At 40.7% G+C, this 142,326-nt stretch overlaps 8 protein-coding genes across 23 annotated transcripts in view; 4 read left to right on the forward strand and 4 right to left on the reverse strand.

Annotated features, from left to right (window-relative positions):
• The window catches only part of LOC105932879 (carboxyl-terminal PDZ ligand of neuronal nitric oxide synthase protein), a 218,386-nt gene extending 209,913 nt beyond the window's left edge, over positions 1–8,473 (forward strand). For both annotated transcript variants that reach the window (XM_036141025.1, XM_021321329.2), the window contains exons 11-13: positions 112–299; positions 406–530; positions 2,841–8,473. In XM_036141025.1, the coding sequence (XP_035996918.1) occupies positions 112–299; positions 406–530; positions 2,841–3,471 (944 nt within the window). In that variant the 3' untranslated portion in view covers positions 3,472–8,473. The remainder of the gene's footprint in view (positions 1–111; positions 300–405; positions 531–2,840) is intronic.
• Positions 8,474–18,660: 10,187 nt separating this feature from the next.
• Positions 18,661–31,033, reverse strand: eef1db (eukaryotic translation elongation factor 1 delta b (guanine nucleotide exchange protein)). Of its 5 annotated transcripts, XM_012872189.3 has the most exons (11): positions 30,863–31,033; positions 28,262–28,320; positions 25,589–26,790; positions 25,037–25,154; positions 24,668–24,739; positions 23,066–23,128; positions 22,712–22,802; positions 21,281–21,393; positions 21,012–21,209; positions 20,728–20,922; positions 18,661–18,780 (listed from the first exon to the last, which is right to left on the reverse strand). In XM_012872189.3, the coding sequence occupies exons 3-11, from the start codon at positions 26,788–26,790 to the stop codon at positions 18,742–18,744; spliced, it is 2,091 nt and encodes a 696-aa protein (XP_012727643.2). In that variant the 5' UTR covers positions 28,262–28,320; positions 30,863–31,033; the 3' UTR covers positions 18,661–18,741. The 5 variants fall into 5 exon arrangements, with proteins under 5 accessions (XP_012727643.2, XP_021176986.2, XP_021176989.2 ...); XM_021321311.2 differs by lacking the exon at positions 23,066–23,128 and having other exon boundaries at positions 30,863–30,995; XM_021321314.2 differs by lacking the exon at positions 25,589–26,790 and having other exon boundaries at positions 30,863–30,987.
• A 2,434-nt stretch (positions 31,034–33,467) lies between these two features.
• On the reverse strand, positions 33,468–38,107 carry pycr3 (pyrroline-5-carboxylate reductase 3). 2 transcript variants are annotated; one of them, XM_036141032.1, is made up of 7 exons: positions 37,929–38,107; positions 36,232–36,325; positions 36,093–36,157; positions 35,565–35,744; positions 35,263–35,475; positions 33,885–33,977; positions 33,469–33,787 (listed from the first exon to the last, which is right to left on the reverse strand). In XM_036141032.1, exons 2-7 carry the CDS (start codon positions 36,317–36,319, stop codon positions 33,605–33,607), a joined length of 822 nt encoding a protein of 273 aa, XP_035996925.1. In that variant the 5' UTR covers positions 36,320–36,325; positions 37,929–38,107; the 3' UTR covers positions 33,469–33,604. The 2 variants fall into 2 exon arrangements, with proteins under 2 accessions (XP_035996926.1, XP_035996925.1); XM_036141033.1 differs by lacking the exons at positions 36,093–36,157; positions 37,929–38,107 and having other exon boundaries at positions 33,468–33,787.
• Positions 38,108–38,241: 134 nt separating this feature from the next.
• bmb (brambleberry) lies at positions 38,242–45,488 on the forward strand. Its single transcript, XM_036141028.1, has 13 exons — positions 38,242–38,373; positions 40,282–40,535; positions 41,403–41,531; positions 41,616–41,801; positions 41,895–42,117; positions 42,333–42,449; positions 42,552–42,731; positions 42,903–43,109; positions 43,186–43,324; positions 43,467–43,528; positions 43,609–43,736; positions 43,822–43,931; positions 44,680–45,488. Exons 2-13 carry the CDS (start codon positions 40,284–40,286, stop codon positions 44,807–44,809), a joined length of 1,863 nt encoding a protein of 620 aa, XP_035996921.1. The 5' UTR covers positions 38,242–38,373; positions 40,282–40,283; the 3' UTR covers positions 44,810–45,488.
• Positions 45,489–46,308: 820 nt separating this feature from the next.
• On the reverse strand, positions 46,309–52,247 carry LOC105932877 (GDP-L-fucose synthase). Of its 5 annotated transcripts, none has more exons than XM_036141031.1 (11): positions 52,059–52,247; positions 51,491–51,538; positions 50,889–51,043; positions 50,666–50,780; positions 49,532–49,660; positions 49,377–49,450; positions 49,154–49,287; positions 48,897–49,028; positions 48,749–48,828; positions 46,564–46,663; positions 46,309–46,480 (listed from the first exon to the last, which is right to left on the reverse strand). In XM_036141031.1, exons 3-11 carry the CDS (start codon positions 51,038–51,040, stop codon positions 46,425–46,427), a joined length of 972 nt encoding a protein of 323 aa, XP_035996924.1. In that variant the 5' UTR covers positions 51,041–51,043; positions 51,491–51,538; positions 52,059–52,247; the 3' UTR covers positions 46,309–46,424. The 5 variants fall into 5 exon arrangements, with proteins under 5 accessions (XP_035996924.1, XP_021176996.2, XP_035996923.1 ...); XM_021321321.2 differs by having other exon boundaries at positions 52,017–52,247; XM_036141030.1 differs by having other exon boundaries at positions 50,889–51,040; positions 51,488–51,538; positions 52,017–52,247.
• A 1,410-nt stretch (positions 52,248–53,657) lies between these two features.
• LOC105932881 (leukocyte elastase inhibitor) lies at positions 53,658–57,936 on the reverse strand. 2 transcript variants are annotated; one of them, XM_012872190.3, is made up of 7 exons: positions 57,637–57,936; positions 55,743–55,913; positions 55,023–55,160; positions 54,816–54,933; positions 54,573–54,715; positions 54,314–54,481; positions 53,658–54,187 (listed from the first exon to the last, which is right to left on the reverse strand). In XM_012872190.3, exons 1-7 carry the CDS (start codon positions 57,841–57,843, stop codon positions 53,780–53,782), a joined length of 1,353 nt encoding a protein of 450 aa, XP_012727644.2. In that variant the 5' UTR covers positions 57,844–57,936; the 3' UTR covers positions 53,658–53,779. The 2 variants fall into 2 exon arrangements, with proteins under 2 accessions (XP_012727644.2, XP_021177003.2); XM_021321328.2 differs by lacking the exon at positions 57,637–57,936 and adding an exon at positions 57,134–57,341.
• Positions 57,937–72,629: 14,693 nt separating this feature from the next.
• Positions 72,630–118,000, forward strand: mylk4b (myosin light chain kinase family, member 4b). Of its 4 annotated transcripts, XM_012872204.3 has the most exons (14): positions 72,630–72,856; positions 85,223–85,475; positions 108,403–108,484; positions 110,905–111,283; positions 111,457–111,662; positions 113,388–113,493; positions 114,324–114,417; positions 114,689–114,798; positions 114,885–115,026; positions 115,126–115,196; positions 115,280–115,408; positions 115,522–115,753; positions 116,753–116,801; positions 116,893–118,000. In XM_012872204.3, the coding sequence occupies exons 1-13, from the start codon at positions 72,792–72,794 to the stop codon at positions 116,795–116,797; spliced, it is 1,914 nt and encodes a 637-aa protein (XP_012727658.2). In that variant the 5' UTR covers positions 72,630–72,791; the 3' UTR covers positions 116,798–116,801; positions 116,893–118,000. The 4 variants fall into 4 exon arrangements, with proteins under 4 accessions (XP_012727658.2, XP_012727659.2, XP_012727656.2 ...); XM_012872205.3 differs by lacking the exons at positions 72,630–72,856; positions 85,223–85,475 and adding an exon at positions 91,244–91,617; XM_012872202.3 differs by lacking the exons at positions 72,630–72,856; positions 85,223–85,475 and adding an exon at positions 106,783–107,526.
• Positions 118,001–118,825: 825 nt separating this feature from the next.
• gmds (GDP-mannose 4,6-dehydratase) overlaps positions 118,826–142,326 on the forward strand; it is a 271,469-nt gene continuing 247,968 nt past the window's right edge. For both annotated transcript variants that reach the window (XM_012872192.2, XM_036141034.1), the window contains exons 1-4: positions 118,826–119,049; positions 137,622–137,666; positions 139,099–139,186; positions 139,610–139,719. In XM_012872192.2, the coding sequence (XP_012727646.2) occupies positions 118,951–119,049; positions 137,622–137,666; positions 139,099–139,186; positions 139,610–139,719 (342 nt within the window). In that variant the 5' untranslated portion in view covers positions 118,826–118,950. The remainder of the gene's footprint in view (positions 119,050–137,621; positions 137,667–139,098; positions 139,187–139,609; positions 139,720–142,326) is intronic.

Raw genomic sequence — 142,326 nt, forward strand, 5'->3', positions numbered from 1 at the left:
GCAGCTTTGCAGCATCTGCTTTTCATTAAGCACATTGTCTTGTTCCAGTTTAGGTTATGTCTACCTTCTTAACTCTCTCTCTCTGTTCTTTTGTTCTTTGCGTTTGCACAGTTGATCAGAGTTTGTTTGAGAACTCCATTGCCCAGAAGCAGAGCCCTCAGACCTCCAGAGCAGGCCAACACTCCACCCGACGCTCGTCAGCCTCGGCTAATTCACACTCTGGCTCCACCTTCACCGACTCTCCATCCTCTGGAGGACAGCAACGGCTGAAAAACCTCGGCAAGGCGGTCGGGGCAAAGGTCAGTGCATCGTAAGCTGATTTGTAGCAATAACCTCTGCGGGTACTCTAAAATACCCACGTAACTTATTCTTCCTTCAAATCTGAATTTATCCTTTGTCCCTCAGGTCAACGACCTGCTGAGAAGAAAGGAGCCCAGTCACCTTGGGGACATCGGGGTCACTGAGGTCAATAAGAACGTCGGTGCTGTTTGGAGCTGCATGGACCAGCTTGGCCACAATTCTGCCAGCAGGTGTGCAAATATTCTCACACAACCACAATTCCATCATTTAGATGTATCCGATTTGAATCTTTTCTCGTTTTAATCACACCCAAAGTTTCAGTTCAGATATTTATTTTTAAGATACATTTTTAAACAGTCAAATTAATTATATTAACTTGATCAAGTTCAACAACACAAATCTGCCACACGAGGTCCCTCAGGGTTCTCTTTTTGGGGCAAATCTTCTTGTCTTATATGATGATCTCTCTTTGACAACGTAATATAAATTTAGCAAAATCCTGTAACACACATGTCAGTAAGCCTCAATTTAAAGGTCCCCGAGTTATTTAAAAGTTAACTTCAAATACGTTTTGTATTTACAAATCAGGCCGCAAAATGCTCCATTTCTCTCCTTCGAGTCGTGGGTTAGTTTTCACTTTGGGATTCTAAAAATCATAAAGGACTAGGTCATTTTGTGCTGTGTTAACGCTGTATTATAATACCAAGGCATACCCATGTAACACTGTGTGATGCAAGGTTTAGCAGAGGTGCAGCTGTATGGTTACTTGCAGCGGCTGAGCTGCATCACAAACGTCCAGCAGAGGTTTCAGTCCAACAATGAATCAAAAGTAAGCCCCCGACGTTGTTACTCATATTATCAGATTCGGACGCCGAAAAGTGGAGGAATATAGAAAGTAGACAGCTGTGAAAACTACTTATTGTGAGGAATAAAAGGGGACAAGGTTCTGACTGATCGTGTGAGAAACTTTTGGTTAGTGATTTTAGTGCTTCTGTTTAAATCTAGTAAAAAAATACGCATTTATGCTGTTTTGTTCACTTCTTTTTAAAAAAAGCTGTGGGCGGGGCCACTGAAACGATGAATAAAAAGGGGACTGGTCAGAAGACGTGCTTTCATAAATCTCCCGAGGAACTTGTGCTCCTGTCATTTCTGGGCCCAGATCTCTTCCAGTGATTTTGATAAACGAGGCCCGGTGAGCGTAAACAAAACTGCCGGTCCCTGCTTTGTTTGCTGTCGGTTATTTGCTAAATTAGCTGTCCATTTGTCCCTTTGTCGGTTCATATACCCATTTGGTGCCCACGCATTTCCATTTCATCCCTTCCGACTCCAATTTCGCATCTGCCAGCAAATTTAACCCTTGCTGCATCAGTTTATTCTTGCTTTCGTTAAGGATTTTCATGAATTACTGAGATAAATTGGGATAGAAACAATCAGATATCAAATAAGATGTATTCATTTCGGTGTTATCGTCTTTAAAGGTTGTATTATACTCATTTCTAATTTATTTTGGTTATTATTGCCATTTAGAGCCGTTGACCCTAATGTGAAAACAGCAGATATAACCCTTGTCATAAAACGCAGGGTGTGTATTATTCTACCAGGTTTGCAGCAGGGCAGTTTGTAGGCGACGCCTGGAGACAATGGAGAGGAACCACTCCCTCAGCCCAGGAAGAAACCCGTAACGGAACCGGAGCCAGGCTCAGGATGAGCAGCCATGTGCTGCGGCCAGATGGAGGCTGAGAGGACAGAAATGAATCACGGGGGGGGAAAAGGCAGAAGCGTAGAGAACGGAGTGCTCTCTGTGGAAAGCGAACGATAACGGCTGCAAAAACTGTAAAGAACGTTTACGTGGACAGCGGCAGGAGAAAGTGTTCTTGTGTAACTCTGTGTTATTTAGATGCTCACATGTCTGAGCCTTCAAATCTCCTCTGGGTTTTTTTTTTCTTTGACAGTCAAAGGTGCTTGACTTCTTTATGTTGATTCATTTCCAAGGATTTTTCTGAATCTGCTCGACTTTATGAACAGCAGCACTAAAGGTTGCCTTTCTAAGCTGACTTTAGCGGCGTTACTTTAGATGTTCTGGACCAGGAGCCGTCAGACTGTCGTTCCGGAACTGGAAGTGGGCCGTTTCTGTTGTTCCCGCTCCTCCGCCATCCAGCAAGCTGTCATTTGCAGGCAGAAGGTGGTTTAAAGTGTGAGTCACAGTGCAGGATTTGGGTCTTCAGTCAGCTTCACTGAAGCAGCAGGAAAGCTTTTAAATGGTCGTAAGTCGGGGTAAACGGACAGAATGCTGGTTTTATCTGAACATGATGTTGGAATTTGGTCAATTCTGACATGTTTTAGCGATGATGTCAAAGGTTTTCTGACCTATAAAGAAAACACAAGATTAAGCCCAGGGATTCTTCTTATTTTAAAGCATTAGTTCAACCTACCTATAACAGTTTGATCTTTTACATTTGCTCCTGAGATCAACAACGCCTCGCCCTTCCTCTCCTGGTCTTTCAATCTAACGCCGCCCCCCCCCCTCCCTTCCTTTCTAGCCACACGTTCGACGCCTTCCCTCGCCTCGACCCGCCTCCGCCAACGGGAAAGAAACGCGTCCCCCGAGCTCTGAAGACGACCCAGGACATGATGATCTCCTCTGACCCCGTGGTTTCCTCGCCGGAGCCGGCAGCCTCTCCCTCCTTCCTCCCCTCCCCTGAAAAAGCCTCTCCGGGCCCCAGCGAGGCGGGGAGGAGCGAGGAAGCAGACAGGGAGGAGCCCGAGGAGAGGTCAACAGAAGTCCCAGTCGCGCCCAGTCCGGCGGAGAACAAAGCCGATTCGGAGACGGAGGGGACCGTGTCCGCGGCTGATGGAGTCGTGGGTGGGGAGGAGGAAAAGGGGAGCCCAGGAGGAGCGGAGGAGGAACCCGGGCACCAGCTTCAGCTGTCCGTGCCAGACCTCATCAACAAAGATCCTCCCGCAGATTTCCGAGCCAAACCCTGCGACGTCTGGCAGAGGGCGTCCTCGCCGGACTCCCGGATCGCCTCCTCGCCTATCTCGGGCAAGGCGCCCTGCCGCATCAGCCTGGGAGAGGAGGTCCTGCTAGGAAACGGCGCCCCCTGCAGTAAAGACTCAGGAGGGAGCGCTGAGGACGGCGAGCCTCATCCGGACCTGCTGTCCTTCGAGTAACGCAAAGTTTTTAACGAATCAAATACTTCACCGCCACCTTTAAATTTATCGCCCACCCTGCTGTACTTTAGAAAAAAAAGGGAATAGACTATTTTACCTTTGTAACTTTATATCAGCTTTTTTAGACAGTTTTATTGCTGGTTTGAGGTCAGTCATGAAGCATATATTTAATGCATAGAAGAAGGAAACTGCCAGCCACTTCGCCAATATATCTGGCACACGATGCAGAATTAGCAAACAGAAAAAAACAAGGGCCTTTATTTTAGTTCAGTTGAAGTTTTAACAAAAATAATCAAACTTTTAAAAAAAAAAAAAAACAATCCATATTCACTTTGTATTTTTCTACCTTTGGCTGTTAAGAGTTTTAAACGTTTCCTGTCTGCTTTAATAATGTATTGACAACCAGATTATGTATTAATGAATGTATTTACTGCAGTGGCGTTGCATTTAAATGGGTCAAAAATTTACAGAAAAGAACAAAATTTTAAAATCCTTGTAAGTTTTGCTGGTAAATTTTTGATGCATTTAAATGTTTTGTTTTTTTGTATGTATGTTGTTAAGCTGCTGCATTGAAGCCAGTTATAAACTGCAAAATATCATTTTACATTCTGTAATTTTAAGCTAAGGGGCGAGGTTCCTTTTCTTTTTCTTTTTTTTTCTTGTCAGCGCAGTTTTTTTTTTTTTTTTTTACCAGTCTTGAAAACATGCTATGAAAAAACCAAACAGTAAGTAAGAGTTGCAGGCCGAACGAAGGTGTTTCAGACGGAACAGTTTGGGTGAAAAGATCAGCGTCCCTGCAGGATTGCAACCTTCATCCATGATTTAAAAAAATAATTATAATAATTTCCTTTAAATCCAGTTCCTTTATCTTCACTTCAGGATCATTTGATCTCTCCACAAAAAGTCTTTTGTATCTGTTCTCAGCTGAAATTGGCTTTTTTAAAGAATCGATCAGAAATCGATAAGTAACACAAATTGCGTATTTTCAAAACTTGCGCAAATGACATAAACATATTTTTAGCTCTTAACGCAGGGCTGTCCAAATTAAAATCTCCTTAGAATGGTAAATGTTAGGTACAACAAAAAGTAGCTATCTTTTATTAGCAAGGTATTTTTTTTTGTTGTTGTTGTTTGTTTTCCACTGAGTGCTTAATTGAATAGCAGATTTGGGCACATCCATGCTGAATAAAAAGCATTTTTGAGAGAAAAACCATTATCCACTCCCCAGTCCTATTGATGAGAATACAGTACAAGGTAAAACAAATATGTGGAGTTACACAGTGACAGCTATAATATGCTGCTAAACTGAAACTAAAAGCCAAGCACAGAGCATCTTCAAGTAATTACCAGTCTGTGCAGCTCTAATGTGCAAATACAGGCTCTTTATGTTAGCTGGAGCCACTAAGCATCTGTTTAACCTATAAATTTACTGCTTTCTTCCTTGTGCACTCAACATTAATTTGCCTTTAATCCAAAGCTGATCCGTCTGCTGTGCCTCTATGCAGAAATGAATGAATGAATGGATGAAGGTAGTATTCCTGCTCCGACCTGAAATGTGCGTGACGTCACGTTTGCCCTTAGTCACCACCACGGTGAGTCGGGACTGAAAGACGTCCCGGTGGCTTTTTTTTATTTATTATTTTATATATTTTAGAAAAGTGACGAGGGGTTTGCGAGTTAAAGAGAGGGCAAGGTAATGAGCTGTCAACAGGAAGAGATGAAACAGGTGTATTTTTATTCAGGCGGATCCTGAAGTGACAGACCAAAGATGGAAATTAACTGCTAAGTCAGACAGGTTGTTTTATCACCTTTTTTTTTTTTTACCTGTCAGAGAAGGAATAAGAAGCAATAATACGGAGGACTTTTTTTGTTTTTGTTTGTTTGTTTGAAAAGATGAAAACCAAAGTCGGAACTTTTCGACCATTATACGTAGATGGAGCGCGTGATTTCTCTCCTCAATAGACAGATGCTGACTCAGGTGTCTCCAACATGTCAGCTGGCACTGAAAGATAAATTATTAAGGCCTTAATGCACACCTGTGTGTCAAAGCAGGAAGACTGGCGTCTGAGTGCCATGGTTGCTTTTATACAAATCGAGCATTATGAAGGAAGAAACCTATAACTTCTAACCCTGCTGTGTGTGTGTGTGTGTTTAACACCCAGCGTAGCTTTCGGCAAAGAATTAAAGTGAATGTCACAAATTTCCCAGAAGCTGAGACCAAAAGCGGCGGCAGCTGAGAATGAGAGGAATGTGTAGCTGGTCTTTATGAGGGGAAAAAAAGGATGCTTTGTCTCGTTTCTTTTCTTTTTTTTTTTTCTCTCTGAACGTGTCTGAGGCACTGAGCTGTAACCGAGCTGCTAAGGCCTCCTCTGTGGATCTGAACCATGTTCCATTTTTGTCAGGGAAATTACACAGAAAAATGCACAGAGCTGCAGACGTTTGAGTAGAAAGCACTCCAAATATTTTTTTTTTAAAAATGGTCAAACAACTCACCTTATAGACATTACCTTAAAAAAACCACACAAAAAAACAAGCTTTAAAGGTTTGGGGAAATGAGCCGGTGAAATATGCAAACGCGGCGTCGACTGCTTCCTGTATATAAAAATGTATTACATGTCGTAAGTCTTAACCTTAGGCGCTTTTTATGTTGCAAAATAAGACAGACTTTCTTGTAACATTTTAAAGTGACTTTGATCTGTAGTTCCCAGGCTTTGTGAAGGTTTTTCAAAAAAAAAGAAAAAAGTATTTGAACTTGTGTTTCTTCATGGTCCACTTTAGCAACATCGCCCTGACCAGTGAATCATTCAGGCATAAAAAAGCTCTGAATTATCTTCTGGTTCTCAGTGTTTAGTTCACAGGGCTGTTCGTTACCAGAAGCCAGGCATAAATACATAATGTTATCCTCTTTATTTAGTTAAATTTAAGAATCTTTGATCCGCTTCTGTCAAAATGGGCCTTACAGTTTTTTGGGGGTTTTTTTTAATCATCTTGTAATGTCCTCAACTTCTCCCTCTGTTGCTTGCCATTCTACGTGACGGCAACAACGCAGATGTCTTCGATTAAAGGCGGTTATGGATGCTATTGAGTTTAACGCTCGCTGGAGGTCTTCACAATTAAATCCCATCATTATCTCCACCTCACAGTCAGTCTGTCGGTTTAATCATAGCTGTCCTAGCTATGTTAAAAACCTCTTTGTAGCCGACCAATTAGAACTGGTTTGCATCAGTAGCTCCATCCTGAAGGTTTAGGGAAGTAGCAGAAGTCCGACAGGGTTTCTGTGCAGCACTGAAAAGTATGCAATTTGGTATTAGCACTTTCCATGACTGGATAAGTATGAAATAATTTAACTGAGTATGGAAACACGTGTGCTTTAAGACTCTGTGTTCCCTATCGCGGTATATGAACATCAGACTTTCTTAAGAAAAGAAACCGTTCAAGGTGGTGTTTGAATTGTTTCAGACTGTTTCACTCTTTCAAGGCCATAAGTTGACTATCTCATTATTTTGATAAGCAAAAGCATTTTTTTAAATAACAGTAAGTGTCATGAAAAACTGAATAGTTTTCATCTGAGATAATCTACAGAAATAATGCATCTGTCTATGATGTTTTTATTCTACCTTATCCTTTTCTCCACATAAAAAGATGGAACTATAACCTCAAGCTAAAGCTTGAAATAACGACATAATTAAACCATTGTGACAACAAAACTTACTGAGATCTTGTCATGGTGGTAGGAATGGCTTAATGTTATGACAAAACCAGCTCTATGGAGCAAAAGCGAGCTTAATGTCTATTTAGGACTTTGACATTTCAAGATAATGGTAGTAAAAAACATAATTTCATAAAGAAAGAAATGCAAGCTATTTCGACTTGGGAGTTGTTGACTGACAGCCAAGCAACCAAAGCACATTCACAGTTTAATAACTTTCTCAAACTTTCGTGGAATTCACAGTTATTGTGCAAATCTGCATCTTTTAATGCTTACAACACCTTGATACAAGACCTCAAACACACACAATGCCCCACCGTGTAAAATTTATAAGATATTTGAAAAGTTGATTTTGGAAAAGCCTGGAGTTTTGAAATTGAAATTGTGTACCATTTCATCACCAGTGCCAATCTGGGTGGTACATTCCCACCTATGTAATGTGCTTTTTTTTTTACCCTGGTAGAAGCAGTGGACACCTGGGGAGGGACCTTAAGGTGCCAGAAAACCTTCCTGAGCTGGAATCAAAGATAGTATAGTCTGCTTGTCTTATTCCTTTTCAGCAGCACAATACACTCCCACAGAGAAAAGAAATGAGTTAAAAATGATTGAAAAAGCAAAAGTAGCTGAAATGCTGCAGAAGGCAGTTAAAAAGTTATAAGAAAGTTTGGGAGCAAGATGTTGAGAAATAAAGGACGGTTAGTTAGTTTTCCAAAGACCAGCAGCTGGATACTAGGTATAATGAGCGCGTGTGCAGCGATGGGAACATCCATAAAACATGGGAAGCAGCACCCTGAGGTGGACTGTGAATGCTCCGCGCAGAAACTAGATCCCTGAAACCGGTTTTGCTCAGAGCTTACAAATAAATCCATCTTTTGGGGAACATTTGCGTCTCCGCTTGTTGGCTTTAAACCACATTTTTTAAACGTTGACCTATGTTGACTAAGTGGAAGAATCCATATTTAATTTTGATTTGAGTGAAACATTGTAATGAAAATTCATCACGGCATCATGTGATTGTTGTTATGCTTGATTCTTTTTGTGAATTTACCAGAATGATTGTCAGATGTTTGTGTTGCAGTTTGTTTTTATGCCCTTTTGGATCTGAAAAAAAAAACTTTCTCTTGTAATTTTGTTTTTTTTTTGTCTGTTTTAATATAACTTTAAAACACATTGACTGACAACTAAACTTTAGTGCAAAATGACAAGACATGGCTGCTGGGATCACCTGAACTACGTTTATTTTTAGTAATAGTTAATTTCTTTAAATGTATAAAGCAATCTGACCTTGATTTATAAAAAAAAAAGTCTGTAAACCACTAACTTTATCATCTTTGTTGAAGGAACAGTAATGTACACTTTTTACTAAAAGTTTCTTGTCCTAACAACAAATGAAGGAGTTGTAGAATGTAGATTTTATATATCTATTTGCTTTATTGTTATTTTTTTATGCTGACATTTAATGTTTCGGTCTCTGTAAAGCTGATTTAACATGATTTCAGTTGTTCGTCGATGAATGAAGGACGCTCTGCAACGCACGGAGACTTTTTAACATCAAGGGATTGTTGGAACGTCTAAAGCGAGCTTCAGACTTTGTATCTTTAAACTGTGGCAAATTAAGTAAATTCTCTAATTTCTATAAAACAATGGAAAGGAATGAATGATTTCAGCCTTGTATTTTCCCCCTATATGTTTTTTTTTTTTTTTTTTTTTAAAGAGGAGACAAAATGGTTTCCTACAATCACTGTAATCTTATAAATTTTTATCTAATCATAAGCTACTTGTCTTTTCTGGTTGTCATTTTTAACATCAAATTAGCTCTTTTCATCCTATTCTTTTATGTGACAAATATTATAGATCAATATCTCACCAACACCTGGCATTTTAACACTTTAGTTAGCCGTTGTTACATTTCCTGTTATGACCAAGACCTCTTGGGCGTTAGCGGTTTCCTGCTCCCAACGCTGTCAGGCTTTAACGCAGACGGCTCTTTGTTTGATGTGTCTTCATTGCATTTCCTTTTCTTTTCTTTTTTTTTTCTTTTTTTAATATCCAACCTTGTGAAGAGATCCAGAAACCGATGGTGTCCTGATGTATAATTCATCTGTTTGTCCTAATTTGTGGAGATCCCACTCTTCGTCTTGGCACATGTCGCTGGCCCTCTCACTCTGCCGAAATGAGCCGGAAGCCCAAGGGGTGGGTGGGTGGGTGTGGGGGTGTGGGGGGGTGGGGGGGGTGAGGAAGGGATGGAGATTGATTGCAAGATGAGACGCTTTATCTGCCTCCCCTGCAACATTAGAGCTGTAAACAACCAATCAGGTCGTGTCTCTTGTTTAATGATTTAAACATGATGCAAATATTGATTCTCTGCAAAGGAATCTGGGGCCTCTGTGCATATTTAACATCAAGTATTTATTAGCTGGAAAGCTGTTGTTTGTCTTTAAATTCATTTCTGGGTTAATTAATACAAACAACAGCTCTCCAGTATAAACAGGAAGCGCTAATGTTCATTGCAAATGAAGGGTTTCCTAAAAATAACGGGGGGGGGGAACGTCAGCGTACACGTGAGAAACTTGCAAATGTGTCTGATCAGAGCTAATTTGGGGATTTTTTTGGTGTAACATGCTAAACTCTCTTGAACTTGGATTGAAAGTGATGTCTAGCAGGTTCGTCTTTACATTTGTGACAGTCAGAACGCAGCACTTCATTACAATGTTGTCTTGATTGAGTTTGTTTTGTCCTTGAAACTGACAGAGGCCAACACAGAGCCCTACACACTGATTCCCAAATCCACTGATAATACTTTGTACAATTCCCTTTTTTGTAATAGGACGGATTTTTTCATGATGTTGGAGTGGACAGAAATGGATCTTTTACCATGTCTCTCAGTTGATTTTAGGTCTGAAGAACCATTTCTATGTTGATTTGGCCTAATTTTTTTTGGAAAAATTTTGCTGGAAGACTAAATGACCTCTTTTCTGTAAGCAAACACCAGATTCTTCTAAAATATTTACTGAAATGAGTTCATGACGCTGCAAATCCTAAAAAAAAAAAAACGTTCCTAGGGCCTGTTGTAGAGAAAGCAGATCCTCCACTGGACTTATCAGTGAGTGTGACGTCCTCAGCCCCATTTTCATCTGTCATATTTTCCCATACCCGTCTGGCATATCAGAACAGGTAAAGTTCTGTTAGGGATTGTGAGATTACAGAGACTGGACTGCAACAATGTCGGTTACCATGGAAATTACAGATAGACAATAGAGTCTGGAGACGCAGAGCCTGACATACTTAAATTGGACAGAACGACTGATTAGGGGAAGACGCGTCAGCTAGGACACGTCTGCTCTGCATTATAGTATGATCTTCTCCACCAATATGATGAACGGCACACTGATGTCATACTGTGAATGTCCCTGAATGGGTTTACACAACTGGTCCTACTTAATGTCTGGGTGAGGAACGAACGGGGCTCTCTCTGGCGTCCGGAAATCTGCCCGTTGCGTTGTTGTGTGTGAAGCTGTAAACATTCCTCTGTTTTTGAGATTAAATATGGTCAAATATAGTTTCTGTTTCAAGAGTCTGTTGTTACTGCAGAAGTCTGCAATAGAAACACCACATTTTTCAGCAGAAGAACCTGGGGTGACCGCCTTTAACAGTTCTGATCTGAGTGAGGCACATGGTTGGAACCCCGGTGGAGTTTACAGTTGGGATGTGAGGGAAACGATTTCCTCCTCATGTCTCCCAAAAACCAGCTGGCCTCGAAACAGTGTCTAATGGTAGTTATTGAAACTCTGGGACCCTAAAGTTCCACTCTGTGAATTTAGCAGATTTTATTTCCCCCTCCCTAACCGGTCTTCTCACTGTGAGGGAGGGGGAAGATATACTTTAGTTCTCCTCCAGTCTTCTCGCTGCCCCATGTTTTAAACTTTTTATTCATTACTCTAACAATTTTAAGGGGCACGTTCTAGTTAGCTGCTATTTCGCCGAAGACATTTCTTGATTTATGAAGATTAGCTCACATCTGTCTTGTTTTAATGTTTTCTTATCTTTGTCATTTTGAATTGTGGCTAAGACACAATTCAATGGTCCTCCGTGGCATCATCTTTGTCTCCAGGAAATCAGGAAGTCATGCATTACTGCTAAAAATCTTCCTAGACCCTTCCTGGGATGCTGCAAATACAGAGAAGCTGTGGAAAACCTTTTTTTTATTATTACTTGGTAATTTACTCTCTTTTTTCATAACTCTATTTACAAAATAGAGATGCCCTGAATTGATCAAAATCAATTCCAGTCATGTCCTTGGCACTGCAATTCTTCTGAGATGGCAGGAGGGACAAAACATGTGATTATTATTTATAAAAAAAATAAAAAATGATGTTCCCAGTTTAGATAACTTTGTAAATTCCAGTTAGAATTATTTTTTTCTCAGATATACACAGTGTGACTGCTTCAACAACTGCAATTACCCTCAGAAACGCTTTCCAGAGGTTACATCCTACACAAATGAATATACAGTAAATCTGATATGTTGTGCAGGACCCTAGCTGGAGGATGTCGGGTTCATCAAAACAAAATCAAGGTTGCTGCAAAGACAGAAAGCAGGAAACGGATGACTTGATGGAAGAAACACGACAACTATTCAGTAAAAACACAGAAGGCACCAGGTACTGAAAGCTGTTCTGATGAGGAGCAGGAGGTGATCATTTGAAATCCCAACATATACTGTATGACCAGTGATGCATTTGTTTTTTCAATCAGAATGAATGCGTCCCAAAATATCCCAGGAAAAGAGTTTTGATTGAAAGGCTTTGCTCTTTGCACATGAAACTACATTTACCTGTTTGCTCATATCAGCTTCTTCCTGCGCTGCTGAGAGATGAAGGCAGGACAAGAAATACAACCGAGTGCAACCAGTCCAATGCTCCTACGACGTTTGGACTGGAGGTGACCAGCTCCGGTTCTGGAAGGCCAGTGTCCTGCATGTTTCAGATGCAACTGTGGATCATCTGCAACACAGAGGATCCACGTGATCCATTCATTTGGTCCAGGTGAGCTGAGATTGGGAAGCATCTGAAACATGCAGGGCTCCAACCCCTGGGGATTGATTTTGATCCCCAACAGTTGTATAATTTCCAAATGCTGGGGAGAAACACTGGTTTAGATCAGTGGTCAGTAGTGGGCTGATAAAGTGACGACTCCAGCAACTTTATTAACAGATCAACACATTTTGTCTCCTGGCCTTCGTCAGAGAGATCACAAAACAACAGACATTTAAACAGAAACGCAGATGCAGTCTTTCTATAAACCAATGCTCGCACGCTTTTATGAACCGGGACAAGTAGGAATGCTTCTGAACTGCAGAAAATTGTGAGTTATTTCAAATGGTGTAAAACTTTTAGCCAGGCCTCCTCTGAGTAGCTTTTGGCAGAAATTCCCCAGAAGAACTTCATCACGATGCTCCAAACGGGGATTGTTAAAACAATCCCAACCAATCTAATAAAAGAAATCCTCTTAAAAAAAAAAGAAATGTCATACCATGTCCTTATTTTAAGACATTTTAACAGCTGTGCGAAGTAATTACAATTGATTTATCTATACCTATTGCCAGGAAGCCGTGCCGTTTGGTATTCAAAAATATCAGCAGTTACCCTTTTTTTTTAAATAATAAAAAAAAAACTCAAACAGCTCTCCTAAAACATGTCCTGATGCAAGAGAGTTATGAGTTATGGATTTAGCCTCTGCTAAATAACTGATCCCTGGGCTTTAAACTGGTCTACAAAACAAACTAACCCCCCAATTCTCGTCTGGCTTTTATCTGATGAACAAACTTTTATCCTGCCAAAGAGAAAACCCCCGCACAGATAGCTGGTTTTTCATCTGTCTCATGAAAAACCGTAACCCTCATGTCTGCCAGCACATGAATCAATGCCAGCTGGCAGGATTGAGTTATCATGGTTATTGATCTGCGTGGGGGAGAACGTTCAACTCTGTCTTTCTGTTTGTGGAGCTATAAAAAAAAAACAAGCCAAAGTCACCCAGCTGTGCGCCACAACTCCTCAGAACGTCTCCAAGCGTCAAAAAAAACCTGAATCTGATCAGCTGCTGTTGCTGCTTATTGACAAAATAAGGCCCCGCTCCACACGCCACCTCTGACGAGCTTCAAGGTTTCCCCAGTGTACGGATTATTGATTGAGGAAAATGAACGAGCAGCTAAAAAAACAAAAACCTGTTCACCAGATTGAAAATGTCAGACTCAAGACTATACGTCCATCTTGGATTAATTGGATGAAGAGAAAGTCCCTTCAGGGTGTAAATCATGTTTTCCTAAAATATTTTCCATCGTCCATTTTATTTAAAAAAATTCCAATTTGATTCTTAAATTTGATTCTCTCTTATGAAGACATGTCACTTTACTCTGACAGAAGGTCTCTACATTGTTAGGCCTGGTTAAGTCCTGCCCGGCGTGGCCATCAGGTATGAATCCTCTGACTGGATCAGTTTTTCTCTACATGCTCTCAGAAGCATCTTTTTAAATGCACAATTTAAGGTTTTAGAACTGCTTTACACTAGATTGTTCTGGATTGTGTTTGATCCCCTTGTTATAATTATATAGTGCTTATTCTGGCTAGAAAATATGCTATTCCTATATGTTAGCAGAATAAAAGCATGCTTGCCTCAGGCACTTATTCTCTTTCCTTACTGACTGATTTTGCAAGTATTGAACCCACTTAGACAAATATGCCCTCTGGCGGCTGGTTATGGTATTAACCAGAAAAGATGTTGCAGTTTATAGAATCCTTCAAGGATTTTTTGGTTGTTCTGCACAGGTTCTTTGTTATGTTTGCAAACTGAAATGCTCCTGTCTTTTTATCCCCCACTTGTGTGCACTACAAAGTCAGACAAGAGGACAAAAAGGTGAACAACAAGCCCAGAAAGTTGGAAAACTATACCAGAAAGATACAATGGCAGAGAGCAGAGTGATATCAGTTATGAAAATCAGTAAAAACTCTTAAATTGAGAGTGAACTACAGGTCAAAGCAGCTCCCAATGAGTGATTTTCCACCATCTGAAGCAAACGCATTACTTCCCCAGCTGTTGGTAAGCTATTGTTCCAATCCAACCTTGACAGTTTATCCCATCCGTTGTTGTTTTTGCTAACATTGTCTTTATAACTGTAAGCTGTAATGTTAAAATGGTTTCTTGCCTGAGGCTGGCAGCTCAGTTGGCTCTATCTTTTGTTTTCTTGTAAGGGATGTAATATGATGGCCTGCCTCACACTCCGTCTTGCTTCTCGCCTCCTCCCTCTTGCTGCCTTCAGGGAGTCGTTTCTGACTTTTAGAGGCAGAAACTGTTTTCTTTATGGGAGGACGCTGTCAACGAACAAACTCCGAATGAGAATAAAAACTGCAGGAAAGTTAATTAGAAAGGGGGGGCTGTTGTTAACCGGAGATGTATTAGTCTGTCTATGTGGTCTTTACTGCTCTCTAAACACGTTTTTTTTTTCCTTTAAAGAAAAGGTCAGGGAGATTTGAATTATGGCCTCATGTGGTTTTCTTCTTATCCTTGAGCTGTTAATGGAAAGAACTCAGTTTACCAGTGACCTGCAGTTAGGGGAGGCAAGTGAGGCCAGGCCTCACATGTCTTCATGGAAAGAAAGAAAATATATAATAATGATAACATAATATAAATTGTGACTTATTCAGTCATTTGTAATAAAAGTTATTTTTTTTAATCTAATTTCCTATTTTTTTTAATCATATTCTCTTTAAAATCGCAGAGTTTTCGCTATTTTTCATGTAAATCCTTGGTGGCCGCAGCGAGCTTGGCCTCCCCTGTGATTGCGCAATCCCATGTTAACGGCGCTGGCTTCCATTCTGTGAATGCATCTTCCTGTCTCTAGATCATAAATTCAATTGTTCAGTTATGAACTGATTTTCCACAATTTAATGTATGTGGATAGCTTATTGTGTTTTGGTCATCAAACTCTGTGAAGATAACATGTTTTCGTGCTGCTGGGCGATCATAACCAGCAGAGAGCTGGCTGTAGGTGAGGCCGGCAGTTCCTTGGCCTCTAGGCAGGGGGCGCTCAAGGAGCACCGCTCCTGATCCTAAAACTGTAAAGTCACAGCAAGTTATGGATGTATTATTAGCGAGTTATGCTAAACAAGTAAAGCACTAAAAAGACTCTAAACATCCAGCTGGAACAGGACTGATGAAGGAAGGCTTTCCTCCCTGGCAGTGAGCTCCACTGAGACTGAGAGAGATTTAAAACTGAAGAAGATAAAGAGAACTTTTACCGGAAAATGACCGATATTTTTGTTCAGAAAGAGCGCCGCATGGACTTCATTTATAAGTAGAGGTAAGACAGCGATAACTATTCATGTTTTGTTTTTGTGATAAAATGTGCGTAATGTGTGTTATATTTTTAGAATGTGTTACAAATGCAGAAATCCATCATAACTCATAAACTGTTACCAATCAAATGACAAAAAAATTTATTTTTATTTTTTTTCATCTAAGAATCAATATTTTTCCATTTCTCTTTGTGAATTAATTTGGCTCAATCAGTCTCCATCAGAACTTTGCAATGAGTCTACTCTGTAGAGTTTATATATTAGTAAATCTGACTCTGATGACGTCAGTGCCTCACCAGCTATGAACCCTACCACACGTCACTGCAAAAAAAAAAAAAAAACACACGTCACTGCAGTTTACTGACAGGATAAACTAAATATATATTTTTTGACTCCCATGAAAACATTGGCTTCCTAAAATATGAACAAACACATTTCTTGGTAATTCGTTAATATTACCAATGTATTGTTTCAATGAAAAGTGGCAATCTTGTTTCCCTGGCTTTTCGTTTTGGCAGCCTGGTGCGACGCGTCCGTGTAGTTCCAGCCTTCACCAGCAGGTGTCAGTCAAACTGCGCATCTTCCCGTGTTTCCTGTTCTTCCAGTTTCCTGCAGGCACACCTTTCCACCGCAAAAAGCTCAGGTCAGTGCGTCACACATTCCGCCTCTGCTGCTCTCCCACAGCACTATGCTCTTACGCAACAGTTCCTTTGCTTTCAGACGAGCTTCAGTATCAACTGGCTGTTTGAATGTCAAACAGAAGAGCTTAATAAATGGTCGGCTTATTTCTGACATGTTTTTGTCAGAAATGGACTCTTAATGCCAAATTTAAGAGAAATTACTGTCAGAATGTTATTGTCATCACCTTCCTGCTCCAATAAGAGCAGCTTAGCCGTAAACCTGGATCCAGCAACTTAAGACCTCCTTAAAGTTTATTTATTGTTGTAAAACATGACCGCTGGGTTTTTACTGCAGGCGAAGGGTGGCTGCAGATAGAAAGGACTCTGGAAGTCTGTTTATCTGACCTTCACTCAGAGCTCCTGTGTGGGTGTGTTATGTTCTCTTAACTGAACAGCTGCCTTTCTTGTTTACTTTTGCATCTTTCTGTATTCAAATCACCCAAATTCAGAGCAGAACGCAGCCTCAAAACCACCTACCTGCAGCATGTTTAGTTGTTTTTCATTGGTACCCACAGTGAACGGATCCCACTTTATGAGGGCGGCCTGAGGGCCCGATGTCTTCCAGGAGGCCCTCTGCTCACTGCCCAGCACCATGGAGCTGCACTGGCATTTGTCAGCGAACACCAGAACTGGCAGATTCTGCACTGGCGCCCTGTTATTTTGACATATGAGAGCGGGTTCAACCTGTTTTGGGGGCCATGTTATTGGTGCACCTGTTAGTTTTATCCAGAGGTGGGTAGAGTAGCCAAACAATTTTCCTTAGGCAAGACTAGCGCTTCAACGTAAAAGTAAAAAGTAGTCAGACCAGTAATTACTCAAGTAAGAGTGAAAAAGTATTCAGTAAGGCTACTCAAGTAGTAACTGAGTAACTAATCACAACAGCTGGTGATTTAATATTTAAAAATTAATTGGACAGACAAAAATATAAGGTTATGTGCAAATTCTGGTATTTTAAAGACAAAAATGAAAAAAATATATATACAAAGAATAACAATTGTAAATTCAATTAAAGTAGAAGAAACCTAAATAAATTTGAGCTCAGCAGATATAAAATAACAGAGCTTGTGTACAAATAGGAAGTCTAACATTAACATAAACTCTACGTTTTCTCATAAACTTTACGTTTTCTCTGTGGTACATTATTGGTTAAAACAAGTCTGTACTTTATTCATGAAGTGATTGTAGCAATACCTGAGTCAAATGACTCAAGTAAAAAACGACTCTAAAAAGAACATTTTGTTCAAAATGTACTTTTTTGAACAACCAACACTGATTAGAAACCACCTTTACTACTCAACTGGCCACATCAATAGTTCAGAAATGCAACTGACATGATGTGAGAATTAGAATGTCTTTTCTGGTCAGTCATGTTTGTTTTCTCTAGTGGTCTCTTTTCAAGGTGGTTTTCTGCTAGAGACCAGGTTAGATTGCTTTTTCTTTGATAAAAAAATTGCATGTCCCGTTTGACCATTGGGTTTCAGTATTTGTCATTTTAAAATTGCATGAAGAATTGGTTTACAGTTGGCTACATCTTTGTGTAGAAAAAAATCTACAAAGTCTTTTGTTGCTTTATTATGATGTGCAATTTATTATTTAGTTTTCTTCTGGGATCCTCAGACGGCTGCAGATGGACAAAACTCCCCCTCCTGGAGCCTTCAGGACAGCCGGTCTATGTGCCGTGGAAACCCGAGGCAGCACTGCACCCTCCGGGCTCTGGGGATGTGGGATGAACCAAGACCCTGCAAATGCAGCTCAGAGATGTCCACCATCATCCTCTGTCCAGAGGCAACAGAACATCTAAATATTAGGTCAGTAAATTTATACTGTATACTCCGTTTTCTTTAAAGTGACTGGTAGGTGCACAGCAGCTGCCTGTTCCTAGGACTTAATATCCTGGCTAGACTTTATTAAAAAGAAATATTTCAACATGAGTTTAAACTGAATGTGAGAATATTCTGTCCTGTACATTGCAAATTAAGGTATGCTTAAAATATCCCTTGAAATGTTCTAGTGAAATAAAGAAATGTGGCGAGGAAATTAATTCTGATTTTGCACAATGATGTTTTAGCGCATTCAATGGCGCCTGGTAAATTTGAGGTTTTCTATTAATGTTTGAATGAAGGCTTAAAATGAAAAGTGTTAATCTAACAAAGATTACAGTTGAAGCATAATTGAATTTTAAATTCAATTATGGTATTAATGGTATAAATAGATAGTCGTGCTTTGAAAATGACTCGGGCGCCTTATTTTAAGAATCAATTTCATGAGCTGAAAGATAAGATCTTTCCCAGTGAAATCTAGTTTACCCAGAGTAGCAAGATAATTGTTTTCTAATACTCTGTTTAAATGGCTGACATCAAACTGCTGTTCAAATAAGATTCAGAAAATATTAGTAGGTGATTTGCTTACATTTTCTTTACCAGTTTATTAAACCTCAAAACACAGCAACTTCAGTGCAAGAATTCATTTTATTGTCAACCGTTGACACAATCAGCAGAGAAACAGGAAGTGATGAAGCGAAGCTGCTGAATCAGATCTTGTTGAACGCTGCTACGTCCACACTTTGCACCTAAAACAAGCCGGGGAGAAAAAAAATAGACGTGTTAAATGACTGAACTTCTGGGATTTCTTACTGTAACACCTAAATCTGGCCACATGATAGCAGCAATGGGCTGAAACAGCTGGATGAACAGACTTGTAACAAGAGTTCTTACAAATGGCTAAACAGTAGTAATCATGTAGGCTGCTGGAGGCGATAAGTGGGCTCAGTTAGGGTGCAGTAAAATCCCACACCATGAGACCCCTTACAAGGGGGTTGGAGCTCTTCAGCAACAATAACGCGCTTGTAGCCGACTAACAGACCGACACACACTGATCATATGTCCAGATCTTCATCTGAGACTCCTGTACAAAAGTATCTACTATATATTAGGGCTGGACGATAATTCAATAACAATATATACCGATCGCCAGATGTATATCGATGATAGAAAAAAAGGTTCAACAGAATAATAGTTTTCCTTCCTTTTGGATTCTTGCCATGCAGATTAATATTACAGTCGTTACATCCTCCTAACCAATCACAAACAGACCCAGAAATGCTCCACCCCCCAAGCTCCGCCCCCTTCAATGAGTTCAGAGACCACACGTTCTGTTACATTTTTGAAATACTTTGGTTTTACAAGTACTTTTTTAAAAATATCTTGGTAAAAAAAAGTTAGTTGTATAAGGTGTAGAGTGTTTCCAAAAAAGTAAAAACAAAGCAACTGGACTTGTTTTTCGTAGTTGAAGACGTTTCGCTTCCTCTCCAGGAAGCTTTCTCAATTCAAAAAGTCTGGAGTAATGTGGAGGGAGTACCAAGCTTTATACTACTGCCTAACAAAGGCCTTGTAATGGCTTAGATAACATGCAAATTAAACCGAAACAGGTCCACCCCTTAGTAATGGGCGGTCGTTAAAGCCATTAAGCCAGCAGATTGGACCGAAACTGGTCCATTCCTCTGTAATGAGGAGTTGTTAGGGTTGTTATTGGCTTGTCTTAAAGAAGCAATGTTTTGATCACTCGTTTGAGGATGAGAATTGAGGTGATGATTGAACGGAATTAACCCTATATGTAGCTGTGTTGTAAGTTTTTGAGAGTTGGAACCTAAGGCCCCCTCCTCTGTTTAAGGTTGGTTTGAGTTTGAATTCAGTGTTTGTGTGTTCTGTATCTAAAAATAAGTCGCTAAGCAGCAGCAAAAAATGGCCAGGGCTGCGCCTAAAATATGTTTTGAATTTGTCGATATCGATCAATATGATTTCTATTTATCGATATGCTTTTTTTCTGTATAGTCCAGCCCGACGACATATAAATGATTTTAAGTCTAAATCTGCCAGGGCTTTGAATAATTCTGGACTACATATTTTACATGAACACATCCATACTGAGCTGAGTCAGTTCATTTCTACCCAATGTGACGGTTTAACTTCTCGGGCTTTTTACTGACCCAATAAAGAACCGGACCTGCAGAACGAGACTTACTGGAACTTTAATTTGGGTCAAATCCAAGAGTCCGGATGGACCCCTGCACGTCTGTTCATGGCCGTAAGGCTGCAGAATGTTTTCTGTAAGAATCTGATTGGTGATTTCTGAGAAACATTTGGGCGTCACCATTATTTGGCCCTGAGGCATGTCTATATTATGATCTAACCTTAAATATATAAAATGGAACAGAAGCGGCCTGCAGATGGTACACGGCAACAATAAATCAACTATAACAGGACTACTGTTTAGTTGTGCGATAGGAGAGTTGTTTAATGTCTCGAAAGAGTAATTAAAGAGAAAAAAAGCTAATTTACTTAATTTCCCTTTCTTATCGGGATAACTCCGCTTGAATCCAGACCAAAAGAAACAGCCTTAGAGGCCGCCGGTTCAAAAAATATAAAGTGAAACAGATTACAGATCTGGATTATTACCACCAGCTGGACTTTTCTAACAGGAAATTAATTTTAAATGCGTAATAAAGCCAAGTACTTACGTAGTCTTCAAACTTGGTGATCTCCTCCTCCAACAGGTCTGTCCCCACCTTGTCGTCCTCCACCACGCATGCGATCTGGAGCTTCTTGATGCCGTAACCCACAGGAACCAGCTTGGACGTTCCCCACAGCAGGCCGTCCGCCTGCACAGAGCGCACGCACTCCTCCAGCTTCGCCATGTCTGTCTCGTCGTCCCACTACGGCAAGCGGGAGAGGACAGAGCGCGGGTCAAACGGAGGGTTCGTAACGAATGTAACCTTAAAGTGACAAGTTTAGACAGCCTTACGGGTTTGACGTCCAGTAAAATCGAGGACTTGGCGATGACGGCGGGCTTCTTGGCCTTCTTCTCTGCGTATTCCTTCAATCTCTGCTCTTTCAGCTTCTCTGCCTCTTCGTCTTCGTCGCTGCCGAACAGGTCGATATCGCTGTCTCCGTCGTCATCCTTTGGAACGGGGCCGCCGGCCTTCTGCTGAACGGCCGTGCCCTGGGGGGGGACAGGAAGGAGTGAAAAGCTGCGCGTTGTCATGAAAGCCAAAGCGGTCGGCCTCCACTCACGTTGGTGTAGGGGACGGAGGCAGCGGGAGCTGGGGCGACGGTCGCCGGGGGTTTCTCGAGAACGGCGACTCGACATTCCAGTTTGGAGAGCGCTGCCCGCAGGTCGTCCACCACTAGAGGAAACAAAACCACGGGATTCATGCACGAATACACTGGAAAATGTTTGACGTGTTATAAAAAGAAACAAGAAGAAATTCAGGTTGTGATTTTCTGCGTTCAGACAAAGCCTTGAGAACGTTAATTAGTTGGATTCAGAGACATTTCTCTAATTCCAAGCCTCTCACTGCTGTGTAAAAAGAAAAAAAGGTATATGACATACTCTATTGTCACCAGTGTGTATTTGTCATTTTATAAATCAAAACCTTTCCAGGCTGAAATTTAAAGTTTTTTTTGTTGGACATCAGGATAAAATTAGGCCTTTCAGAATCCACTACGGCTGGCAAAACTGGAAGGGATTACACTCCGTTTAATACATTTTCTTTATGTCACAGTCTAGAATTATGTGACGTAAACGTCCATTTTAAAAATAGGAATTCAATGCTGTGTTTGGATTCTACACTTGATTTAGTTTAAGAACCATAGGTTCGGTTTAAAACCACAAAAACAGCAAAATGGCCTCTACAAAGTAGTCTAGATTTTTAAATGCTTTCTCTCTGATTTAGTTTTAGAGTTACTCAATTAGTAGTAATAAAAACAAGTTAAATGTGACACAAAAACAAAGTCCTCCAAATATCTAATATTATGTTACAAGTCATAATTATAAGCTGAAAAGGTAGATTTATTGAACTAATGTGATACATTTTACTCCCATTCAGCTCTAAACTGGAACATCATACTACAGACAGTAAGTAGATTAAATGTTGGTGTGTTGACGCAGATCTAGTTGCTCATTCTGTGCAAGTTTGGGGTAAATCCATTTTTCCTGAAGACAATGGAAGTCTGATGAAACGGCCACATTAGACAAATGATTCAAGTTGAAAAATATGAAATTTTTGAACAGTTAATATTTGTTTGAGTTGTTTTAAAAACTATTCTTTGTTTCTATTTTTAAAATTCTATTTAAAATGTTCCCTTTAGAAGTCAAAAAAGACAATTTAGTCCAATTACTAAGAAGTCAGCCCCAAACCTCACATTTATTAAAAGATTATTTATTTTATTATTATTTTCTATCAGAGACATGTGCGTTCAAAACCTGGATGTTGCCTAAAGTAGTAAAGTATGTGTGACAAGGAGTAAATAAGTATAAACTTATTCCTGCTCCTTTATGTCTTTTTTTTGGTTCACAGTTATTGTTTGAAATAAACTTAAATTCAAAAACCTGAAGAATGAATAGCTAGTATTTTAATACATTAGACTACACATGTTGACATAATAAGCTCCAAGCTTTTAAGCCAAACTGCTCGTATGGACGACCGGAGGTGACGAACCAACCTTTGTGTAAACTGTGGTTCTCCAGCTCGAGGCTCTTGATGCGAGAAATGAGCTCTCCTTGATCAGCCGCGCTGTTGCTGCCGCCGGCGTTCTGAAACGAGGACCAGCATTCAAAAATAAAGACGTTTTACTAATCTAACAACGGGTCAACGTGGCTGTGAAGCCTCTTCAGCAGGACAAAGAAAAGCAAGTTGTGTATGAAAGCAGGCCGGAACACATGAGCGGTCGCTATCACCGACTTAGCAAGCCATCCGCAAACTGGACTCTAACGCAGACTTTACAGAACCTGGCCAAGCCGCTGACGGGAGCGGCAGAAGCTGCTTCCAGTGACACACAGGACTCGGAGAAACTTACAGGATGGGACTGTTGGGTCAGGGGAGCTTGGGAAGGCCCTTTCTTACACAGCGTATTCTTCAGCTTGGAGGAGGAGGAGTGTGGGGATGGAACAAGGAAAAGAAATCAGGGCAGGGAAATTCAAATAAAAAAATTTAAAAAACAGAACTGTGAGGTAATGGGAGGAAATCAGTGGAAAAGCAAATGAAAACCAAGAATTAAAGCTGGAAGAAAAGAACAAATGTGCATGCAGGAAGCAAATAAGTCTACCCAAACGTAGGGATGGGTACCTTTCACATTTGAAATGATACTTGGTAATCAGTACCGGTACTTAACGGTACATTTGTGTGTTTATGCAGTAATAAATGTCAGTTTATTAATAAAGTCTGAAAATGTTAAATTCAACATATTTATTTTTCAATATATAAACTTGTTTTGATCTATAAATGAATCTTAATCATTTATTAATGTTAATACATTGCCTTTAATTATTTTTCAGACAATGTAATAATTAAACATAGATAGATAGATAGATAGATAGATAGATAGATAGATAGATAGATAGATCTTTTAGACTTTATAACCATAATTCTTTTAAATAGTCTTGATATCTTTTATGCATAAATACACATGTACATTTTGTGCATTTCTTAAAACCACCCTAGTCCGTTTCACACTTCTTTAATTTCTTGAGCGGGCTACTTTGACTACATGAACAGTACTTTTTGTTACGTTGTGAATTTGCTCTTTGCTGCTGGTGAACCTGAATTTCCCCACTGTGGGACAATAAAGGATCTTTCTATTCAAATGTACCAACACATTTGAACAAGAAAAAAAAATTACTCTTCTCAAAGATTGAAAAAAAAAAAAAGCTAATGTTATAAAGACAAAAGTATTTTAGTTTGAGCCGAGTTTTATCCATTTCATGCTGATTTTTAAAAAACAGTAGAGATGTGCTGCAACAGAAAACATGGCGGCGAATTTTTCACACTACAATACACTAAAGTTGCTCTTCTGCCCATCTTTGCCAGATAAAAGCTTGAACCCTGCTTAGTAAGGCAGCCATTATCAGGCCTCCTGGGAATGCCTGAAAACGCCTTCATGCAGTCGACGCCTCGGTTTCAGTCAGCTGTGCATTTCTCTGTTCTACAGCTTTCTATTTAAGTTTAACTCAAAGTCCTTTAGTTTTTTGCAAACATGTAATGTGCAAGTGATAGATGTTCAGATTACTGATTAACTCCAAGTATCCATTGATGTTAGGCATTTTACTGCTTTACAGATGAAATAAGTCTGCATGGTTACATGCTGAAAACCGATTTCTCTTAACTCTCCAAACCACTGCTGAAGATAAAAGCTGCTTTTATCTCAAAAACATCTGCATTATTGAATTTAGCTTCGATAAATGTAATAAACGTGGGAGCACAGTTTACCATTGACAACTGGTGTTAAAAATAAATAAGTTTTTCATTCATGCTGATGATTGTAAAGGTGGTCTAGTTCATAGTTTTAGTTTAGGAAGTGATCAGGCGCACCTACATGCATATTATTTTATTATGTCGTTCCTCTCGTTTGAATTCAGACACACCCAGTGGGGAGAAGGGTTGTAAATGTGGAAATCGTTACCCCGGCTAGAGATTTCTGGATGTTCTCCCGAGCTCGAGCGATGTCCTGCAGGATGGCGTTTGCTCCGACATCCTGCAAGTGAACAAGGAAAGCGTTAGCGCCTCTTTTATTTTGTAAAGACTGGATTAGGACGACACAAAAAGAGCCAAACGTGCTTTTAAAAATCCAAATTTCAGTGAGAAAGCGTTACATTTTACACCCAGGTGTCTCCATCTCAGGACGAGGCTTAATCTAAAATCTGCTACACCTTTACATCCTGATTGTTCTTCACAAACTCGTCGCCTTCTTTTTTTTTTACCCCCCAAGTCGTGTATTGTAGTGATATGATGTTTTGTAGTGAAATGTCACTACAAAATAAAAAGCGGTTACCTGGGCGCTTTGCGGTGAGCTGTTCATCCGCTCATAGAAGCGTCTCTCTGCCTCGTCGTAGCGAGGCTTCTCAAACCAGATCTTCTCCTGAGCCAAAAAGTCCACCGAGCTCATTTTTCTGAGAGGGAAAGAAAAACAAAACGAGGAGCGTGAGGGGAGAGAAGTCGGGGAGACGGAAAAAGAAAACCTGCCGGTACGACATTAAAACGTAAAAGTGATCGAGAATGTGTCAAGGTTGTAATAAAAGTCGAATCTGAGCGTTTTAGAAATGGCCTGTTTTTATATGACTTCCATCCAACCAGACAGCCCAAGCACAACTCAACCACTGCTGAAAGGAAGATGGGGAACGAAAGCAACTTTGGTAGAAATGGTCGCTTGGGAAATCAAAGATAAACTTGGAAATGAACGCATGAACTACAATGGAGGAAAGAAATGAAAAGTGAACGAAGAAAATTTAAAGAGAATTAGAAAAAGCAGGGAAAAAAATGAAAAAGGGACGAACGATGAACTGAAACATCTGGAGCGGCTCCATTCCCCCCGGTTTGGTCATACTTGTCCCTTTTTGGCGTCTTGGAGGGCGCGGGCGACTTTTGCGCCTCCGGCCTCCGCTTCTTCTTCGCCGCGCAGACTTTATCGGGGCCTCGGCTGTGGAAGCGGCTCTCTGCGGCGTCGTACCGCCGCCTGTCCAGCCACACCGCCTCGCTGTCTGGGTGAAGGAAGAAGCGCCACCCTGAGGCTTCCTCCGCCTCGTGGGGCTCGGCCGGCTCCTCTTCCTCCTGGATCGGGTGAAGGGCGTGAAAGACCTCCGCCTTGCACTGGGGGACCGGCCGTTTCTCCTCCTCCTCCTCCTCTTCCTCCTCCTCCTCCTCCATGAGGCTCTGAGGGTGGTCGCCGCCTCTGGAGGTGGCGGGGCAGACCTGCTTCTTGGAGTTGCTGGCGTACAGGTTCTGGTAAAAGGCTGCTTCGGCGCGGTCGTACAGCGGCTTGTCCAGCCACACTTCCCTCAGCAGCTCCACGGGGACGCGCGGCAGCCCGTTGACCGACTGCCGCGCCTGTCGGACCCCCGGCGTTGCGGGAGTCGGGGTTTGAGACTGGTACCCCTCGTCGGGCGTCCCGGAGGCGCCGGAGCGGGCCGCCGCGGGCCGGAGGTCCAGGGAGTTTGGGACGGGCCGGGGAGCGGAGTCTTCGACGAAGCGGCGCTCCGCTCGGTCGAACGTGGCCTTGTTGAGCCACACCTCCTCCACCACGTGGTGGCAGGCCACCTGGTCGCCGTGGTGACACGCGGGCCCTGAGGTAGGTGGGGTGACGGCGGACGGCGCGTTGGGACGCCTCCCTGAGGACTGGTGCGAGCGGCTGGGCTTGGAGGAGCCGGCCAGCCAGCGCTGGTAGAGGCTCTCCGCCTGCTCGTAGGCGTCGCGCTCAAACCACACGCTGCCGCACTCAGACCGCAGCCCCCTCAGCGCGGCGCCTTCGTCGGGCTTCTCTTTGTTCTTCCCTTCCTCCGCCTTTCCCTCGGGCTGGACGCCGCCGGCGGGATTGGAGGAGCGTTTCCTGCGGCGCCGGCTTTTCCCGCTGCGCTTCCCGTTGCCGTTCAGGCTGCCGCTCTCCGGAGACGAGGAGGTCGCCTCTCCGTTCCTCTGGGCCGGCTCGGCCTTCTTCCTTGCCTTGGCGGCCTGATCCGGCGGACTGTGGCTGGGAGGCTGTTCGTGCTCCGACGGGTCCTTCGCGGAGCACGGGGAGAGCTTCTTGGACATCTTTGGGGCCATCGGAGGGCAAAAAAAGAGAACAACAGGTACAAGCTTTTGGGTTAGTTACAGAGGCAGGAACCAGAAACCACAAGGCAAGCGCTCGACAAATGGGGGAAGAAAAAAATAAATTTAAAAAAAGCTGCATGCAGAAAACTGAACAGCACTCGTGCAGGAAAGTCGGGTTCAGTTTGGATGTGACTTGGCAAATCGGCTCTCTGACTAACTACAAGCGCTCAAAGGGCTGTAAGAGCTCAGTGCGGTCTTGACATGCAGAGTGGCGCTACTCCTAGAAGCTCCTCACATTTCAGCACATTAATACCACAAACCTCAGTGGATTTTACTGGGAGTTTCTTTTTGGTTGTCATCCTGTGGGGACGCTTCTCTTCAAAAAGGGACAGAATCAGGGCGGATGAACCGAGGCAGACGATCACCTTCCATCAGGCAGTAAATCGATTTCATCGATTCGTTTGAATTTACAAACTGAGATTTAATTTTTGATTTTTTTTTTATTTTTTTTTATAAAAATCGGGATTTAGGTTTACCAGTGCGCTCATTGGGCTTCCATAAAGAGAAGAATAGCCTGAAATGCTGAATATATGTTCAGGAGAATTTACTCTCAAAATAGAGCATTTCTTTTTTTTAAACCATAAGACGAGGCACTTTAATTTACTCATTTACTTGTTGCTTTTAGTTAGTTTAAAGTGAAGCTAATCGTGTAATACCACCTGCAGCAAGAATTTTCTTATATTCTCATCGTTTCCAACGGCAGGGCCGCCATCTTGTTTTACAAGCATTCTTTCACAGCTTGGATTTAGTTGAACTTTGATTTCAGGTCAACTCCCGGATGAAAAGCTTGAAATAAAAACTACTTTTTAAAATTATTTTTTTAATTGCCTTTTGTGAGACGAAAAGGAGGACTATAAAAAAATAAATGTATTAATTAATCTGATTTTGTATAGTAAAATCAAACATTTAAAGCCATATCGCCCAGCGGTACGTTCCATGCAGGACACCAAACGTACAGCCAGGACTACGACAGAATGCTCCAGATCAGAGGTTTCAAACTTTACTCATCTTGAGCCGGCAGCTTTTAGATTTTCCTTTTACTTTCCAATTATGTACCACTTTGGTAAGGTGAAAGTCCCAGTAAAAACACGCGGCGGTTTGTGGTTAAAACGTGACCAAAATGAGTCCAGCGGGCCTGAATACCTTCCTAAGACACTGCATGAGGAATAAAAACACGGATCTATCCTCACTTCTGAGTACTACACAGGTTACTATCACCTTCCAGGCTAGTTTACAGATCCAACAAGAGCATGCAAAGAAAATATCCGTGCAAGTTATTATCATGGTAACAAATAAGACGTTGTGCAATTCATGCCGCTTCTTACCATACCTTAGAATGCAATCTGTTTACTTACGTCAAAGTTACCAACATAAATTTCCCCACATGTCAAATTTCAGCTTCTTAACTCACCTTCCTCGGTAAAGCCGTCGCCGTTGAGCTACGAAACAAAGCGAACCCCTCAACGCGTTCTTTTCGTCCAGTTTAACCGCAAGCAAGTGGAAAGAGAAATTTGACAATCACCACCTTGTTAGTGACACAGAGCAAGATGCACGACGAGCAGCGTTAGGAACGGAGAAAAGCCGACACGGTCCGTTGCCGCTCCAGAGGCCGGCCACGGACGCCATTCTGATCGTGCAGTTAGAGGAGAGAAAGTTTATCATGTGATCTTATATGAGATGCTGTTTTGGACGATCTGATAAAACCCGAGGCTCAAAGGCTCACTTTCCTCAGTGTCTTCGGTTCATGCGCGTCTTTTTTTAAATGGGGTTTATCAGCAGCAGATGAATCTAGAATCGGCTGCTCCCACTAACCTGAATGAGACATTTTTTATGACCTGCCAACCTCGCCTGACAAGATTCAGAGTTGTTGCGTTTAGAAGTGTAGATATTAGCATTAGCAGGGTATCATATCTTAAGTTTGAACGTCACTGGTCTTTTTTTTTTTTTTTGTCCCACTCATAATGAATTACAAAATGTATTAAAATCTGAAATAAAGAGATTTATCAAAACACAGAGTGATGCCTTTGTAGTGTCTTTTTTATGATTTTGATTAAATGTATGGCTTATAGTTACTCAAAATCCAAAGTAAGGTTTCTTCAGGGCTGGATATATATATATATATATATATATATAAAAAAGGTATATCGATAAAATAGAAATCATATTGATCGAGATCGATAATTATCAACAAACACATTTTAAGTGCAACCCTGACCATTTTATGCTGTTGCTTAGCAACCTATTTTTAGATACAGAACACACAAACACTGAATTCAAACTCAACCTATTATTCAATCGACTTTTTTTTACCAAAACTGCAAGTTAAAAAAAGGAAAAAAAGAACACATGCTTCTCTGAAATCTCTGAAGGGGGCGGGGCTTAGTTCCTGGGTCTGATTTTGATTGGTTGGAAGGATGTAATGACTAATATTAACCTACACGGCTAGAATGCAAAAGGAAGAAAAACTCCTATTCTATTGAACTTTTTACTGCCCCTTTTTTTTATCATAATATATGTCTATAGATCAATAGAAATTAATATTGATTAATATCGTCCAGCCCTACGTTTCTTGAAGAAAAAAGAAAAAAGGATTACAACATAAAACTAGTTCTGGCCTACTAAAATGCCTGCAGGCTACAGGATGTGCACCCGATATTTGGACAAAGCTTCTTTTGCATGAACTGCTTCCTGGATGTGGCGTGGCAAGGAGGCGATCAGCTCTGCTGAAGTGTTAATGACGCTCGGGTTGCTTTAACGTGAGCCTTCAGGTTGGCTCTGTTGTCTCGTGTTCCTCTTGAGGTGCTGAGGTCCGGCGCTAACCCATTCAGCACATACCACAGCCATTAAATCAGGCACTGTGGGCAGGTGATAAGTCCCAGTGGGTAGATGAAAGCAGCATATTACTTGTCAGCCACATGGAATCGTCTAAAACAAGGGGCTCCCACATCCAGTAGGCCGTTTTAGATGCAATCCCTTTTCCAGACCATCTGAATCAAGCGGCTGGCTCGACACAAAACAACATGCTGATGAGGGAATTCAGCCACTTGGTTCAGATCGGTTGGAGAAAGAACCCATCGAAAAGCTGCAGGACGGCAGCTCTCAAGGACTGGACCTGGGCACCTACCTACCTGCTACAGGTGGATGACCGGATCTGGACCTAGAAATATCTCTCCTAGCTGTTGAAATGCCAACTCCAGCCATAGTTCATTCTCTGAATCTCCCCAGAAACACTGTACTGGGCTTTGCTTCACTGCCCTCTAAAGGCTGTGGTTATCCCTGTCCATTGTGAACCTTTTTCCTTCCACTAAACTTCCCACCAACATCCCTGTCAAACAGGGCTTTGAGTGAAAATAACTCTCTGCTGGACAGTTGTCAAGTCAGCTCAAATATATCTATATTTTATTTGTCTTAATATACAAATTTTCAGAGGAGATGAATTTTGGATTTGTATCATCTCCAAGTCATAATCTGAGAAATTGAACACTAAAACTAGAGCAACGTTTGTTTGGAAAAAAGAAAAAAAAAGAAAAGAAAAAGTTTCAGCTTTTGAACAGAATCGTTCTTATTGCGGCGGCCAAATAAAAACGAAAGAATAAAAACGAGCAAAGGTCTGTCCTCTGAGGCAGCAAAGAGCCTGTCATCCTATCAAAGAGCGGCTCCTGCTAACCTCAACATTAGCCATCTTTTTCTCAGGGTCAAGTCGGTGTGAACGCTGCTCGTCGGCGGCGAATGTCTCCCGGCCGAACACCGCCACATGTGATACAAAGCGAAATAAAAGTGTCCGACATCAACACCGACATTTAAAGGGGAATTCAAAACGACGGCGGCGGCCATTGACGCCGGTCGTCGGAAGGCGTGCCAGCCAGCTAGCAGACCAGCTAGCCTCGGCTAACGCCAGCCTTCCCAACCGCCGCGTTCTTCTCCCCAGAAATGCCCACAAGTGTCCGGCTAACAAGCCCCGACATTACCCGCAATGGAGCCCTGGCTGTCAGCCGGCGTTGTCGTTACTTACTGCTGTCTGTTTTTTTCTGTCTCTCCGGTATAACCGCAGGCCGGTGGGTAAAACGCGTGTTTCTCCAACCAAGTGTGCGACAACGGGAAGGAGGAGGAGGAAGGAGCCGCGGCGGTGATTGAGTGAAATTTGGAGAATGGAAGGAGAGAGGGAGGGAGGAAGGAGGATTTGTTAATCAATAATATAGAATAGGAAAAAAATAAAATAAATAAATAAACTACTGCCGCACAATAAGTGCTGCTTGGTATTGTTATTTCTAACACATTACGTCACGCATAAATTACTGCCTATCTTTTTCTAAGGTTCTTTCTTTTCTTAATCACAAATCTGTTTTATTTGCCTCTCTGCAGACCCAACTGTTCCTTGTCGTTTGGACCTGTCCTGTTTTGTGGAGGATGACCCAAAACAGGACAGGTTCTGATCCTGAACTTTAATGACATTAAACTGATGGATCCTTTTCTACAGCAGGGATTACAAACCAAACCAAACTTTTCAAAATAAAATAACAAAAATAACAGGGTCAGAGACACAATTTTGGCAGGTGGGATATTTATTTATTTCTACAAGGATAAATGTGTCTTTTTTTTGTAAAAAAAAACAAACAAAAAAAAAACGAATAAAGGTGTAAAATTCCTAGGCTAAAGTAGTAGCATTGTTAGAAGACCTCTTACCAAAAAGTGCAGCCTATCCACTGCGTTTAACAACGTTAAAACGATGAATGTAGCATCTTGTAAACTTATACTTTAGAATTCCTTTTGCAAATAAGGAAATACTAAATCTTTTTAGCACATCAGCATCAAATCATCACGGCCCTCGAGGTGTCTTGTGACCCCCAGCGGGGACCTGACCCCTACTTTGGGAACCCTAAAGGGGACCCTAAAAGCTTAGGGTGGAGCTGAGGCTGTTGGGCTGGGTTGAGATGCCAGAGGTTGTCACATTTTGATAGTAATAAAAATAATAAAATACCATCTTTAAACCACACGCTTTTCCATTTGTAGCCTACCTGTAATTTGGGAATGTGTTTATGGATTTAATTCACAATAAATAATAGTATTAACTGTTTTGGGCTCTTTTAAATTCAAACAGACTTTTCCCTTCACACATATTTACATCTTCAAAATAATCCTGATTCAAACATTCTGGAGTGATAAATTGATAAAATATGTAACGTGTCCATCTTTCAGCACACCTTTACAAGATCTGGGAGGACATCAGGACTCATTTTGCTGAATTCTCTAAAGACATAAAAGTTACCCACGGTCATACATTTCTGCGTTTTCAAGTTGATTCGGAGAGAGAAAAAAATTTCAAAAAACGATTGCTACAAAAAGACATCTTGGAGAATTCAGCTCATTGTCACAAAGTCTTAGGTAATTCTTGAAATCCCTGCACAGAAGTATGAAGCTAGGTAGGTGCTGGTGTCTTGACAAGGTTTAACCCTTTGCATACAAGTACATGAATTGTGGTTTAACAACAGTGGTAAATTGGATTGGAAACAGATTCCTATTTGAAATAATCCACGATTTAGGGCTGGATGATAATTCAATATCAATATATATCAATCTATAGACTTATATCTACGAAAGACAACAAAGGGTCAATAAAAAGTTCAATAGAATAAGTTTTCCTTCCTTTTGCATTCAGATTAATATTACAGTCATTACATCCTCCCAACCAATCACAAACGCAGACCCAGAAACCAAGCTCCGCCCCCTTCAGAGAGCATACGTTTTTTTGTTTTTATTCAGTGTTTGTGTGTCCTGTATCTAAAAATAGGTCGCTAAGCAACAGCATAAAATGGGCAGGGGTGCACTTAAAATATATGCCATGAATTTCCTGATGATTATCGATATCATCAAGGTGATTTCTATTTTATCTATATGCTCTTTTTTTTCTATATCGCCGATCCCTACCATGACTACAGGAAAGGAAGCAATGGACTGCTAAATTAAAAGTCTAATTTTGTTTTGTCAATTATTGCCAAGCGTTTCACTATTAAATCATACAGTTTTAATGAGTAAATATAACATTTTCAAACATTTGGTGCGCTACAGGCACTTGCCAGACATTCTGTACGTAAATAACTGTATTTGCAAAGAGCTGGTAAAGTTTAAGTGGTCCCTGTTCTTACTACACATGTGCTCGGTAGTCGTCTCATGCAACAGGCTGGCATGTAGGCCAACATACCATTCACTGCTTTGCATGTGGTTCAAATTACATCTGACCGTTCAACTTTAGCCAGGGACTTTGCTATTGTGAGTTCTAGCAATACATCAACCGACTTTCCTCAAACAGCATTACAAGCATACAATTCAGTCACAGGAAGGCAGAAATGACATATTTATTCTCCAACACACTAATAAATGGCACAAAATTGGGAGCTTTGTGTGGATCATAATTTATCATGATTGTGAATCCAGATCAGCACTCCCAAATGTACAAGCGCATCATATCATGCACACAAACCCGCCTTAACTTAAAGGGAGGATTATTGTGCATTTTATTGTAACAAACTTGGGATCTAACAGAGTTCCCTGCATTAACTACCAGTATGTTTAAAATGTATGTAAACTGATTTTTTTTTAAAAAGGGAAAAAAAGCAAGTTCATGTTATTTTTTTAGTCATCCAGCAACCTGTTGGGAAATAAATAAAACAAAAACAAACGAGACAGCTTAATTTTAAGACTTTCTGTGGTTCGAGTTCGAGCTGTAATTCATAAAAAGGCATCCGGACGCTGCTGACTATTTTCTTCCGAGCTCCCTGGCTCTCTCTGTGGCCGATTCCACCGCAGACATGACCGATGCCCTCAGCCCTCCCTGCTCCAGCGTGTGAAGCCCATAGATGGTTGTTCCGCCCGGGGTGCAGACCTCTGACCGGAGCTGAGCTGGATGCTTCCCAGAGTCACGCAGCAATCTCCCAGCACCCTGCAGCACACGGTGGAAGCGAGAAGAGATTAAACTGGACGGCGGTTTGTAATGAAGGGCATTAGGAAAATGAAACAGTGCGGATTGCAAGACTGACCAGAACAGTTTGAGATGCGATGCTGTGAGCCAGAGCGCTTGGCATGCCCATTTTAACAGCTCCTTCTGCCAGGGCTTCTGCAAACAGGTATACCTGGACCACAACAAAAGAAAAAAAATTAGAATGAATATATATTACGGATAAACTATATATCAGCATTAACATATGTGTCTGCTAATGTCTTTATTGTATTTTTTTAAACACACAGCATCAGTCGGATGACTAAAAATGGGCAGTAATAAAATTAGCCGATGTTTATTTCCACCTTGTTGCCGTTTGTGTTTCAGGTGATGGAGGGGGGTCGGCTGTGTGGTGATCGTTTGGGTCATGTGATAGTGAGGCAGCGCAGGATTTTTGGGTGTTTAATTGAAGAAGCAGAGAAGCAATTTAAACAGTGTGGTTGTTTTTTTCACAATGTCATAAGGGTAGAGAACTATAATATGAACGACATCGGTTGTCTGCGATTACAGCAATATTAATATTTCACATTGGTGCGTGTGCGTTTGTGTCTCGGGAGACTGGTGTGCCGTTCCTCTACTTCCCTGGACGTATTCCCACAGCGGAGCGCTGCGTTATGCAGCTCGAAGGGGGCTGTTGCACTGCAAAAAGAGAACTAAAAATAAGTAACATTTTCTTGAAATGAATGTATTTGCCCTTGATTTGAGCAGGTAAATAAGATTATTTGCCAATGGAATGAGTATCTTTACCCCTAAAATAAGATAATTAGATATACTGCACTTGAAATAAGATGATGGAGATGAATTGTTCCTATTTTAAGTGCAAAAATCTTATTCCATTGGCAAATAGTCCTATTTACCTGCTCAAATCAATGAAAAATAGTTTCATTTCAAGAAAAAATTTCTTATTTTTAGGTCTATTTTTGTAGTGATGGTCAAGCTAATAAAAGCTATTTTATGGGTTTATAGCTGCGCTGATGCACGTCCAAGAGCTTTGCTGACTTTTCTATGTTGCCCTCAAACATCCGTGTCGTACCAGACCGTGCACACACACACACACACACACACACACACACACACACACACACACACACACACACACACACACACACACACACACACTTCTACATATTAGAGAGATGTTTTGGTTTGTTATCTGTGGTTATCTTGTATGAATATTGATACAATTCATAGTATATAAATATTGTTTATTCTAACTAACAAACAAACTCTATATTAATTTTATATAAACTTTAAGTTAAGTATCAAGAATCTTTATTGTCATTATGTGTGACCATAATGACACCGACTCAGGATGCGCACAGTTTACGTATAACATGAAGACAAGACAAGCAGCATTGTGTGAAAAAATATTACAACATCCTGCAAACTGCAATGAACAATGCAACCCTGAGACTCACAAAAGCCACTCCGCTCCCGCTCAGCCCCGTGTGGATATCGATCCAGGCTTCAGGCCCTTCCTCAACCAAGCCACAACAGAGCAACAAGCTGCGAAGTAGAGCCCCATCTTCTGGTTTTGCATTGGCCCCCCGTGCAAACAAGAGGGCCCCTTCTTGAACCAGACAGGGAAGGTTAGGCATCAGCCGGATGACGATGGAGTTCTCCGGGAGGAGCTGGAAATGAAAGCAAGCGAGCAAAGAAGATGTAAGATGTTTGCTATCTAGACAGACTGAACGATTAGTATGACAACTGTCCGCCTCACCTCCTCCAACACTGCTAGGGTCACTCCTGCTGCAACAGAGACAATGATCTGTTTCTTTGTGACGTGCCGAGAGACTTCAGAGAGAACGTGTGGAACGAGATGAGGTTTGACCGCGACAAACACCACGTCTGACCCACAGACCACCTCTGGGTTGGAGTGAGTTACAGACATGCCAAGTTCCTGGAAAAAAAATAAAACAGGTTTATCAAGAACATGTAGCTGATAGATAAAATACTCTTAACAAAAACCGGGTCAGGAGAGCTAAACTTAGAACTGATTAATGTAATGTAGGTTTAAAAAATATATATAATTTTTTCCCCCCCAAATTTGCCCAATGTGTGACAATAGTGGTGTTTCTATTCTATTTTCTCTGTTCATATCTGCAGGGCTTCACTGCAGCAGTTGGCTTGCAGGGAAAAAAAATAAAATAAAAATCAGAAAGCAAACTAAACTTAGCAACGGTAACATGTCATCTGTTGCTGCTCATTGTCCCAAGTTACCCTACAATGAAATTATGGCGAGGAATACCTGGAAACGTCCCAGATTGGTGGAGGATGGTGCACTAACTTTGATGTTTACAGGAAGAACATTCCCTGCGAAGGAAAGGATCAGCAACATTTATACTCCAACGTTGTTTCTGCGTTTGAACAAGTCTCTCTGCACTCACCTGACAACATGCCCTTTGCAATGCCGAAAGCCATGTTTCCTGCACCGATGAAGCCGATCCTCAGTGGTGGGTCGGCCTCCTGCTCCATTTTGGTCTGAGACAAATACAGGGAAACAAAAAACATGTCAGCCAGAAAGCATCATATACCTTTCTGCTCAGCAGATAAAAGTTTTGCTTTTTATAAGACCCCCACCACTAATAATAAATAAATAAATAAATAAATAAATAAATATATATATATATATATATATATATATATATATATATATATATATATATATATATATATGCCCAGGCGTTGTAGGGAGGTCATACAAGCAGGTGAAGGCCAAACACACTGTGGAGCCTCATTCTACCTTATATAAAGATATTACATCAAAGTTGGATCCGCCTCTACCGTTTTTCCACTTTAATTTTGAATGTGGCTCCAAATCCAGACCTCCATGGGTTAATAGATTTGATTTCCGTTGATTTTTTTCTTTTCTTTGTCAGCACATTCAACTACATAAAAAACAAAGTATGTAATAAGAATATTTAACTTATTCAGACCTAGCATGTTATTTTAGTTCCCTTTAATGTTTTGAGCCATGTGTGTGTATATTCTCTATCTATCTATTGTAGATAGATAGATAGATAGATAGATAGATAGATAGATAGATAGATAGATAGATAGATAGATAGATCTCCTGTCAACAGTTATGTGAAGCTACAATTTGCCCACAGGCACACCAAAACTGGAAAATAACTAAGTTGAACTCCTAGTCTGACATGACTGTTTCAGCTTAAAAATAAAAAATAAAAAAAATCAGACAATACAGTATGGATTTGATATCAACAGCATGCTGGTGAAGATTCTCAGTCATCCAGGTCATGGTGATTCCAAAAATAGTAATTGCTTTTTTTTTTTTACTTTTTTTGGAATGATATTAACAGCATAACACCAAAGATCCAACCTGACAAGCATCAAAGGATCAGGCTAGTGGTGGCTGTTTCCGGCCAGTACCAACTGAGAATCCTTTAATCACCACATATCCTCCCTACCTGTGTATTGACGCTGACCATATCGATCTATTCATGACCACACTGAACTCTCCTGAGTGCTACTTGCAGCAGGATGCACCACGACATAAAGGATGTCACGCTGGGTCCTTGAACATGACACTGAGTTCACTGTCCTCCAGAAGCCAGATCACGTTAATCTGCCCCAGGAAATCGGGCCCCTGTTGTATTTGCAGGGGTCACAACATCCATCTGAGCTTGATCTGGGATAACCTGTCATCCTGTTTTGATGCCATCTTCAAAAGATTCTAAGTCCTGTATCTCCTTCCATCCGCTACTGCGTTTGAGGTTTTCAAATCACAAACTCCTCTACGTCCCAGTTCTGATTCTTCAAGCCTGCCGGGTCTCTCTAACCAAGCCTGGCTGCGCTGGGTTGCTAATAATGTGCTAACGCGGCTAGTTAGGAGCAAAGCCGTCAGCCGTAAGCCTGTCACTGCTTTGCAGGGGGGGGGCTTTGCTAAAAACAAGCGGTTCGAATAAATATGTTCTGACAGTAAAACCTTCTGCATCCAGCACAGGACACCGAGAAAAAAAAGGGGAGTTTGAAAATTCATTAGAAATTCTACACACGTGTTAAGCTAATTAAACAGAGACACCCGAACAGACTGTCAGACGACGGAGGGATTTATTTTATTCACCTGCTTCGGTTCTCTGAATCACAGATGACCGGCGTTTCTCAAGTAAAAACTTTCTTTTCTTTTGAACCGTCAAATAGCCTGCTTCGGTAACTCCCACTGCCCGGAGCATCCACATAAACCAACCAACCGGCGGAGTAACGCCGACTTGTCCGTCTGTTTGATTTCCTCCTCCGTCCTGCCGTCAGGGATGGGCGGTGCAATGAGCGGTCGTGTCTCATACGCGTCCAGGCCACAGGCATTGTTTTGCACCGCCTAATTTCGTTTACGCCATGCACTAAATGGAGCGCACCCTGCACGGTGTCCCTGAAAAATGCGACAAATGTGATTGGTCGGCTGGCCGCGGAGCAAATTTAGGCCTCATCTCAATCAGCTGTTATCGCCTGCGGAAGCCCCAGAGTGGTCGCTTTCTTTGCGTGTCTAGGATCTTCCTCCAAATCAGAATAAGGTATTTATTGGCATATTCTTCAAGCATATGTTCTTTTTTTTAATGTTTCCTTACTTTTTATAAAGAAGAAATAAGGAGCCCCCAAGGGGACATGGGAATTGTTTTGATTTTTTTTTTGCTACCCTCAATAACCTATTAGACGGTTCATGCGGCATATTGAATATTAAGTCTTTATGCTACAACATAAGGTTCAATTTAAAATTGTAAATACCTTTTTAAGTGAAGTGAACGTGTTTATACATTCTTAACCCCTAGATGACACGGGATTTTTTATTTTATAATTTCGTTAAATTTGCAAGAAAATATGCAGAATGTATTTTTTTTTTAGGTTAAAAGGTGCCTGTTTTTGTGTGTTAGCACATACGGGTTTGTAATGAAACTTTGGAAAATGATATGTGCATCATAATGAATGCTTAGTTCTGCAGTGAGGAGACATGCCTGGGCAAGCCTCGTTTCCCTGCTCCTAATAAGCAACCGAGTTAAGTTTTTATTTTATTTTATCTCTAGTAACACAGTAGCTATTTAGACACGCTAAAAATAAATAAATTAAAACGTAAAAGGTTTTCCATCTGTCATGCATCAGGTCAATCATGATTGATCCCTTTATGTCGCCACCTACAGTCAATAATCAGAATCGACTTGATTTCAATATAAGAACCGCCGCCTTCACGTCAAACTCACAGCTCCAGTAAAAATAACAAGCATCACCTGTGCAGAGATGCGGTGTCGTACACAAGCATTTTAAGGATTTATTTATTCATTATTTATTTTAAATAAAGTGGAACATATCAAAATATAAACCCTACATTTTTTTGTGCACGTCATAAAATGTTTCAGACCAAAGGATTTTTTTTACTTGAATCTAAAGTATTCTTATAGCCTAATAACTGTTCCTTTTCATTTTTAACCATAGGGAAAAATTAAACTGTAGTAAAAATGTTAGACATACCACCAGTGGTTCTATTTCTCTGTAAAGCAGTTTACTTTACAAATCTCTTTTCTGTGGGCTATGCTTGTGTCCAGATCCACATCGTAGTGAGATCAAAGTCTTTAAGCTAAGCAGCACTTTATTTAACCAGTATGTACTGCAGAGTGAGGGTGATAAAGTTATATTTTAACAGCTGCCGTTTAGGGTCTTTAGTGCAGCGTAAGGTTTACACACACTCCACTACAGAGCTTTAGAAAATTGGCAAGCTTTAAAGACACAATATTCTGCGCTTTATTGGCCTCAGTGGTATAAATTTCCAATCTATCCTGCTTATTCGTGCAACTGCAGAGGCATGTGACTCTGCACTACCGCCACACCTATGTAAGGCTGATTGATGACTAACGTGCATGAAAACGTAAGCCGGCCAAAGATCGAGGTAAACGCCGTTTACAAACCAAGGATCTCAGAGAGGCTGTGAAACTTTTTTTTTTTATGCATTTATTTTTATTTTATTTTATATATTATCTGGAAAAAAAAACAGGGTGCAAAGCAGAATAGCTTCTGAGATGTGCTGTATCTTGCGGATGAGATGATCACCGATGCTGCTGACCCAGAGAAACTGATCAACTTTTTTATCTTCAAGTATATTACGGTATATGTGTGTCTAGTCACTTATCTTTCCTCCTAGGGCAAGTGAACTTTTTTTAATGAAGTCAGTTTAGGTTGTCAGCAGCATGTTGATAAATAAGTAATAGTAATAAATGTTAATGAATTAAATGTTAATGATAAATGTTAATGAATTAAAATTACAGTTAAAATTCCTTATGTTTTTTTTGTTTTTTTGATGAATACAACAAAGTGTCTAGGCCATGTGACGTCTTTGAGTGAAATAACTAAAACATGATGTCCTTGATATCCCCAAAACATTTGAATCTAAGAGCAACAAGGCAGTTTGCATTGCTTTCTGTGTTCTGATCCAGACATGGGCCACATCCTGATCCACCATTGGCTCCTCCTGATGACCGTCTGCATTCTGGCCTGCCCTGCAGTCACCGGACTCTTTGAGTGGCTGAGGATCACGCAGCCTGCGGCTGATCCTCCTCCTCCTCCACCGCCGGTAGCGCCGGCGCTTCTGGCGAAGGACGCTCAGTTTGAAATGGTGACCGCAGACCAGAAGTTTCTGGCTGAGGCAAAGCAGCTGGAGCTGAGCCCGTTAGACAGCTGCCACTACAGGGTAAACTGAAGTTTCCTCTATAGTTTTCTAAGATGCATCCTTTGTAAATTTCAACCCAACCTGATCCATGGTCTTTATCAGGATGTCAGGGACCAACTTTCTAACCTGACCCTGGCCAAATGAATTTTGCTCCGCCTAGCTCCACTCATCCATCTGGAACAGATCCATAGGAATGGCGTTTCAGAAGGATGGGCCTTATCAACAATCCTTGCATAGGATTGGATTACTTATCAACAATCCTTGCATAGGATTGGATAAGCCACTTGTCTGTTACTTTATCGACGTGCTATTTCACCCACTCACACCGAAGCTAACCCGTGACGCTGTGAGAGCGACGCAGGAAAAAACAAAACCAAATCCGGTCATGAGAAGGGCGAAAACATAGTTTCCACCAACAAAAGCCTTCAGAGCCGTTCTCTGATGTTCTTTTAATGAAACAATATTAGGTAGATTGGACAACACGGAAGAAATGGCAGCATCAATGTTAACACTTTCTGCCTCGATGCGAGCCGCCATTGTTGTCTGAATCAAAACAGTCTCACGATCGCTTCTCCATTACGTCACATCTATGAAACTCCAGCCCTGCGTCCTGATTGGCTGGACAATAAAATTGGTTGAAGAAATCACTCTCTATGGAAGATGTCCTAGATGGATGTGAGTGAAGCTAGGCGGAGCTAAGCGGAATGAAATTCATCTGGCTAGGTTCAGGTTACCAACTTTCTAAAATCCTCCTGAATATAGAGGATTCACATGGTGTTTGGTTGGCAATGCTCACATAAAAATCCAGCTGTCTGGACAATAGATTTGACGAACATGGGAGCGAACTGTGTGGGGATAAAGATATTGAAGCTTTGGCTGTGTCTGCAGGTGGTTGCTAGGCTGAGGTCCAGCTGTGAAAGCCTCACTGAGGAGAATCTCGCCAAGCTTGGAGTGGAACTGTTTAACTGCCAGGCGGAGATCGAGGGGCGCCGGACCTTCCCGTGTACAGAGGAAATGGTAATGTGTAATCTGATTTTAAGAAAGGGGGGAAAAAAATCTTTTACTTTATTATATATTTCTAACCAGTATTTGGTGTTTCAGACCATTAAAGAATGCACAGCCGACATGGACCCGGACACATGGAATGCCTACCACATCGTGAGCAACAGAGCACGCTCGGTTTGCTACGCCGCCCGTCAGCAGCTCTTCCGCCGCCGAGCGGAGCTCACGGTCAACTCTCTCATCTCCACGGCAACAAGCCAGCTGGATGCAATGAAAGACCTGAAGGTCAACTTTTGATTTCCCCTATGTTTCCATTTGTACATTTTGCTCTGCGGCACCGGATTCCGAGTTTCTGCTCGTGCCGTTTTTTTGAAGCAGGTGGGACAGCTGGAGCTGAAGGAGCTGACGGCAGCCTCTCTGGACAAGCTGCTGGAGGGCCATAGCGCCCTGCAGTCTCAACAGGGCAAACTGCACGAGGGTCAGGAGCAGATGGAGAGCTCACTGAGGGACAACCTGCAGCGTCTGGGTCAGGAGAAGGCCCTCATCGCTTCCGGACAGGAGCTGGTAGCTCGGCTCATTCAGGGCATTACAAAAAGAATGGGTGAGCGGCTCAGTGCGTTAAGTTTATTTAGCTTTTCCACATTTAATTCAACCAACATTATCAGCAGTTTGGCTTTTCAGCAGTGTTTATTCTTAGGATGGGGGGTTAAATACAACACTTAGCATCTTATACTCAAAAATCACTTGGAAACTTTTTTCATTATTATATTTTCAACTGAATTGTTCAGGTTTGGTTTTCTTTTTTTTCTTTGTTAGAAAATGTGAGTGAATATCTGGAAATCCAAAGCGCAGAGGTCCAAGACAACCACAAGGCGATTGTTGATGACCTCACAGATGTCAGACACCAAGCCCAAGATATTTACCAGAAAATTGGTATCCGATCAACTTGATAGCCGTTTGTAATTGCACTAAATGTGTGGCTGGGCTGCATTGTTTTGTAATTTCTTTTATTTCCTTGGTGCTGTGACACAACAGACCACAGCATGTCTGAGTTTCTGCAGTACCAGGACCAGACCTCCCAGTACTACGCTGATCTGATGAACAAACTGGAGCGCATGAACAACACGCTGGGAGTCATGCTGCACTACCTGGACAACATGCAGCATCGCATAGAGGACAGGCTTCACATGATCCAGAGCTACCTTGGCTGGGCAGGTGACCGTGGCATGTCGTTGCAACATTAAAATCAAACTCACCACTTGCAGTAAAATGATCAATGTCTTAAAGTAAAGACAGTTAAATGTGGATCGGAGGAGTTATTGTAAAGGGAATCACAAAAATAGAAAGGGTCTGCATGAATGTTTTTGTGGTTTCTTCTTCTTGCAGGTTTGAGTCTAACGGCCATGTGGACCTGCGTCGCACACACGGGCTACTTCGTATTGTGCGCCGTCCTCCTGACGTTCCTGCGCTGTCCGGGCTTCTCCAGAGCCGTGCTGCTGCTCGTGGTTCCTCTGAACGCGGCGGCCGAGGTCAACCAGCAGCCGGCGCTGGACCTGACCAGCCTCAGCGTCCTGCTGCTCACTCTGTCCCTGGGTACGAGCTCTGAGCAGGACACCAGGCAAATGCTAAGCTTTCAGACGCAGCTCTGACCGCGTTCTTTGGTCTGTAGGTCACTGGTTTGTGAATCGTCTTTGGGCTTGTGTGCCAAGCAGAAAGGAGCCAGGTTCACCACCGCTGCTGGGCCCATGCAACATCGTGGAGCCTCAGAAGGACATGATGTTGGGTCCGCCTTCATCCACACCAGAAAGGTTTGTCTATTTAATCTGAAACGTTGGGTCAAGTTGCTCCCAAATTTCTCAGAATTTGTGATTTCCTGTGCATTATGGTGACTAGTGCCTTTTGTTTAATTAAAATGTTTAATGTAACTTTTTTTTTTTTTTTTTTTTTAAGATATGGAAAAGGCGACATTTTCGAACAAGACAGCTTGTTGAATAACGACAGCTTTTTATCAGGTAAAAATGAAACTTGGCATTCAACAGAAACTAATCCCTATGACAGCCGAACTGTTTTGAAACGACTCTCCTGTTTACAGGTGAACTCAGCATATCGGCGGTGTCTCCACGTCACAGGCGACCCGTGCCAGAGCAGAACTTCCTGCCGACATTTGGAACGCCCAATCAGTCCACTCCCAGGCCAACGCCCCCTGGATGTCTATCAAGGGTGAGCTCATTCGTTTCCTGTCAAAGGTAAACAAAGCTTGGTACTTCATGAATCCTTTCGCCAGCCCGTTTTAATCGTTTTTCAGGCTCTAATTGACGACATCGCAGGAGGAGCTTTTTATGCAGCAGATGACTCCCGTAACTTTGGCAGGGAAATGCGGAGTGCAAGTCCGACCCCATCAGTTATCACCAACAGGTTAGCGTTTTGAACTTGTCAAAAAATATACTTTTTTTTTTTTTTTCCCAACCCCACTTTGAACATGTTAGTCTTGAATATTCTAGCCTTCAGGCTAGAATATTCATGTTCAATAATTTGAGGGGTTGTTGTTGTTTTTAAATGCTAGTGTTTTCATTGCTCTGCCATTTAAATATCCACCCCTTTACTTGGACAACTTTATTTGTCATTTAGTATGCACAAAGTGCGTACAGAACGAAATTTCGTTTGCATACAGCTTGAAAAATCACAGTAAATTGCAGTAAAAAAACACACACACATACTATGTCCATGAAATGCATTTCAAGGAGTAATTCATGGCATAAGATATTATTGATTGATAGCAGCACGGAATCAGATGGTTTTCTTTAGTCTAGTCAGATCCAAAAAAAGACACTGGAGGTCGTAAAGACAAATGTCTGATTCCTAAAATCTTATGAATATAAAACTGTTCCTGCTCTTGACATGTCAGTCTTAAAACTACTTTGACCTGAACTATTAATATCAAAGATTAATTGTATGGGACTTTAAAGGCCCATGTTTATTTGGCTCCACTGTTTGTTTTTTGATTTAACAGAAGAAGAAAAAACATGTCAAGGAATCCATGTCATAATGTGGCTTGATATTGATGCAATCTCACACATGTGCATAGGGTCTGTTAGGGTTCAGTTTGTCAGACTTTACTGGAGTACCTTCCAATAACCTAAATCTGCTCTGATTTCTGTGGCAGCTCCTTGTCAGGCCGCCAGCTGTGCAATGGAATCACAAAAACGGGGAAAGCCTGTAAGAACAAGGCGGTTCCAGGACAGGAGTACTGCCGAGTCCACGAAGGGGGGCACAGCTCCTATGTTCAGGCCTAAAATGTTCAACTTTGACATTTTTTTATTTTATATTTTTTTAAGATGAGTTGTTACAGCAGTGAGTGTTCTGAAGGAACTTTTACCAAATATTTATGTAAATTTTAAACGAGTTTGTTCCGAGTCCTTTACAAACGAATGTTTTACCAGTTTTGTGTCTAATTTGTGGGTTTTTGTTGTGTAAGTGGATGCATGGTGATTTGGATGGATCAAGGAAACAATTTAGGCTGTGCAGGTTTTAAAATAGTTTGCTCATTTAATAAATCTAAACAACCATACATTCAGCTTGTTTGTTCTTTTTATTAAACTTATTCATCAGTCACCCTTATGCTCATCCTGTAACATCAACAGCTTACTGTTTTCAAGTTTCCCACCACCTCTATGGAAAGGGCATATTGCATTTTTAAGGATTAAAAAAAAACAAGACTGTCAAACTGAAACAAATCTGTTTTTATTTTTCTAAAAAGAAACCATTTGAACCCCGTTTCCCAACAAAGGGCTCTGAACTCCACCTGTAAAATGGAAAGATACTGACTCTTTATATTGACATTTGATCTGGAACTACAGGTGAAACTGTTCTTAGCAAATTGAGAAACCTTGCTTGAATCTGCTAGGCAAGAAAAGTGGGTGAACTTCATGGAAGCTAGGCGAAGAGGCACTAAACTGTTTCTTTGCCCAAGAGTTATGAAGCACTGGGATTCTTGCCTTTCATGTAAAGCCAGGAGACGAGTACAACATGGCAAACACCACTGTTGGCTCAAGAGGAGTTGGCAGCCAGACCACTGAGGTGCCTGTATATAAGCATCAACTTCCTGGGTTAGCAAGTTTTATTTTTATTTTTTTTCTTTCTCTCAATTAAATCAATTACCATTTACCCACAATTGGATGCAGAAGTGACTAATTTTCTCTCTGTCTGGGACAAATGAAAAAATGGTATCAGTATTTTTGATCTGACTTGTATTCATATTGGCAGCTACCCTTTATTTGTAAGGGTGCCACCTGTTTGGACAGCTACACACTTTAAAAGTAGAAAAGTGAAACTTTCAGCTGCTTCCATTCACTGTTTTACACAACCAGTGTGACTTCTTAATAGAAAAGACTGATGCACTTTCAGACCCAGAGCAGGAAATAAAATATCTTCACGAAATCTGCCAGAATGTAACTTAAAAAAAAAAATTAAAAATCAGCAGCAGTTGTTCAGCGGAGTGCTTTTAGTTTCCTGAGTGGGATTCCTTCTTCTAGGTAACCTCAGTTTGACAACTTTCAGCTAGCGTTTGTCTTCATGCTTTGTACGCATTTCTTCAGAACCTATAAAGGATTATAACTTCTGTAAAATACAAGCTCAAAGACATTTTGAAAAGGAGATATGAAAATGATGAATGCCCCTTAAGAAAACCGTTCAAATGATACAACAGAAGGAAATGAAGATTTACAGCACAGATTACACCGTGGTACAGTCTGGTCCGGGAGTATTTATCTACAGTTTGTCAGTGATTATCATTATTGACTCACTACTTCCTGCACATGACCCGATTTCCTGCACTGCCGACCCAACCGGCTTCTTAGAGAAACGGTCAATGGAAAGACGGATGTGGTGCCAACCGGCTCGCCGACCGCTTCACTTGCGTGCAGCGTCGTAATTGGCGACAAACCAGTCGCACGTTTCTTTTAAAGCTGTAAATGAACGCGAGAAAACATCTGTCAGCGCACAGAAACCCGTACTTGTGTAAATGCACGCCACAAGCTCGTGCTCTCACCTTGCTTGAAGGGTGTGAATTTGAAGTCCGGCAGGTAGCGACGTAACTTTGCATTACTGGCTGTCTTCTTGAACTGGCCGTCAGCTTTGCTGGTGTCATACTGGATGCCATAAGTTAAAGTTACTCAGTGAAGTCAAAATGGCTAAACAGGATCCTAAAAATCAACATCCAACCCGCTGATAATGAAATAAGATATTTGCCATGTCGGTAGTATCCATCAGCATCAGACAAATCAAACTTGGTCTGAATGTGGATGAGAAGATATGGGACAACAGTGACTGTAAAAACATTTCTCTGAAGTTAAAGTTGATTTCCCAGTCAGCACTGCTTCTCTGCAAGTGATGATCTCCTGCGTCCTCATCTGTTTTGAGTAAACTTTGTAAATTATAGCTTTCCTAAATGTGACAAATAGGTCCAGGCTGAGCTAACATCTCCCCAAGGATGTTTTAATCTGATGAATCCAAGGCTGAAAATAACATTGCTCACTACCAAACTAACACCACCACGTTTCACTTCAATAAAAACAGGGTGGTGGAAACCCCATGATGTTAATTTTTCATAGACAAAACTGTCTTTTTGTAAGTGCATAAAAATAAAAACGTAAAATACTTTTCACCTCCAGGGGTCCGTTCTTCGTACGTTGCTTAAAACATCCGAGATCAAATGAGACATCCAAGATGATTTCATCCGGCTAATCATGATCCGGCTAATTGGGTTCTTCCAACACACCTGTTGTTTATGATTAGTATCACTGGATTGAGTTATCTGAGACAACTGCGCGTTCATGCGTTTGTTTAAAAGGGGAAATGTATCGATAGTAGAAACATTGATCAGCAGCGCTGCTATTGGCTGTTCAGCATGGCCAAAGAACGCCCACAATTTTTCTCCCAAGCAGAACAAGAGCTTGGAAGGTTATGCCGAATTTGAGTCATTAATTAAATCAAAATCTGTTAAAGACAGGAGAGAGGGCCGGCAAAAAGCAGCAGACAAATTAATGCATAAATACTGTCCATGGTAGATGTTTCTATCACTTTCTACAGTATGAATTTTTGCATTTTAATAATTTGATATTTACTTTGTTCTTTTATATCAGAGCCTCCACGGGACCCACTAGAACATGGGGACAAGTAAAAGTGAAGTACAAGAATATTCTACAAAATGGTAGCCTTTAATTATTATACTTTATTTTAAAAAGGTTATGTCAAGAGATCCAAATTTCAGTGTCATTCCTTAGACACTGGAAGTAAAGGACACGTGCAAACTGGGAATTTTAACAAAAAAAAATCTTTATCCATAAAAAATGAAAATCTTCCTTTTCCAAGTCATCCACTGTTTACACGGTAAAACTGTATTGCTCCGTGGCTAGATAATCCATCCATAGTTTTTTCTAATACAATATACTGCTCGACAGGAAGCAAGCCTTTCAAAGTAAACTAAACTTCACAATAAAATGGCCTGAACAACTCTTCTTACTGAATATGATAAAAATAAAAAGCAAACTATCATACAAATAACTTAAATATTTTAGATTTATGGCTCCAACATCACTTTTTCCTCTTTAAAAGCCACTGTTAAATGATGTGTTTGTCTGTTTATAACAGCCACCAATAAAAATCTCTCTACAATTACACTGTCGCGCTGCGCTAAAGGATCCTGTCTATTGCGCAATACGCAATTAATTCGAAAAACTCTGCAAATTATTCTTGCACCTTCCGCAACAGGTTGCTGTCGTAAAAATGGACATGGCTACGGCAGATTACCCTTTCTCCTCTGCTTATACAGCCGTGATCTAATATTGTTTACATGAAATGGCGCACATGTTGCTATGACAACAAGTGCAGGATGTCTTTCGAAGAACCAAACGATCCAAGATCATGCCAAATCGTCAACAATAAAATCCTGCTAACTGAGTTAGCGACGTACGAAGAACGGACCCCAGGTGTCTGCTGGAAAGCTAAAGAGATTTAACTTTTCTGCTTTAACAAGACATTTTAAGATTTAGAAACTTAAGAACTTCAAGTAATAGCATCTTTTCTCATCTATTTAGAAGTCCTTTTTCAGTTAAATGTACATTGCATGACATTAAAAGGTAAAAGTTTTAAATTGAATCGTCTTTTTACATAAAGTATCAATTTATCTAGGGTAAATTTCCAGAAGCCGAGAACTTGAATGAATCAAAGGATACCACTACTTCTCCTTTAAAGCCCAAAGATTCAACAACTGCATCGGCGGCTTCTTTAATGGAGACCTCGTCTTCTTCCCCGACTGTAACCAAATGACGTCATTAAATTTCCGTTAACAAATAAAATTCATGCTGTGCAAAGAGGACTCACCAGAGAGAATGATCGGGTCGACCTCCGGATATTCCCTCAGAACCCAGAGAAAGAGACGAGCCAAGTCCAAAGAGTAAATGAACTGCCTTCTAGGAGAGCCTGAACCCCAGACCGTCAGGGGCTTCCCCTCCTCTGACCAAACAAAAGAAATACAGAAAACGAAATTCACAGCAGAGTCGCCACACTTATCTCTTGCTTACATTTACTGTATCTGCTTCCAACTTTGACCTCACACTAAACTCAAAAAGCAGACGTACTTTGAGCGATGTACGCTTTATGAATGAGCCCCGGCAGCACATGCCCATCCTCGATGCTGAAGTTGTCGTGGGGACCAAACACATTTGTGGGAATCACGGCCGTGTAGCTGTGGCCATGCTGCTGGAAATAAGCCCTGAGAGATGGACACAAACTGATAATTATGTCTGTTTCATCTAAAGTGCTTTTTCTTCTTCTTCTTGTAATGCAGCATCTAAAGCAGACCTGTTTTGAACATCAATCATCCTTTTAGCGTAGGCGTAGCCAAAGTTGGACTCGTGAGGCGGGCCATTGTGGATCTAGTGCAGACGAGAATATATGGTCAGCGTTTCAAAATTCACTGATTTGTTCCAACGGCGTGGATGAGAGGGAACTTTTACCATGGTCTCGTCGATGGGATATGTGGTTTTATCGGGGAAAATGCAGGTGGATAGACAGGAAACGACCTTGACTGTCCCAACCTCGTGCGCCGCCTGCAGCACGTTATCGTTGATGTAGACGTTGTTTCTCTGCAGGACAAAAAATATTGTCAGTTCAACCTTGACAGGAGGGTAGGAACCATTCTACGATAAAAATATCTCTGCAGGGATGTCTGTCTCTTTCAAGTGGCCAAGCACAGTTTAAATACCTTAAAGGTATATAGACACGTTATATGCTTATATAAAAAAAAAGGACCAAAAACCGTTTGATCATGATGATAAAATAAAGTTATAGACACTAAACCTCCATCTTGATAGTTTTTTGATAGTCCTTTTTGAGGCTAGATTGAATCCAGCCCCGGGCTCGTTGAACAGATAAAAACAAACGTGGCGCCATCTAGTGACAGTATAGCAGAACTATCATGATGCCAGTTTGCTTAATTAATAAATTACTTGTTAATAATGCCGAACGGAGCCTGGCCCTCTGCAATGCCTCGCAATAAAGCGGCAGCTCGGCGTGACTGAAGACCAACCGTTATTAATTAAATACTCTGATCTACAGCAACTTTAAGAACCTCGTATCAGAACATTTACGTCAATCACATCTGAGCAATCGGCAGGTTTAGCATCCTCTTCAGTGAACACCAACGGTCATACTGTATTCCCAGCGACATTCAAGTTTTTTCCCTCTTGGAATCATACATTTGTTTAGCTTTTTTTTTTTTTTTTTTTTTTACTGGATCTTGGACCGTTCTTCGCTGGGAGATGCTAATAGCCGTTAGCCGCTTCTTTGCTTAATCCCCTGTTGCATATGCGCAGTGTTGTACTTATTCTGTTATTATACAAAAAAGACGAAGGGCTTTATTTCCTAACAAACTGAGCAAAAGCAAAGCGTAAAACAAAATAACTAATACGCCATCAGGACATAATAATCTTTCATAAAAACGTTGTATGCAACCAGAGAGAATTACTCACGTATACATTTAAAAATGTCAAATAACATGGCTATGCACCTTTTAATAGACCTGTCAACAGAACACATCTGAACATTTCAGAAAAACAGCAACAACAGCAGAGGAAGGAAGCGTCTCATACCCAGAAGTCTAGGTTATGCTTCATGTTCTTGAAAAGTCCTCCCACCATAGCAGCCAGGTGAATGACGTGGGTGGGCCGATGTTTTTCAAAAACTGCCCGCGTCTCCTCTTTGTTCCTGATAAGAAACCAGAAGCACAATGAAACGTGTGCGGCCTGTTTTATAGGTTTTTTTTGGGGGGGGGGGGGATTGTGAAGCTGCACAAAAATTAGCAATGATTCTCACATGAGGTTTGCATCTTTGGAGGACAGAAATATCCACTCCTCTCCTTTTTTAGCTCCTCCTTCATCCTCTATAACACGCTGTATGGCCCTCCCCACCAATCCGGACCCCCCTGTGACCAACACCTTCATTGGACCAGTGTGCTGAGAGTTCATCTAAGCAAAAACCACCACATAAACATAATATAAATATCAGACAACAGAACATAACCCTTCCTAAACTGAGATATTTTAGAAAAAAATATGAATTTAAAATTCTATTTCATTTACATACAACCAATTCACAACACATCATCTCAAGGCACTTAATAGAGTCAATTTTATCAAATCATGCAGAGTGGTTACATTTTTTTTCTCCCTCTAATCATAAATCATAATCATAAATACTGGACAAAAATAATTAAAAAAATCAATGCCAAAATCTGAATAATTTTCAGATTTAAATAAAAAATAATTCATTCATTTATTTAATTACAAATTGAAATAACCAACAAATTCATAATATATACTACTTCAGATGCAAAGGGAAGATGAAAGTGCACTTTCAGAAACAAAAACATTCGGTGAAATGTGTATGATTTTATTTTCTGTAACGTTGCTTGACTCGTGTTTTTCTTACTTTGTCTCCTCCAGTGCAATCACGGAGATGAAACGCTAGAAAGAAAGAAAAAAAGTAAAAAAAAAAAATGAACAAAGGCATATGACACATGCGACTCCCGAATCAATAAAAAAGGACACACAAAGTGATTCTAAGTAGACGCAAAGCTTTAAAATGCGCAATACCAGGTAGTGTAAATGTCTTTACAAGCAACTTTTTATCAGAACCATATATAGCTTTTATCGAGTCACTGGGGTTCGGGAAATTTAAAGTAATCACGCACATCTCTAAAGGATATTGTCTTTGGTGTGCCACATGTACTTTTCTGACAGTTGAAACCAGTCAGACCGCATCTTGCCAAAGTTTGTACCTGCTAGCAGAAAAACTGCTCACCGGTATTCCTTTACAGTGAATGCTCTATAAATTAAGGCCGACAAAACGCATGTGTAAAACAAAAGCGAAAACGTCCGACTTGTTTTTACCGATTTCAACCCAGTGTGGTAAAATGACATTGATACTGAGGGAAATTATTACCTAAAACAGTAGTCTCTCGTTAGCCAGCAATACGTTACCAACCTGCATCAATCTCCGGAACTCTGAATGTGAAAGTAAGGTTCCGGTTCCTGGCCTCAAAATAAAAGTCTGTTTTCAAATAAAATGTCACAATCGAGGTGTTGTAAAAACGAAATGCCTGTCTTTTTGCTGTAGAGATTAACCTAATGTAAAAAAAATGTTTACATTGATACCGAGTGAAAGTATTACTGACAACAGCAGTTTCTCATTCGTTAGCCAACAGGATGTTTGGTTTCATAGCTTGACGCTGGTTGGTCAAGCTGTTGACCAACCAGCGTCAAGCTAAGAAACTCAGAGCGTGAACGTCGGCTTCCGGTTCTTAAATTCAAAATAAAAGTTGTCTTTCAAATATAATGTTTAGTCTGCAGGTTGTGCTGCTCTCTATTTGTAATCAGAGGTCGAAATGTTTTGAGTTGAGTAGGAATATCAACATCCAATATTTGGTCGTCTGGAGTATAAAACGTTTTTGTTAGCTGCAGTAAACAATTTACCTGTTGAGGTTTGTAACATCTTTACATATGGGAAATCATATTATTGAATCATAAAACAAACAGAGGAACTTGCTAATTCTCGTGAACTACTGAAACAGGAGCGTACACACCCCGACAGTTTGAGCTCCTCCCATCAGGCAGGAGGTACACGTCAGTGAAACCCACACCTGCCAAGTACATATCGCTGCAGCTCACACCTGCAGATTCAGGAACAGTTGCAGAAAACGCAACTCAAACAAGTGTATATTGTATACTTTGTCATATTTATTTTGATTGCATTTTTGTAATTTCATTTAGTTTATTAATTATTGAATGCATGTATGTGTTGTGCACTCAAAATTTCTTGTAGTTTGCCACCAATGTCAATAAAGCCATTTATGGTCTAATTCATTAATTCTAAATATAAACTAACAGTCTACACATTTTATGCTTTCAAAAGCAAAAGGTTCATATGTGCTTAGTTATTTGTGTGCCATTGGATTAAGGAGACACAAAAGGACTGCATTCAGTTATTCCTGTAGTTTTCACTACATTTTATAAGCACTGCACCCATTTTGGGTATTGAACGTGGCTTGTATAGGTCAATAGATCAGACACTTTGTTGGACAAGCCAGGACCGGATGACATGAGCGAAGGCATCTGATTATAAACAAAAAAACAAAAACAAAAAACTGGAAACACTGAGGTATGTCATTAAAGAAGTATACCAGCAAATCCAAGAATGAGCATTACATCTAATTATAAAGTATTGGGTCACCTTGAATTGCTTATAAGAGGAGCAAATTAAAAATGCTTAATATTGCTGCCCTCTGGTGGCTCGGAAAATACATTCAACGGCATCTTTAGTTCCAACGCTTTCACTGAAGCATTTTCATTACGCTTTGCTCTAGCTGCCCTTTTAAAATCACCTCAGCTCACACTTGGGTTAGCCGCCAATCATCGTTTTTTAATAAATCTGTAAACTACTTGTGACTTTTAGTTTGTTAAGAAAAACACTGCTTCAGGTGTCAGTATAAAACTCTCTCAGTTCATTTTGACTCTGTTCCAGAAAATGCATAAAGACCTAAGAAAATGTTACCTTTCTCGAAAAGAATCACAAATTACCACAAGGCTTTTTGCATATATTTTTATTGTCATTAATTCTCAGGCAAAATTAACAGAAAGCAAAGAATTAGTTGATAAAAGCCAACCTTTTATAGCTTTTATCTTACTATTAAATGTAGCGCGTCAGTTCTACTGAGGAGATGAGAACCTGCCGAAGAAGAGGATGGACTTCGTCTTGTTGTGCCGGATGAAGAAGAGGAAAGGGTGGTCTGCCTGGAAGTGCTCCTCCCGCAACATGCAGAAGGACACCATGCCGGCTGTGGCGGCCGCAGCTTCCGTGCCCTCTTCGTTCACGTCCACAAAGGCCTTGTGGGCCACCGTAGACAAGAAGAGCCCCCCCTCTGCGTTCATGCCCGTCAGGTCAGCCTTGCCGGCGCAGAACACGTCCGTCATGCCCATCTTGGACAGATGGTCCTTGAGCTCATAATCCTCCTCCAGTTTGAACTTTGGCAGGTGGATGATGATTTCGGTTTGGGTGTCCATGTTTGCTCTGTCGGTCCATTCCTCCAGCTTCGCTGGCGTCAGCTCGTTTTCCAGCTGCAAAAGAGCAAATCTGGTGATTCTGCTGCTCATATATGCTTCTTTAGGCGTTACATGTGCAGCCTGAAAACTAAATTAAGCTTCAATATATATATTTTTTTTTTTTTGTTTCCAGGTGTGTACCTTCACTAAAGGGTCTGAATCGCTTGTAGCCAACTCTGGCAGCAGGATGAACATGCTGAGCTCCTGATTCACGTACGGAAGCTCCAGGATCTGCAGTCCCAAGTCAGGGATGTAGTTGTAGGGCAGCTTTTTCATCTGGTACATCATCTGGACCATCTTTGTCTCATTCTGACACACAAGAAACAGAAAACAAGGGTGATCAGATCAGAGCACAGCATCACATCTGTCCTCCAATTTTTTTTTTTTTTTTTTTTTTTACCAGGTTGACTTTAAACGGCATCTCCTTGGTGTTCGTCGCATCAAAGCGACTCATCCAGTTTCCTTTGAAGTAGATGGCATTCACCAGAGCCAGTCTTGTCATTGGAGTCACGGTCCCTGGCTTCAGTAGATCTTTAATCTTATCTGAAAAAAATATATATACATATAAACACGATGTAACACTGAAGCCTAAACCAATAGAAAAAGTATTCATGTCTATCTAATAAGGTGGACATATTCTGACTCTCTGTCTGCTGCTCCACCCAGTTGTTGATCTCCGTTCTGGAGTCCTCTGGATTTCCAATAAAATCAACAGGCTTCAGGTCTGCCTGGTAGAACTTCTGTGTGTCTTCCAGGAATTTCTGCATATATCAGAATAACGGGCTTGACCAGTGTCGTCTCGCCATGTCTTAAACGAGTTTGACGAGCCGCCGATGTGTTGCAGACTTACGGGGAGAAACTTAGACGTGGTCTCTCCATAAAGACGGTTGGCCACTTTCAGGATGTACGAAGCAGACGGGGAGTTTATGTCGGCGTTTAGGGTTTGGAAATCCGCATGGACGCCTTCACCGTTGCTGAATGAGAGGGCCTTAAGGAAGGGGAAGGTGGGGAAAAACGAAACGTCAAGACAAAAGTAAAATAAAATCTGGGCTTTATGTAGCCGCGACAGCAAAACGCTCCGTCTAAAATCTCTGACGGTTAGAATGTTGGGGCTTTCTCAAGCATGATGAAGCAGTGCAAACAAAGAAACTTCGTTTGGAAACATTAGTCAGACCTAAATATACAATCTGACAGGGGAGTTTTTCAGAGGAACTGGTGTAAGCAGGGAACCGCTTTTATCTTCTGCCGGTTTTTTACAACGTTCAGCTTTTTTAAGTGAACAATGCACGGCTTGTTCCAAGGATTACTAAATGAGGTCAAAGTACAGGTTTGATTCTATGCAGTAGGCGCCTCACCTCAAACACACCTGTCAGCTTCTGCCTTAGATACACAACGGGCTTAATACAGATAACAGCCGGCCAAACTCACAAAAGCTAGGAGGACAAGGGGGGGTATTTAATAATACGCTGCATAAAGTCTTTTTAAATGCTTTTATTATTATTATTAAATGCCCCTGACATTGACAAAACCTGCAGAGAGTGATCATGTGATAGCGTGACAGTGCACCGACCTTTGCCATCTGAGTCGCAGTGTCACCTTTAGCACCCAGGTAGACCATCGCCATCGCCGAGCTGATGCTCAGCGGAGAGACGAAGATGTTCTTGGCCGGATCGGGTCGGCTCAGAGTGCGGAACAGCTCCAGGGCAAAATCTGTGGCCATCATGGTTGATGTTTGTTTTTTCTAGGAGGGAGGAATAAAAAAAATGTAAATAATGTTTTTTTTTGTCCAGCCCTGTATTATTTAAAGTAAGCAGCACAAAAACTGGACTGGAAGAGCTATTTGATATGTTCTTCCACACAACACAAAAAAAAAAAAAAAAAAAAAAATGAGATCATATTATACATTAAATATCTGAGTCACCCCACATGTGTGTGTGTGTGTGTGTGTGTGTGAGAAACAAGCTCCACTGAGTACCAATACACTGATCCAAGTCAATGTTTAATAATCCAGTAGCATCCAGTAGCATCGATGCACAATGAAAACATCAATCCTTATCGTAATTTTTAATATATGCCTTTATTTTGAAATTTGTAAGGTATGAGACTATAGTGACCAGGTCGTTTATTATCATTAATACTTTTCATAATTAGAAGAATGCTGTTTTGGATTTAAATGTCTGATGCCTGTAAGAGCTTAGAAATAAAATGGTCAAATAATTTTTTTGTGAGTCGATATCAATAGTAATCATCTGCTCATCATCTGCCCATCTAATAGTGTGGGATGGGCAGATGGTATCGCATCACATCGATCGCAGACTTGTAAATTACATTAAATGAAAATTGTATTGTAACAAACTTTGTGATATTGGCAAATGTTGTATCGTCATCCAAAAAAAAACAAACAAATAATTATAGAACACTGTGTCATTATAAAGCTGGTGATTTACACCCCCAATTAGAACACAGTCTAAATGTAATAATTTGACATATGTTGTGCATACAGCTCTCACTGGAGTTCCCGAAGGCCAAAAAGGGTCCATTTTAACTTTGTAATGTATTTATTATCTTAAAATTGCTATGAAAAACAGAGCTCAGTTGAACAAAAAGCTTGGCCTTGTTTGTAAATCAAAGTTTAAAGATGCCATCATAATATAAATCATCATCGTCAACTTATCTAAAAAACAAAAAACAAAAAAAAAAACCCTCTACTGTACATGCTGCCCCTTTTCTTACCTTTACCCCATAACCAGTTTTTGTTATAGATTGTAGTTTGCTGATCTGCCTGTTTGTCTGGTTTATTCACGGACAGTTGCAATCTGAAGTCAGATTCCTTATTCCTTACAGATTTGGTGAATAAAAGTGATTCTAACTCATTGCTATGGGACAAAAAAGCGTAAAACCGCAAACATCATCTTTCCAAAGTTAACTAAACCGGACAATGGATCGAATCAAAGGACGTACCTTCACAAGCTCCTTAAGACCGCACGGGAACGCTGTTAAAGTTGGTAATTTAAAATGAGCAAAACGAAAACTTTTTTTTTTTTTTTTTAGAAAAAAAAGGAGAAAAAAATTAAATATGCACACAAAACAGTCCTGGAATCAATATGGGAACGTCCTTTAGAACCACTTTAAAATATTTCAAAACCCAGCTGTGCCTCCTGAGCATAAATAAGAATGAAGCGCCTGCCCTTGGATATAAAGGGTGGGCGGAGCAATTGTGCATTTTTTTTTTTTAAACCGATGTTTTTCACCTTTTATAGATTAGTCTTAAGGGCGTTGTGTTAATAAACCCTCTTCATTTAAACACGCGTAGATTCTCGTAACGTCATTGAAAACATCGATGAACGGCGTCAAACTGCTGGTTTGAGCAACCCGGAAATCAAATTCAGACACCAGTTTGGAGTGTGACTAAAAGCTCCAAAAAGATTATATTCGCTCCTTTTTTTAAGTCTAAGCATATTTACCCTTTCTTGATGCGCGCTGCTTTCGCTGTGAGAAAACGAAAGAAAAAGCAAAAGACAGAACAGAAGCCCCCTGGCAATAGCGTGTGCTTCCGCTGGGGCGCCCCCGATCATAGGACTCGCGCTTGATGAACAGGCGGCGTCCGGCGGTCCGCTCGGCTCGGTTCGGGTGGGACGCGTGACTGCGCGATTCGGAGAGGCACAAAACATGCGGCTTTGTTGTCGTCGTTGGACTGGGGAGGCAAGAAACGGAGCAGCCAGCAATACCGGTCGATTTCTGTGCGGGATTACTGCGTCACAACACCTGCGCGCTATTTTTCCTCTAAAAGCTGTCCTGTGCTTAGGATTTGTTGTTTCACGGAGAAAATGCTGCTAAAGCTGGGGGTTTATACATAATTTTAATTCTTTATGTATTTGTTGCTTCACAAAACACCGTCCAGCAAAGACAGTGGTCACCATGTAACTCACAATAACATGGCCAGAGTCTAAAATGAACGGTAGGGGGCGCACGCGTAGAATAAACAGTGGCTGGCGCGTTGTTGCAGGCGGTGCACAGAGCATCCGCCGGTCAAGATGGTCATCAAGGTGATACTGGAAGGCTCAGCAGACACTGGATGAAACAGATGCATCAGAGGGCGTTACTAGCAGCACCTGACTGAGGTTGGTTGGGTTTGCGTGAGGTTCGGCATCTGTGTCAGGTGAGCCTGTCACCTGACACAGATGTTACAGTGGCCTGTTTTTGGAGTCAAGTGTTTCCACTTGCTTCCACCACCTCGTACCACGTTGTAAAGCAGCAAATCTCTAAGTCTAGGTCTCTCATCCGATCCAGACCAAAGAGCACGTCAGTCCAGACAGTGCCCTGCAACTTATTCTTAATAAACTGAGGCCCCAAGCAGAGAGACAGACCTGAGTGCAGCACAGCCAGCTAATAAAATACTATACGTCAAGGAACAGATGTTAATAAAGCAGGAGAGCAATATATGCTTGTGGGTTTATGTTACATTTGTTATATATTTTTTATTATTATTGTTGTACAATAAATGATTAGTATAGTATATAAGTATAGTAAAGTGCCTATATTTTAATGAAGTCAAGCAGGCAAAGTAATTCATCAACTTTAAGTGGAGATATGTTCAAAAAACTCAGAGAACAAATTTCTCTGACAAAAAATGTTGACTGTAAGTAAACTTATCATATTGTATTTGCTCATTACTAGTTGTTGAGATATAAAAATCCCATTTGGACCTTTGAACATGACATTTAAGAGCTCCCCCGGTAACAAACATTAATTGTTTTGACTGACTGTTGGATGCTCCATAGCTGCAGAGCTGAGCTATGCAATTATCATTATGAAATATTTTGTTGTGACCTTGATTTAGCTCTCCGTGGTCAACCAGTGTGACAGACTCATCAACAGATGTTTTAACTCGCATGAAAAATGAAGACCTTCAACATTCTTTTAACCAAATTGAACATGTACAAATAATTATAAAAAGAGATAATTTGTGTGATGAACCAAAACAGACAATTTGCGTTGCGGTTTGTAGAGTTTGTTCAGTGAGATGCACTGTTTTTATGTAAAAAACGTCTTTATCCATAAAGAAAATGTGCGTATGTCCAAAAGCCAAAAATGACGTATGACAAACAAAAAAATCATTATCTATAAACTAGCAAGCAATATCCCCTTTCTAAATAAATATTTTCTCTTGATGGTGCCACAGAGGGAATGTGTGTCTCTCCCTTTAACCCATCCCTTAGGTAGAAGTCTGTATCCACCCAGGAAGCAATCTGTGGTCAAGGGTCTTGCTCAGGGCAACACTTATGAGTTTTGAACTGCCAACCTGTGCAGCCTCTCCAATATGCAAACGCCTGGCTCCCTACCCACTAGGCCACCACTCCCACAATAAATCACATATTATAAATCACAGTTGAGTGCCAAGTTCCGCCTCATGTTCTGCCCTCCACACGCCCAGATTCAACCATAAATGGTCAATGCAGAGCACCTCATGAATGGCAGTGTGTATTTAAATGAGCCAGCTGAGCATTGTTATTTCATGGTTAACTATGGCAACCACAAAGAAACTGTGAAAAAAAAAAATAGAGAAAGTTCTTTATTAAAAGTGTAAATCAGGGGTAAAGGGACTGTGATGGGCAAAACCATGGCCACACCTCACAGTCTAATCCTCCCTTATCACAGGGAGTATGCCCTGACAAAGATGGCAGCTAGGTCTCAGAGCACCTGAAAGAGGGGCACCATCCAAATACCCTTGATAATAGCTTCTTGCTCGTGCTCCTAGCTCCTGTTCATGACCTTTCATGGGGTCAACAGTAACAACTCTGTTGTGGAGAAGAAAGGAGCTTCCCACTGCTGTGTCAATTTCGGTCAGCCTTAAACTCCGATTTCATTACGTGACGGCAACGTACATGGATGATGCGAATCAAATCCGGGCCTATAGCCTTCCAAAAATGAACTACAAAGTATGTGCCCTCTTCTCTCCTGACATTTTTGTTGATTTCAGTGAGGGGTCTGTGCGGGAGGGAGTATACATGTTACTTTTTCTACCTCCTTTCTCACTGACTGCAGTATTCGGACAGCACTTATCATGGCGACTGCTGATGCCTTTCCGCTTTGGCTAAAGAGTCCTTACTCTATAAGGGAATGTGGATTGAGCCAGGGTTAATTGGGCTGTACCACCAGCTCCTGCTGGAGAGGGGGAATTAATATGCTCTTATGTTTAAATATTTTTGGTATCGAATTAATGACTTGTATTTCACTTTTAGGAATTTTGATTTTCTTTCTTGTAGGATATTCTTTTTCACAAACTTAACTGTACTGTGTAGTTTTTTGTGAGTATTTGTTGTATCGTGTTTAGTTACCCCGATTGTGTCTTAATGGTCTGATCAGCCAGTGTGTCACTTTGTCAGTCAGCTCAGTTAGTTGGTTTGTTTAGTCCACACCTTTTGTCTGAGTGAAATTCTATCTCTTTGACCCTTTTGTGAGCTCAGAACCTTTCTCTTTTGTAACTTTAACTTCTGGGTTAAAATAAAAGCCCAGGGTTTTTGAAGTACCGTATTTCGGACTATAAGGCGCACTTAAAATCCTTACATTTAAAAAAAAAAAAATGATGGCGTGCCTTATAATTCGTTGCATCTTATATGTGATTATCGTACTTGTTGTGTTTACTGACCGATTTTATGTGGTACAATGTGCTCAAAAATCTGTTAAAATGTGTAAGTATGACTTTAGTTAGCAACAAAGCCGCCCCGCTCATCGGATATTCGGAGCATTATGGTCAGACCTCTCAACTTTTACCAAAAGTTAGGAGTGAGATTATGCTAATTTGGGGGCGGGGCTTGTTTGGGGGCGGGGCTAACCGGACCCTGGAAGAGCCGGTGGAGTCAACTCCATCTCATTTTTATCCCACCAGACAATGAAGTAGACATGTATTACTTGTATTAAAAAGAGAAAGAGACATATTAATACTTAATAATAATAATACTTAATTAATTGTTCAGTTAATGGATTAAAACATAAATAATACACAATTGTTCAAATAATACTGTATAAAATTAAGTAGATTTTAATTATTAACCGAATTATTATACTGTTACACATTCATCTATGGGTTGTTTATCATTGTAGATCTATAACCTGATTGGTGAATCAGGCTGAGTTTCATCAAGCCTTTATGATCCCCTCAGCAGCAACACTGAAGCACACAGAGGTTCCCGCTGCATCTTTACGCACGATCCAGCTGCTGATGTCTCCCTCTTTTCAGCTCCATGCACTTCTAGACTGTTACAGTTTATAACATTCTCATCACCTTTCACAGCGACAGGTTTCTCAGTCAGTCGCCGAGCTGACCAGACAAATCTCTATTGCTCTCGTCAGTGCGCTCTGGGTGCCCAGAAAGCACCTGCTCCGAGGGAAAGGAGGGGAGAGGAGCAAGCGCGGAGGCACAGAAATACGGTGCATGTAGTTAAAAAATGCAGAATTAATAAAAACGAAACTTATATACTGACCAAGTGGCGTTTTAAACTGCATCTGGTTAGCAGAACTGTTTTATGATCCAGCGTGCAGCCATGGCTGGTTCTGAATGAACCGGTCATCTCGCAGCAGCCCCCCGCCCCCTCCCCTCCTGTGTACGCGGTACAGGACCTTACCGGCTCGCTTTCACCACTGTTAAGACTAAAATTATTCATAACTCTGATCACTCTTCCTGCTGCTCTGTTAAAAAGAACTGCAGCAGGAATTACTGATGGCCACAAGCTGTGAAAGAAGCCGAAACAGCTCAGCAGAAGGCAGAGTTTTGTCGTCCGCAGCCCAGATGGGCTTTGTGATTTTTATGCGTGAGAAATTCCATGTTTGCGTGTGAAATGCCATGTGTTGCGTGTGAGCGTGTGAAGTCAGTGAAATGCGTGTGTCACACGGTCAATGCATGAGAGTTGAGAGCTATGATTATGGTACACTGTGTCACTACCTGATCAGACGCCTGAGCTGTCTACAAGACTGCCTGACTGTAATGTCGAAACTAGAAGTGCATTCTTGGAAGGCAACCCACGCCTGGAGTACGAGCTAGCAACAATAAACCCAATAAGGTAATTAATTTAAAAAGTTACGTTTATTTCGGCCTTATGTTAGAAACAGGCCAGTGTAGTCCCACTACTTGGTCCTCCTGGGACGGATAGCTCTCCCTCTCAGGAGAGTGCTGTGTACGTGAAGGGGCAAAGTGATATTACACACTTGGGAAGAATATTTATTGCGCCTCATAACCCGGTGCAGTTTATGTGTGGACAAAGACACACATAAACACATGAATTCACAGTGCGCCTTGTAATCCGGTGCGCCATATGGTCCGGAAAATACGGTAATTCCTGTGACTCCTCATGCTTTTAATGCGGTCCATCGTAGGCACATACTTGTCCACAATAAAATAACTTGTTAAAAAGGGAATCTAGCGTACCCAAGGGGGAGAGTTTAGATCACAATATAGAGCTCTGCCTTTACATTAAAAGTGATGCACACAAGATTTAGTCTCCGTTTTGTGCTTACATAAGATTTATGAATGATACCCCTGGTAATGACGCTCCGTGTTTGAGCTGTAACTTTTAAATTAAGTTGCTGTATTTGACACAGAGGTTGTGAGATCAGATCATTAACCCTGGTTAAAAACTCACATCCAGTTCATGACTTATGGAGCGCATCTGGCCCACATGGCATCTCTACCATCACCGCAGGTACTAAATTTAGCCCAAAATGGGTCATTTATTTGGGGTCCTTTAATATCACAGATTTCAGAAAGCGTTGTTTGTCTTTAGTCGAAAGAATAATTTACTAATGAAAGGGAACATCAGGCAAATTAGATATCGTTTTGCACATGCAAATTAGTTAAAGTTGTGTTATATTTTCAGACTGTGTATGAAAAAAACTTTGAAGATGACAGAATTTTAATTTTAGTCTTTGAAACCAGTATTTCTCTAAAGCTGCGTTAATCCATTCTTCAGACTAGGATCCGACATTTCAAGACATTAGTTTGTGACTGAAAATTCAGCGCAGTGATATCCAGGAGGGCGCGGAGCGTTGACCTTATTCATCAGAGAGGTGTGTCTCTGTTACTCATCACTCAGACCTAATCTTCACGAGTGAAGTCGACATTGTTGGCATGCTAAACTGATAAACTGATAAACACGTCTGCTCAATGGCAACCTTTGGACTGCAGACATCCCTTCTCCCTACAGCAGTTCTTAGAAAACCTTTCGACTCTGATACCAAGACCACGCTATTGTGAAATAAAAATATTTTTCTCTTATCTTATCAGAAGTCTGCAAAAGCATGCAGATTAAATGTGTCCGTTTTTCCCGTTTTCCAAGTAAGCTGCAACCAAAAGAACTTGTGTGAAAGTATAAAAACAGGTTTTCACAATGCTTTTCCTTTAATTTACACATGCTCAATGTCTTTAGTATGTTTTTTAGTTTGGATATATATAAATGGAATGTAAATACCTGGCTTGAAGTTTATTCAATTTTTAAAACTCCTCCAACAATCTTCAAGACAAGCCTGGTGATGGGGTATCACATTTCAGATTTCATATTGCATTGCAGGAATAAGAACAAACATTTTAATAAATGCTAATAAAATTATATATGTTTTATTAAATGAAAGGCAGAACATACTCTATATGTATTTTTAGAATATGCCTCATCCAAAAGTCCGCCTTTTTAAATTCTGGTAGCAACCAGGGCATTCTGTTGCATTTAAAGTGGAGAGCGTTTTGGCTCTGTCCAATAGAGGGAGTCAAAGTAACATTTTCTTGCCACTCGGGTAAGTTGTGATTTTTTTTTTCTGACTAATTTGTATTAAATCTCGAACATAAGATTATGTTTGTTGCAAATGCCCTCACTCAGGTGTGAATCTATTTAGAAAAAATTATCCAAGTCTTCCAAAGAAAAAAAATGATAAGAAAAAACGTTTGCCGCTGCAAGCTTTTCTTTCTCTTTTCTATAATTGGCTAAATTTTAACTTGAACGTTTTAGTCCCGTTTTATTGTGTGATTGTTTGTGTTGTCTACAATTATATGGAACATCCTGATTAAAAAAAACGTTAAATAGCAAAATTCAAATATAACTCTATCAGTGAAGTGATGCATTTGTCTGAGAATAAAAAGGAATGAATAAGATGCATTCATTTATTCAAAATAGCAATTCAGTGAAACATAACTTTAGAAACACAAAGTAGCATCTTTTGCGCTCACAATTTTTTTTGCGTTGTTTTTCTCTCTTTTGTATGATGCCTAGCAATATATATTATCTATGGCAAATTTCTGAAAAAAAAGTTCAGACAAAAAGAACATACAATCACAGCCAAAAGTATATATTAAAGCAACACTGTCTTGATGATTTGAATTTACTCTTCCCCATGTTCACAGACATGGAGAAATTAAGCAGGTTACATACATCTTAACTTTTGAAAACTAAAAACACTTGATCTTGTGGTGGGCTTTTAGTTTTTAGAGTTAAACAGATACTTGCCTCAAAAGGAGAGACAAAACAGCTAGATGTGTAAAGAAGCACCTAATTTATTAATTCGCCATGAGAGGCCATTTATATCAATGGTAAATTATTACACATAATGTGTTCGCTGCATAGAGATCAGATTTTATCTTCCGCTTCCTGAATCGAAAATCATAAAACAAAAATACGTTTTAAAGCTGTGAGTTAAGGAAAACAGATTTCCCAAACATTTATTGGTTCAGTTAGCTGTTTGTAAACCTCGTGTAACATTTCTTTAAAAAAGAAAAGTGTGAACTCAACATGAAACCATAACTGACAGCTTTAGGGTCTCTAGAGCTACAAAAGATTAATATAAAGTCGCTTTCAATAAATTTGAGTGTTACTGAAGTGTTAATTTATTAGGTAAAACATCCATCTATCCCTTGTCTTCTGCTTATCCAAAACTGTGTCAAAAGGTCAACAGGTCCACGAGGGAAACCCAGACATCCGTCTCCCCAGCGACATCCTCCAGCTCATTCTGGGGGACATCAAGATGTTCCCAGGCCAGACGGGATATACAGTCCCTTCAGTGAGTTCCGAATCTCTACTGACCCCTTTCGATGGGAACAAACAGTGGCTCTACTTTGAGCAAACAGATCTATCTCACCCTATCTATAAGGCTGAGCCAGGTTACCCTCCGATGGAAGCGAGTTTCATCTGCTTGTATCCAGGATCTTGTTCTTTCAGTCCTGATACAGACCTCTTGACCATAGAGAAACCAAGAGCTCAGCTTATTCTTAACAGTCTTCCTTTACTGCAGTCAAAGCCCCAAACAATCTGTCCATCCCAGAGAACTGTGAAACACATCGTATAAAGTAACTGCACACAGACTGATGTTTTAATATTTTTGTTGTCTTTTTGTGGCACTTGTGTCCTTTAAAGAAGGTAGGCTGGCAGGAACGGTGCTGAGAGAGAGTGGGAAAACATGCAGGAAAGCTCCAGGAGCCAAATTCCAACACTGGACGGCCATGTCCTCCGTATCTGGTTTGGGCGTGCTATCCCTGCTCCACCGGCGTGCCCCAGACTTAAAGCCTTTTATTTATGTTCATTTTGATGATTTCCCACTTACAATTAATGAAAACATAATACGTAGAATTAGAAAATTACATCAGACCAACAGAAATATTTTTAATACAGAAATGTGCGTTTAATCAAAAATATGTTAAATGCATGCTTAAAGATTGTTTTTAAAAAAAAAAAAAGAAGATATTTTTAATCTGAGAAACAACCCTCATCGGATGGCATATTCTAATTTGTTGAATGTGACTGCGTACCACTTTAAGACGATTATGTTTCACTCGAAGCATTAAAAAAACAAAATCAAGCCCCTGTTTTTACATCTGAGTCTGTGAGTTGGTTTTTGCTCTAAAGATCCCCACGCTCTGTTATTCCTGACCTAGATTCATGCAGTGGCATACTTTTGTGTTCAATAAGGTTCAGCTGACGGGACGAAGGAGCGGCTCTTGGCAGAGGGTCCAACCTTCTATAAATCTCATCATTGTTATTCTGACTTATTTACGAGCATGAGATGAAAGCAGGGCAGCTTTGCACAGGCAGCAGGGCGACGGGATGGGTGGCAGTTGTCGTTTAACGGACTTTAATTTTGTCCTTCAGCCGGCATGTGGAGGACGTTAAAAGTCCATACACGTACACTTAAATGGTCAGGGGCCAGGGCTTATATGACCCACAGTGGAAAAGAGCAAATTGCAAAACAAATACAGGGCTGGAATCCTAAAACGTGCATAGAGGAAGGGGTTTAAACAAACAGCTTTATTATCTGTTTGAAAAAAATAATGTTGGAGAAATAAGGAGTAAATCAGTAACTTGAGAAAAAAATGCATGGAATGGGAATTTGCAGGTTCATGATAAAGAAAAATCAACCAGATTACCACAAAAAGTTGGAATTCTGACCCTAAAATCAAATATGGCGTGCAGGTGTGTAAAACTTAGATATTGCAGTACAGTAGTGATACAACCTTTTATTTGGTTACGTTTTTGCCCTCAGACTGGGTTCTGTAATCGACTCGCAGCTTCATAATCTAATGTCCACCACACCCTTTCAGCTCCTGGTCACCACTTGTCAGCCTGGCCCAGGGCAGCTGTGGCTACTAACATAGCTCACCACCGTCAGGGTGTGAACGTCTGCGTGAATGACTGAATGTAGTGTAAAGCGCTTTGGGGTCGGCGGACTAGTTAAAAGCGCTATACAAGTACAAGCCAGTTACCATTTACATGTGCAAAGCCAAGGTCAAACAACCCTGCGTCATTAAATTTATGGGACTTCGAATATAATTTGATCCCAGCTGTGCCGTCCCAAGTTGTATTCTCGGTTGCAAACTAGGTTGCTCAGTTCAACTTGTTCCCACGTCTGTCACTTGGTTGAATTCCTTTATCGTTTATCACTGGGTTTCCTTCCAGGGGTGAGGATCGGGACATTCAGGAGACCTAAACACCAGTTTTTGTAAAGGTTACAAGGCTAAAATTGAGCTCAGGACAGATGACCCAAGTCTTCCAGCAATGCTAAGCTTAAGTTCCTGCAGAAAAACCCAGACATTGGCAGCATTAGGTCAGATTTTTTGGGGGGGCTTTCACTCTGCGCTTTGTCGAGAGACTGCTCACAAAAGGTGGAACTGAACCAAGCAACAAATGCAGAGCACTCACTAACAAGTATTCAGTATTTGACCGTGCAGAGCTGCTGAGCGGGGTGGTAATTCTCTACCAGTCCATCAATCACCTCTACTTGGTTTACGATTATCACACAGTAAAAGGGAAATGTTTCGGGACTTTAAGTCGGTATTTAATGATTCCTGGTGTTTATATCTTACTGAATACAGACTGAAAACTGAGTACCCTGTTGCGTATGTCGTACAAAGTCACATGCTATCTTTAGCCACATGATCCCTATACTGACCTCATTACCACAGCGTTAATTTTCCCCTTGGATGCAATTAAATGAAGTGTGGTGCATCTGATACAGATTCCCCAGAACCCAGCTTGGAATTTAAAGACAGTGAACGCCGTGCTCCAGGTCTTTTTTTATATTTCCTCAGGTTTCCCCGTCTGTCTGGCTAATCCTTTACACATCCACGGAAGACTGTGCTTCTAATTGCAAGCACCCATGTGCCGAATTACATCTGATGCTGCAGAGTTCGCACCTTATATGATGACCAGTGCCGTCAGCAACTGATGGCAGCGCTGCTTAGCGAGCTAACGCGCACCGAGGCTGGTGCAGAACTGTTTTTTGGAAATCTATTTATTTTACATTCCATCATCAGGCAGCAGAACCAAAATAATCTGCAGGTTCTTAAATGATGTAAGAGTACCAAACTGACCATCATCCTGCTGCAATGCGCCGCGGTTCCTCTCTAGTAGGCGAAGCCGCTTCAACGGCCGCCCATTGTCCCCGGCTGCTATTCCAGCCTCATTGTGTGTCCACACAGCTGTGACCTTCTCAGGGATCAACAGCGAATCTGCCCCTCTGATTGGGATTCCGCGTAAGATTTAGCGAGCCCCCGGAAATCTATGTCAAGTGTACAGTGAGTCACTCGGCGGCGTTCAAAGTGTGGTTTGCAGCTCACGTGTGGTCAGCGGCAGCAGGTTTTACACCATTGCAGATGTCAGGAATCGAGACTTGATCTTTAAATCAAGATGACACACGGCTTTAAAGCTTTACTTTGGCTTAAAATGTATTGCAAATACTATTTCTCAACAAAACTGCATACATTATTCTGTCCAACAAGCCAAAAACAACCTTTTTTAACCCTTTACTCTTCTTCCTCTTAACAGCGTTGTCGCCACAACTTTATATTAGCAAGGCATGCAGTGGTTGTGCATGTCTGACTTTTTACTGCTCAATCAGCCTTTGTTTCACTTGTGTTTAAATGCACCATGGTAAGGCAGCTGAAAAACAGCATTCTAAGAAAACCATCTGTCACCTCAGTCTATCCGCTGAAGCTAATTACCACAGCTAAACGTGTGGGAGAGTCGTTTGAAGAGAGTGCTTATTGATTTATTGGGATTTTTGTGGACAACAGCAAATGTACTGACAAATAAAAAGACAAAAGTTTAAAGGAAAGCCCTTCCCTTCCTGACAGACGTTATATTCATATTCCAAGCACAAAAGGTAACGTACTGTCATTGGCAATTAATGAAAAAGACCAGGAGTTACAAACTCCAGTCCTTCAGAGTTGGTATCCTGTATGTCTTAGATGGGCCTCCAGTAGAGCTGATGCTTATTTACCTCCCTGCAAGTTATCAAGTTCTGCATTAGCCTGGCAATCACCCATTCATTTGTGTGTGTTGAACAACTAAAACATGCCGTTGCCGGTTTTTGAGGACCGGAGCAGACCACCACCTTGCATTTGTTTTCAGACCTCTCTGTTATGATACCCTTAAATAAAATCCATTACAAACCAGATAGATCAGGTGTGGAAGGAGGCTTCACCGATGTGGAATAAGGTGCTTTAGTCAGAAAAGAGCTGATCTTCTTTGTCGACGTTCAAACACCATGCGAGGCTGTAAAGTAACACTGCACATCACCCTAAAAACTTTTGCTTTGGGGATAGGTTTCTGGTAAGGGGAGAAAAGGCTGAACAGAGAGATGGATGGGACTAAATAGAGCGCAATCTTGGAAAAAAATCATGTCGGAGATGAAATGAAGAGACGTGAGAGCTTCACCTTCCAGCGGGACAACAGGCCTGGAAATGCAGCCAGAGCTCTAGGCGAATGGTTTAGATCAAATTATATGCAGGTGTTGGAATGGCCCAGCAGAAATACAACCTCTCCATTCAATATGTGCATTGAGCAGCCTTGCAAATATATAAATGGGCAAAAATTTCAGTCTCAAGCTGTGCACAGCTGGTAGGGACAAACCTGAAGACTTGCCGTTGTAATGTCTGCAAAAGGAGGCTGAATACATCTTGTTTGTACAAAATTAAAAACACACAAATTATTCTTTTCTTTTTTTTGCAATCATACAGGAACGTCTGATGTTCTCTCACATAAAATCCACGTAAAATAAAACGTTTTTTATAGCTGTGACAAGTGAAACATTTCAAGGAGTATAAGTCATTTTGCAAGGCACTGGATCCAGTCCATGACAGCACACTGGGTTATTTTCAGTGCCAAACAATACTATTGTCCCAAGATAATTTAATCTAGTGTGTGCTATATAAAGAAGCAGTGGAATGCAAACATTTGGCCCTGAGCGGCATACCAGGACACACGTAAAGCGCCGTTAAACCCTGCAGTAACAGGCTCAAGGGGGAGACAATTTGCACACAGGAGGAAGATCAAGACAGGAGGGCGACAGAGGGAGTGCAACGGGATTCAGTGTCACGGCCACAAGACTAAAGCTTGAGCTCACTAATGAAAAGGTCAAGAGAACAACAGATTATAGTGACAAACACAACAGACGATAATGAGACAATGTGACAGGTAAACAGAACACAACCACAGCGAAATTAACCTGTTTATTCCCTTAAAAAGTTACAATAAATGAGCGGGAAAGTTAAATGAGGTTTAGACGGCACGAAAAACACAAATATAGAAGATTACACGGAGACTTTTAAAAGAAACAACCCTTCACTCAACAGTTCCCGACCTAAAATGCTGCAGTCTTGGCTACTTTAAAACCACAATAATTTAGCTGTAAAGTCTGAAAGGCCTGAAATTATGGGAGTGTTTGCATAGCCTGCCTGTACGTGTGCTGGATATGTTGTACGTCTTTAAGAGAATGCCCAAAGTGCTAATGAAAGTGCTGGCGCCCATCAGCTAGCGTATCAGATCGTAACCATGGGGATCCTGGTGAAGGGTGTTGGAGAGACATCGCTGTCCGAGGAGTCATTATGATTGCTTGACCAAGTCCTGCTACTGCTGCTGCTGTTTGTGCTGCGCCTCTCCAGTCATGTTGTTGCCTAATATCTGAAGAATCAATTACATTACTGTAAAACGTCAAAATCCTCCAACAATTTTCGTCACAGATTTTCCAAATTTGAATTGAATAACAAACAAACTGCTTGTTGCTGTCGATTGTATTGGCATGAGACTGAAATGGCCACCTCCATAGCTTCCAGCGGTCAATTTGTCACTACTCTTATCAGCCAGGACAATGTAACCGGGTCACTGTGGCTCTAAAAGCACTTCATAATCTACCAACGCCGCTGCATGAGGGTCTTCTTCAAGTGCGCTCACAAAACATCCTGGCTGTGAAACTGATAGCTCCTTTTTTTTTTTTTTTTTTTTAAATAATCTTTTAAAGGTGTTTTTTTTTTACATCTGAATGGATAACCAGCTGTTCAGCAAAAATCAAGACTGCTCTTCAGACCACCCTCAGCTCCCCGATGCCTTTTAAGCAAAGACGGTTTCAGTTCGTCTTGTTTTAATGGGTGCGAGGGGCATCCTAATAGGCCGACTCACCTGTTTGCCCTGCTGCCCTCTGATAGATCTTACAGAGCCATAAAATCCTGAACAGCAGACTCAGAAACAATTTTTAACCTCTGAGCCATCTGTGACTTTAAGGCCATGCCTGTGTGTAAGAATATACTCCCCTCCCCCCCCCCCCCCCCCCCCCCCCAACTTCCTCACTACAACCAGTGGATGTTGTCTAGCGTAATGTATATAATCTATTCTTGTTCCAATGTTGAATTAAAACCAGTCAGAAGCTTTGAGGTCATATCATAAGGAGAAAAATTAAACTTTTATAGGTAATTTTACCAATTACCCATACTTAAATGAGCCAACTGTGCGTGGGACAGAGCCTCAGTGCTCCTTTTACCCGGTTTCTCGGAGTTCCTTGAGTGACCTCCAATAAATGCCATTCTTGTGAAAACCAGCTTGCTTCATGTCCATCATCTGCTGCATTTCTAAAAGAGTTTAACAAGCAGCTGCCAGGCCACAGCATGATGGAAAAGGACACGCTCACCTTGACGTTTGGCTTTAAAGAGTTAAGAGGTTTATATTTGGTCACCTTCAGAACCGCTTAAAAATGCCCAAGACAAAAACCAATAAGTCTTTAAATGGTCTTAGTTATTCTTAGTTGTTTATCAGTTAGTTAAGTTTTACTTTAGATGGGAAACTTTTTGACCAATCTGTCTGGAAGATGTGATTGAATTTGATTTTATAAAGTGCCTTGAGATTAAATGTGTTGTGAATTGCTGCTATATAAATAAAATACAATTGAATTGAATCGAAGTAAGGTTACTACTGTTTGTTTGTTTGTATGTTTAGTGTTAAAAAAATTTACTCCAGTGAAATAAGGATATTTTTTTCTTCAATGTTTTCTGCGTGTGAGGTTTGATTCAAATGTTTATGCATTTACACTTTCTGAAAGGTACACAGTTACAGGTCTAAAAATCTCATAAATGAAGAAACAAAAAAATAATCTGTTCTTTTTCAGGTTCCAAAATGATTATTATTAGGGTTCAAAAACACACGCTCTCGTTATTTACAGAATGAAAATGATGGTTTTATAAGCAATTTGGATCATGGGGCAGACTTTTTTTGTGTACACTTGGGCCTAAATTTAAACCACATCCCATCCAGACATTAGAAAGTTGAGTTAAAATATTGCAAAATGTTTGTAACAAAGGAGCAGAATAAATTAATTGCAGTTTGATGAACATTTCACAACATAAATTAATATTTTTTTTATGATTTGGGCTCTCCTAGTCCCCGCTCCCATCTCTCGTCCCCTGATTCAGTCTTTCCCTGCTGCTCTTCCACAGACACACATGGCGCTCATTCCGTTTATTCTATCATAATAAGCCACGTTCCCCGGAATAATCTCTCCGGTCTGTTCCTGTCTGTGGTCCCAGAGCAGATACCCCCGTGCACCCACCTCCTCCTCCTCCTCCTCCCACACACCCCTGTCTTTCTCTGACCCCCCCCCCCGCCCCTCCACCCCTCTACTGCTTATCCCTTCAGGGATGTCATGGCACAAGCGCCCACAGTTTCCAGTTGGGCTGTCTTTCCTGATCTCTCTGTGCGTTAGTCCCGTTTGAACAGAGCGTTCTAGTCTGAGCGGGGAGGAAGAGAGCTTCCAGCACCAGCACTGGGGGCCTTGTTGAAGAACATTGGGAGAACTTGGAGAGATAACCTCCATCAAACCCATGAGAGACATGGGAGGAAAGGAGAAGAAGATTTTGGTGATCGCAAATGTGCCCAACTACCAAGGGTGAGTTTATTGGTCTGTCTGCCTGAGACAAAATGTCATGCAGGGCTTACATATTTCAGCTCGTGGCTTGAAACATTAAAAGACATTTTTCCTGCAAATACTGAACATTTTTATAATTTTTCCTTCATGCATGAGTAATCCTTAACTTGCATTATGGTCGTGCTTTAAATTCTGACACCTCGTCTATGGCCGTATCAGTTGCACGCAGTACACGGCTCCACTTGTCAAGTTACCACACATGTTGATTTATTTAGAGCACTTTGAATCTTTAGACAATCTTTAGTCTTTAATTAAAATACGCTTTGAAAGATGATTTCATATATCAAGTTTATTTGCGAACAAATAAACTTGCGAACACAACAACAACAAAAAAAAAAAAACACCCTTTCAACTGATTTGAACACATAAGCTATATTGGTCGTAATTAAGGACAAAATTAAACAACTTTTTAAAAAATGAGATTGAGAGGATTCAGACACTCATTGGTTAAAATAGGGAAACTGGATTATAGGCAGTTATTCAACATAGCAGAGAGCGACTCCATCTGCTGTGGACTAAAATAAGGCGTCTGCTTTGTTCCTGGCGATATAGGAAAGTACACTGGGTGGAGGTTCTACGGTTACAAGCTTCTGCAGAGGTTGCTGAGCTGTTGTCAGTGTGAAGGATTGGAAGGGCTGTGGACTCTGAATATATGTCAGTTGGGGTTCAAACAGAAATATATGTCTGTGCTTCTCGCGAATAAGCAACAGTGTCGGTTTGTGCTGCGTCTGGGGGTGATGACTGAGTCTGTGCGTTTTCCGAGAGGCTAGCTACACTTAAGTTCACCCGTGCATGTGTGTTTGTTGTGTGTGCGTCTGGATTTCTGGGTCAGCCAGATCCAGTAACAATTTAGCAGAACCTCAGTTCAGCTATTTGCATCGGAAACTCCAGCAGGCCACTGCTGACCACAGCTTGGCTTCGAACGTGATGAAAGCCCTGAGCTGGCCAGCTGAAAAGTCGGCATACTTTGAGTTTTGACACAGAAAACTGACCTGCTAATCACTTGATAGCAGTGCGTCAAACGGTCAGCACGTTTGATTTGGTGAAATTTAATGTGGCAGCAGTCTCTTGAGGATCCAGTTTAGTGAAACGAGGAGGGCTGAAAATACATTCTGCACCATCGGATGCAAGTAAAAAGCAAGTCCTTTGAAGTTTAAAAAGGTTTAGCTTGATGCACCTCTAGACCAACCTTTATTTACTATGCCTTGCACAAGTATTCATTTTGTTATGCCACAAACAGCCATTGCCATTGTAATAGGATTTGTTGTAATAGACAAACACACAATTGTGAAGTAAAAAGGTAAATATGTTCACTTTTTTATGGATAAATCTGAAAGTCTGATGTGTATTTGTATCCAGCCTCCTTTTAGTTGCACACTGGTGCAAAGACAACTGTTTAATGCGAGCCCACATGGCGGCTAGAGAACATTAGTGAGCAAACAGCATCAAGGAGGGCAGCAGACCAGTCAGGGAGGACGTTTTTTGAAAAAGATAAAAGCAGGTTAAGCTTGTAAAACAACATCACAAGCCTTGAACATCTCGTACACCACTGGTGATTACTCAGAAACTAAGAGTATACAGCTGCAAACCCATCAAGAGATCGGCATCCGTTTAAACTGACACGATTGTGACCGAAAACATTTGTCAGAGAAACCACCTGCAAGGCCCACAGTAAATACGAGGGAGCTCCAGATATAAAACCTCAAATTATGTGACAATACCGAAAATGAATGCTTCCAGTCTGACTGAGCCTAAGTTATTTCTGCAAAGCAGATTCGGGTCATCTGTAGAGCTGTAATGCTGGACGAGACGTAAACCAAAAAACTTTGACCCGGAATTGCATAAAAATATAAATGCAGACCACGATTCAGATCCTTTGTAAAGCAACAAAAGCAAGTAAACCATCATATGTTTGTCTATCACTTAAACTCCCAACAAAGGGAATGAATGCTTTTAATTTTTCCCAATCATCTGTTTTTTTTCTCTCCATGCACACATCCAGACACCTCCCACACATTCCCACACAGGATTTAAAAGCTTTAATGGGAGTTTCCATGCCACAGTTAAACCAGCAGAGGCCCCACAGAGACAGATACCAACCAGGCGGTGAAGACAGTCCATTTAAAGTCGCCCCTCCTATTTAACTGCTGCTAGACCTTATGTTCTGGCCTTAAAGTTAAAAAAAGGCTCCTAATCTACTCTGTTGCTGTTTCTGTACCAAGCACACTACCCACCCCCCCCCCCCCCCCCCCAAAACAGTCAGACCTTGGATTACTTACGCACTTGCACATACGTAGGTATGTACCTACTGTAGACATACATGAATGTATGCACGTGTGCACACAATGAGTGCAACTGTGCAAGCAGCAGACTCAGTGTCCCCTGCACCGCTTAACTTTATCATGACTGATAATGAGTGCAATTTCTGGGTTGCAGATGCACAAAGATGATTGCCACATTTGTCTGTCCCGAAGGTTCTTCGTGAAAAGTTGAATGCGTAGTACTAGTTCGCGTCGATGCATTGAGCGATATTTAAGGGTTGCCTGTTTTTCTACACCAGGTCAGCAAAATAGTGTGAAACCTACTGCTGTGTCGGATGGAAATGCTTTTATAGTGCCGGCCGGATGGGACCACATAGCTAGAAAGATGAATTTTAGATCAATGTCCTGACAAGATTGAAATACTGGTATGACATCCGTGTTCTTGTTTTTTTTTAAAGGTGCTTGGTGCAACTTTTGCAAAAATTATTTATTTTCTTTCCCATACATGCCCTTGCAATTACAATTGCCTGATGAGTAAAATGAGGTGTCCTCTATTTACTGCAGTTACCTCTATAGGCTGGAGTGTCAGTTCATGAGAAAGTGTGCGAGTGGGTGTAAGGCTGCTGCACAGTCTCGTTCACCTGGCTACTTTGTTGAGTCTCCCCCGTAATTGATGGATTAGCAAGAAAACATGGACTAACTTCTGCAATTATAGCTTTCTTACATCAGAAGACACTACGCCTCTAAAACAAAAGACCTGTGCAGTTGCAAAAGCAGATGCTTTTCCTCTTCTCCCATGTATGTGCACAACACTGGTGTCATTTCAACTTGTTGCCAGAGGGGGCAGACGTCTTCAAAAATCTTGGCCAATTATAACTCCGGAACTGTTTCAACAAACAGCTATCAGTATTAAAGTGTATGTATATATATATATATATATATATATATATATATATATAACTCACCCCAAAATATTTTTTAAAATAAACTGGGTCTAAGGGCGCTACTTTAATGTTACTGTAGAAATTTCTACATTTTTAGGTCCACTTTTTCAGTTCTCCAATATTTGTCCAGGGACTGTCTTAGCGCTGCCCTCTTAGGGTTGAATGGTGGTTATTGCAGTTAAAATGTTCTTATTAATTCAAACTGTACATGCTTTCGTCACCATAGCCCTGCTGTTTAGGCGATAAGAGATCCTCCACCTCAAAAGACACTTTTGAGGTGGAGGAACCACCAGATGTGGCCCTGGTCACTTCATGTTTCAATAAGTCACTTTCCCTCGTCCTAACCACAACAGCAAAGAGCACTGCTTAAAACTCCCACCGCTCATGTCTCTTGGAACGGCCCACTTTGGTGGCATCATTCAAGATGTGTCTGGGGCGGGGTTATGCCTTTACATACAGGTGAATTGCACTCGAATGATTTGGAAGAGTTTAGTTTTTTTGTTGTAGTACTAAATCAAAGATTTTGCAACTTTAAAGGTTATAGCTACAACGTTCTCATCAAAACAATACAAACAATATATCTACAGAACATCGGCCGTGGTGCAGAAGAAAAGTATTAATTTTACTGAAACATACATATATAGTCCATAAATAATTGTTTTATAAATTTTGACAGGTCAAAAATATATAAATGCTCACTTCTAGTTACGATGCCGCTAAATGATTCTGCATCAATAGGAATAATAGGTTGAAGTCAAACGAAGTGAAGTGAAACGGAGCACAGAGGTTGCCAAATCATAGCTCTGTGATAGGTCAGATAGATGGCTTTTTCTTGGCATTACATTTCACAGATTCAAGCGGACCAAAAAAATAAAAAAGTCAAAACGAGGGTAAACAGTGGTCAAGCTTTTGAGCGTTGTTGCCGACTTAAGGAAGCAAAGGCGCTCAGCAGCCACGCAGAGGTTGCCACTTTCATTCTGGATGGGTAAGTTAAATGTCTGCTGATTCTAACCTGGCAGCTGGTTGGCAAACAGTTCAGCTGAACGTCGGAACGAGGATGAGCGAGTGCAAGTGTGCCACCTACGGGTCGGGAGGAGTTAAACTTGTAGCTATCTCCTTTAAAACACAATTTGAGGGATTTTTTTTTATTTTTTATTAAATATCCCACCCAGACCAGTCTTGCGAAGGCAGTTTAAATACCTGACAATATTTTACTACCTAAAAAATAATTTAGTTGGGAAATTACACCTTACACCTTACAACTTACACCCTGTCAGGTGTAAGTTGGGTGAAAAACAGACATAAAAATCTGTTGATTTAGATGATTGTTTGCACAGTTTTAAAATGTATTTCTTCAATTTAGTGAATCATATCACTGAATTTCAAAAATGTATTTGTGTGTACTACTGTGGGTGTTGTGCTACACTTTGTTTTCATGTTTGCACAACTTTCTAAGGGAAGTGACTTTCACATCTCTATTCACATCTGTTCTGTGCCTTGGTATCCAATGAACTCTGTAGATTTGTGTGACTGTGTGCGCTCCTCAACTTCTTTTTCATCTAATTTTAGCTGGGTTTCCCCTTCGTGCGTTTTACTATGCATATTAACCTGAAGGAGTTTTGTTCCTGATGGGAATTTCAAGAGGATCCCTTGTGTGATGTAAATGCTGTGTTAATATTAACACAGATTTTTCTCAGTCCACAGATTATTTTGAAGAAAGTCCTGGATTTAGAGAGCGCACGGGAGAAATAAGTCAGTACTTTTCCACTGAGGCCTTTTTTGGCTCGTTGAATCGGGAACAGTGACTTTAACTGAGGGTCTCGGGACTGCAGTGCCGTGGATGTTCTGTTTTTTTTTTGTGACCTCTTGGATGAGTCATTAATGTGCTCCTAGTGTTTCATGTTCTTCCTATTGGGGATAATGACTCCCACCGTGTTTCTTTTTAATCTTAACGCATTAGAGAAGGCTTTGTAACCCTTTCCATAGTGATAGATGTCAACTCTGTGTCTAATCGTTTCTGAAATTACTTGATGCTTAGTTTATTTTTAGAACACTATTTTAGTCTAAATCATACAGACAGACAAGTTTTATATAACAATTTTCTTGCCTTTTTTCAGGTCTTAGGTTTAGAAAAGTTTTTTTCCTAGGAGAAGAACAAAATAATTTGAAAACAGCTACTTTATTTGCTCAGTTTAGCTTCGTCTGACATAAGATTTTGTACCTTGTACCTCACCTCTTACCCTTTGTCTCTTAGGGTACTATCCAAGAGAAAAATAAATTCTCACACTACATAACCTAACTTGTGTTTAAAAACATTGTTGAGGTGACATTTGAATTTGTTGCAGGATGGTTTTCCTTCAAAGTTTGGTTTTAATCTTGAGGATTTTTTGAGGGGGACCTTAGCAACACAAACTCAATGATTTCACTTATTACTGTCCAGAATACTTTGGTAAGTACATGTTTAATGTAACTAAAAAGAATGCTTATTCAGTGAAGATCTGCTACTTTCTTGTTGGATTTTATTAATTTTATTTATTATTATTACTGATTGCTAAACTCTTAATTCTATACAGCCCTGATAAAGGCAGCTAATTAAATTTTAATAAAAACAAATCCTGTCCAGCATTTTGAATAAACTCTATAAAGCAAAACAGATTCTGAAACATTTGTTACACGCAGTTTTGATTTCCCAATACTGGTTTTGACAAAGATGTTTTCCTCTCATCGCTGAGCTCTTAAGACACTTGACATTCTGCAGAGGATTTGAAGGAGGCCCTGTTTTTGTCCCTTGTGCTTTAATCATTGAAACATTAACTCGTGGACTAACACAATCCTGGGGGATTAAATGATTCACTGCTACTTTAGGAGTTATGATACACACGCAATTCCTAATATCGGTTACATGAAAGGATTACACCGGAGAAGACAGATGAGGGCTGCCATCCGTTGTTTTTACAGAGAGGAAATACCAGCGGTTGTCAGTGAAACATGCAAAATGTAAAGCATTAATATATGCATCCATACAGTCACAGATATGTATGTCGTCGGGTCTTTGATCTGGAACGAGTCAAAACCACACGAAGGGAAAGTAGGATGGGTAAGTCCTGGTCTGCCAGGCAACAAGCCACATCCTTCCACCTAATGTTTTTTTTTTAACAAATGGAGGTTTTACATTTCTGGCAATGGCGGTGCTCAATCATCGTTGCGCTGTAGTATGGAGACCCCTAAAATAAAGATAGGGTCCTAGGGTCAGCTAGCCTCCCAGGAAGAGGGGAGGAGGTGGGGGGCTATGGATCCTTCTCATTAGCAGTTGAGCTCAATCACCATGAGACTTCAAAAAAGGCCTTCTTTAACACGTTAAATTTACAGTTTACAGCTGGATCTTGGTCAGGTGTGACATTGGTTCTGTCTCCGGGTAACCACTTAACCGGGTAACCACTTAACCACTTAACTTTTTTACTTGGCTCCTTGATTATTTACTATGTTGTGTATAAAACACATTCTTTGAGTACATGTTCACTACTTGTGCATAGTACACTATACTATATAGAGCAGTATACCAACCGTCAGTGTGTGAACTGGGTGATCGTTCTGCAACACAGAGAAACCGTTTGGAAGAGACTAAACTTTGATGGGAGTTACCAAAATAGACCAACCAAGCACTTTACTGTCATTTATTTTCAATCTTTTTTCAGTTGTGTTGTGTGGGGGCTGCAGTAGGCTTGGCTTGTTTGGCATCTCATGTTTGGGAGATGGTCTGTGTCATAATTCATGGGACCATTAGCTGTAGGTTTTAGGTTTTTAACCCACAAACAAGGTTCCTGAAGTTGTTCATGAGACTCTGTGGTGTGTCATGAAGAGGTAAGGGTCCTTGAGATGATCTGCAGAGTATAAACCGTAATGCTGAATACTGCTGCATTATCTACTTCCATGTTGGTTCCTACAAGAGATGAAGACAGTTTTTCCAGACATATGATTTATTGCTACAAGCATTTTGTAGACTATATTTATTGTAATGCTCTATCCTACCATTTATCAGAGACTGGGTCTCAGCCTAAACAGTTTAAGTTAAGGCCCTGAAATTGTTCTCCGCCCAGCTGCTTCCTCCAGGTCATCAGGGGTGACTCTGAGGACTTTACAATCCAACTATGAGATGTAATCTCATCAGTAAACCGTGAAGTGGGCTGAAGGGCCTCTTGCATGCCCAACGCACCTCACCAAATGAAGTCTAGAAGATCTTCTTAGCAGATGCCTAAAGCACTTCCACTAGGTTCTTTTGATTTAGTGAGCTCCTCAAACAGCCAAACCTGTGGGTGAAGCTTATTTCAGATGCTTGTATTCACGACATCATTAGCTCATGACTGGAGAATAGGGATGGAAGACAGACAGACGGGTAAACAAGTTTCAACACCAAACTGACAGATTGGTCCAGATACTGCTTCAGTCTGGCTTTTAGTCTACAGCTTAGTTCTGTACAATCCATCTATTTCCCACTGAAAAACAGTGTTTTTGTAAAATGTTTGTGGTGGAGGCCTTTCAGTGCTTCAATAACTCACGAAGAAGCATTGTTTGTAGGACCCTGGACAATGTTGGGGGTCTCCAATTAGAAATTAGTTCTGCCCAGATTATCTGCAATTCAATAACCATTTCAATGACAGCAAGATCAATGGAGAAGCCATCTTATAAAGCCTGGGGATACTAGACCCACATTGGGAACATTGCATTTTTATTTAGAAGGTGGTCAGGTAATGGCTGGTACTATTTATAAAACACTGTGTAGGATTTATACTCAAAGTTTGCAGATGTCCAAAAGCCAAAAAATGGCATACTCCCCTAAATAATGCTGATTTTTAAAACCATGCGCACACACACCAGCTAGCAATTTCAAAGAAATGAATGTGTATGCAAATAAATTCAGCTGATCGTTGTTATTTAATGGTTGACAATGACAACTACAGAGACACTGTAGGTGATGGTGGCACAGAGGTTAGAGGGTTCATCTTCATCTTCTGGCGGGTTGCCGGTTTGATCCCCTGCTCTGACTGTCTCTGTCGTTGTGTCCTTGGGCAAGACACTTCACCCGCGTTGCCTGCTGGCAGTGGTCAGAGGGCTCAGTGGCGGCGTTGTATGGCAGCCTTGCCTCTCTCAGCCTGCCCCAGGGCAGCTGTAGCTACTAACATAGCTCACCACCGCCAGGGTGTGAATGGGTGAATGATTAAGACTGTAGTGTAAGGTGCTTTGGAGGTTGTCAAGACTAGTTAAAAAGCACTATACACGTACAAGCCATTTACCATTTTGAAACTGTGAAAAAAAAATCACAATTTCAAAGAAAGTTATTTTTTATGTGTTTCTTTAAATTTCTTTCATTGGTATTACAGCACCTATAATGGCTCCCTCGGAACCTTAAATAGGTTTCATGCAGTTTCATCCTTGTGCTCAAACTTTTCTGGGCGGATACAGTATTCGGCTTTGTGTGGCTGTACCCTTAAATGTCCATGACATCTTCACATACTCTGTTGAATTTCCTCTTGCCTTGGAGGTGGCTGTGTATCTGGATCATCATTCTGAGTAGAAGGGAGGCCAGGAAATGTTGTGCAGACTTTGATTTAAGATATAAGTTGGCTTACGGACCTCAGTTATTAACTTGAAAGGTTCTTTGGTATAGTTATGGCTGACCAGCGCAAGCATGAATAACACTGTAGTTTTGAATGCATATAATAAAGTCAATATGTGATTAAAGTCTGATATGGAGTGAAATTGATCATCTGAGAAGAATCATGATGCAGTGTGGCTGCAATTACCCACTTTTCCCAATTTTCCTCTGTCCCCAAAACGACAGAGGGTGAGAGTTTGCATGAGGGAACCGGACATTCTGAATATCAAGTTTGTCTTCACAGATCAATGCCTTTTAGTGGAGAATGACATACTCAACATTTAGTCTCCGTTTTGTGTGTATGCAGGGTTTATAAATGAGATCCCTATAAGTTTTTCGGGTTTTTCATTATTAAAGCCTCACCCCAACATGAACTTCCCTATTTCCTGTCTGCATTTGAAGCCAACAGTAAGGGACAGGCATTGTATAGATTGTTAGAGAGTCAAATCCAAGGCTTTGCTGGTCTGATCACACGGCCTGCCTTAGAGATATTGTAATTATGCCCATATTTAACTGGCTTATTAGCAAACCTCTGTCGTTGTTACTTTGTGCATTATAAGCCAAAACGTTTGGTCTAAATGTATTTGTGAGCTGCTCCCAGTTGATCCATGTATGTAACCGACAGTAAACAACAACAAAAACACTTTTGAAATTTGTACTTGTGCCCACTGTAAACATATCACCAACATTAGAACAGTGACAGGTGGATTCCAGACCACCATCAGCACTAGAGCTGAAACCCAACCCTGCGAAAAGCTCTGATGAGGAGGAACAACTCGGGCTGCTACACGCCGCCTGAATTAGAGCTTCAATCACAATTCTGAAACTGCAGCCACTATATGACCTCTGTAATTGTCAATCAAAGGAGGAACATTTACACTCAGGGCGTATAAATATCTCTAGTGATGTTCCATGACTCCCCCTGAGGTTCAGCAGGTAGAACACTGCAGCAAGTCAGCTGTCGCTGGGAGACGCCAGAGCAGATTTCACCACAACATCATCAGTCATTTAATCTGGAACGGAGACTCTGCAGCCCTCTGGAGGAACAGATCAAAGGATCTGGGCCAGACAGTTTTAGTATTTCAAATGCGTTGATAAGGGTTGGGAACAAAACTCTTTTGTCCTGTTATTACTGAAGTAGTAATCCATTTAACAGTGGTTGCTGCATTGCATGGCTGAACTGAAAGTCAAATCACTGAATAGATACTTAATATCACTAATATTCCTCAGGATTTTATTCAATATATTGCTATTTTAATTGATGTAAAGCACAGGCCAAAAAAAGTTGTTACATTGAGGTTTATCTATCGAGTTCTATTCATGGTAATGTTATGGTTGAGCATCCTTAAAAATATACCTTCCAACTGTTCAAAGTAACAGAACCATTTTGGAATCAATATGAGTAGTTTGAGTTATAAAAAAAAACAGAGAAAAAATTTGCTATTTTTCAGAATCAGAAATACTTTAATAATCCCAGAGGGAAATTACAGTTCCAGTACAACCAGAAGCGATTCCAGAGTCTGTGGGGGCCCCAAGCAAAAAATCCTAGGGGGCCCTACCGATCAGTGTTCATCACCATTATGTTAGGCTATAAATAATCTGACACCAACAAAAAATGTATTTTGTTATTTAGCTGGCTCTCGGAGACCCCCCAGCGGCTTGGGGCTCTAAGCAGTTGCTTCGTTTGCCTGTTGACAAGGTGCGCCTCTGAGTACAACCATCCATTACATACATCACAAACATTTCGGGGGAACGATTGACTGACGCCTTGCTGCCGTGGACCCCGCCTACGCGGTTACCATAGGCACTGCCTTGAACTCTGTGGAAAGATGGGAGCCACATTTGGAGAGGGAGAGGAAAAAAATACATATTTCACACTTTATCCTATTCCAGGACACAGTTTGAGATAAAAAAAAAAAACCTTGCACGAGAAAAGCAAATATGACAAGACAACATTTATGCAGGGGGTTAACCTTGGAGACTAGTCGCATGAAGTTCCTATGTTGTTGTGGACATCAGTTATGTGTGTGTGCTTGAGTGAGAGTTGTTATATTTCCATGAACGCTCTCCAGAGGCCATTGTCCTTGATGTTATCAACCGGCCCACAATTCAGAAAGCATCCACAGATGTCCGCGGGGGAGGAGGGAGCGGGGGAGTAGTTCTGAGCTCTCTCGCCATAACATCCAGGGGAGTTTTTTTGATAGGTGACGCATAATCCAAATACACAATTTTTTATGAGAACAAGCTGCCCCAACTTTTCCGTCAGCTTTAAGTCCTATTGCTGGCTCCACGTGGCAAATCCAATATTGCAATTTTTTTGGGCTTTTTCCGCGTTTCACATCCAGATTTTTATTTATTCAATTATTTTTTAGCTACTATAATGTGCTGATAAAAGTAAGTTAGCAAAGACTGCACTTACTTTTACATTTGCCCCCAAAGTAAAAAGTATTTGAAATGTAACATTCTGAAAGAACAAATAAATATAGTGTGGGAAAACAATTTAATACTTATTTTTGTTAACAATCATAATTTACAAGATGAAACTCGGGGCACATACAGAAAAGAGTGTGGGAGCAGAACTAAACCGAAGGAAACGATCTAGAATCTATGACTTGTGAGGCTAAGCTAATGGTACCTATGATACTAGGTTGCTATCGTGGTCACATTCACAATAATCCCCGCATACAATGATTTAATGCTTTACTATATTAGTTATTGTAAAATGCATGTTGTGTGTGTTTGAAATGACTTGTTGAAAATTTGTTGCTGCACACCACTGGTCTGGGCTTTAAACTGAGCCTCGCAGCAATAGGATGTTACTGCAGTGGTTACAGAATTTCAGGATGAACAAATGTTAATTTTTTTAATTATTACTGACAGCTGCAAATAACAAACCATTTACAATAAGCAAAATAGGACAGCTTTTCCTAGAATGGAGAACAAATAACTCAAGGTATATACATTCCTATGTCCTTTAAATTCAAAATTCTGGTGAGGGCATGTCATGTTGTGCTGGACTTTGACTATTATGAAGTTCATGCTTGTGTTGAAGCTGGAGCTTGGACAGTTCAATTTAAGAAGGCTGGAAGAATACCTCTCACATATAGAAAGGGATCCTGAAATGAAAAAAAAAAACACACACTATCTAACTACAGAGACAACACTTAACTGCAATACATGTAAAAGACAGCGAGTGAAAGTATTTTTAATAATCGCTTCACAGGGTGTTAAGCTTATTATGATGTTGCTTTGCTGCTCGCTGGTATCCATAAGGAACCATAGAATCACTTATGTGACGCAACAAGTGACACCACCCACTGGCCAATCAGGGGCCATTATCAAATTATCAAAATTGAAAAGCATTTTTTGTGATATGCTTTAGGAAGTTTTATGTTAACCCGTTTTATGTTTATAATGGTTTTTGGCTGGACTTTCCATTTCAGTTGTCGATTTAATTTTGTACTTTCAGGTCAGATAAGAGGAATCAGTGTAAGGAGAGCATTTCTGGGAAGAAAAATGGCAAAACGCCCAACACATCAGTTCCGCCGCCAATCCCCATGTCCCCCATCGTTGAAAAGATGGAGGGACTGAAAACCATCCGGAACCGCAGCAACAGCCTTCGTCTGGGCCGGCTGGCCTTCTATCGGCACCTGGAGAAGGTGGAGACCATGCGCTCCTTCTGGGAGCTCAAACATGTGGAGCTGGAAGGCGGAGGCCAGCAGGTAATTATTACAAACTGCATGGAGCCACTAATGAGTTGACAGGCTGGTGAAGATAGAAGTCTTGTGTCCTCCTTCCTGTGTCCTTGGATTTGGATTTGAACGAATTAAGCCACATTTGTTTGGCTTCACTAGAGGGTTTTGAGTTATCCTCAGAGAAATAAGCAATGTTATTTGATTTTGACTCAAAAACACTGCAAATCCATTCTAAAGAACATCATGCCTATCTGTATATATTCTGTCTAACCTGCCACAGAGTAGTAGCCATTCAATAACTCTGGGTCAGAGTCCACAAGAAACCCAACACTGTCATTTTTACTGATGGTGACACATATGTTAAACCGGAGCCACAATCATCTGTGTGCAGAGGGGGAGGAAAGAGAGAACTGAAATAACCCACAACAAATACTACTCTAGTCCTTGACATCTGTTGAAAGGGCCGACATGACCCAACAGCTGAACTGCCACCGGCTCACTAGAGGGTGCTGCTGATCTTTTTATGTTTAGATGTTTCCTGCTTGATCTTTCCCACCTCAATCCACACACACCAGTGACAATGGAATGCAATGGAAGTCAAGGACCGTGCCTTGACTTCCATTCCTTTTGAACCCTTCCTATGGCCTTACCCAGACCCTAACCCTACACCCACCCACCTAAACCTGATTGACACCGTAGTCCTAGAGCTAACCCTTAACCTCAAAAAAGTGAGGACCAAAAAAAAATATCCTCACTTTACTAGTAATATGAGTTAAAATTGTTCTCACTCGTCTGCAAGAACAAGGATACACACACACAAACACACACAAATACACACACACACACATCCTCGTTTTAAATACTCACTGGGGACCGTGCCTTGACTTCTGTTGACTTCCGTTCATTTTCACCCTTCCTATGGCCATACCCAGACCCTAACCCTAAACCCACCCTAAACCTGATTGACACCATAGTCCTAAACCTAACCCTTAGCCCCCAAAAAAATGAGGACCAAAAAATGTCCTCACTTTACTAGTAATATGCACTAAAACTGTTCTCACTCAGCTGCAAGAGCAAGTACACACACACACACACACACACACACACACACACACACACACACACACACACACACACACACTTAAAACCTCAGCCTCAAGTGAACGTTTTGCATGTAATCCGCCACTTGGGATCACAGATGTCGCCACTAGATGGCAGCAGTCTGCATGTTTTTCTGGCTAAGACCATGACTGCTGGGACTCCAAAGTCTCGGCTCCAGCAGTTTTCGAGACAAATGATTTGGTTTTAGTTTCATGAACAAGGCAAACTCAAACTGCTAAGTTTCAGAGTTCATGATACAGCTCTGATAGAAAATCGGTTGCATATATCACAGATCAAGCAAAGTTGTACACATGTACACATGTCATTTTCATACAAAATTGTTTTCCAAAAATAAATAAGTAAATGATAGCAACAAAAATCTAAAGCTTGCTTCGAGTAACTAAAAGGCCTTTTTGAACCACGTAAAAGTAGTTAAAATACATTATATAAAAGCAAATGTGTTTTTTTTAAAGTGCTAAATGTAGTGTAATCTACATGAAGATGACACACGGGTATATCATGGCGCCTCTTCTTCCTAATGGATTATGACATGTTAACTTTTCTTGGGGATATAGAGATACATGTCAACTATGCTGTTGTTTTTTCATCAGTTTTAAGTTGCTTTGATTATTTAGGTGTTTCCCTATTATCCCTTTGTGTTTATTTCTTATTTCCTGTGTTCTGCTCTTTGTGCAGTTTGGTTTATTCTCTGATGATACAGTTAGGCTTTTCCTTTTTGATTTGTAGATCCTTATGAGCTTTAATGTGGCTTCTTCTTTGTTTTCAGTGTTTGTTAGTCGTCTTCCCCCAGCCTGCTGTATTCTCTTCCCCTTGATTTTAATTGTGTTGTGCTGGTATCTTCCATTAGGCTCACTGTGGTTCCACATTTTCTGTCAATCAGTCTTTGCAAATTATTAGCTTTAGTATTAAATACCTTTTCAAATTGTCATCCTGCTCCCAAGTTCCTGTGTGTGCTTTAGCCCTGCTACAACCTTACAAGCAAACTATTACTACTGATAAAAAAACTTCATATAGAACAGTTCCTTTGCATTCTTTGTTTAAAACGATAGGCTTTTCCTGATTTCCTGATTTTCCACAGCAAAGTATATCCATGTTTTAGCTCCGAATATGTGAAAAAAGAAACATGGTATACACCTGGAGACTACATCATGATCCCCAAGTGTTTTATAGCGGTAATTTAAAGTAAACATTTGCTTGGTATCCAAAAGGAAATGTTTGATATGTTTAGGTTTTTATCTTTCAGAAAAACAAAACTGAAAATTGAAGTCTGGAAACATGAATGGTGGAATCCCACTAGGCTGGGCCAGTATGAATTGAAGTGCTCTGTTTGAACGAGGAGATTAAGCAAATAGGTAGGAGGAAGAAAAGTTTTGTTTAAAACAATTAAAAAACAAATAAGATAAAAAAAATGTTTTCCAATATAAACCCCTTCGCAACCCAACCCCCCAGAATGGAGTTTATGAAGACCAAAAATCTTACTCTAAAACACTAATAAAGTCAGGGGAAAAAACAGACACCTGTAGAGAGCTTTATGTTATTGATCATATACAAGTATGAGTCAGCTAAGGGGGAATCCTGGAACTGTATGTATACTTCATGTGGAGTATGTTTAATTTATTGTTTGGCTTGGCTGTAAATCAGTTCTGTACTCAACGTGACAACAAGGCATGTCTCAGAGAAAGGTTCTGGGTACATGTGCGGCTCCGTGTGTAATTCAAGACGCTCAAACTGTGAACAACTCTCCCCCGTTTCTTCACCTCCAACTTAGACCTGAGCGGCACCTTTTTCAGTGGTTTCTGTTGTTTGCACCTCTTCGGGTCCTGATGCAGCAAGCTGTTTCATAATTTCGTCAGAAATAAACGGACCGGTTCCTAGAACTGCGTGCTTAGTTGTCGTCCTGTCACTCCATCACCGCTGCTCCCCGCCGATGTTCTCCTCAGATTCCCACTGGGAATATTTATCCTGCCAGGGTCACCCTTGTTGCCCCTAAACTCCCCCAGCTGCCGAAGCTTGTTAAATGAAGATTGCTTGGAGTGCACGCTGTATGCAACACATAGAGAAAAATGTTATAAATCTTATTTACATGCAGCAAATTACCCCTAGATTAAATCCTGTGTGGCCAGACACCCTTGTTGTGGTAATTTATTCTCAGCATAAATACAGCGGGTCTCTGAAGGCCTCATTAGGCTTTAGAGACCACTACAGAGCAAACAGGAGCACACAAGACAGGCCAGGGACAATGTTGTGGAGAAGTGTAAAGCAGGGTTCGGTTTGAATGTCTCATGGAGAATTGTTCAATCCCTCACCCAAACGGAACGAATATGGCACAACCGCAAACTTTGCAACATGTGACTGTCCACCTAAACTGATAGGCTGGCTATGGAGACATTTAAATACAAAAATGCATCAAGAGGCCCAAGTGAAGCCTGGGGGAGATGCAAGGATTCACAGCTCAGGCAGAGTCCGTTGCCAGGACAGTAATTGGTTGTGCAATCTACTTATGTGGCCTTTATGGAAGAGCTGCAACAAGAAAGCAATCATGAAAAGAAAGACAAAAAAAGGTTTGCCTTGAAGTCCTTATGATCATAGCAGGACCACATTTGGTGCCCACGAGCCTGTTCCAAAAACAACCTCACTGTTCTTCACCAAAACCTTCTTTTATTCGGTTACTCTTCTTGTTTATTCACACTAGCATTTCTGTAGATTTAAAAATGACAATATCTATAACAATGCATGAAAAATGTATTTATTTTACATAAAACTAAGGTGAACTCTGACTCTTCTAGTTCAAAGGTCAGTACTAGTAGCCCTTCATATGACATAACGCCAATGAAGTAGCTCTCAGTTTCAAAAAGGTTAGTGACCCCTGGATCATAGACTATCTGTGTTTGACCTAATCAAATTCCAGATTGAAATTAATTTAACAATCTGTGGCAAGGCTTGAAAACTGACGTAGATCCATTTTATCCAGGCTTACTGCACTTGAGCTATTTTGTAAAGCTTAATGGGCGAGAAATGAGCTCAGTTGTACAAATTTAATCACAGTGAAAGGAGAGAAAGGTTTTTTTTACAAAGTATTGATTTAAGGAAGTCACAGTCAAATGCGTCACGCTTTTCAGATCAAGAATCTTTTTATTCATTATCTTACAATAATGACATTTTGGTGAGTTCAATCATTAGTAATAATAGTAATATCATCTTTATTGTAATTGAAACATACATAACAATGAAATTTGTTCTCTGCTTTTAACCCATCACCCTTGGGGAGCAGTGGGCTGCCATGTGCGGCACCCGGGGAGCAATCTGGGGTTAAGGGTCTTGCTCATGGACCCAGAGTGCCAACACTGGGGATCGAACCGGGTACTTGCATCCTTCTCTGAGTGCAAGCACACTGCTCTAACCACTAGGCCAGCACTCCCCATTAAGTTGATTGATGCTCAAGACAAAAAGACAGGTAGCAGTCAGGTAGCATCCAGAGGATTTATCCAGCAACTTTTTCTTCCTACCTGGATTATTGAGATGCGTCAGGACAGGTAGCAGTCACTTTACAGGATGACGTAAAAAGTATTGCATGATTGCATGCATGCATTTAGACAAGCAAACATTGCTAGAGATCATTCCCAAATCATTTTTGGTAAACGATTTGAAAACAACGTGTCCTTCTGCTTCACAATCATGTACTGTAAAACCATGTTACATGTAAAACCCCCATTCAATGACATCAAGATATGAATTGCAATGTCGTAGATGTGCAAAAGTTCAAGGAGCGTCAATCCTTCGAGAGGCGCTGAATAAACTACCTCAGTCTTTTACAAACCCCAGAAGAGACAACAGACGACCCGAACCCTCATAAAGCACGGAAACGGAGTGATGAAGTCCGTACGCCTTTGACCTGACCCGTTTCACAGAAACTGGAGATGCAGTTTTCTGCAGGATGCCGTGGTTTCATTCCACTGTTCGACATAAATCAGCAGCCCCATCCCGACAGATAGTTGTCACACATACAGACGCGCTTGCAGCACAAAAAAGAACGTCCGCTTCTTTGCCAACAACCCTTACATGCTTGTCTATAAGTAGTCTGTCAGCTGCATATACAGCGTGTAGACAAGAGGAGCACTTTTATGAACCTTTCATCTTTTTTATGTGATGTTCGCTGTTTTCTGGTTCTTTGTTGTTGTTGTTTTTTTTATCAGTGAGTGAGTTTACCGTACAGTAGGCTGAGTTTCTTTAGAGAGAAAGTTTCGTTGTCACACGGTGTGAGCACTCCAGTCCTCTGAGAAAGACATCCACACTTCAGCTCTTGTTTTGGTGCCATCTGTCCAGCACGTTGCACAAAAGATAAACTTAGCACCACACACAAGAAGGTGTTTGTTTACAAGTGTGCTGCTGTGTGAACTTTCTGCATCTGCACCAAATGCACTGGGAGAACATTATAGGACGCATTGGCCTGCAGCCAGTTTATACTGAAGGTGCATGTTTGCATGAAGTGCTGCGTCTGATGTTATAAGGATACGTGCAGGGTCTCACTAACATGGAAGTGGCTGCAGCGGCGGCAGCGGGCATCTGTTTCTCTGTACAGCGACGATACCCAGAACCCAACACCACCTGTCCCGGCCTCGTCTCAGAGACAGCGTGTTCTCTCCTTTTAGGTCCCATGGTGGGAGGTAGGGAGGAAGCCGGGCAGAGGGTGAGTGGGTGGGCGCTTTGACAGCACAGAAACCCTGTCCTTGTCAGAGTCTTTAGTGAGATAAAGGCTGAGCATTTATTGCCCTGCTGCTGGGGTCCAGCTATTTCCTAGGAAACAACAGATGCGCCAGCCGAGGCCTTGCTGCCTGAGATCCCAACGTACGGATTAAGATAAAAGACATTCCAACATCCTCAGGCCGACCAGGGCAGGAGGAGGAACCCTACCAATATGGAGAACTTCCTGAAGGATAAAGATATCTGGATATTGGGAAGTGTGTGCCTGGTGGCCACCTTTCTTTGGCGACGGGTATGGAACCTATTCTCCGTCAGGAAGAGAGGAAGGACGTATGAAGAAGCACAGGTAAAGCAGGGGCCGACCAATGAGGTCCATTCACCTGTGCAACAGGTGCTTAGGGTTTATTCGGCTACCAGCTGAGACAGTGCAAGTTGCTACTTTGTTATTTTACTCTATGTTCAAAAATATATAGAAGTTTAAAAGAAATAAAGTTTTTCATGAAATATTTCAACTGAAATCTTTCCTAGACAACACATTTCTTTTAATGCAATCACCTTCATATCTAAATGGAAACCTATCAGGGAAGACCTGAGTTACTCTGGGCCTGACATTGCATTTAGGTATCTCGTTTTTGAAATTAAACTCTGAAACATCTGAGCTCTGCTATGCTGGTATCATTTACAAGAAGTTTTTAATTTCACTCCAAGAAGTCTAGTCGTCTCCCTCTTAATACGCCAAAGGACTGCTGGGTAATGAGGTCTGTAGTGGAGAGTAGACGTCAAATGTAATACAATTTTTATTAGAATTAGTTAATCCGTCTGACATATTTTATTTTTATTTAACTGTCATACCGATGCAACCAGTTTTATTGTGTTTACATAGGCCAACAGGTAGCAAATGTAACTGACTCCTCATAAAGTTGGGATGCTTTTCAGCCCTGACAGCCTGTCAGTGTCAGCATAATGTTTTAACTACCACAGCATGTCTTGCTATGTGTTACTGTAAATAAGCAAAACTCGCTGCTACCGCTGCAAGAGTCATAGTTTAACTATGATCAAGGGGAAAAAAGATATAACATAAAAATTATAGAATATCTGACCTGCCCAATGCGTTGAATAAAAGCTCTACATCCGACACGCTGATAAAATACCCTAAAGCGTTATATTTCCTTCAATGGCCAACCGTGAATCACTAAGGAAATTATTTGCATTGTCTTTATAACAATAACGCTCATTGTTGCTTCTTTTGCATTCTTAAACAGTTATTCCTTTCACAACATCATTTCTGGCCAGGTTTTTTTATGCCATCTGGGTTTTTTTTTAAATTAAGTGCGTTTTTCAGAAATATGGATGATGACATTTTAAGCTGTAGTTGGTAATCTTGTTCAGAAACAGTTTTTGTTATACTGGGTAAAATAATCCTTCCACCCTGAAAGTAGTAAATACATTATGTGTTCACAAAAAGGAGGTTAAAAAATTGTTCTCTGTGGGAGCTGCAGGCCTGTAAAAACTCTAACCAATCTCTGCTGTTCGGTCCGAATGGCATGGATCTGTCAGTGCTTTGGTCTTGATCTCACCCACTGAGCTATATAATACACTGGAGTGCTGATTTTGCTGACAAACTGAAATCACTGGCCGCCATCTTGCTACTCCCTACTCTCACAGAATCCCATAGGATTTGGTTGCAACAACAAGCAGTTTTCTGGCTGAGTGAAAACGTTTCACAGGTAATTCTACAGTCAGTGGATGTACTAACACTATCAACTACTAGGAAATTAGGTGCTGAAATATTTTACATGTTATTCATATTAAATATATATATATGTATATATAAGTATGTGTATATGTATATATGTATATATATGTGTACATATATGTAAATATATATTTTTGTATATTGTTATTTTTATATTTATAAATGTTATATATATATATATATTTAAATAAATAAAATGCAAAATATTTAAGCACATGACTTTCTTAGTACTTGATAGTTTTAGAACATAGCATAAAAGTATATGGCATTTGACATTGTAAAAGTTTTAAGACCCCCCTGAACATGAGAAAATCCTCGTTATTCGATGCTGTAGCGCACATATTCCCTAGTTACTAAGGGAAATTAGGGAGTACCAATATGGCGGCCGGTGGCTTCAAAGCGACTTGTTCTAACAGGCGGCGATTAGCACTCCAGTGTATTATATAGCTCAGTGATCTCACCCCCCTCTGTCCCTGAAGTTCCGGGGCTATCACCTTATCTATTGGTTGTCCCACATGTCAATCATTCTGAGATGCTCACGTAACGTCAGTGTCCGTGCTCGTTCCTTCCTAGTTTCTGCTTGCTGGCTGCACATGCGCACTTCTGGTGTTTATGTATCCAGTTAGCTTGGCGGCTAGGTTAGCGGTTAGCTTAGCGGTTAGCCGTTCATTGTAGCTCCGCTGCTCTCACTGTGTACTCTGCACATGGCTGAGAGTCGCAAGAAGCAAACTGTGTACATGTTTATGAGAAGAAGAGGAAGGCCCCAGTAGAAAGAAATCAGAACGAGCAGATTTGGGAGATTTTATTTTCACGTGATTCCTATGAAGAGTGAACTAGCAAGATAAGGCAAGGTAAGGTAAGGTAAGACTCTTTTTGCGCATGCACGGGTATTCAAAAAGGGACTTGGAGAAATTTGCGGAAAAAATCGCAGACCCTAGCTTTAACCTCACACTTTTAGCATTGCTCAGTAATAAAGAAATTGTTCTTAACTGTGCAGAGTTTAAATCATTCTCTGCACAAAGGTTTAAATCATACTCTGCAATTCCACACTTATGCAAGCAATTCACAAACTATCCTTGCGTATTTTACACTTACTGAACTCCTTAATTAAGATGTGCAAGTAGCTTAAACGACGAATGACGACTTGTCTTCAGTTTTCTGACAGGGTCCGCCAGATTATTACAACTGATAGTTTAACATTTCAAATAGTTTGTAATCTCAATAGCTCATGCCAGGTTTCCAAGGTCTTTGGAAAGCAATAGGCTCACATCAGAGATCCTCCACCATACCTGGCGGTGGGCTTTGTCTTCATGCTTTGTTTTATGCTAAATCTACCTGAAGAGTTTGTTGTTGAAAATACAGTCCTAATCTGAGCCGAGCAAGTGGTTTATGGTGAAGTCTCAGCATGGTCATGAACTCCACATGTAGATGGTTGGCATGGTAGGACAGAATCTGCTTTTTTTCCTGGAATGCCTCTAAAAGAACTGATTGCCATGTTGAATACACCATTTAATTATTACACTGACACCAACATGTCTGCTCTGTGCTGGAGCTCTCTCCCAGTGTCTCCCTAGAGACTTTGTTGCCTCCCTTACCATCCTCCTGTCTGGGTGTGTATTTTAAATCCATATGTATAAGGTTATGATTCTGTGGCAAATTAATCCAAAATTTCCTTAGATTTAGTCATTTCCAATAAAGCATGTTTTACCTCAGCTTGGTTCATATATCAAAAGTATGATCCATTCAGCCTTCTGCTTAAGAGTTGGGACTACATTTGTTGAGTTTCCTTCATTATCTTGTATTTTGTCTTAATGTATTATTCATGTTTTCTTAACATATTTCCACTGAAGGACTTAAACTAAAGTTGGAAATAAACAAAAAAACTCATTTTTTCACTAAATATGTCATGTCTTTGCTAATTTTGGCTACAAATACAACCTCCTGGTTAATTTATGAACGTGTAAAGGCCTAAAGCTAAAATATGAATGACAAATGGTTGCAGATTCAATTCAATTCAATTTTATTTATATAGCGCCAAATCATGAAACATGTCATCTCAAGGCACTTTACAAAGTCAAGTTCAATCATATTATACAGATTGGGTCAGATTATACAGATTGGTCAAAAATGTCCTATATAAGGAAACCAGTTGATTGCATCAAAGTCCCGACAAGCAGCTTTCACTCCTGGGGAACCATTTCACAGGACGTAATGTCTTTGTGAAATGTGTTTTCAGGCGTAGCTTTTGATCTGCCTCTTTATTGATCCTATCAGCATTTCTCTCAGCAAGTTTTGATTTTTATAAGATGTGCCCTGAGCTGCTTTCATCAGTTTGGCCGTATAACAGGTTAACGTCAAAAATAATCGTTGCGTTTATTGTCAATTACCAAGGCGTAGAATATTCGACGTTCAATTCATTACCCTTTCTTGTCTGAACTCATGATTTTAACTTTATAAATTAAATTAATTTCAAGGCCAAACTGCTGAGCTTCATTAGGAATCTCACAAACGGCCATAAATTATAGGTCATACGTTATGAATGCGTGACTCATATGCTAAAACTCAAAGGTTGAAATTTATGAGGCACCAACAAATGTTTTTTGTTTTTTTGTGAGCCTTTTATAGAGTATGCTGGAGCTTGTGTTAATGTCCGTGTCTAATGTGCAAGGAGCTTCTATTCAGATTCTCAGACTTACTATGCTCAGATAAAATTAGCAACCAAATAAAACGCTGCAGACAGGGGAGAGCCTATAATTGTTGCATCATATGTATGAAACCCAACCCCTAATCTTCATTTGTTTATTCAGATGGGGGGAAAAAACTGAAATGATTACCAGAAAAGAAAAATAAAGTTATTTGGTGGTATCTTGGAGTTCCCAAGTCTCCGTAGCAGCCTTTATCTTATCCACATATTTGGGCATGATGGTGGGACTGAATCTTTTGCTGTCCTTCCATCACAAATGTAAACATCTGGAGTTGGCTCAATGCGACTAGGACTATGACTGGAAATGTTTTCCCTTTGTTAGACGAGACCCTAGGTAAATCTGGCATGAATTGTTAAATGACCTTATGCTCACTGGTGGGCCTGTTACTCTTCTACATACCCAGTGAACCTTGTTTGAGTACATGCCATCAAAAAACTCTTTGAAATACCAGCAATTCTGAATATAAATCTGATGGCCTCCATCAGTAAACTCAGCATAGGTTGCCTTTTGGTCTTTCAGTGGGATAATAATTCACTGGAAATGGTCAAATCAACCCTCCTGTTCCTGCTAACTTGGAAACTGAGCTTTCAGCCGGATTTCTAGGACAACCCAGGTCATTTTTATGTCTTTTTGTATCACGTTGCCTATTAGTGTGCGACAATAACGTGTTCTCTGAACTATTTTGATAGCTCGCTATACTGAGCCATATTTCTAGCATGCAGCGATGTTACCACTGACAGGCTAGTTATTTGAGGTGTTCTAGCTTAAGAGCGTCTGGTGCAACAAATGAAGCCCTTGACCGGTTGTGTTAGGAGTGCCTTAGAGCACACCCGGTTTTCAAATGTGTGTTCTTATAAGAGTTTTTTACCGGAGATTGCAGCTAGAGTTTTACACTCACCTCACCTGTCACTCAGCTCCCTCTGAAAAGCTCCGGTTACAGAGATCACAGCGTAGTTAGAACTTGAAACAGCGCTGGGGACGCACAGTTCCTCCTGGTTTCCCTCTGTGACGCTGGGGCCAGTTAAAGAAGAATGATCTATGGGTAATCAAAACTGGCTGATAAGCCACTCATCATCACGTCCCAGCAGGTCAGTAGGATCTTTGTGAACATGCTCCCTCCGCATTCTTCCATCGCCGATGTCCTCCAGCAGCACCAACCCTGCCATCGTTCCACAGTTACGAGCTCCTCCACGCATCTATTTTCTCCACCTTAGGAGTCATCACAGCTGACTTGTGAGGACTTAATCCATTGATCTGACCCCCTCTCCCTTTTCAGTGAGAATGAAAGTATCCCTTAATTCACATCTACATGTGACAAAAACAGAGGAATATTCAGTGAGTTATATTTCAGTGTATTTAAGTGAGTTTTTTTGTTGTTGTTTGTGGTTTGTTACTGTTGACTGAAAAAGTCTGCATGGCTTACGCACATTTTCACAGCAGGTCTAAAGTTTGCGTGGATTACCTCACGCTTTGTCACAACGTACATTTTTGTACATGCCAAGTTGTGCATTAAACTTTACGGAGCAGGTTTTTTTTTTGTGAGCATGCACGTTTCATTAATGAAGGTCCTGGTTTGACACTCAACTCTTTTTAACAGTTTCTACCTCATGTAATGAAGAGTGAAAGGAAGCCTGTCCAAGACTTAACTTGGACTTGGACTTGGGGAAAAAATGACTTGGTAACATCGGTTGTTTCTACTCTGCAGTCGTCACCAAAAGTAGGATTCAGTGTTAAAATTGGACACAATCCTTTTAAAATTACATTATTCAACATTGTTTTACAGTTGAAAAAAGGAACTATTTAGAATTTTGCCAATGGACCTAATTTGCATGGGGGGGGGGGGGGGGTAAATAATGTGCAATGGTAGGGGGAACAAAATGGTGAAATGTAGTTTTGTTTATTCAAGTGAGATAATATGTTGAGTATCTTCATGGTTTATTTCCTTATATAAATTAGCTGATGTTTATTATGTGCAAATAATTACAGTAAAAAAAAGACGTGTACAGCTAGTGCTACTTTGTTCTAATAGACCTTCCAAAAAAAGTATTTTATTTTATTATTCCTTTATTTAACCAGGAAAAGTCCCATTGAGATTAACAATCTCTTTTTCAGACAAAAAACTAAACTAGAGAAACATTATTCCTTTTAAAAGAGAGGGTCACGTAACTGGTTAAAATTCCCCAATTACAAATACAATTCTTGCGTTCCTCAAGAAAGAACCAACATATTTTCGCTTGCTATCCCCCCTCTCTCTCTCTCTCTCGCTCTCTCTCTCTCTGGTATGAAGACTGAAAGGGAATGTGCTGCTTTCGCCTACTCAACTCCACCCTCTCCACTGGTGTCTACTTTCAAACGTTTGCATAACTCATTTGCAGCGCAGGTCTGAAAAATTCCCCAGGGAGCTTCTTAAAAAGAGGCATAAAGCACAGTTTTCATCAAAGGCACGTATCCAAAAGATATCTCTAACATCGTACATTGTTAGACGCTCATGTTAAAAAAAAACACTCCAGAGTTCTGACAAGGATCAAATGAAACAATTTATCAATTTGGGTCACGGCTAAATAAAGATATATCAGCAGTGTAAAGGAAGCTGGGACAAATAAATTGAGACCTGCACACATCCAATACAGTACCAAATAAATGAATTTAACAATGTAAACAAAATAAACAAAGAACGTTAAAGATGCTTAGGGGGTCACACTGGGAGATGACCAAACAGATCCGCAGAGGGAAACAAGAAAGTTAAGAGGGACTTCCTTAGGGCGGTTCCAGAGTTGGAGAGATTGTCAGCAGACTTTGGGTCTGGACCAGACAGAGCACCCGGTGACTCTGGGATTGGCAGAGTTTGAGGCAGGCAGGTGGTCAGCTGACACTTCTGGGAGTGTCGGGTCCTGCTACAGTACAAGTTAATTTGGGATTGGTTATGTAGGGGAGCTCTGTGTTTTTACCCTGCACCCAGCATGCACCCAGCCCTCCCAGCTGGAGCAACATAGCCCACCCAGGAAATCAGCTGCCTGAAACTGCATATTGACATTGTACACAAGAAAAAAACAATCCAAGAGATGCCAGAATATGAGGGATTCTTACCTCGCTGTCTGTGACTAAGTCAAATCTTAAAAAAAATTTCTTTCTTGAACTTCCAACAGGGTTGAAATCTGTCATGAATACGATTCACATTTCAAGAAACATTGCTGAGTTTGGTTGACATTTGATTTAGTTTCCTTCTCTTCCTTTTCATCATTCTGATGCAAAGATGTAAAGGAGACATATTTCAATTCATATAGAAAACTAATTGTTCATTGGTGTACAGAACACTGGTCATGTTATGTTTGCTTAAGCTTAAACTGGCATGAGAACACGACGGTGAAAAAGTATTTGCCAGCATTAAGATTTCTTCTGCATTTGCTTTTTGTCATACTTACATGTTTAGATCCATCAAACATTAATATTAGACATAACCTCATGAGTTATTACATTTTGTTTATATTTACTATTAGAAAAAGCCATTCAAATGAACCTAACACACTATCCTTAAATGTAATAAGATGTGACTCCTTTGGTGGTCTTTTATATCACTGCAGAGGAATTTTGCTGCTCATCTTCTTCTTTATCTTCTTCTTCTTCTTCTTCAATTCATCTGCACTGGAAGGCTTTCAGGCAAACCCAGCCTGTTTAAATTCATGCCACAGCATCTCAGTCACATTTAAGTCCAGATTTTCAGAAAGCTGCTCAAACCTGGACTCTCATCGCTGATGGGCTCTTTGAGGAGTTTTTTAGGCCGACGCTTAGGAAGTTCACTGTTATTCTATGTTTTCTCGTTAAGTACATGATGGCTCTCGCCTTGGCTAAATAGAGTCCCTGAAACCTTAAAAATGACTTTATAACCATGTCCAACCTGTTAGATGTCAAAGAGTTGGTTTCTCGTCATTTGTTTTTTTTTTTAATCAAAGACCTGACATGTTTTGAGATCTCTTCCCGTTGTCAGGAAGGTTCTGTTTCAGAATCTACAGGTCTGGCAACAATCAGGCCTCGGTTTGGCTTTTAAAATTAAGCTCAGCTTTCTAACAATAAAGTAATCACAGTTAATTCAATGTTCAATAGTGGGAGGCAATTTAATTTTCACATTGACCCAGATTGGCTTCAACAGATGTTTTTTCCTTGTTTCAGCTACTCGTTTTAAAGCTGGATTTTGTATTTACTCAGCTTCTAAAACCTGCTAGAGGATATGAACCATTGAAGTTGGTCAAGAAAAGAAAGAAGAAATCTGTAAATGGGAAATATTAGATCAAATAGATTGTTTCTCTTCTTGCATGGAGGCTACAGATGCTAGCTGTCATTGTTAATTTTAGATAAATATTTAAGTTCACCATTCAACTATGGTAAGATAAGCCACATTACTTATGTAGAACGTTCTTGTATTAATGTCCTGGTATTTCATTAAAACCAGCTATTTTTTTCTCAGTCATGGCACATTCATAGTTCTCCAGCTCTGCCCAGTTTTATTATTCAGCCTCCCTGCCATTAAACTTAAAGATGATATATATTCTATTGCAGATCTAATCTACATTGAATGAATGTCGCTGTGTGAAAGATGCTCGTGCAAACAGCTGTTCCCCCCCCCCCCCCTCCCCAAATAAAGACAATGTAGGTGGTTGCAATAAGTGACACACATTTAACAAAATTGACAAAACCAGTCTTAACTAAGAAACGTTTTTTTTTTTTTTTTTAGTTTATGAAACTAAGTCAATTCTTAGTCTGACATGATACAACAGCTGACTAATTTAATATTTGACTGCAGATCTGTCATCATGTTGCTACGGTAGATCCCGCATGGCAAGCACTGTGCAGCCTTTAACCATTATGCGTAAAGACAGCAGCTCTGTGTTAAAAAAGGAACAAGAAAGATGCATGAGCCAGGAGCTGCAGGACAAAATATCACTGCTTCTAAAACCCCCAACTCTCGTCAGTGAGACTACGAATCTCTACTGCCATCTAGCGGTAGCAACAAATAAGTGCAACAAACTTTTGGTCAAAAAACTGTCAATAGAATACTTTTCTTTGCATTTAAATTATATCAACCGCTGTTTTAACTCATCAACATAGTTTCAACATTTAATATTATCTAATTTACCGTTAGTTGTTGGTTTTTAGAATATTAATAAAGGGCACTACTAGGCAAAAATCTACATTAACCAATGAGTTAAATAGACTTACAAAAATAAGACATTATAAATGGTGTATATATATATATATATATATATATATATATATATATATATATATATATATATATATATATATATATATATATATATATATATATATATATATATATATTAACCCAACAGACATGCAACAAAATAACTCGGAGTCAAACAAAGCAAAGAACGCCTGAAGTTAGTCAGAGCAAAATGTTAAGACTTTGACATGCGAGCCTTTCATGAGGTGTTGTGTTCATGCGGGATATCTCTGACGGTGAGCTGGGATTCTAAGGACCGTGAGGGAAGGAGGTCTTATGTGCATCTATTTAAAAGTCAATGAACACCCTGGCATGGCTTATATAACACATTTACAGGCTGCTTTTGTCTCTCCCGCGCACACTCTCTGCTGGCATCACCCAGCAACTGTTTTCAAATGAAAAAAAAAAGAAGAAAAAAACGTGGTTATAATACTGCCCTAAAGTAGAAACATGGAGAGCAGAGGAAATCTTATCACGGTAGCTAAAATGTCCAAGAACAGGCTGTCATCAACCGGTGGTGACACGTAGAAGTTTATCCCACTGAAGAGAGCAGCGGGGCTGGCTATGGAGATTATGCACGCACCCCTCAGCAAGCTCTCCCCAGAAATATTCACTGCCCTAGAACAACAGGAGGAAATTTATTTAGGCTTTGCAGCCTTGACAGAGAAGTGACCAAAATATTACACTCACTGTGAAAAAACTAAAAAACACTTTTTACATTGAGTTATCAATAATATTGTTATTCCATGGGGTATGAAGTTTCTTTTTAAAGTGGGGAAGACAAGAGAGGCAAAGCTCACTGCTAGGGAACTGCAGCAAAGACTATCTATAGCAACACTTAGATGCTACAAAAAAAGTATTTTCTGAGCAAGCATAAAGAGTTCACTAAATGCTACGGGGACTCTAACTGGAACCATGCATTTTGGTCAGATGTGACTTACTGGTGCAAAACCAAGAACAAAGGTGGAGAGATCAGCTTAAGCCAGCTGTCAGGTGTGGCGGAGGATCTGCGGTACTTTCTGCCCGCTTGTCTTTCAAAGGCCATGGAAACCTTGACATCATGACATCACTAATTTTTTAAAATTGCTGGGCATTTTAAATAAAAATCTGGCACCCTGTTCCAGATGACTGAAAATGCATAATCGCAGGACCTGGACTTCAGGCGAAATCAACACAGGAGAGGTTCAAGCCATCTGTGATCTATCGGGTGTTTTACAAAACTAAAATCTAGTAGATATTTACATGCGTTGCTCACACAGCTACAAAGTTTATCACCGTCAAAGTAAACCAAAGTATTGAGTGAAGCTGAGCGTGTTCGTCAGCGCTCTTCGCCCCCCGCACAGCAAATACTACTTAATACCGGCAACGGCCATCAAAACCAAAACACTGAAATGTGTTTTGCAGCTTTGATGTTTTTAATAGGCCTCTGCTGCATCTCAGTTACCGACGCTTCCTATGAATATCCTTCCTCCAGGTGTTTTGATTCCTCTTTCGTCACATCAGCGAGTATTATTTCACGCTGTAAGTTCAAGTGAAACCCGGCTGGCGGGGAGCTAGGAGACGAGGATCTTGTCGACGCAGTTACATGAAACCGTTTTCTGTAACAGTGAGGCACCACGGGGCGACGGGGTCATTATGTTGGTATGGTGAATCCTACGAAGGCCGAGATGCCACTTGGGGAAGGATACGCTGGAGATCTGTCACTGAGCTACAGTCAGGGCGCAAAAGGTTTCTTATTCATTGGCAAATATTTTTGTCATCTTATTTGGAAAAGCTGTGGTAAAGTCTGATTAATCAAAGCTAAAATCCAAAGAAATCATTGTTTTTTGTTTTTTTTTCAAGATTGGCTTAAATATTAGCCGATAATTAACAATAATTTTTTTCAGGACCAAAATGTGTCAGACATCTTGGTGAGTTTCCAGGTGTAAGTGTAAAACACACTGTGCTACATTTCAGCTTCCTCCAGCCAAGCTACTGTATTTCTAAATGTGGACTCTAAGGAGCAGCTAATCGTGCAGGAGCCCGGCTTTGTTGCATGTGACACCGGGTTTGGTTGTAGCTCTGGGCTAAAGCTTGTGCTATCCCTGCTTTCAAGGCCGTTCACTGGAGGAGCGGAAAACCCGTGGGCCCTACGATGAGCATCATGTGTTGTCTTTGTCTTCCCGCTGAGTAACTTTATATGCAGCAAAAGTAGCTCAGCAGCGTCAGTCTCGTTCCTGAACAGCTTTCCCTTCCCGACTCAATCTCAGCTTACTCTGTAACCTTTTTCCCAACCGTGGGGATTTCAGAGGTTCCCCAGCAGAGTACAGTTAAACCTCTTGCTCAGACCAATGGGCTACCATGTTCCCCCCTGCTCTGATTGGTCCCTGTAATGTAGATATCTTAAGCAGGACAAGCATTAAGCTCAATGTAATTAAACTACGGCTTTTTTTTATAATATTCCAATATTAAAGCATCCCAATACTAGAAAACAGTGCAATATTTTGTTGCAAATGTGAGGGGACATACGGTGTGAACTTTTAAAGCCTCACAAAAGGTATCACACCTTAAACCAGGGGTGTCAAACATGCGGCCCGCGGCCCGGTCCCGGCTAAATGCATTATCATTATTAAAAAAAAAAAAAGAAAGTGTCATGTCTTGATGCCAAAAAGAGCTCATCAGATTTGACTTTCACAAGTGGAGCAGTACTGCTTTTGGCTTAGTGCTCCGCTTGATTTATGAATGTGAATAATTTTATTATGATTCATGCGGGGAATATCTCAAATGATATGGACACTACAATAGGAAAGTAGGAGAGGAAAGGAGGAACAAGAAGAAAAAAAGAAAAGGTGAAAGAAAGAGGAGATAAATGGAAGAGAATAATAAACAATTATTGAAAAAAACATGTACTTCGTTTAATTCAAAATCTGCATTTCCTATATTGTCTATAGTGGCGCTGTGTTTTAATCAGCAGATGGTAGCACTGAGCTTTAGATGTGGAAAATGGATTTTAAATAATTTCTTAATTTCTATCTGTTTGATGTATTTTGTCATGCAGGACAGTGTTTTTAAGTTCCAAAAATGTGAATAAATGTTTTTCAACATTGTACAATCACTGTGATCAGTTCTTATGCATAATGCACTCAAGTAAATGTTTAACTGAGTAAAAGTATTGTTGAAATTGCACATACCTTTCTTAAAAACGCTGAGGTTATTCATAATATATTGTGTAAATGTGAAATTCATTTAATATAAAAATCAACAACAAGTCCATTTTTATTAGTACTATTTAATCTTGCAATGAGTTTACTCGTGTGGCCCTCTTGAGATCAGATTAAGCTGTATGCGGCCCCTAAACCAAAATGAGTTTGACACCCCTGCCTTAAACATTTCCCTTCAATAATGGGAGAAGTTACATAACATATTAATATCAAAACAGTCTAGAGCCAAAAAAAAAGCTGGACGAACGCACATGTTGGTGTTTAAAATAGCCACTTTCTCCAAACACAATAATTAAAGAGGGATATGGATTTCATTGTAAACTCCTGGGACATCAGTGGTGATTAGTTCCTCACTTGACGACACATGTATGTCCCCAGGTGCTTCTCTGTCTCTGAACAGTATCCGCGTTTATTCTCACCTTAGCTGGTAAACAGGCACCAGGGATGCAGGCGTTCGCCATGACAGCTGACGGGCTGTCTGACCCGGGAACAGTGCGAGGGGAACAGCGTATAGGTCAGGTTTTTTTCCGGCGCTGACAGATGAGGGCCAGTGTATAGGCGCCGGCGCCTCGTCACCCCAGCCAGGCTCAGATAGAGCTGGGCTGAGATGAGGAACATTCTGAGCTCAATCTGTGGATTCAGACATGCCTCGGTAGGCCTTTGCGTTGCATGTGAGCGGGCAAAGGATGTTTTCAGTTCTTCCTCACATGGGGTCGGATCCATCATCCGCAATCCATTTCTGCTCCGTAAACACTCCTGTGTTGTCTCCGGGGGACTCGCCAGTGTCCGTGTTTTCTTCCGCTGGCTTCTCATTCCTCAAATAGCGTTGGCAGGGGGAATTTATTAAAATCTTGGCATGACTGTTTTTTTTTTCTTCCTCTGAGCAAACCGAACATGTTGAAGCTGCCTACAGCAACATTTAGCACATAGGGATTTCTTTTGATATAGTAAAGCAAAAAAAATTAGCAATTGGCACCCATTTGTCTGACTTGCCAAATGGGTGGCAAGTCAGACTAAATCGCTTCAGTTTCCGGAAGTCAAGAGACTCTTAGAAGTAAAATATGAAATAAAAATACAGCATAAAAAAGGCCAAATATAAAATCACATGTTTGTTTTTAATATTGATAAATATAGAAGATGAAAGTTTGAAAATGCATCCGCAGGTTAGGAAATATGCAGCTGTGGATGCGTCAGTAATGCTCCGCGGTGCTGACGCATGCAGGGAGATGAAACTGGTCAGTGACATAAACAGACTGGTATTCCCTCTGGTTCCTAGCGCTAATGTTATTTTCCAAGGTCCAGACTACAGCCTCGCACAGACATACTGTACACATGTTTTATGTTCCCCTGCTCCTGTGTTGTTAAAAAGGGTTTCCGCTGGGTCTTAAAGAGCCCTAAAATAAAAATAAAAAAAATCCAAATTTTAAGACAGATTTCCCCCAATAGGTCTTAATTGCAATTAGTTACATCTTGAATTTTTGGAAGGAGGAATGGATGCACGATGGCTTGATGTGTTGGACTGAGTTTATAATCTACTTCCTGTTTGGGACTCATAGAGATTTTTTGAATTAAACTGAATTAGCTTGATGCATGGCTGGCTTTTTTATTAGCTTTGCCCTCTTTACCTCCCTTCTGCACAATAATAATAATACCCATCTTTATTGTTATTGCAATATACATTCCAATGAAATTTGTTCCCTGCATTTAACCCACCCTCTCGGGGAGCACCGGGCTGCCACTGCCCAGGGAGCGGTCTGAAGCTAAAGCTCTTGCTCAGGGACCCAGGGTGGCAGTCTGTGGGATTCTGAACCCAGAATCTCCAGGACACAAGCACACCACTAGGTCACCACTCCCCAAAGCATATAAATAAGTGGAAACAGGGGTAAAGGCGCTGTTAACACACAGGGGTGTCCACCTCACATTGGATGCATATACAAAAAATAAACAATAGAAAACATTTTCTGGCCGCACCGACAGATAAGTCGTATGTTTTATGTAGCACTTGTGCAGTCCCCCTCTCTGATGCTGCCCTGGGAAACTGCCCATGTGACCCATATCAATAAGCATTGACCAAAATACTTTTGACCAGAATTGAATGATAAACCAAATGAGATCGTCTTGCATCACATTTCAGACCACAGTGGACTGTGATTGAATCTAATTCGTCTACGTGATTGATTTGTCTTAGCGTGACATTTGTCTGGCGCTCATATTTGTATATAACTGGAAATGAATTGGGCCTGTTTTTTTCTTCTGAAGGACCTTGAGGCGATATTCCGTTTGAACTTGCACTTTATAAATGAACTAAATGGAGACGAATGACAGGAGGGGATGATTTTGGTCAACCGCACTGACACAGCTGCTAAAGGTCTTAATTACCTTCCTGGGGATCCTCTGTTCTATTTCTTTTATTGGCAGGACATTTTTATTTGTTTGCTTTGCTTTCTATGGCGTCATGTTTCAGGCCCAGATTCCTGAGATTCTGACACCTGTCTGAAGGGCTTTTCAAGTGGCTTAAATGTCACACAGCGACCCCCCCCCCTCCAACCCCCACCCCATCCCCATACCTCTTCCTCCAGATCTATCCCAGCTGCACACCCGAGCTCGGAGCTCTTATCACTGGCTACTCAGCTTCTGACGTCCACAGAGGGCTGCTCTTTAATTTGGGGAACAGCCACCTGCTATTCTTATAACTCAGCCTTGTCGGACGGCATTTGAGGGATAGATTCATGACCTCCATCTGCGACTCTTCCTCTGCCTGTACTATGGTTCTTCTCAGCGTTCTTGTTGCGCTTGTATGAAGCAGATCCAGTAGGGTTTTTTTTTTCCGGTAATTGCGAGCGCCTCAACGCCAATCATGAGCTCCAGCCTGGTCAACTCCTTAGCCAAAGTGTACGACCCCAACCCGCTTCATGGTCAGAAGCATTTTGCCAGGAAGTTCTCCCTGAATGGATCGGACCAGTCTCCGGCCTCGTCCTCTTTCTTCTCTCACCACGACGCATCCCTGCGCTGCATGGAGAGCAGGATCGACTCGCTCAGCTCCCAGATGGAGCGTCTGCTCGCCATGCAGCAGACCGTCCTGACCCGGCTGGACGGCCTGTCCCAGGACGTGAGCTGCATGAGCCGGGCCATGGCCTCCTCCCACGAAGGGCGACGCGGCTCGGGGATCGAGGTGATTTGCAGGGAGCTGCGTGGGGCCGTGGAGCGCATAGAGGGTCAGGGGCGCCGGCTGGAAGGGGTGGAGAAGCTGGTGGAGGGAACCCAGCAGGTGATCAGCTTCATTGGGGAGGCGGTGAAGAGCTCCAGGCTGGTGGAGCTTTTATTCAAACAGCCGGGAGGCAAAACCGGCAGGAAGGTGAGAAAACAAGTGAAACTGAAAGGTTTTCCTTAAAGATTTCTGGGTACTGTGCAGGGAGACATAAATGCTCAAACTGTCACAAAAGTGACATTTAATATCGAATCCTGAGGGCCTTTAGGGAGGCTTTTCCTGGCTTTGACTCTTTATTGTTATGATGCAACTCTTGTTTTAACTGTCCTGCTCCTGCATGCCTTGTTCCCAGTAAAGTAGTTTTCCTGGGTGCAGAAATTGTGTTTTTTTTTTTTACCCATCAAAAACAGCAGCGCATCAACTACAGGTTGCTCAAGTGCGAGCCACCAGAGCTGACAAAGACTCCTGGAAGGGTGTCAAAACGTCTTCAGGAAGAACTGAACGAAAGTCCGCTTGCCTCCGATTTCAGCCTGTTTTGCTGTTGCGTTGACCCGGATAGCTAAACCATTTGCGCAGGCATTTACCCCTTAGGTGTAGATGACAGGAGTCAGACTTGTTATCGCGCCCAGACACTTGTTATTTATCAGCAATCTGGGCTCCAGACCGCAGCTGGATGCAGTCATTGCAAAACCCGTCCGGTCTCCTCTAAGTAGGTGACATTCATTTTGTGACACATTAAATGATCGCGGTGTGCTGATACAGAATGTACCGGAGTGTACTCCTCTTTTAGCGGAGGAGGTATCCGACGTCCAGAACACGTCCCTTGAGGCCCCCCGAGCAACGAAACAAACACTTTGTTTTGGCATCTCCCTGTCGTGCAAACATAAACACACACTTTTGCCATCTGAAACGTGTTGGCATCGTGGAAATTACTGGACCTTCCTTTCGCTAACCCTTATGCCTTACTCAAATTAAAATTAACGTTGAGCAATTTCTCTACCTTTTTTTCCCCCCCAAATAAAGGCAAAAGATGACAAGGACAAAGCCAAGCAGGGCGTGAAGGGTGGGAAATCCCAGAAGAAAAGGAAACCTCAGGATTTGTCAGGTAAACTTCAACTTCCTGACTGCAAAATCCCTTTAGATCCTGCTTGTGTTGTTACGAATTACTGGCTGTAAGAAGGTCAGCTGGAAGGCCTGAAGGGAATGGAAATTCAGAGAATAAGTTCCACAAAAGTGCAAACTGTACAGGTTAGCGACTGTGATGGACCGTAAAAAGAAGAAGGAGAAGTCACAGGAATGATTGGGAAGAGTTTTTTGAAGACCTGGCTCATAAATGAGGTCAAAGAAACGAAACACCAGCGGCAAATGTGAACTTAACAAACCAACTACCAGCACAACAACAAAAACATGACCGACCTAGAAAAAAAAAAACAAAAAAAAAATTATACACAAGGATATCAAAATGGCTGATCAGACTAATAAAATACTATAGGAGTAATTTAACACAACGCAACAACAAAGTACAATAAACTAGACAGTACAGTTAAGTTTGTTGAAAGAATGAATAAACTTAAAATCGACAATATGATACATAAATACTAAAAAATACAAAAATGTGAAACATTTCAATACAAATCTTTAGCTCAATACAAAACGCAACTTGAACATAAGGAAATACAAATCCGGATAATATAATCCCTTCCGTGTACAGTGGCTTATAAAAGTATTCACACCTCTCAAACTTTTCACATTACAACCACAAACATACATATATTGAATTGGAATCTTATGTGAAAGACCAACACAAAGTGGTATACAATTGTGAAGTAGAAAGAAAATTACATATGATCTCTTTTTTTTTTTTTACAAATAAAAAACTGAAAAGGGCATTGTGCAAAAGTATTCAGCCCCCTTGAGGGGCAGAATACTGTATGTGGAAAGGTTCAAGGGGTATGAATACTTTTGCAAACCTCTCTGTTTAGGGGCTCTGAGCCATTTTGTCTGGGGAAACTCATTATGCAGGGTAAGAAACAAGAATTAGTAATAACTCGCAGACCAAAGGGGAAAACAGTTGGTAAAAACACCAAAGGTGCACATTTACAAATAGAACAAATGCACTTAAACCAATCAGTAAACTTATATTGCAACCTAAAGTGTGTCATCATAAATCCACAAACAATAGACGAGGGTGCCTGAGATTTACAGACTTTCCTGTAGTGTGGCCATCCACTGACGATGCACAACAGCATTTTCTGAAGGCATTTTTTTCAGTTCACAAGGTATGAGCAAAAGAACTCATTACTTATTGGTCCAAATTTGAAACAAAAAAAAAAGAAAAGAAAAATCCAAGTGCAAGTTTAATTCAAATGAAAAACTCTTTCCCTGTATTGAGAAATGCCGTGTTAGCAGAAAAATGTGGCGCACAATTTCCTGGGATCACATCCTGCTTGGGCTGAAGGACCAAGATGGGTAAACCTGTCGAGCAGGATTATCTCCAGAGAAAGATAGGCACCACAAACACACCCACTAATAAACCCAGACTATCAGGAAACGAGTTTTAACTGTTAAATACCTCATAGGTGCAGCAATTGGGTCATGTTTCATTAGTTTATGTCATGCTTTACAGGGAAGCAATTCCACAGATTGCAAAAAACTTTGAGCAAAAGTTATTTCCAAATGGACTAAAAGAAGCCACATGTCTTGTTTTACACACCTCTTTTCCATTCTGAGAAAACTCATCATGACGTTTTAAAGCTGAAACTTGAATCTTTTTAGGTTTCTTTGTTACAGTGAGGAAAGCGGTTTGGCATGCCTGTACTGTAATCAGTTCCCAGCTGTCACAAGGCAAAACGCACCACTGTGGATGAGGAACTTTTACATCTACAGCAATGCCCTACCGAAAAAAAAAAGAAAAAAGAAAAAAAAATGTATTCAAATTTGGACAATTTATCATTTGATATCATAGTTTGTTCTTTAAAAATAGTTAGCCAACAAGCAGGTCTAAATATTCTGCATTTCTCATGGTTGTGAGGTAATACAACTGCTGTTTTTAGCCTGATTAATGGACTTGTTCTATGTTGCTTTAAAGCCGCATCCACTGATGTGTCAGGTGTGGCGTGAACAGATTTGTGGCCTAATCGCGATCCGATCAATCCGAAAGACAATCTTGAATGGATTGAATAGCTTTTTCATGGCAGCAAATTATTCTTCTAGAGTTCTGTAACTGAGGAAAATATGAGCATTCATATTGGGAGCTGTGTTGGAGGAATTAAAAAATATTGATGAGGGTAAAGCCAATTTGCACTCATTTAAGAGCCATGCCCAAACCTCCTAAAAAAAAAAGTAGCGAGAGTTTAAACTACAAAAACAGTAATTTGCTAACTTCAGAGGGAGTTTAAATAATGCTTGGATCTATCACTGAGAGATCTTTACCCTGTAAGTTCCAGCTAATAGACCTGTGATATAAACTGAACGTACCAGTAGCCGCATTCCTTTTTTTTTTTTTTATCCTTTCTACTGTTTTAGATTGCTCCTCTTTGAGTGAGTCGGCGCTGAAGGAGCAGATTGAAAAGCTCAACAGGGAGAACGCCGAGCATTGCCATGGGAACGCGGAGGCCGGCGTCCAGAGCTGGGAAGCTGCAGGGAGCGATGGGGAGAGACGGGAGGAGCCGGCAGGGCTGATCCTGGACAGGTCACACGCTCCTGCCAGGGAGAGTAAGGAAGGCAAGGACAAGGAGGACGAGGGGGATGTGTTCGACGACACAGACCCAGAGGAAGAGGAGCAACGGGCGGAGGACGACGGTGAAGAAAAGGGCAAAAAGGGGGCGGACGATGTAAAGAAAAGGCTTGAGGGAGAATCACAGGAGTCATCAATTTCAGACATGAGCAAAGCATCCCAGGAGAGGTACTCCCAACCACTTTATTCACTTGTTTTTTTTTTTTACTGTTTCTTAATTTGTTTTAAATCCTTTCATGTTGACGAATGTTAACAAAAACTGCCAAGATAAATAAATCGTTAAATAAATGACTCAAACCAGAGCTGAACTCACACAGTGCGCCCTGCTTTGGTTTCTAAAGCTGTGAAGACTCTGGAGACGGGGCCGGCGCGGGCAAACGCCGCGTCACTGAAGAGGACCTGGTGAAGGACGACCTGAAAAAGAGTCGAGTGGAGGACAGCGCAGTGGAGAGCGCCGGCGGGCAGGCGGAGCAGGGCCCCCAATCTGACGAGGCAAAGGAGGAAGCTATAGAAGCTGGGGAGTCTGCGGTGAAAGAATTCACGATTGGTGAGAATTTACAGGGCATGAATGTGTAAATACAGAGTGGTTTGATGCCCTCGTATGAATGTGGCATTCCTCCCATCTACAGCGCTTCACAAAAGTATTGACACCCATGTGACATTTTTAAAAGTCACAACAACACCACAATTTTTAAGACGTTCCTGCAAATAAAAAAGCTATGGTTTGTATTCAGCCTGTTTTACTCTAATAGCCCTAAATTAAATCCAGTGAAACCAGCTGCCTAAAAATCAGTCGTTTGAACATAATGTAAACTGCAAAACGAAGACAAAGGGACTCGGCAGAGAGATCAGAGAAGTTGTGGAGAACTTTTTAAAGCAGGGTTGAGCTAGAAAATAATAACCCATAGTTTTAAGTCATAAGGGCTTCTCGTTCTAGCCTCGTGAGACCATCCTGATCTCGCGAACTTTCAAGGTTTCACTCGCAGATCAGTCTGGATACTCTCCGTTAAAGAAAATTTGGAGCCGTTCACCAAACGAACGTCCAATCAGCGTTGGCTTTGAGGTAGGTTGAGGTGTGATGCAACGAGGAGCGACAGTTCAGTCTAAAGACATGGCGGCTTCAGCCGATGAAACTAGCGTTAGCGCGGCTATCGAGCAAGTTTTATCGGAATTACAGAGTATTTCTTTGCTGAGCTAACGAGCCTTTACCTACAGCAGCAAGAGTAGCTTGGCTTGTGGTTGTGTTTTTGTCGTCGCTCTGTTACGAGCGACGACGAAGCATGTTGACGAGTACGTCATATGCTTCGTTGATCTGATTGGTTGATTTGGCCCGTCTATCACCAACATAGGCCAATCAGCTAGCCAGTATTTTCGCCCCTTCCCAAAATTACTTCAACGGAAGGTTTCCAGATGGATATGCGAAGCAAATCTATCTGGCGGCATCAGGTTATTCTCGTTCTACCATCTGCAGATTGAAAGAATTGGGCACAACTGCAAACCTGGAAGTGACCGTCTGCCTAAACTTACAGGCTTGGAAAACAGCCCAAAAAACTACTTTTAGTAACTTCGGAGGAGCTGCAGAGATTCAAAGCTCAGGTGGGAGAGTTTCTGTCAACGCATTAAGAATTATTTCTGCCCAAACTGAGAGATTCCTTCACCCTGGTCACTAAAATTATAACTTGTAAAGAAAGGTTCAGCAAGAAAAATTGAAGAAGATTCCACCAAGTAAAACTTTGACACGAGAAAAACAAAGATCTTTATTCCATGTAATCACTGATTAGATCAGATCAACCTGTATTTAACACTGAGCGTCAATGTTCACTCAGGACGCGTGTCGACGGCAGGTATGAATGAGGTGAAAACAAATGGATTTCACACTTTTCTGATTTTTCTGTCATGAAACGTTTGGAAACCCCTCTGTCTTTCCCCCCCTCCGTTTCACGACGACGCGCCACCTTGTGCTGTTGAGCCATCACATAAAATCCCAGGAAAATACCTAAATGTTTATGGCTGTAATGTTAAGCTATGGGAATGTTTTGAAAGGCCCTGAACAGATTCCATACCATAACGCTGTCCCCCTGCCTGAGCCTCCAGAACACATCAGTCATGCAGCTTATAGGGCAGATAATGAGTCACATGCACGCTGCTATTTTCATCCTTGTTTCTAGGCACCAAGGCCTCTTCATCTGTCTCTACCCCAACTTTGACATTAAGCACAAAACTACTTCCCGCATATTCATCTTTTGCTTTTTCTTCCCCTTGTGTCTTCCAGATGCAGGCCCTCCCCCCACCGCTCCCTTCGATCACCGCATCGTGACTCCCAAACCCCATCAGATAGCCACCTATTACACCATAAACAGGGATGAAGTTCTGGGCGGGTGAGTGACGAGCTCCAAACAGCCATCTCTGATTAAGGAAGAGTTATTCTTTGGTTATTTTCATTCCACCCAGGCATTTGGATGCTTTGATCCACTGTAATGAAATAACAGAGGGTTTAAAAGCCTGTCGAGGGATGCCGGAGTGTTTTTTTTTTGTTTTTTTTCCCCAGACATTGTGCTAATATAATGGACTGGTGCTTAATCCAGCCTCTGAAAGTGAAGATTGCTTCTCTGCATAACATACCTCCACAATTTCTGACTTAATTATTTAAAAATGAATCCAGTTTCAAAGCGATAGATGCAGTGTATGTATATAAATCACAGATATAACAGATGAGCATATTTGAATTTACTCTGTTGACTTTCATGCTTTTGAAACCTCAAAAACGGCATGCCTGGGAACAAACATTTTATTTATTGCTATTTATAAGTTTGTTAGTTTGTTATGATGGACCTACTGTATTTGTGTCTTTAATTCATTAATAATAATAATAATAATAATGAAGTGATGATGATTATCCCACAACTCTTTATATTTTCATGCCTAACGTTCTTCAGATATTTCAAAGTGGTCTTAAGCAATAGTTTCCCAGCCTTTCTAAAGACCTTTAAAGTTTCCATTTGGCCATTAGCTAATTTTTTGCACAGTACTATATGTTTAAAAAAAACATGAAAACTTTGGGATGATTAAGAAATAACTTTCTACAGATATTTGAATAAAATCAGATTTTTCAAATTGAAGGACTTCCAATTTCATTCTCACCAGATATGTCCCCTAATATCTGTGTTTGACTCAGCGTGTTTTTTTTTTAAATTATTATTATTATTAGGGGACGTTTTGGACAAGTCTACAAGTGCCTGGAGAACTCATCTGGACTGACTCTGGCCGCTAAAATCATCAAAGCAAAGAGCCAAAAAGAGAAGGTGCAGTAAAAAGTTGCCTTTCACTGCTGAATATGGCAAAGAATATACAACTGCGTGGCTTCTTTAACAGAGAGTAGATTAAAAAGATGGTTTTCAAACGACACAAAGTAATAAATCATAGACCATGTAGATAAATGTGTCCCACATATTCCATGCTTTCATATTTTTGGTTTAACCTGAATCTCTGACCAGTGGGAACTTTGATGACAGTATTTTCCAAGTCTGGATAAGACGTAAAATGATTGCTGTGTTGAATTTGATTGTGTCTCAGGAGGTGGTGAGGAACGAGATCCAGGTGATGAACCAGCTGAACCACGCCAACCTCATCCAGCTCTACGCCGCCTTCGAGTCGCGGAACGACATCATCCTGGTCATGGAATAGTAAGTCTGTCACGGGAAGTCCGTTTGAGGGCCTTCAATTAAACAATTTAATGTAATTAAACTGTGTTTGTGTCTCTGTGCTGCAGTGTGGAGGGAGGAGAGCTGTTTGATCGCATCATAGATGAAAACTACAACCTGACCGAGCTGGACACGGTGCTGTTTATTCGTCAGATCTGTGAAGGGCTGCAGTACATGCACAAAAACTACATCCTGCATCTTGATCTCAAGGTAACTTTGCTCAGATATTTTGTTTTCCTTTTCTCATTTTGATCCCCCCTGTCTTTTGATCGTTTTTTCACGCTTCTAATAAAAATCCGCTCTTTTCAGCCAGAAAATATTCTTTGCGTCAGCAGAGCTACAAACAAGATCAAAATCATTGACTTTGGGCTGGCGAGGAGGTAACGATTCAAAGCCGTCCCATCCGGTCTAAGTGTCAACATTTGCACGTGTTTTCGCCAGTTAATTGTTTTGTCTCTGAAAGGTATAAACCCAGAGAAAAGCTGAGAGTCAACTTTGGGACGCCTGAATTCCTCGCCCCCGAAGTCATCAATTACGAGTTTGTTTCATTCCCAACAGACATGTGGAGTCTTGGAGTCATCACGTACATGCTGTAAGTTAGGGATGTTCAATCATCTGACTATGTTACGCTGCTGGCTGGTCTCTAGGGAAAAAAAACAAAAAAAAAACAGCTGTAGGCCAACGCTTTGTTTCCTGTCTGTCCAGGCTCAGTGGCTTGTCTCCGTTCCTGGGGGACGACGACAACGAGACGCTCAACAACATTCTGGCCTGTCAGTGGAACTTCGAGGAGGAAGAGTTTGGGGACATTTCCGACGAGGCCAAAGACTTTATAACCCGTCTGCTGGTGAAGAGCAAGAGCTGGAGGATGAGCGCAACAGAGTCCCTCAGACACGGCTGGCTGTCAGACCCAAGCTTGCATTATCGACTAAATCAGAAGGTGATCAGAGGTCCTTCTTTTCAAAAGGCCACATTCGATCATTCAATCAGTCAAGCGTTGTGCAGCCGGTTTCTTTTGTAAAAGTGTGACGAATCCTAGACTAGTTATGGAGGTGCAAATGTATCTATGATGTAAAAATGATGTAAAAAAAAAAAGGAGTGAAGCATAGTCTAAAAAAACCCTGTTGTTTCATAGTTTCTAGTAGTTTGGAATGGATTAAGTTCAGTTTAAGTAATGTGAGCATGTCACTTTAGTTAGTTGTGTTTTATGCACAAAAGATTTGTGGCAGAAACTAGTGAAATGGGCCATATAAAACACTCCATCTGCCACTGCAGTCAGAGACGCTTTATGTTTGGTAGAAATTATTTTTATTTTGTGGTCATAATAATTTAATCAACCTCTCTTTTACAGTGTAAAATGTGACTTTAAACTTTTTTTTCTTTATTCAATTTATAAGCAAGAATTGAGTGCACCTGTTTATAACTGTCATGGATTTTCTCTAATCTAGAGTATATATATATATATATATATATATATATATATATATATATATATATATATATATATATAATGCAACAGTGTGTAACAATTTCCCTGGGGATGGTTGAAATAACTTTGGTAAATCCTTTAAATTTATTTAAAATTCCTGCCCTCGATGTGTTAATGTAAACTTCTGACCAGACATGCATACCCCAAAACAGGTTGTTTGCAGTTTACTCTGTTGAAAACTTTCTTTACGGAGAGCACATTTGGGTTTTCCACATTTATTTCTTTAAGGCTTCTTTTTAATTTAGGCTCACTGTCAGTTTCATGTCTAACCTGGTGGAACATCGCCACTACAGTGCTATTTGTCACCACAATTTAATCGTATTACTCTGTACACATTTTCAGTGTGGCTAGTAAAATAGCAAACAAAATTGATTTGTCAATTAATTGTTTCAAATAAATTTAAAGTGAAATTGGAAAATTACAATGTGTCTGTGGATTTTCCGATTGCAGAAAACCAAGTGCCACTCCTCACATGCTCCACCACCAGAGAGCTAAACAGGTGACATTACGTCCTCTAACATTATTTATATCTTCAATGTCATTTTAAAGAAATCCTTACTTACCCTGTATTTATTTTGTTTCACTTTCAGGAACAGCCAAGTCCTCGGTTTGCCTTGTGACACTGTCTGGCCCTGGGGCCCCAACACTGGACCAATACTGTTGCACCTGTAGAACCACTGGATTATTATTCTCTGCTTCACATCCTTACCTTTGCATAGCTGCACATTGTGTAGGTCTGACCTGGAAAAAAAAAACATTTTAAAAGCTGCCTGTACAAAGCGCAAAGTTATTTAAAAAAAATAATAATAATAATAATAACTTTGCCTGAACCAGTGAGGACTTTCTTGCCTAGTACTGATGCTGCCAAACTAAAACGCTGCAATATGTGTCACTTTGATACTTTCCAAATGCGCCAATGAAAAACTGTTCTTTCAGCACAGTTTAGCAGTCACGTTTTCATTTTGCGTGCTTTTGCATACGTTGCACACTTCTTTGCCTTTTTTTTAATCCAAGATTTAGCAAACAAATTTTAATAAAAAAAATTTTTCTTTAAGTAAATCCACTTACATTTTCTTTCTTTTGTAAGTCTTATAATAATGGAATTTACTCCAAGATAATTTGAAATCTGACTCCATTAATTTTTATTGTAAATATAAAATGACAGCATTGCATCGATCTCCCTAAGACATTAGAAAATCTCGGAGGTGATGCCCCGCTTCAAACACCCGCTGTGTATGTCACTCATCCCACCTGCTTGTTTGGCTTCGGCAGTTTGGAGTACCCCGCTCACCTTCCATGAAGGCATAACGAACAACACGTTGCTACCTATGACTTATACTTGTTTATGACTGAAGTGGGATTCTTATGTTCATTTATTTACTGGTTCAGCACCAGATGGTACTTGAAGTGCTACTGTTTTCTTCAACATGTGATGTTTCTATTTCAGAGGACACAAACGTGGTTTTAACGTAGTCATGCACACGCATTTATAGGTTAAATGCACAGCTCGGTGTGATAGAGAGACAAGACGCTCGGCTGTTAGATGATTTATTTAGAATTGAAGAGCTTTGTGTTTTGAGTATTTGTTTATTTGAATTTGTGATACCTTTTTTCAAGTTTTCTTGCAAAATGTTGAGATTTAAATACAATGAATGTAGGACATTGATATGTTAATAAATGGTGCACCAAAGAAACTGATTCTTGCAGAAATGTATTTTCTTAATCTTTAGAGAAAGAAGACTTTATTATTTTCATCGCCCATGCAGTGCAATTGATTGGGGATCAACAGCAAGTGTGACTCCCCTCTATAAAAGCATGAATTTTTGGCATTTGTTTATCACAAATAAAAGTAGTATAAATATAGCCATTGGATTTACAGAAGCAATTGCTACTTGTTAAACAGGCAAGTGTTTGAACAGCCTTTGCTGACACTTTGGGTCAGAAAATTCTTGGATTCTTGGTAATACATTTTAAAGCACATCACAGCCTGTCAGATGTGGCGAACACAAAATGACCTAACTTATTATCACAAACATTTCTCACACAGACAAAATAAGGGTGTATAAAAAATATCATGAAGTTAAAACATGAATATATGTGATTGGATTTATATAAGCAATGGTTTTCTAAAGCTGTCTTCTTCAGATCATCTGTTGGGCATTGAAGCATTCAAAGCTTTAAATTTAGCTTTGTTATTTACAAGATGCCAAGTTTTTTATTATTTAAAATGATCTTACATGTAAATTGTAAACATGAGATTAAGATTTAAAATAAGAATAAACACATGCTATTTGAATACATGTTTTTTTTTCCTTCCTTTTTCTTTCCTTTTTTCCTGCCAGTAAAAAGTAAAGATACACAAACAAACAAACAAATTCTCCTAAGCCCTTCTTCCTTGTTGTGCTGCAGTTTACCCTCCTTGCCATGAGGTGTCGCTGTGTCAAACGGCGCTTTAGTACACACACGAATCCTTTCCTCTTCAAAGACCCCGCCCACCCGGTGTCTTCTGATTGGTCCGCGTCATTGGTTTACGGATGCTGAGGAGGCTCGCTGGTACTCGCGCTGCTGCTTCCTACGGACACTGCTGCTTTAGGTCGCTTCGAACTGTTGTTTTAGCCCAGCGCACCGTTCCGACTTAAGAAACAGAGATGGCTCAGTGCTCCGAAGCTACTAAGGCGGGCTCGTCGGTAAACGGAGACGGTGTAAAGAAGAGGAACGTGGCTGTCATCACCGGCATCACCGGCCAGGTAACACCCGGCTGCTGCTGCTGGAGGCGCCCAGTCGCTGAGCTGTCAGTGAGAGATGGGCTGAAGTGAATTCTGCAGGGACTCTCTGCGCGTTCGTGCTTTTGCACCAGGAAAACTGTCCTTTCGTGTTTGCGCGTCTTATCCGAGGCGTTGTGAGTAACGTGGCAGCGTAGCTTCGGGCGTTTTTAAATAACAGAGCTCAAGTTTAACTTGGGTTTTTGATTAACCTCGCTTGGCGTGTCGCTCGTAAAGGAAACCAGGAAATGATTTTTTTTTATCTCTGCACACAACATCCCGGATGGGATGGGAATGGCACGTTTTACCGGTTGGCTTCAGTCACTTGTTTGCACAATTCACGAGTGGAAATCAGTTTTCAGTGAAATAAGGGTGGAAGCAAACTTAAAACATGTTAAAAAAAACAAGAGTTTTGGACGCTGTAATAATATGCTATTGTATTAGGAGAGCAAGTAGTTTATGTACAAATTTATACTTTCATTTATATTTTTATAAATGAAACTTTGCTAAGTGTGCATCTGTTCCATTTTGTCTCTGCTTGTTTCCCCGGTGTTGGAAATATAAACCATCTTAAGGCAAACATCAGATTTAGTTGTTTCCTGGTTTCATTTATGACCTCTTGGACGTTTTGTTGATGCACTCTTGGAGTCTAATTCTTCTCTTGAGGAGGTTCACCACTTCCACCTTTTTCCCAATTTGTGGAATAAATCTCCAACTAAGCCAATACAAATGGCATCACAAACCTATTCAGACTGGTTAACGTCAGTTACTCTGTTTCTGATCTGATTATTATGCTCAGCATTTTGATCAGGGTACAGCTGGGCGATATGGACCAAAAATAATATCTCGATAATAAGAGTGCTGATATACAATATTTACCTCGACGTCTCTGAATCAAAGTTATATCCCAAATGTTTCACAGGCACATTTTTTTTTTAACAAACAGCTGTAGATAAATATAAGAAGCAACTGAAAAAATAATAAAAAAAAAAACTACTGGAATACCTGAAAGTGGAATTATAACACAACATAGATAGACCATCTTGATATAAACAATATAGTATCATTTTATATCTCTTTTAAAATAATCTCGATTTTTTATTTTTTTTTCTATTTATCTTTATAAATGTATCTTTGGCCAGCCACGTGACAATTGGTAATCAGATTGTTTTTGCGATTAATGTCATAATTTCGAATGGGTCTCGGTTGCTTTCTCATATAGGGTCGAGGTGGTTTGGATATCTCTTTTCTCTTTAACAGTAGATAAAATCTCCCTTTGAAAACTGCTATTTTTATTTATCAGCTAGCTTTGCCCAATATCATAATCTGTTATTTGCCGTTGCTGTAAGTGGGGCTTAAAATGCAGATGGGCAGGTTTATCGAGAACTCCTCCATGCTCCTGAGACTGTGCCGGGAGAGACACCGGAAACCTTTTCGCAATGTCACGTATTGATGTGTCATCATGGTGGAGTTGCCTGTGCAACCTCAGGTCCAGGTTTCGACTCATGCTACCGGTAGTGGCACCGACACTGGTTGAATTCAAAACTACTGAAAAGCAGCCAGAAAATGAGGAGGGAAAAAATGGCTGTGGCCTTCATCTGCGAACCCATTCCCATGGGGCCGTCTCATTTACTGCCCCCCTGTTTTTTGGTCTTGCGGCAGCAGATGCTCACATTGGACATAAATGACATTGCTCCAAATGATAAATGTCAGAGAGTGATGGAAGCAAAGAGGAGAAAGAGCGGGGCGAAGAACAAAGAAATATATTGCAGCTGCTATCATTATTGCAATTTACACCAATATTGATACCGTTACAAGATCTTCTAATGTCTCACAGCCCTAGCCAGGAACACCGCTAAGGAGCTGCAGTTTTGGAGATTCTGTAACGTAACATATGTTGAATTTCCTTGTGACCTCATAAACTCCCCGGGTAACAGCAGTTCAGAATAATCACAATTTCCCTTATAAAAAGTTATGCTAGAATTGAGTTCTGCTATCCTGAGTTGATTAGAAATCTGCAAACTAAGCCATAACTCCCTTAATAGATGTCTAGAGTAGAAATTGTCCACTTGACTGCCATGTTGGTAGTGGCAGTTTTTCCTGAGAAACCAATGCAAATGCGTCTGTGTATTATTTAAGGAGTGTGAGTAACACTTATAGTTTTTTTTAAATAGATTTTATTTGATCACATGTTACAGATGAGGCCATGTCACTAAGCTTTCCAACCCTAAAAACAGTCACTTTTTTCCATTCATTTATTAATGCATTTTCGCATTTGTTCACCTATGCATGCCACTCACAATATTGCAACAATGTTTCTGTATGATCTGGAGGCTCATTTGACTACTCCAGCAGGCTTTTTTTGAAATGCTACCAGTTCCTTTAAAACGTATTTAACTTGAACCCAGGCACTCATGATTTTTGTAGCTGGTTTAATCAATATTCTAAACGATTGTCAAACTTGTTAAATTCAATTCAGTTTTATTTATATAGCACCAATTCATGAAACATGTCATCTCGAGACACTTTACAAAGTCAAATTCAATCATATTATACAGATTGGGTCAAAAAGTTCCTATATAAGGGAACCAGTTGATTACATCAAAGTCCCAACAAGCAGCATTCACTCCTGAAGAAGCGTAGAGCTACAGGGAGAGTCGTCTGCATTGTACATGGCTTTGCAGCAATCCCTCATACTGAGCAAGCATGAAGCGACAGTGGAAAGAAAAACCACCCATTAGCGGGAAGGAAAAACCTCCGGCAGAACCGGGCTCAGTATGAACGGTCATCTGTCTTGACCGACTGGGGTCACAGAAGACAGAGCAGAGACACAACAAGACAGACAAAAAAGCACAGAAGCACACATTGATCTAGTAATCTGTTCTACATTAGATGGTAGTAGCGGATGAGCCGTCTTCTCTGGATGATGTCACAGTTAACAGAACGTAAGATCAGTTGTACCTACTTTGAAGAAAAAAGAGAGAGAGAGAACAAAAAGTTAAAAGCTGAAATGACGACAGTCATTTCAATGCAATGCAATGCAAAACTGGAGAACAGTAGAAATCAGTAGAGTGAGAAAAATAGACCCTGATGTCCTCCAGTAGCCTAAGCCTATAGCAGCATAACTATAGAGGTAGCTCAGGGTAACATGAGCCACTCTAACTATAAGCGTTGTCAAAAAGAAAAGTTTTAAGCCTAGTCTTAAAAGTAGACAGGGTGTCTGCCTCACGGACTAAAACTGGGAGTTGGTTCCACAGGAGAGGAGCCTGATAGCTAAAGGATCTGCCTCCCATTCTACTTTTAGAGACTCTAGGAACCACCAGCAAACCTGCAGTCTGAGAGCGAAGTGCTCTGTTAGGAACATACGGGGTAATCAGAGCTCTGATATATGATGGAGCTTGGTTATTAAGGGCTTTATACGTTAGACGAAGAATTTTAAATTCTATTCTTGATTTAACAGGAAGCCAATGAAGGGAAGCTAAAATTGGAGAAATATGATCCCTCTTGTTGGCTCTTCACACATAGTGCCACACACTGATTTTTAACAGGAGCGTCGTACGCAGTGTAAAATGCATCTATCAAACTAACATTGGACATCTTTCAACAATCCAGTCAAATGTTTACTGTTTTAAGCCAATATTTTCAATAATAAATTCCTAAAGAAAGCCATCGCAAGTCACTAATGCATAGATTAAACATATTGTCAAATAAAATGCATTTTTTTTTTATTATTTAAAAGAATTCAGTTCCATATTAAAAAAAAATTGACTTTATGATGGACTTGTTTTAGTTGTAATTCCCCTATTTACAGTTAAAAGACAAAGTTCAGGTGACTTCATAAAAAAACATTGATATAGATTCCTCTGCAATACGAACATGGAAGTAAACCAAGTAATGCATAATCTTTTTATCAAGTTACAGCATTTAGCCACATGGGGGCGGCAGAGTAAAACGTTTCTTCACAGAACTCCTCCTTCTCTCCCTGCATTGGCAGATCTGTAGTAAAACTCTGATTACGGTTGTATTTTAAACCATTCAGATTGTTATTTTAAATTTATGTAAATTTTGTTTAGGAATAATACTGTCATCTGCTACAGAAGTGGAAAGTGTTCATTAAATGAAACACTTCTGTGCACGTTGGTAAGGAGGAGTGACATATTCCCCAACACCGCATTACTGGCCAGTGGCTTGCACCGCCTTCAGGTCTGCATTTTCAAAGATGTGTGTTACCTGCATGACTTTTGCTGTCGTAGTTTCCATACCTGGATCTGGAAATTTGGCATCTTAGAACACGTGTCAAACTCAAAGCCCGTTGGCCGAATCCGGCCCGTCAAGGCAATTTATCCGGCTCTCAAGAGCCAAAAAAGGCATATCATGTCATAAAGTGGCTAAAACCGTGCCTCCTGTAGCAAATGTTGCTTTTGTTTTGAACTGTGTGGTAACAGCTTCCTGTCAAAATGCTTTTGTTTTTGACTTTCTGTAAAGAGGGCCATGTGTTTTCTTCTGGCTGTTCTCCACATGTTGGTGGACTTAGAAGCGTCTAGCAGCAGCCGCACACCTGACCTATTTGGCTCAGAGAAGAGACGGGAGTGTCTCTGTGCGCTGCTTTTTGGGAAAAAGTGCGACAGTTTGGGCAGATGTGAATGCGAGGCTTTTAATGCAGTGGGGGAAACCACGATACGTCTTCAGATGAAGCCTCTGAGAATGCATGGGACCCAAAGGTTTATTGGGACAGACAACAAAGTTCAATTGTTTCTTTGGGTGACTTTAAAGTATGCAACTCAGCACTGTGGTATTTAAAGTGGTCGGCATCCGTTAGGAAGAGCGACAGCGCGTTCTTCTCTATTTGCAGTCGTACTGCACATGTGCCGGGGGGGCTTCCCCATGCAGGCATATTCTGTTTTACCTGTGTACTCGACAGTGGAGACTGGGATGATTTGAATCCCTTCCCTCTGGAACTCGTTTTTAAGCATGCTGTTGTCAGAGAAACGTGTGCCATTGTGGCGTACTCCAACAATAGAAACACAACAAAACTTGTTGTGGACATTACATCAGATGTGTGGTTTGCATTATTTATTATTTAATATTTACAATATTTAATGTGGTTTTTAATTACGGAGTGTAAAACTTGCCCTTTTTTTTCTTTTTAACACCTTCTACAGGGTTGCAGAGTAAACCTGCAGGCTGAAAGTGAGTTGGTCTGCTGGGAAAATATGGAGCCATGCTCTCCTTTAACTTGGTTAACTGAACGTGTCTAAGGGGCTAAGGAGAGGAGTTTAAAATAAAACTAATCTCTACCGCTCTGCTCTAATCTGAATTCTTGCTGCAGTGTTATTGAACATCTGGGTGTGTCTCAGAAAGCTTTTAGGACATCCTGACAAGCGCTGCAGCGGTCCAGGCAGTAGGAGCGAATGCGTGGACATTTTTTACCGTGACTTTTTTTTTTTTTGTGAAAAAGCAAAAAGTCTGTGAACTTCACAATATGTTATAAAATTTTATATTGTAGAATAACCTTTTTGAGTTAAGTTTATTGCCTGCTTTGTGTCAGTAGGTCAGTTAATCCTGTCCTCCATTTCTATAATTTTGCCCTTTCTAAAGTCACAGTTACAGAAATCAATTAATGCTCTACTTTTGACATGAAATTCAAGGAATTAGGCAAAAATATTAGCCGAAACTGATTTATATTAATTAGGTCCGATTACCTTTATTTATTATTTAAAAAATAAAATGAAAGTTATTTTTCTCTGCATTTGTCTTCACCCAGATTAATTTATTATAAACAAAAAAACTATGTGAAGGTAGGGCTGGACGATAATTCAATAACGATGTATATCGACGATAGAAAATAAAGGATAAATAAAACTTTCAATAGAATAACAGTTTTAATTCCTTATGCATTTTAGCCACGTAGGTTAATATTAGTCATTACATTCTCCCAACCAATCACAAACGCAGATCCAGGATCGTTGCTTCACAAAGCTCCGCCCCCTTCAAAGAGTTCAGAGAGCACGCATTTTTTTTAATTTTTAAAAAAAAACTTCCTGTTCTGGTAGAAAGTTGTTTGAATAATAGGTTGAGGTTGAATTCAGTGTTTGTGTGTTCTGTATCTAAAAACAGGTCACTAAGCATAAAATGGCCAGGGCTGAACTTAAAATATATGTTTTGAATTTTGATAATTATCTATATGGATCAATATGATTTCTATTTTATCGATATGCTTTTTTTCTATGTCGTCCAGCCCTATATTAAGGCAAATTCACTTCACATAATGCACCGATATTACAGTCAGTTTTTCGAAAAAAAAATAAAATAAATAAACAACCTGAAAATTTTTTTTCTAACATCAAATCACAAAGGCTGCAGTCTACATCAAATCGGGGTTCGGGTCAGCTCGGTTTTTCAAAGGTCTAAATGTTCTTTTAAGATTGCATTAGAAAATATTTTATTCTTTACAATATTGCTCAAATGAGGACTCTTTTAAAAAAATAAAAAAATAAACTGCCCATCAAAATTTCACCTGTGGTTTTGCATACACCCATGCGTTTTAACATCTGTCCCATTTAGTGGCATCCACTAAATGGGACAGATGTGTGCAGCAGATGATTAGCACCGGAGGAAATGGGCTCACGGATATTTCACGGTCTCGAGCAGCAGTCGGCACTAGAGCGTTCCCAGAATGCAGCCCCGGAGAGACGACCGTCGGAGCTCCTGGAAAGTCTCGCATTCCTGCGTCAGGCAGCACTTCTCCACACCCCCCCATATCTCCCCGCGCCCTCTTTAACAGACAAGAAGAATAACAGCATTAATTCATTTTTATTTTGCCCGTCATGCCATTACTGAGGAACACTGAGAGCTCGCGCAAGAGGCGGGCAGGGAAGCATCTGGATACGCCATCTCGGAGCTTCACACGCCGGGCCGCAGGAGTCTCGGACGAATCCGTAAATCACCTCGCTAACTACTGTTCATAAATTCCAGGGCAGCGTGCTGCTCGTTCCGAATGTTTCTGAGCGTTGTCTCGCTGTGAAGTATTGGGCCGGGATGGCGTGAGTTATAGGAGACCACCTGAGTGCCAAGCCAAAGCTGCAGAGCCGCGCAGGGGGGGGGGGCTTCTGGGTGATGCTGCAGGGTTACAGAAAGGACAGCTTTAAGCTCGCTGTGTGACAATAAAACTTTACTCTGCCTTGGAGCTTTCACACATCTCTTTTCAACTCTCTGTCTGAGTTTTGACCCCCCGCTCAAACCTTTTTGATGTTCCTCCTGTTCGCCCTCTCTTCCCCGTTCCTGTTTAATCTGCTCATTCCCTCCCCGCCTCCCTGCACTCGCTCCACCGTTCGCAAAACAGGATAAAGTCTGAGCGAGGGCCAGCAACAATAATCATAAAGCTAAGAATCCATGCACACACCTCCTCTGTTGCTCATAATGGCTGCTGATGGCTCCTCAAAGGCTGATTCTTCCTCCGACTGAAGTCTGGCAGCCTTTGTTGATACAGGAGGAGATACGAGTTCAGCTGTAGTTGTAAAAAGCTGAATTAGCTGCACACTAAGCTCTCAAAGTGGAGTTTATCAACCATATATATATATATATATATATATATATATATATATATATATATATATATATATATATATATATATATATATATATATATATATATATATATATATATATAAATTATTCTTTCTACGACCCCCTCCTTTGCTAGATTTTTATTTTTCTTAAGCATAAAACAAGGATTAGATTTCAGATAAGGAGCAAGTGACTGGTTTTCTAGGGATTAAAAATCCCTTCAAGTTAAATTTATTTTGCTACCAGAGTAGATTTCTTGTACAAACTCGATTTTATTGATTCATGAACTATATAAATGTAACCTAACAAAATGCTCTCTTCAGGGGGTTTTCCACCACAGGAAATTGCCGGCAGTTTTAAAGTTCCAAAGCCTAATATTCTTGGCTGATCTCACGGTAGAAAAGCAACATGATATTCATAAGTATGTTTTTCTAAGTCTAGAATTGTGTGAAAGTGAGAACGGCTGACTTTATTACACTGGAAGGAGCGGTATGCTGGTGGGGGGAGTCGCAGGACCACTTTATTCCAAAAGGGAGAAGCTTAGACTTAGACAACTTTATTGTCATTTTGTATGCACAAAGTGCGTACAGAACGAAATTTCGTTGGCATACAGCTTGAAAAAAATCACAGTTAATTGCGGCAAGTTTCAGGATAAAGATGTAGCAGCTTTAGAAGCAGCATTTGCTCCTGACGAAGAAAGCCAGAACTGGACCATCACACTACAGTCGGCAGGACGTTCTCTTTTACGAAATGCTTTGTTTAGTTTTAAACCAGGTTTGCCACTTTTGTTTCATAAATCCTCAGGATATTTGCCCAAATATCTGTTTGTGGGCAAAGACATATTTCTCTTTACAGTAGCTATCAGGCAGTTGGCTCGGTGTCCGGCTCTACAGCAGAATACTTTGGCGGACACATGAGGTGTCTATATTCGCTCGGTGATTTTGAAATTTGGCAATCCAGGTCCTGTGGCTGTAAAACAAGCCCAAACCATCATCACCCCGCCACCATGCTGTTGGTATGATGTGTTCTGGTGTGCTTTTTTTTTTTTTTTTTTTTTCTGAAAAAACTGACACTGTGTTATGACCACACATTTGGTCTCATCTGTCCAAAGGGAGATATCCGGATATCCAGTGAATAAATAGAGATCAGTGGGACGCACGCGTAGCTGCTACTCTCACATCTGTTTGGTCAGAATCCACATTTTCTTGAAGGCAGAACAACAAGAAGTGCCTCGACCAGCGTAAACTTGTTATGGTTTCTCATGGCGCCTTGTGCTAACAATATTTTTATTTGATACCATGACTGGCTAAAACCAACCTAGGCGGGCACTAGGTGTCGCTTTGCCCAATCAGCTTGGAAAGTTCTGCTGAATGTCCTCTTCCCTTTTCCTGAACAGATTTCATGGGAGCAGGCCCAGATTGATAATGTGCAGAACGTAGACTGCTACAGATTATCCATCTGGCTTGCCAGGTTAAGACTGGGTGAAACCGACTACAGTGCTTGAGAAGTGGGAGGGGCTTATGGCAGCACTCAGGACAGTAACTGTAGAACGATTGGTGCTTTCACGTGTAGTCATCAAAGTCTCAAATAACAGAAAAAAGTCGCTAGATTTGTCGCTAATCACTTATTTGAAAAAGAAAGTCGCTAGAAGGATCTGAAAAGTCCATAAATATACCAGCAAACTTGCTTAGATGGCAACAGAGAGAGCTGTATTTGTTTGTTTTTTCACCACGTCTGTAGAGTGGATAACAGAGCTCTTGAGCTTTTTGACATTTCATTACACAAACTGACCCTAGGGGAAAATTAGCTTTGATGTCCACTCATTAGAAGATTGGGAGCTCTCTTAGAAAAACTCTACTTGTGAATCTTTCTCACCCTGTGACTTCTGAGTGTTTGGAAACGGTCTTGTAACCCTTCCCCGATTGCTGAACACAATAACTGACCTCACTGACGTCACTGCTGATGTCCTGCCTAAGTGGCATCGTGTTGGCGCACACACCTGGAGCAGCGGTCAACCAAAAGTCTTTTTTTTTTTTATAAAGCTGCTCATCCAGATAATCAGTTAATCAAGTTAATATGATCAGCAGCTCCTGGCTGCTACGTTTCATCTTAAATCCTAAAGAAGTGGCAAGGGTGTACTTACATTTTCTCATGACTGTATTTATAGTCATGGAACCTTTTTTTTTTTATTTCCCAAGACTGTACTTTGAGGTACATTCTTTAAAAGACCCACAAAAACAGCTGGTTGTGTGGCTTTGTGTGTATTGGTTAAAAATGAAACCACGTTTTATTACTAAGTAACTATTAAGCAGGAGCAGGTTGTTTATTTCCCACCAACAGTAGTGGAAAAAAAGCACATCTTATTTGTTTTACCATTTCTTTTTCTTTTATCAAACTACAAATCTAAGCATGTAATATTTTTTTTAGTTTCCATACTATGGTGAACTCAAAGTCCAGTGTAATATTTTTTTGTATATTATAACAGGTACAAATTAGGTGTTCTGCCTTAGAAATGAGGATTGCCAGAGCTGCTTGTCGCTGGTCGCATGGGTCAGACTGGAAGTGTATCCCTAAATGGGTTTTTAGGATATTTGACCTTCAAAATTAGAATCATCGAAGGCTTATTTAAGATGTTTTCAGGTTTTTGTGGTCAGCTTACGGAGCAGGTGTTGAGAAATGATCCAACTAGAAAAACAGCTGTTAAAGCTCTGAATGCCCCAGTGCAGTGCAGCAGATTGATAATGTCCACTTTTTATTTTTTTAAATAAGCTATATCTCCTCCTTCAGTCAGTTTGATTCATTTTGATGTGCAGTAACCTTTGCTGTCACCTACCTTGTTAAGAGAGATGGGTCTATATGGGGGGCCAAAGCTTGGTGATAATGCATCATTGTTTGTTGGGGGGGCTAGGGAGAGTGTTGAGTTTAGGTTATGGTTATGACTAATAAGAATTGTTAGAGCTCGTTTTGGGGCTAGGCTCTAAAGGAATTGCTAAAATGAATGGAAGTCGGTGTAATGTCCTAATAAGGCTAGAAAGCCGAACTTGTGTGTGTGTGTGTGGATGTCTGTGATTGCGGCGTCATTATGCTGTATCAGACGTAATTGCAGGCCAGTGCCTTGCTTGCCAGCTTCTGCCTGCGGTCTAAAGAAAACACATTAAAGTGATTCATTTGCAGTCTGCACACAATGATGGATTAATGCACGCCCGGCCCCACTGTTTACATAGATGTATGCCTCATGGCTGCAGGCATTATCAGAGTTCTTTGCAAAATCGGACCTGCTGGCTCCTTTTCCTCCAGAAAATTACACAGTTTATCTGATTGTGACTCAAAAGCCACACAGATGGCAGTATGTATATAAAAGAAACCCTATCTTCTTCATTTTCTGTTTCACCAGCAGAGGGCAGCCAACTCATACACTATTTCTTTAGGATCTCTGCTTTACTCTCATAAGTCTCATGTTTCTTAAATTTGATTGAAATCCTATGTAAAATTAATATGAAGTATTTATCTGTACGTCTTGAGTATTTAATCAGACTCTTTGAAAATTTGCCAGATATTGCGCTCAGAATAATCAGGTCTGCAAATAAATTGTGGAGGAGAGATTTGATGTCAACTTACTGACATTTTTGTAAATGACCTTTTACATATTTGTTTATTAACTATTTTGTTTTGCCTATAAAATAATGATTACCAACAAATAAAATACTAATTTCTGTCTACCGTCTCTTATCCAAGGGACAGAGCTATTAGAAGATGATGACAATCATATCTTCAGTCATTGATTATGCTGACCAAATATACAAAATCATTTTTCCACTTTACAAACTGGAGTGTATAATTGCAAATTCATTTGAGTTTGTCTTTTTATTGCACAGGAATATAAAATCCTAATGTAAAATAAAATGAATAGAAAACAAACTTGTACTCATGTGTTCCTCTGTCACTGAGGCATATCGAGCCGCTTAATGAAAGCTTGATGATGATGATGATGATGGTGATGGTGAAGAGAAGGTTAACTTAGATCTGAGCTAATTACTGGAGCTTGACATTAAAACCAGCTTATTTTGCCTTTTTTTTTTCTTGTTTTACATTTTACTTTGAAATATTGTAAAATTTCTCTTTATATATCAAAAGAGTCATGTACATTTTAATTTAGACATTGCGATAGGCAGCATTCAGTTTAGTTACTTTGAGATTTAGTGTTTCCTACTTCCATCATATGAAAAATAAAAATATATAAAAAAGCTTTCTTTCTTTGGTTTAAAGTCTATAAAGTTATGGAAAAAAATCATGTGTTACATTGAAGTAAACTGCATCTAAACAGCATGTTATATATTCCTATGTAACATTTTCCATTTCACACAAAGTCTGCCTTCTCATGTGCTGCTTTGACATTTTGGCAATGTGTCTCCCATAATTTAAAGGTTTAGCAACAAAAAACTCTGTTATCATTTTCTGTATGACCGTATCAGCCTTTCGCATTCTTTCCAGACTTGCTTCACTTCATTGAGGTTTATAGATGTGTTTCTGTGCAGCTCTCTTAAAGTCCCACCACAGTATTCAGGCCAAGTAAAGGTCTGAACATTTGTTGGCCCACTGCAGCTCCCTGATTCTTTCTTTCTTTTATATCTATTCTATTCCTATTCTATCTTTTCAAACACTGTTCAAAAAGCTGGACTGTTGTCCTCCAATGTAAATCTTCAGTTTAACAAGGGCCCATACGCTCTCAATAGGGCTTATAAGAGCTGAGAAAGGGGCCATTTCATTGTTCTTTAATTTTTAAGCCCTTTACTGGCTATCTACACAGTTTACATCGACACATGTGATGCAGCATTACTACATACTCGTGATCTTCTTTGAAAATGCAGACTTTTTCATCTACCATTGTTTCAAGAAATAGTCTTCTAAGTTTTGGGAGTGGCTGTCTTCAAGCCAAAAGGGTCCATCTATCTCTTCTTGCTCATCTATTTTATCTGTAAAACTATGCTAGTACTATACTAGTACTGATGGAGCCATAGGCCCATTCGTCTGGTCTGTCAAGAGTCACTCTCATCTCATCACTCCAAGAAACCTTGGGTACTCTCACGTCAAATATTTCTCGGCTCAGTCCTGACATTTCAGCCTACTGTACATGTGCAGTTCCGCGGTGCTTGGCAGTCAGCCTCTCTTACCTTGGCGATGTCGCTGAAAATTGTACACGTTGTACTTATGGGGCCCTCCAGGTAGGCTGCAGTTCCAGAATGTGACAGTGCCGGAGATGAATGGTTTCCAGGAATCTCCACACTTGATTAGCTTTAGCTTAAATCTTTTGTTCCCAACCGGTTTCTTGCAACCATGTTGATTATGTTCAGAAGCTTGACGATTTTAAGAGTGGTCAGTCCGTCTGAAATATTTATTTTAATTTTTTTACATTTTTGACTTGCCAGAGTTGGTCAAATCGTTTTTTTTTTTTTTTTTTTTTATTAATTTTATCTGAGAAATAAAAGTTGTTTAATTATGGACACCTTGATTCAGGGTGTTTGTCTCCTCAGGCCACACTCTTCCTCATTCCACAAATACGCAACACTGAATATGTTTAAGTTTAATAGGCATTTAAGTTTATACAGCTTGGAGTTGGAAAATATCCATAGTAATACATGATCAAAATGCTCACTTGCCTACTTGTCGAGCGTTCAAGATTTATTTATTTAAATATAAATAAATGAAAAAATGTAGCTGCTTTTCCTTAAGGAAATCTTTCTCTTTTTAGTTGCCTAATGAGCTTTACTTTTAGTTCTTCATTAGAATTAGATTAATGTTTGAGTCCTTGAAGTTCTAGCTCTCACTTGACCAAACTTTGGTTTTAATAGCAAGGCTATATTGTGACATTCCTAGATGAGCCTTTGGGGAGTTTGTGGTGTGGCCACGGGTCTGACAGGTGACTGTATTACGTATTTGTGTGTACGTCTGCCTCTGTGGCTTCCAGCGAGCGCACAGCTCCCCAAAACAGGAAACGGGGAGGTGAAGCCAGGGTCTATGGGATAATGTGGCCTCAAAGGAGCTTCTTGTTTAGAGGCAGGGCTGCAGCTCTTTAGGCTTGTTTTCCGTTTTGTACTTGCATGGAACGTTTTGACCCTGGCAGAAGGACAGGAAAACATGACACCAGCCGGAGCTTTGAACGCTGTGTGGATGGATGAGGGGTTGCCAAAGCTCAGTTTACCACCCCCACCCCTACCCCCTACTCCATTGCTTTAGGCAGAAAGAGGCTTGCTCGCAGTGCCAACTGGCTTTCATGGTGCTCAACCTGCAGATCCAACGAATTATCTTAAAAAGAGATCATAAAAATGTAAGACCGAAGGCAGTTACAAAAAACTATTTAATTATGCACCAAACCCTTTATTTGTTCTTTTAAACCAGATGGTTTCCCATCACAGAAGATCATATATTAGGGCAATATGAAATGTCTTGTTTTTTGGCTTTTTAAATTTTTTTTTTCAATTCTGTAGTTGCTTAAGAAAATAAGCATTACAGGTATTTGCATAAGATTTGTGAACTATTTTTGCCACAGCAAATACAGAATCAGTTCTCTGCCTTTTATAAACTCATTTAGTTTAGACTCTGTGCAGTTTGGAACTTGAATGACAGGCTCGCCAGTAACGTTCTCCAAGTATAGAACCCTAGAAAGTAGGAATGCAAACAAATAATTGATTTACAATTAATTGTCAATTAATGGTTGATTAGAATAAAGTTTGTTCCATCCGATCAAACGGTAACATCAGCTTATACGGACCTTCTTTCAGTGTTGTAGTCTGGCCACCATCCAGAAGAGGGCGCTGCCAATCATTCTAAAGTGGAGCCAGACCACAGTAGTAAGAGAGAAAAAAAGACATAGTGGTCATGAAGCGGTCCAAAAAGAGTTTTGTGTGAGATTATTTTTGCACTGTTTGACAACAAGGTTGCAAAATGCTCTTTATGTGCTTCTGTTTCTAAATATAAACACTCAACAGGCTCCTTTTGTGGTCAGCAAAACGGCTCCTGTTCAGCCGGGCTGCATGGCGGAGCAGTGTCAACATCTCAACCAAAACTTGTATGCCATGAAGGCACGGATGGGCTGACGGAAAGCCGGGGGGGCACTACGCAGAATATTGTTACATGATAGAAAAAGACATGATGCCTAAAGGATGGTTGATGAGTATTCAGTGATCAGTGTTTTTATATATTTTATTCTATTCCACTTCTTTGTTTCTATTCAGTGACCTAATAGGATCATGTTTTGTTATAGTTTTTAAATATGTTCAAGTTTGATAATGTGTGAGAAAACCACAATGTTTGTTTAGTCAGTCAGTATTTAATACAGGTGGCCCAATTTTTCTTTTTTTTAAATCGATATCTTGCATCCCTTTGGGAACACCTAACTTTTTTACATCACGGAAATTTTTTTTAAATCACACAAGTACCTAGAGTGAAAATGAAGGTTTCATCTTTAGATTAAGTCATTAATTGATAACTTGCATCCCTAGAAGTGTTAGAGCCATGTACGATATGAGCGACATGATCTATTTCTGACATTTTAAATCCTCAAAAGGTAAAGCAAGCTCATTCCATGAAGAACTAAAAAAACAATCTCATGCTTTTCATTTCTTATGTCATTAAAGATGGATTTGTGTTTACCACAGAGATCCACAGATAATTAGCCAGCCAGACTGACTTACGCCATAAACACGTCAGTTTGGAAAGTAGTGGGTAGAGCCCGATTTCAAAGGCAGGACCAGGGCGGGACTAACACGACCAGCGGACAAAGGTTACAAATAATCAGATAACTTTGGCTGTGACGCAAACTCCAAGCTACACGCTATGTTTTAGCTCTTAGAGCAGCCAGTTGTTGAGGTTTTAAAGATATATTCAGCTCATTCAGGACACAATGAAGAGCATCATTAAACATCACTCTTTTGTGACTGCCATCTTGACTGTAATGGTTATAGAAAAGGTCTGCTGCATTGTGGGTAATTCTGGCACTGCCTCCCACATTGTGATTGGTCCGGTAAGTTTTAGCCTGGGGAGTCTAAAGGCTGGTTTATGCTTGACGTGTCCGCAAGGTCAAATTATGTCATTTCAGCAACCACGCCTTCCGTGCCCCCAATTTAGATAAAACTTGGTTAAATTTAATGAGAATTTGTTAATATCAAACCAATTTTTTTATTTACATAGCTCTAAATTGATTTCTACCATGAGCCACAAGATTATCACCAGAAGAAAATAAATTATTTGCATGTTCTGCAAACAGAACAAAATTAAGTATTTTTGTGTATGTAATAAACCTTGCATATATCATTTAAATATAAAATAAACAGTTTGGGTCCCAGCATTGACCCCTGGGAGACACCACAAACGATGTCCAAGCATGATGACTGCATGCCATCCATTTGTACAAATTATTGCCTGTTGCTAGGAAAACTTTTCATCTACTGCGTAACTACTCCTCTTATACCATGAAGTTCCAATTTACTGATTACAATTTCATGATTAATTCTATTAAAGGCTTTTTTTTTTTTTAGATCAATGAATACTCCAACTGCAAATGTTGACTTGGGATTATTCCAAAAGTGCCATGGCTGTTGATCTGTGTGACCTAAATCCAAATAGACTATTGGAGAGAAATCTATGTTTGTTGATGAATATATCCAGTCCCCTAACATTTTTATTTTCCAAAATTTGCCTCTTGTTCTCTTTTGCTAGCACCTGAGCAGTTCTGTTCCAACCTGGAGATGAAGTATAGGGCTGCCATGTGAACCAAAGCATGTGTACATGTGTATTTGTATGTGTGCATGTTGGTCTATGGAGTTTATGAAGGCGTATTGAGAGATTAATGCCATTACTTAGTCTGAGTCTTTGAGTTAGTGGAGTCGGAAAGTTTAAGCAGGAAAAAGACTTTGTTGTCAGTGCTTGCTCACACACAGCTCTGCCAAGAGCTAAAGATTCATGTGGATGTTACATCCACTGATCCCATGACTCCCACAAAACTGCTAGGCTGTATCATACAGCTTTCCAACGGCTTGTAATCCAACAGCACTAAATATGTCAATATACTGTTGTGACCATTCAATTGTTTTATTTACAGAAAAAGACAACACAACAACTTTATGATAAATTAATTATGTTAGGACCACTCTTTGTTAGCAGGCCAGGAATAATCTTCTTCTGTAGGTTTGAAAACCAGCCATTCCCATCTCACTCCCACACAAAATGATGACCTGCAACCCTCCACCAACAACCACTCCCTCACCTCTGACCCCTACTGGCACTAGAGAATCGCCGGGGAAGATGTAATTAGGTTCTTTGAGCATCAGAAGTCGAGGAAATACCCAGGACTTGATGGTGTTTCCCCGTTCTCCCTGAAAGCTCGTACTGATCAACTGGCCCACTCTTAAACAAGTCTCTGGAGCTGTGTGGAGGCTCCCTCCCGCTTAAATTGCTTCATCATTATCCCGGGCCCCAAAAAATTCATCACAATGGGGTTAAATCACTAAAGACCTGTTGCCCTGAGGTCATGAAATACTTTGTACAACTGATATTAAAGCATCTGAACGAAGTCACAAGCTGCCGGCTGGGCCCTCTGCAGTTTGCCAGGCAAACAGGTTAGCAGACAACTGAGTCAAATTGGGACTACGCTTCATCCTGCACCTCCTTGACCACCCGCAGGTGTACAGCAGGATCCAGTATGTAGATATAGACCACTGACACCGACTGGCCTCTACATGTCAGTGGATAACCAGGTGAGGCTTGAGAGCATCTTCTCCGGCAATGACTGCACCTTAGCAGAGCCGTCTGTGAAACCCGTGAAGTTTGCAAATGACACCACTGTCGTTGGTTTACTTTATGAATAGTCAAGTTCGCATATCGGTAGGAGATGGATCGGCCGGTCCCCTGGCCTGCATCTGTTGTGGTTCCTAGTGACCACCTTTCTCGGTACCTGCGCTGGTCCTCACACATAGACACTGTTCATACGAAGGCCCGGCACAGACTGTACTTCTTGCAGTAACTCAAGAAGTACCGTGCACAGGAGCTGGTGGTTATCTTCTATGCTGCCATTATTCAGCTGCTTTTGAACATCTGTCACTGTGTGGTTTGGTTGATAAACAACACAGGACAGGTCCAAATTGCAACAAAAAAATTAGGTCTGCCGAGAAGATCCTCAGGGCGGACGTTCCCTTCATCCAGGACTTGTACAGTTTTCGGGTCAGGAAAAAGACTGCTGACATCTCTGCAGACCCCCGCAGACCTGCACACAAGCTCTGTAGACTTTTACCTTTAGGTCAGCGCTGCAGAATGCTTTTTTGCGGAAAAAAAACAAGCAAAAGAAAAACAAACAACAGCTCACCACACTGTGAGCACTGTGGCTGATGCCAGATTCTTTGGATGTGCACAATAATGACCGAATAAAGCTGATTCTGCTCCTGATCTATAGTAGTTTATGCAGTAGACAGGGGAACAGTGAAATGCTGTTTATTACAATAAGCTTTAGGGGTTACTTGGTTTTTATTCCTAAACAAAACATGACAGGTTTAAAATGCAATGTTTTCAATATGTTGTTTTGGTTTAATATAGTTGCAAGGAAATTTGGTGCTGTGTTCTGAATCTTTTTGTGGAGATCAGAAATACGCTAAAATGCTGACCCTCGATGTGTGCTTTGAATTATGGTGCTGTCACATGCTGTACATTCATGGTGATGGCGATGCTCACATGTCTGGAGTAATGTAGATATCCATACACACGTGCAGCCCATACCGTGACATTGGTGACAAAAACCATTTCATTGTAGCGGACAAGAAATGGCAATGAAAATGCCTTGAGTGTGTGCAATTTCTAGTCTGCAGAACTGTTTGCACCTTGTTGAGACATAATATTTTAATCTCAGAGATTTTCTCCCTCAAGTGAAAAATCAATCTGCAAGTAATCTAAATGCAATACATGGTGCATGCATTATTCCTAAGTGGTGTTTTGTTTCTTTTCAGGATGGCTCCTACCTGGCTGAGTTCCTGCTTGCAAAAGGCTACGAGGTGAGAGTGACACAACGCACACTGCAGCCTTATAAACCACCAGATCTTTTCCCTTCAGACGCTCAGACGTGCGCACAGACGCACCGAAAAATAAATGGCGATAGCCACGAAGGCCAACATCCACACAGCAACATTCCCCTCGATAAGCTGCATCCAGGCATTGCTGTCTGGGGGGAACTCTTGGGGGAATTGTGACGTGATTGGACAGCTTGTACAGACACTGGTTCACTCACACCTCGCCCTGATAAGACCCTCCTGTTGCATGAATCTTTTCACTCACGACCGGGGTGGGGTCAGGGGTGAAAGTCAAAGTAATTCCCTGGGTCAAAGTAATTCCCAGGAAGTTGTCGTTATCATACAGCCATAACAGTGAGGCCACTAAATTTCCTCTGCTACTTGATGTTTTTTTTGGGGGGGAAGTTCAGCAGTGCTGAGAAAACTATTTGCCCCGAACAGATTTCTTTTGATTTTGGATTTTGCTCTCTAAAAAACTTCTAATATTGACCACGGATAATCTGAGTAATTAGAAAACAGAGTATTGACATTCATCCATCCATTGTTTGTACCCACTTATCTATGCAGGGTTGTAGGTAGGCTGGTGCCCATGAGAGGCAGGTACACCCTGGTCAGGTCCAGTCCATCACAGAGTACTGAAATTCTGCTTTCATTTATTAATAAAAAAAAAAAAACTATGCTGGGATGATTCCGTCTTAAGTGTAAATGGCAAATAGAAATTTGTTTTGCTCTGACACATTAAAGTATAGCTTAAAAAAGTACAAACAGAACAAATTCACAAGAATGCAAATGTTTGATGATAAGATGTATAAAGATTCTTGGTTAAAGACGATGCACACCTTTATCTTAACTTGCTTTTGTGTGAACTGCTCCATCTGCTGCCTGCCTTAGGGACAGCAGGCAGGAAATGGACGAGATCCAGTTTGTGAGGGGGGTGGGGGTGGGGGGGGGGGGTTGACTGATGGGGGTGGCAATAAAGGGGAGTCCAGAGGCATGCAGGAAGAGCACAGTGAATAAAGGAAGTGAGGTCGGGCCACAGTGTCCTCCTGCTAATGGACTCCCATTGGAGCAGGTCCTGTTATCTTCCCGAGCAGACCTTCCTCATAAACCCCCCGCAGAATGTGGAGTAAAGATCACAGATCAGACGGCAACAGCTAAACACTGAGCTGGAGTAAAAGCAGTGTTTATAGTTTTAGAAACTCTTTGGAAACAAGATCCAAGATAAATGAACAAAGTAAACAAGTTGATCATATCACGTTTTCATACGTTTGTGTGTGTTTGTGACATTTTTCACTTATTCTTGTCTGAATGAATCAGAATCACAAATACTTATTAAAGTATTTCTGATTCTGAATAGGTACGTTAATGCCCACCGTGCTTTTGCAGTACCAGTCCTGTCTGTCTCTTTGTTCCTCAGGTTCATGGTATTTTGCGCCGTTCCAGTTCCTTCAACACAGGTCGCATCGAACACCTTTACCAAAACCCACAGACGCATACGGAGGGCAGTAAGTATCTTGTTTGGTTTCTCGTTTTGGTGATGTTTGATGAAGACTTGTGCTCTGTCAGATAAAATGGCAACTTTGGTCTGTAAAACCTGTTGGTGGCATTGTGTTTTTTTTTTAGCTTTAAACCTTTATTTAACCTGGTAAGTTACTGAGAATCCATTTTTAATCCTATCTTCAAACCCCTCAACACTGACTTGTGAACAACTGTTAAACATAAAAGCTTTTTTTCTTTATCTGATTTCAAGCTAAATACATGAGACTGCATTTAAATAGGATCTTTTTGCAAACTTGTGATGAAGGCCATTTTGATATGTATTTCAGACTGCACTTTAATGGTTTCACCCTTGATTTTGAATGACTCTGAAACATTGAGAAAAATGACCCGTAGAATTAAAGACACCTGTCTGTGCTGCTCTTTTAAAGACATGAAGCTGCATTACGGCGACCTGACTGACAGCACCTGTCTGGTGAAGATCATCAACGAGGTGAAGCCCACAGAGATCTACAACCTCGGGGCTCAGAGCCACGTCAAGGTAACGTGATCTCAAAAATATACTTCCTGTCATGTCGTGTGCCTTTTACACCGAGATTAACCGACTGACTGGTCTTTCCATTTTGTCACTCTAATCTTTCATTTCCTGGAGTGTCATTGGGGTTTTTTCTTTTTTAGAAAGCTGGAACAAGGAACGCGGAAGTGTTCATGCGATATCACTGATAATGTGATTTGGAAAAATATTCTAAGAAAAGTAATTTAGGAAAGATAAAGATGCTCCAGGCATTGTGGCACCGATGGCTTTCCTTGATAATTAAAATATTTCCAGAAAAAATGTCTAATCCTCCTCTAATAGGAAATGCTTGAAGAAGTAGTGGCTTTAATTATTATTATTTTTTCTTTTACTCTGATTAGATGCTACCACCAACACTGAAATACTTCAGTGCTGTTTTTAACACCGCTGAAAGTTGTCAATATTACACTGACATTAGAACGTTGTGTAATGACACTGCTGTTGTAGAGCAACATAGAAAGGTCAGGGAAGCTCCTGAACATGCATCAGCAAAGTTATAAACCTCCCGATCAACAGAAGCTAACGGTAGCTGTTATTAGCTTGATGAACAGCCCTCTTTGAGCTGCACTACGCCACACTCTGCTGCATGAATGCATCTAGGTAAGCAGCAAAACGACACACCAGTAGCACTAAAACTATTTCAACTTTTTTTTTTTTTTAAACCCATCCTTGAAACTGCGTCCACAGTTTATGTGCGCAACAGTGGGTCCTGGAATCTTTCGCTCTTACATCACGTGTTGTCCTCTTCTAAATGCATCACTCGGTGTCAGTCTTGATTTGGACACGAGCTGTGATCTTTCCTGTAAGTGCAATCAAACTATTGCTCTGGTTGTGCATGGCGCAGCAACAGACGCAGGACATATGGGCGCTATTGGTCTTCGCAGCAGCCGTCCGGTCTGTAAGGAACCATAACACTGGCCATGTCATGTGTAGTCAAACACTACGCATCGCTTCTATATCTTAACTAACTACGTTACTGTCGTTCAAATGCAGCAAATGTTAACATCGGGGTCGTTTTCACAGGCTTGAATTAAAAAAGCATTCAACTTGACCTTCCTTAGGTGCCTTTCTTTCATGTTTCTCTCCCTCTGCTTTGGACTGTAGTATGTGTATAAATATATATATATATATATATATATATATATATATATATATATATATATATATATATATATATATATATATATATACGTCTGTCCGTTTTCTTCCGCTTATCCGGGGTCGGGTCGCGGGGGTAGCAGCTTCAGTAGGGAGGCCCAGACGTCCCTCTCCCCAGCCACTTGGGCCAGCTCCTCAGGAGGAATCCCAAGGCATTCCCAGGCCAGCCGGGAGACATATTCCCTCCAGCGTGTCCTGGGTCTTCCTTCTGGGTCTCCTCCCGGTGGGATGTGCCTGGAACACCTCACCAGGGAGGCGTCCAGAAAAACATCCTAACCAGATGCCCGAGCCACATCAACTGGCTCCTCTCGACGTGGAGGAGCAGCGGCTCTACTCTGAGTCCTCCCCGGATGACTGAGCTCCTCACCCTACCTCTAAGGGAGAGCCCAGACACACTACTGAGAAAACTCATTTCGGGTGTGGCGGCTTTTATTTTGCTGTGGCTGTGTGCCCCTAATAATTACATGTAGAGAGGCTTATTACAAGACATTTCGGCGATATTGTTGTAGAAAAAAACAAAAGGGAAAAGCCAATATTACTCAGGCAACATAAAAAGACAGATTACAGTTTGGAAATACACTCCAGGACAATGACCATAGATTTTGGATGTATGTCCTATGATATGATGAAACAAAAATTTAAGGATTTAGCCGTTATGACCATTGTCACATCGAAGGAAAAACGGGAAAGCCTACAATTCTCACGACACCATCCCATCCCATACTCTCATGAACTTCACAAAAAAGAAGGCATCACCAGGAGCAGCAATTTCAACTCGTTAGCCAGGAAGTTAGAGGTGGGCGCAGATTGGACCTAATCATAACACCAAATTAGTTACGATTAACATGTGAATGTTTCTGAAAATGTTTTCTCGACTTTTTCCAAATAAGAGAAGTCTACTTCAGAAAAAATATTTCTTCAACTCCGGGGAATGAGCGTCTGAAATGCAGAAAAGGCTGAAGGCTGGTGGGACAGGAAGTAATGTTTTATCGAAAGGGTCAGTCTGTGCTACAGTGTTCCTTTTGTCTGTGAGCCTCACGGGGATCCCAGGAGAGCTGTCTGAAAAGCCGCCGTCCCTCTGCGACCTCATGCACAGTCCCCACGCAAAACTGTTCTTCATTCATCTTTCTGGAGCAGACAGGAGTCGATTCAGACCCGCAATAAAAAGCCAAGTCTTGCATTTCATGTAATGTAAACATGAAACTTTTGAGCAAAGGCAGTTCTTTGATAAAATTAATCGTCAGTCTAAATTTAGACGTGGAGTTTTTGGTTAACCTCAGTTTAACCGGAAGAGTTGAGTAAGTTGGCAAATTTCTCAATTGTGGTATCATTCTGTTTTCTTGGTTTTAGATTTCAAAACCTATGAACTGTTTTCTTGGTTTTAGATTTCAAAACCTATGAACTGTTAAGAAACGA

This window comes from Fundulus heteroclitus, chromosome 9, assembly GCF_011125445.2.
Source record: "Fundulus heteroclitus isolate FHET01 chromosome 9, MU-UCD_Fhet_4.1, whole genome shotgun sequence".
In the NCBI taxonomy this organism is placed as follows: Eukaryota; Metazoa; Chordata; class Actinopteri; order Cyprinodontiformes; family Fundulidae; genus Fundulus; species Fundulus heteroclitus.

Bases quoted from the DNA above. Each gene is read 5' to 3' on its own strand.
- pycr3 (XM_036141032.1), bottom strand. From the start codon at position 36,319: ATGGAGCAGGAGGCCGACCCACCACTGAGGATCGGCTTCATCGGTGCA. The intron at 35,745-36,092 runs GTATTCCTCGCC...TTTTTTTTCCAG, and splicing joins CCAATCTGGGACGTTTCCAG to GAACTTGGCATGTCTGTAAC. The intron at 33,978-35,262 runs GTGAGTCTCAGG...GTTGTGGTCCAG, and splicing joins GCGGGAGCGGAGTGGCTTTT to GTATACCTGTTTGCAGAAGC.
- LOC105932881 (XM_012872190.3), bottom strand. From the start codon at position 57,843: ATGTTTTGTGCCTCTCCGAATCGCGCAGTCACGCGTCCCACCCGAACC. The intron at 55,914-57,636 runs GTAAATATGCTT...CCTCCCTCCTAG, and splicing joins GCAGCGCGCATCAAGAAAGG to AAAAAACAAACATCAACCAT. The intron at 55,161-55,742 runs GTCGGTGCACTG...CCCTTCCTTAAG, and splicing joins CTGCGACTCAGATGGCAAAG to GCCCTCTCATTCAGCAACGG.
- bmb (XM_036141028.1), top strand. From the start codon at position 40,284: ATGGGCCACATCCTGATCCACCATTGGCTCCTCCTGATGACCGTCTGC. The intron at 42,118-42,332 runs GTGAGCGGCTCA...TTTCTTTGTTAG, and splicing joins GGGCATTACAAAAAGAATGG to AAAATGTGAGTGAATATCTG. The intron at 42,732-42,902 runs GTGACCGTGGCA...TTCTTCTTGCAG, and splicing joins GAGCTACCTTGGCTGGGCAG to GTTTGAGTCTAACGGCCATG.
- LOC105932877 (XM_036141031.1), bottom strand. From the start codon at position 51,040: ATGAACTCTCAGCACACTGGTCCAATGAAGGTGTTGGTCACAGGGGGG. The intron at 50,781-50,888 runs GTGAGAATCATT...GTTTCTTATCAG, and splicing joins TCCAAAGATGCAAACCTCAT to GAACAAAGAGGAGACGCGGG. The intron at 49,451-49,531 runs GTAAAAGTTCCC...CGTCTGCACTAG, and splicing joins ATCCCATCGACGAGACCATG to ATCCACAATGGCCCGCCTCA.
- eef1db (XM_012872189.3), bottom strand. From the start codon at position 26,790: ATGTCCAAGAAGCTCTCCCCGTGCTCCGCGAAGGACCCGTCGGAGCAC. The intron at 23,129-24,667 runs GTAACGATTTCC...TCCTCCTCCAAG, and splicing joins TCCAGAAATCTCTAGCCGGG to CTGAAGAATACGCTGTGTAA. The intron at 21,394-22,711 runs GTTGGTTCGTCA...TGTTTCCTCTAG, and splicing joins GAACCACAGTTTACACAAAG to TGGTGGACGACCTGCGGGCA.
- mylk4b (XM_012872202.3), top strand. From the start codon at position 107,029: ATGAGCTCCAGCCTGGTCAACTCCTTAGCCAAAGTGTACGACCCCAAC. The intron at 111,663-113,387 runs GTGAGAATTTAC...TGTGTCTTCCAG, and splicing joins GGTGAAAGAATTCACGATTG to ATGCAGGCCCTCCCCCCACC. The intron at 114,418-114,688 runs GTGCAGTAAAAA...ATTGTGTCTCAG, and splicing joins CAAAGAGCCAAAAAGAGAAG to GAGGTGGTGAGGAACGAGAT.